This window comes from Hyperolius riggenbachi, chromosome 2 (genome assembly GCF_040937935.1).
Source record: "Hyperolius riggenbachi isolate aHypRig1 chromosome 2, aHypRig1.pri, whole genome shotgun sequence".
Lineage (NCBI taxonomy): Eukaryota > Metazoa > Chordata > Amphibia > Anura > Hyperoliidae > Hyperolius > Hyperolius riggenbachi.
The window spans coordinates 292,617,296-292,761,474 of NC_090647.1; the positions used below are offsets into that span (position 1 = coordinate 292,617,296).

Genomic DNA, 144,179 nt, shown 5'->3' on the forward strand with positions numbered 1-144,179 from the left:
CAATACTGTATCAGTTCAGAATTATTTGCATCTCATTGACCATCCCTAATAAACCGCAAGGGCAACCTGATGAGAACTAGCTGCTTCTGAGAGAGAACTGGGGGGAGATTTTCATTGTTTTATTTTATATTCTACCACCAACATCAATATTATTTAATTATTAGCTATTGCTGGTGTTTATTCTAATTTTGATTCATTATACCTGGCGGTGTCATATATAGCCTACTGTATGTACAGGATAACGCTTGCCAAATTATATCTAAAAACAACCAAATCTGCAAGCTATACTCAAACATCTACATTCCAGTTAATGAAGAACGTAAATTGCAGAGGGAGTAGTCACAACCTCCATGTCCCACATGGTTAGCGTGTCTACTTCTGAACAATTTCTATGGTCCGAGGCAATGGCTTCATGGCTAAACTTCTGTTAATAAGAAATCTGACATTTGATGGGCCTGATAAAGATTACCTAAGCTCCACCTTTGGAAACTGCTAACAGCTATCATAATAATCTAATAAGGAAGTCATAAAGTTGGGTTCACAATTAGGTTCATTTTTATATTGCTTTTATCTACATAACTTTCATCAGGCTGTTATTTTCATTTGTATTAGGCCTGAAACCCACTAGGAGCACTTTTCGGAGCGCTTTGTGATTTGAAAAGCTCTTGAAAATGTAATGCTATGGATGTGATCCCACTAGAGCAATGTGTATTATAAAAATCCCCATAGCATTGTATTAGCAAGAGCTTTTTCAAAACCACTTGTGCTTAGAAAAGGCTGCTAGTTGGTTGGAGCTCTTATTTACATTTTTAAATGACTTGTTTTGGTAAAACACGTATAACACTGCATTAAGAGCTTAATTTTACCATTCGTTCTCAGGCGGTATTAAACAAAGGGCAGAGGCTCATGAGTGGCATCTGCTGACCCCAGTGGAAAATGCTTTTTAAAAATAAAAAATGTGTGTAAGGTCCAATTTCCTACTCTGGGAGTAAGTAAGCTGTAGCCCAAAGAAATCCAAAGCAGTTCATTTTGGTGCCCGACGCCGAGCGCCAGTGCTGGGCGCTGTCATAGCAGCAATGCTATGCTGCACGCCTCGTGTAATGATAATTCAGATTGCTTTTGAAGTCAAGCTGCAGAAAGCATGCAGCCAGTGGAGTCAGAGTGGAGTGGGAATTCAGGATTCATGGTTGTCCTGCAGTTTTGTAAAACGTATGAACTAAACCTCAAACAGCCATTATAGCAGCGTAGTAAGGTGGATCAGTGATTCCGCAAATGAACAGAGGCTTTATTTGTCTATTATGTCTCAGAAATAAACTGGTAATAGTGAACAGCAATAATGAGTCTATTATAAGAATCATACGATAATGTTACATGTTCCAGGGTAAACATTTAAATTTAGCTCTATAAATAATAATTACTTTGGCAACTCATTTGCTTGTTGCCACCTCACTGTTCTCAGCCGCTAGATCAGATAAGCTTGAATCATGGAGGACATCATCAGTAGGAGCAACTTGTGTTGTGGAATAGGTAGGTGATCACGGCTAACATTCAGCTAGCAACACGTGGAACACCAGCTCTGCGTTACTATGACACCTTGGGCACCACGGGCCATTACACTGCTGCTCTATACTCCAAGTGCCCAGGAGCAACATCACAGGCTCCAATGAATAAAGCGGTGTGCCAAGGTCCTCACCCCGGTACCAAGGGTTCACAACAATAAAACCAGCAAAGGACCGGCACCACACAATGTATTGTACAGCTCTTCTTAGTGCTTTAATGCTATAGGCATGATAGCAGCAACAGACGCTGTTTCGGCCTCCTTAGGCCTTTTTCAAGTTGCTTAGTGATCATCAAATAACATAGTGCAATACAAACATATATATACTGTAGCACCCCTCCTCCCAATAGGGTCCAGCAACCAACCAGAAAAGCCAAAAAATGGAGGACCTGATGGGAGACTTAGCACAATCAAACAGACCAATGATATAGATGCATTTCAAATCATGTCTCAAATATCAGAAAAATAGGAAGGTTCCCCACCTTTAACCATCAATGATGCAGGCAGAAACGGGCGCATCTTGTTACAAACCGCCCCCTCCATCCACGGAGGCGAGCAGTATGACGTCACGATCACGTGAGGATTCACATGACTCCCTCAGCTGACCGCTGCCTACCAATAACGCCGCATAGCAACACATAAGGCTATGCATTCTGCCTGCATTATTGATGGTTGAAGGTGGGGAACCTTCCTATTTTTCTGATAGGTGAGACATGATTTGAAATGCATCTATATCATTAGTCTGATTGTGTTAAGTCTCCCATCAGGTCCTCCATTTTTTGGCTTTTCTGGTTGGTCGCTGGACCCTATTGGGAGGAGGGGTGCTACAGTATATATATGTTTGTATTGCACTATGTTATTTGATGATCACTAAGAAACTTAAAAAAGGCCTACGGAGGCCGAAACAGCGTCTGTTGTTGCTATCATGCCTATACCAATAAAGCACTAAGAAGAGCTGTACAATACATCGTGTGGTGCCGGTCCTTGCTGGTTTTACTGCTGCTCTATAGGAATATATAATGTGTTTCCCCAAGGAGTGTTAGGATTTTCACCGGAATACTTATAATTAAAGGCTCTTTTTCTAAGATTACCTTTGGAAACCTCACCTCCTTTCATCTCAATTATGGGCTTTATCTAATTTGTATTCAGCTGAAATATACTTTAAATTGTCTTTTGTTTGGCCTCTAAGGAAGCAGCTAGTAGGCCACCAAAAAGCATCAGCCAACGAAAGATGATGCACTTACTTGGAAAATTTGCCAGAACTATGTCTATGTCTAGGAAGTAATTTATGGTGTTAATGTATGGAAGCTTTGTAGCAAAATAAATATTTGTAATATACTTTTCTTAACTCATTATTGCTGGAAGAGGTGTGGGGCCAATACTTAAGGCGCAAAACAAAAAACAGCTTTCCTATACAGACGGTTCCCTACTTACAAACAAGTTGCATTCTGGGAGTTTGTAGGTTGAATTTGGTTGTAATTTGAGTCCTGTGTTATACATAGGGAAATATGGATAAATGATAAATGATTTACTTTCACTCAACTCTGGATTTTTACAAATAACGTAAACAATGTTTTTTTTGGCTCTTTTCAATGTGCCTTTAATTTGTTAAACTAAAATACTTACAACAGTTTATAGAATACTAAAGTACTAAACAACCATTATTGTATATTTTGCAAATGGAGATAATTTTGTTTGTATGTATGAAACATTGTAGCTTGAGTCATTTGTAAGTAGGGGACTGCCTGTATTCTCTGCAGGCTTCCACTGGTTAGCTCAGCCCCCACTTTTGAAAACACGGAGCACCATTTCTTCTATCCAAATGATCAATATGGTACAGCCCCCAAAAGCAACTTGATTAGTCAGATGCCTCCTATGTCCTGAGAAAACTCCTTCCACCTCATGAAAAATTAACTTCAAAGAACTGCGTATGAGATAAAGGTGCAGAGATTCTGTGCCACATGAAGCAAAAAGACTGAAAGTAAAAAAGCAGGGTTAACAGCAAAGTTTACCTACTCTGACCTTGTACTGTATGCACATTATGGAGCTTCAGACTTTCAGGAGCACCCAGGGGCACAAGTGCTCCCATAGCCTTCCATGAGTCCCCAAAAGCATATTCCACCACTTGGTCTAATACATGCAAGGGGCTGACAGTGCTGGAATGAGGGCACAGGGAAGGCTCAATAGGATCCAGAGCCTTCCCTCTCCATAGGTAAGTATATGACGTTATTTTTCTCACTTCAATTTTACTTTAATGGTATATCCTGTAATGTTTTTCTTACTGCTTATCGAACTTGGTGCCCCACTGGCAAGTCTGCATATCAATGTAAGTGTGTATATAATGATTAGATAACTTTTTTCACATTCAGCACTGCTTGAACATGAATACCCATTATGAAATACCAACTGGCATACAGAATGCTGGCTGTGCGTAAGTGCAACAAATCAAACAGCTCACTTTACTTAGCCAAAGAAAATTACTTAGCCAAAGAAACTTCGGAACCTTTTGTTTCATAGGAGAAAATGACCCTGGTAGATAAGACAACGCAGTATCCATTCACGTGTATTTCGTCTTCAAATAGCCATTCATTGCAACAAGTAAAAGTAGTGGGTCATAGGCAAAAGATATTATTGCCAGTACTAAACATTTATAAATGTATCTGTGAATCAGCTTTAGAGATTCAGTAAATCACAGTAGGACTAACAGCCAAGGAACACCCCATGATATAATGAAAGCTAAAGATGTTAACATGCAAGTAAAAGCCTTTATAATTGGGGCATGCTTAGCCAAATGGCTTCACTGTGGTTCTCAATTGGCATATAATTGGAGACTATGACATAATACATTTGAAAAGTGCAGCTATGTCAGTGGGAATCGTTAATGCATGTATATTAAGATTTGAAATGGAAGCCATTGTTGGCTGATTATTTCACTCACCAGAATATTTTATTTTTTAAAATAAGGTAGAGAACAGCAGTCAATAAGTAAATTATATAGAATCAGCGAAGAATCCAAAAACAGAAGACGAGTCTTCAACAAAGAATAAGAGCAGGCAAATCTCTGCCACAATAAATATCGGGGTCATGGCGCACCTCTGCAAACATTGGTACCCAGAAAAAGGAAAGAGGCTTACCAACCTGTGACAACCCACATTATAAGGTTGTATTAATGCTTTGGTACGACATCAGGAAGCAACAGTCCGTCCAGGATCCACCAATTCAGCAATGATTCATCTCAAAAATGGATATCAGTAAACATCATAAAAAACAAACAGCAACTCTAAGTGTAAACAGTTTAATACAGGGTTTTCACAGTAAAACTGTGATGACGCTAGTTTGCGAAACCATCAGGGAGGAGACAGGCCGCACCTTTATACTGTCCTATACTGCTGACCCATACACGCGTGCAACTTTCTAGGGGTTCCCATTGCATGGGCCCCGTATGTAAGTTTTGCTTTTATGCTATTTTTTATGCTGTTTTTACTATGAAAACTCTATATAAAATGGTTTATACTTAGAGTTGCCATTTGTTTGTTTTTTATGATGTTTACTGATATACATTCGTGAGATGAATCATTACTGAATTGGTTGATCCTGGACGGACTGTTGCTTCCTGATGTCCTACCAAAGCGTTGGTACATCCTTATAATGTGGGTTGTCACCAGCTGGCAAGCCTCTTTCCTTTTTCTGGGTATCCATGATTGCAGAGCTGTGCCGTGACCCCGATATGTATTGTGGTGGAGATTTGCCTGCTCTTATTCTTTGTTGAAGTCTCGTCTTCTGTTTTTGGATTCTGCGCTGATTCTATATAATTTACCTGTTTGTGAACTCTGGACATTGTTCTTCTCAGCGGCAGCCACTTTGTTTCCTTGGAGCTGATACACATATGCAAGGCAGTCAATAAGTAGCCAAAAGTTGATATTTTTGATGTTTACAAGAGGAGCTGGCCATATGTAACCCTCTTGATGTATTGTGTGTCCTTACTGTGCAACAAAATGAACGTAAAGGACAACTTTAATGAGAGGGATATGGAGGCTGCCATATTTATTTTCTTTTAAGTAATACCAGTTGCCGGGCTATCCTGCTGATCCTCTGCCTCTAATATTTTTAGCCATAGACCCTGAACAAGCATGCAGCAGATCAGGTGTTTCTGACATTATTGTCAGATCTGACAAGATTAGCTGCATGCTCGTTTCTGGTGTTATTCCAACACTACTGCAGCTAAATTAGATTAGCATGGCTGCCAGGCAGGCAATTGATATTGTTTAAAAGGAAATAAATATGGCAGCCTCCATATTCTTCTCACTTCAGTTGTATTGTAAGTCTGTTTATATGCAGATCTGCCAGATCCTATGCCATGGCAAAATGCCTACAAAGTGCACAAGGAAACGCTGAAACTGTGTGATCTGAAGGTATTTGTAACTACATGTACTGTAAATGGATTTTACTGTTGTGGTTATTTCATAGTAATCCTTGCGATGCATATTAGCTTGTATTGGCATTGTGAGCACTCTTTACAGCTTATCTGCAGCAATCTTTCTCATTACATTTTATTGATGATATTTAATAAAAAAGATTTATGTTTAAAAAATGTTGTTTCATAGTACATATAGAGCATTGATTGTGGGGTTTATTTTGATATATATATATATATATATATATATATATATATATATATATATATATATATATATATATATAACTTGAGATTATATAATGAAAGTAAGCTGAAAGTGCAGATTATGAGCTTTATCTTGGATGTATCTCCTTAAAGCGGAATATAACCCTGCATTTCAACTTTGCTCCAAAACATCATTTACAGCATATTATATGCAACCAGAGTTTTTTTTTATTACTAGACCAGCATTGGAAGGGTTACACACAGAACTTTAAAGTTCCGTGGATAGAAATGCAGACGCATCCGAAGTTTAGATAGATACATTTAAGTAAACACAATGTAACTAGTGTGGAATGTGACACACACTATCTGACTGACTGTGCAGGAGCTGGAGGACAGCCAGAGAGTGTGTAACATTCACCACTTGTAACATTGTGTTTACTTAAATGTATCTATCTAAACTTCGGATGTGTCTGCATTTCTATCCATGGAACTTTAAAGCTCTGTGTGTAACCCTTCCAATGCTGGTCTAGTAAAAAAAAATGCTGGTTGCATATAATATGCTGTAAATAATGTTTTAGAGCAAAGTTGAAATGCAGGGTTATATTCCGCTTTAAGTGATTGGTTTAGGAATTACAGCACCTTTTATAGCTAAACAATTATAAAAGTAAAATGGACAATTGACCGGCAAGCTGTTCTATGTGCAACTGTAGATGTCCCCTTATTATTTTACTAACAATGCAAGTCTACAGTTTATTTTGAGTTTGTTTTATGTATTTGTAAGATTTTGCTGCACACTCTTAATGTAGGGTACAAAGAGTTGCCAATGCAAATAAAGCATGGTATCATTAGACTGACAAAACAAGAGAACCCCATGAAAGAACAGAAACACTGGGAGTGGCCAAATTAACAATTTGGTACATTTGTGGGTTTTGTGTTTGTTTTTTGTGTTTCTTGCATAACGTCAACAGCATTCTTGAGCAACTCTTGAAGTTCATAATTAACCATGGAGTTTTTGGCTTCACAGTTTATAAAATAACAAGGTAAAAAAGGAGAAGAAATGGAAGAAATGGAGAAGTAGGGGAAATGCTGGGAGAGAGAAAGAGTAAGATAAAAGTATACACTACCTCAGAGCAATCCAATTTAGGTCTACATAAAGCGAGGATGGAAGAAGTAAGAAAGACAGAAGGAGGGTGTGGGAGAACAGTATAAATCAAACAGGGAAGAAAGGGGTAGAAGGAAGCATAAGATGCAGCAAAGTATACATTGCCAAAAAAAACTGCTTAACCCATTCAGGGTCCGTCGTTTTCACGTGAGAAATGTTCACCTCCCATTCATTAGCCTATAACTTTATCACTACTTATCACAATGCACTGATCTATATCTTGTTTTTTCCGCCACCAATTAGGCTTTCTTTGGGGGGTACATTTTGCTAAGAGCCACTTTACTGTAAATGCATTTTAACAGGAAGAATAAGAAAAAACGGAAAAAATTCATTATTTCTCAGTTTTCAGCCATTATAGTTTTAAAATAATACATGCCTCCATAATTAAAACACACGTATTGTATTTGCCCATATGTCCCGGTTATTACACCGTTAAAATTATGTCCCTATCACAATGTATGGCGACAATATTTTATTTGGAAATAAAGGTGCATTTTTTCCGTTTTGCATCTATCACTATTTACAAGTTTAAAATAAAAAAATATAGAAATATTTCATCTTTACATTGATATTTAAAAAGTTTAGACCCTTAGGTAAATATTTACATGTTTTTTTTTTGTAATGTTTTTTTTTTATATAGTAAACATTTTATTTGGGTAGTTTTGGGAGGGTGGGAGGTAAACAATAGATTTATAATGTAAATGTGTGTTAATTTTAATTTTTTTTTTTTTTACAGGTGTAGTATTACTTTTTGGCCACAAGATGAGTTTGTTTACATGACGTCACTCTAAGCGTAACATACGCTTACAGTGACGCATCGGGAAGGGAACGGCCAGAAAAGGCGCAGCTTCCGAGAGAAGCTGTCGCTTTTTCAGCGGGGGAGAGGAATCAATGTTCGGGCACCATAGCCCGATACATTGATTCCCTGGCTACCGAATCCGCGGCCGGGAGTGCACGTGCATGCGCGCGATCGGCCGCGGGAGCGCGCGGTAGCGCGCATGGTTCCTGGACGTAGAAACTACGTCCAGGAACCAAAATACGTTAAAGAGAACCTGAACTGAAAATTAAAAGTCAAAATAAACATAAACATGTCATACTTACCTCCTGTGTAGTCTAATAATCAATCTCTTTCTCCTCTCCTGCGTCCTGTTTGTCCACTGGGATCAATTAAATTCTTTGTCCTCCATTTTGAAAATGGCCATAACCCCATAACAGCTTCCTGGTCAGCACACTGTTAAACTGTAATATCATTCACAGGCACCATAGGGAAACATGGACATTACCTTGCACATTCAGTTATAACTGTCAGCAGCTGATATAAAACTGACAGCAACTGGTATATTTCAGTTCTGACAAAATCTTGTCAGAACTGAAAGGGATCACTGTAAGAAGAAAATGGTGAGCTTCTGAGAGGAACTGACTGTGAGATATGTATGTAATATTCATTTGCTGCTACATCATGCGTTTATTTTAAATCATTTTACTCAGTTCAGGTTCCCTTTAAGGCTGAAGAATAAACAGGATAATTAACACCAGATGACCTAACATAGCTGTAAAAAGGAGACGGAGAGTGTATGAAGAAGAAGAAGAAAATACAAGAGACGAGAATTGAAGAGATTGGTATTTTAAATTAAAATTTGGTTAGGCCTGGACCCATACAAGTTTTTATTCTTTTGATGCAGTTATTTATGTGCAGGGATACACTAAATGGACATAGGGGAACCTGTGAATTGGGCAAATCAGTCCATGGAAATTTCTGGGACTTTAAATATCTGGGGACAGAGGTGTAGTAATAGCCATAGCAGCCATAGCAAGGGATATGGTGCCCTGCATAGAGGCCTAGGTGGTAATTGATGTATTACCACCTAATAGTAATACATCATGGTAGTAAATGATGTACTAACTGTTTGCTATGTAAATTGCATAGGAATAAACATTGCCTAGTCAAATCATATCCCATAGGGTAGGGGCAGAGGGCATCTCTCAAGACTGCTTAGATCTGATGGCCCCATCTAAATTCTGCTATGGGTGCCTATAATCTCTAGCTACGCCTCTGTCTGGGGATTAGGTTTCTTGCAATGAATACAATTATGGTGATAAAGTCCTCTACTTTTGGGCTACAATTGTGATAGCTATTTCCGATTCCAAGTTTTAAGTCTACAGAGTAGTTTGAAGCCACAAAGCTTTTACTGATTCAGTCTAGGTTTAACAATTCCACATATTATTGTATTTCACTTTTCGGTCTTGTTTGTGAAGTCTAGATCGAGCTACCATTTACTGGCATAGGAGTGTAGAAAGTAAAATTTTTAATTTTGAGACCTATATAGAAATTTGAAAGAGATTGATGGGTGCCTCCTATATCTGAAAAAAAGCTTCTCCAGTGGAGCTCAAGAGGTGCTACTTTTTCAATTGCAAAGCTTAAACACTATTATAAAGTGAAGGCCCGGGCCCATATGCAATTAAATTTCTCACCTGAGTTTTCTCCTAGGAGATACTTTTTCAAATTCTTTTTAAAATAACTAACTAGCATTTTGTTATTGAAAAAGTAACTGAAAAGGTACTATCAAAATTATTTTCAGCACTTTCTTGCTTGCTGGTGGCTTGAAAGGCATTTTATTGATAAGGTGTGAATATATCACCTAGCAGAAAACTGAGGAGAAAAAGTTAATTACTGTACATATGGGTCCTTATTTCAACCTAAATAAACATTAATTTCAATTTGAAAGACAAAAGAAATCGAGAGCCCAAATAGTGCAATATGTCGACTAAGATGATGGGTGGGGAGATTAGACCCAACCCCACTTGGGTTAAGAATGCCGCTCTCCGTAGAAGAATAAAAAGGGGTAACATCCCTCCACTAAGGGTGGACTCATGAAATAAAGGTATAGAACAGAGGTGCCAATTTAGGATACAATCTTTAAAAAACGTTTAAAATGGGGAGGTAGTGGTGGACTTACCTCTCACAAGTAGGCTTGACGGTCTTAAAATTACTTTCTTTATTCAAGGTACTCTACAAATTATGCAATGCTTTTCATGGGCAATTTCACACTTCATCGGGCAATAAAAGGAACTAGGAGGAGCAAATTAACATGCAGTGAAAAAATCATTCTAGAAACATAAACTTATATAAAATGACATAGTAAGTATGTTAAATTGATATAGATTGTATGCCATGGTTCCGATAGCATGCAATGTATATTGATTTAATACTTAGCTATTCCGCCATTGGTTTTCTTTGCCCAATATACACTTCTCTGCATAAACTCTCTCGCCTCTATATTCTCCACACCATGGTATTTATTTCTGCATGATAGTTGCTTAACTATACTTCGTTATATAGACTGGGGTTCCATACTTTATTCCCTTTTCGGAATTTGAGTATTATATGTTGTCTTTTGTAACTGTCAGTAGTTCATGGGGGAATTAACTCAGTTGGTTGTTTTTCACAGTTCAAAGTCTTGTGGTGTTTAGCAGCAGTTTTCTATTGGGGTAGCTATCTGGGGCTAGCCGGGGTAGGCGTCTGTCACCGGCGCTGCCCTTTTGTCCTCCCACACACCATAGCAAACTATCTTGCTCACTCTCCACCTCCGGCACACACGGAAACCTCAGACGGCAGCAATTGCCATCTGCATCCACAGGAGGGAAGGATCTCGAGATATTGGGCAGTAGACCAGAGCAGAGGAGCTTGACCATAGTACTCTAAACTAAGCTCGGTCCCTGGCTTTAGCGGGACGAATGCGCAAACAGCTGCATTGTCAGGTGAGCTGTGTCCACCACAGCCAATTCACAACCTCAAAAAATGCTCCCACCTGTTTTTTCTGTTTTCTCTCCAAAACAGCATTAGTGGCTGTGTACAATTATACCTCAGTGCTCTGCACTTACTAATTGACTGACCCCTTAAGCCACCATCCAGGCTGGGTGGCTAGCCCAGGAGGCAAAATTAGCAAGTGTGAGACTCTACCCCGTACACAATACAAATTCATATGGCTTCTAACATTAGATGAGCATCTTGCAATGTACCCTTGTGCTAATATTAACCACTTAAGCATTCAGCACTCCTTATATAAAATTAGGAGAATGAGAGAATGGGTAGAAGGTCCCTATGAACTGATACGATATGGTGGAATAAAGTTTGTATATTACTCTAAATCAAACCCCTCCAATTCTTTCCAGTTTAGTTCTTACACAATACTCCTACTTCATTTCTGGTCCCACATTCATTATTCCAGCCTTCAGGTATTAAGGTACTGCTAATTCCAACCTATCTGCTTCAGTGTATCAGAATCTCAATCCATCTGCTTAAAAGTATCATCATCCCAGTCCTCTGGGTTCAAAGTACTGTCACCCAGTCCACCTGCTTCAGAATACGAACATCCCAGCCTTCTTGCTTTGAGGTATCAAAATTCCATCTAAGCAACCTTGTGTATAACCAGGAAAAGTCTTTAATTTTAAAATGTTACTGCCACATGGGTATCCAGCACTTCAGTGTTCATTGCTGTTATGCCACCACCTCTGATGTAATACTTCCTTCCAGCAGTGCCATTTCTGGAATTGCTGACTGGTTAAATAAGCTGTCACACCTGTTGTGCATCATATATAAGTACTCCCTCGGTAGCCTTACCAGTTCATCAAGGATTTGGTCTAAATCACACTGGTTGTCTGTTTCTTAAACCCCTGTTCTGTTTAGCCCACTCCTGTGATCCCTGATTCATGTTCCTGACCAACCTCATACACCTGCTGCAGTCTGATTCTCTGTTCCTGGATTGCTTATCTCATCCTGACTTTATTTTTACTTGCTTGGATTGCTGACGACCGGTTGCCAACTACTTTCTGCATCCTGACTTGGTTCTTTCTTTCCCCCGGGGTGTCATTTTGATTGCTGGCCATCTGTTGCTCAGTATTTTTGTTATCCTGACTACAATCCTGATAATTCCCTAAAACTCTGCCGGAGTTGCTGACCACCTGTTTCTGATCTGCAACATCCTGACTGTACTCTTGCTGAATGTCTCCAGTGATCTCTGATCTGCAGTCCAGAGGTAAGTCTCTACCATGTGTGAAATTATGTTGGATGGGGAAGCTATACAGCCCTAATGTGTATACACTGCCTTTAGGGAAATCATAGCACCTGGGCTAATCCAGCTTTGCCTATAAACTTAGAATAAGTAAACATTACCAGTGCATAGATGCAAAGTGTTGCACAGAATATCGGATTCGTGGACACATGTTTCCACTTCACTTCAGCATTTTAATTAAAAGCCTGCATGCAGCTAATTAGAATAACCCAATATGCTACAACATAGAGATGTGAACCGGTCCATAGAATTGTATGACCAGTGATTTGACATGCAGAATTTTTCTGCGAAACAACTGATGCAGTGTGAATGCATCCTTATTCTTTACAAAAGCACTCCCTGGAAGAGACCTATACAGAGGTGTTGGCCACAACCTGCTTACTCCTTTACGCACTATTTTGCCAGGTGAACTTAGAAGCTGCAGCTCAGCATGTTACTTTGCAAATAAAGTAATAGTTGAGAATCCAGCATGAGGAGATGGACTAGACCAATACCTGATTGATCTGTCAGATCTCTCACTACCTACTGTAAGTGACAGTGACATAGGAAAGAAGTAATTTACAGATCATTTTACTCTGGGAGAAATTTTCGCTATAGATGTTCACAGTGGTCAGTTGCATAATGTATGTGTCATAATGACTGTGAACTGCAATGGAGACTGGACATAGACTTTAATACAAACCCTGCAGGTAGTGAGTTAGAATAACGCGATCAGATGCAATGCAGTACTGTGAACTGGCTCACAGAATTGTATGGGCAGTGTGTTGACATGCAGAATTATTCTGCAATGCAACTAAGTGGCTCTAGCACACCTTTTGCAATGTACTGGCAAAGTCTTTAGTTGTTTATTTTCACACAGACATAGCTACAATCCTTCAGTAAACAGAACTGAGACACTTTCCATTATGCGTTCTGAAATGTATAACCACCTATTATCTGTATAATACACATAACTGAAGCTATGGCACGCTGTAAACTTGATTGTCCTTTTGGCTTCTTTTGCATTTGGACATGTAGCAATTTCTTTCACTTGTGCATTATTTATTAGGTTTAATTCTTAGATATTTTAAATGAATTTTAATCAAGGGATATTCACTATTTTATATACTATTTTTACTATTTGGATATACTGTATGTTTAGTACACCACCCGCCAGGTTTGGGATCAGATGTATAACCAAGTAAGGTCGTCTCGGTCCCTGCATGGCACCTGCATGACACCATGTAGCGCATGATTCTGCTGCCACTGTAATGTTAATTATGGCTAAAGCGACACAGGGGGAATTTCTCTTAAATCACTATAATTTGGATTCCGGCAATAGCCGTATCCTGAATTACATGTTCAAATGGACAAATCTGTAAGGGAATGTATTTGTTATATTACCCTGCATTGCCTAGCGCAGGGAGAGACAATGCATAACAGGTGTGACAGCTTATTGAACCAGTCGGCTTCTTGCTGCATCCAGAATATCACCGGCCGAGCCATACGTATGTTTGTGTAAGGCCTAGGTTTGCTGCAGTGCTCAATTTTTTTTTGTTTAGTACTATAAGAGAACCCGAGGTGGGTTTTAAGAATCCTATTAGCACACAGAGGCTGGTTCTGCATATAATCACCAGTCTCTGTTACTATACTGTTCCCCCCCAGGCCACCCCTGCGCACTGCTTCCCCCCTCCCCCAAAAGAAACTGCCATGCTAGCGACACGCAGCGTGTCGCTAGCAGGCAGTTTACATGAAGACTGTCACTCTCCGATGCTCCCCCACCTCCTCTTTAGCGCCGCTCCCCGCCTGCGTCCCTTCCCTCCAATCAGCTTATGGAGGCAGTGAGGGAAGGGACGCAGGCGGGGATCGGCGCTATTGAGGACGCTGCGTGTTGCTAGCACAGCGGTTTGATTTATGGGGGACAGCAGAGCGCAGGGGGAGCCTGGGGGGAACAGTATAGTAACAGAGACTGGTGATTATATGCAGAACCAGCCTCTGTGTGCTAATAAGATTCTTAAAGTGGATCCGAGATAAACTTTTACTCATTGCATAATTGTGTTCCTTTCATATAGTTTATAGGGAATTCCACAAGCCAAATACTTTTTTTGTTTTGTTTTAATACTCTAATTCCCTGTAAACTAAACAAGCCTCGCCCACAGCTTTTTAGAGTGCCTTGGCACTGTAGTAAGGGCTTATGGGAGCTCAGTCTGGGCAGGAGAAGGAGGAGGTTACTAGCCAGAGATTTCAGAGGCAGAGGGGAGGAGGGAGGAGGAGAGGGGACTGAATATGTCACATTACACACAGGCAAGCTGATAGCATCTCCAGCCCTCAGCCAGTGACAAACAGAATTTGGCTGCCCTTATTGTATCACAGGAATAAATAATCATAAACTATTGAAGCTGTTTGCAGCTAGATTTGCTGTGTAAACTATATAAACTTTAGATAAGATATATAGACAATTTACTTGTTATACTTAGTTTTTCATCTCGGATGCGCTTTAAAGAGGAACTCCAGTGAAAATAATGTAATTTAAAAAAGTGCTTCATTTTTACAATAATTGGGCCATATGCAATTCACTTTTTCACCTGACTTTTCTCCTAGGAGATAATTTTTCATCTTCAAATGAAAATAACTTTCCAGCACTTTTCAACTAAAAAAGTACCAAAAAGTAAATGAAAAAGTACTATCAAAAGTATTTTGAGCATTTTCTTGCTTTCTGATGGCTTAAAATGCATTTTATTGACAAATTTAAAAATATCACCCAGGAGAAAACTCAGGTGAAAAAATGAATTGCATATGGGCCATTATGTATAAATGATTTAGTCAGTGTTTTCCCATTGTAAAATCTTTTAACCACTTGAGGACCGCAGTGTAAACCCCCCTAGTGACCAGGACATTTTAAGTTAAATAGGCCACTGCAGCTTTAAGGCCAAGCTGCAGGGCCGTACAACACAGCATACAAGTGACCCCCCCCCCCCCTTTTCTCCCCACCAACAGAGTTCTCTGTTGGTGGGGTCTGATCACCCCCCCAGTGTTTGCTTTTTGTTTTATAAATATTTATTTATATTATTTTAAAAAAAAATACTGCTTTTTTTAATTAACTATAACCCTCCCTTCCTCCCCCCGCTAGCCTATCAGCGCGATCGGCTGTGATAGGCTTCGCTTCCCAGGGGGACAGCCGTGTGACACGGCTGTCCTTAGTACAGCGCTGCTGAAGGTCGCAGCGCTGTACAAAGCAATTAGACGGCGGTTTTGTCGACTAAGTCTCCCAAGTGGCAATCGCAGCTCGGAGACTGAAGGCGGGGCGGAGCTCCGCCCTCCGAGCAGGAGATGCGTGCGCAGCGTGCGCACAATCACCTGCTAGCCCCATAGACAGCCGTTCACGCCAATGGGCGTGGAGCGGTCCTGGGGCTGCCGCACTGCTCACGCCAATTGGTGTGGAGCAGTCGGCAGCAGGTTAAATCCCTAATTTATATTCTGACATTTATCACATGGTGACATTTTTACTGCTGGCAAGTGATGTAGCTGCTGCTTGCTGTTTTGGCAATTGGAAACAGCTGTAAACAGCTATTTCCCACAATGCAACAGGGTTCACAGACAGGAAACTGCCAAGACTACGTACTCAGAATTTCTTTGTGGGTGGGGTTTCACCACAATATCAGCCATACAGCGCCCCCTGATGGTCTGTTTGTGAAAAGGAATAGATTTCTCATGTAAAAGGGGGTATCAGCTACTGATTGGGATAAAGTTTAATTCTTGGTCGGAGTTTCTCTTTAAAACCCACTTCGGGTTCTCTTTAATGCTGTCAACTCACCGGGAAAAAATTAAATTAATTTAAAATTAATTAATTAAAAAACACTACACAGATCCCAACTCACAAGAAATCATTAATCTGACTGTATCTTAGATGGCTGATGTCAGTAAATAAACATATAGGGCTTGATTCACAAAGCGGTGCTAACTGTTTAGCACGGGTGTGCTAAACAGTTAGCACGTGAAGTGCCGTTCGTGGACTTTTGCGCGTGCAAAGTGCCTCGATCACGCTAATCGCGGCACTTTGCACGCGAACGGCACTTCACGTGCTAACTGTTTAGCACACCCATGCTAAACAGTTAGCACCGCTTTGTGAATCAAGCCCATTGACAGGAAAGATGGATTAAAGGGGAACACCTGCCAAAACATATAAATGATTACAGTTGATAATCGACATCTGTATAGCATACCCCAAATCCCTATGAAATGGAGAGCTGCTATGATAACATGGACTATATAAAAAAATTGAGCTACCAGGTTAGTAATATACAATATAAACAATATTGGAAAGTCCAATGTAGAACAGACACCTCCAACGTAGTTTCCAAGCTTTATTGGTCGCATAAAGTTAAAAAGCAATAGCACAACTACAGCCTGCTGTTTCAAGCATCTTCAACTCTTTTTCAAGTTGACAAACTGTAATGTATTGAAACTACCTAGGTCTACCTGCCTGATCTACATTGGACTTTGCTACTACAGCTTCAGTGGCATAGAAAGATTAATTCTTGGGCACACCGCTCTTGTTCTTGGGTCTTGTTTCACCCTCCATTTTGTTATAAACAGTATTACAAATACTAAGTAAGCACCATTCACAAAGAACTCTCTAAAAAACAGCTAAAAATGCACACAAAGGAGAGGCGCACTCCAGCACCTGCTACATTCACTGGTACTGCTCTTTATAAAAAAATCGGTACTTATCCGTTAGCCGGGCGCATCCGGCAGGTGGCGCTAATTACTATTCCCCCTCCAGGCCGACATGGATAGTAGGGAAAGATGTAACTCTGGTGGAGTTTTGTCGCCACCTAGAGGATGCGCCCGGCTAACGGATAAGTACCAAAAAATCACTTTCCTCAAAAACTATAATCTTCTCAGAAAATTATTTTTCAGCATGGTCCGTAGCACTGATAGCATGTATAAGCTGTCGATATCATGTATGGGGGCATGCAAATGTGAAAAAATAGTGTATTTTGGCTCCAACTTCACAGAATTTTAACTAAGCTGAAATTTGTAAAAGTCACAGCAAATTTTGCCTGCTCATCTCTACTGGTAATTAGTGGAAAGGTTTCCTCAGAAACTTGATTTTTTTTCATAAGACAAGTAGTTAGGGTATAAACACTTAGGCTGGTTTCACAGTGGGACGTTACAGGCGCACGTTAGAGCAGCCTGTAACGCACCCCACCGCACAGCAATGAAAAATCAATGGGCTGTTCACAGTGCCCACGTTGCGTTACTCAGTAACGCTGCGCCATAACAGAACGTACTGCATGCAGTACTTTATAAGCGGCAGAGCCGCAATAGATTGCTTGCACATGCGCAGTAATGTTGCGGAGGAGCGGAGAGCGGCCAGGCACATGGCTAATTAATATTCACTGCACTCAGTGACGTGCAGTGTTTACTTCCTGGAGCGGCCGCTCTGTGCGGCGATTGGCCGGGCGGGACCACGTGATGCTGCATGCGTCCAAGAGGACGCATCACGGCATCACGGACGCCAGAGTGAGCTGCACAACGCGGCTCACTCTGACATCCACATCAGAGAGCACCAGGCATTGCGTTAGGGGCAGGTTATGCGACCATAACGTCCCCTAAAACGCAACGTCCTGGTGTGAAACCAGCCTTAAGGTCTGATCCAATTAACTTTTTCTCTTAAGTTCTCTCGTCTGATATAATTTTGCATTTCCTGTTTAAAATAACTTTTCAGCACTCTGCAGTTGAAAAAAGTACCAAAAAGTAGGTGAAAAAGTACTGTCAAATTATTTTGAGTATTTTCTTGCTTGCTGGTGGCTTAAAAGGTATTATATTGGAATGCATATAATAAGGGCTCCAGATATAAATTATGTTAAAGTATTAAAGTTATTGTATAGTAAAACGGGAGCTAGGATATAATGTAAATATTGTTTATAATACAGATACTCTACTATTCCCCACTGTAGCCTCCATTTTTAGGTTTAATAAAGTAAAGTAAACATAAAAAGGTCCAATAAAAGCAATAAAATATCAGTGAATATAATGATATTGTACTACTTCATTCATATAGTAAAATATCTTTAATACTTATTGATATTTTACTGTAACCTAACCTCTCCCTACTCTCACAAAGAACCCTCCCCTGGTGTTGCCTAACCCTAAGACCTCAAGGGGGTGGTGCCTAAATCTAAGGCCCCCCTGGTGGTGCCTAGCCCTAAGACTCCCCTGGTGGGGCCTAACCTTAAGACCTCCCTGGTGGTGCCTAAGCCTAAGATCCCAATGGTAATGCCTAACCCTAAGACCCTGCACAGGCGGAGCCTAATCCTAAAATCCCCCACAGGTGGTGCCTAACCCTAAGACCCTGCACAGGTGGGGCCTAACTCTAAGACCCTCCACAGGTGGTGCCTAACCTTAGGACCCCCCACAGGTGGTGCCTATCCCTAAGACCCCCCACAGGTGGTGCCTAACCCTAAGACCCCCCACAGGTGGTGCCTAACCCTAAGACCCCCCACAGGTGGTGCCTAACCCTAAGACCCCCCACAGGTGGTGCCTAACCCTAAGCTCCACAGGTGGTGCCTAACCCTTACAATCAGCCAAGCAGCTTGTGCTATACTGAGGGGGAAAGAGAGCAGGAAGAATCTTGCTGCAGGGAAGCCCAACAGCAATTAGCCCCTCAAAAATAACATTAAGGTGTAAAAAAAAACCACATCCACTGAGCTGGGTCATCTGCAGACTATGGGGTATGTCTGTGTAGTGAAACAAATGTTTTTGACTTACAGTTCTCAAATGCATGTAGAGGTTTTAAAGTCCAATATACTTCCTTTTTTCTAACATCTAGTAAAGGTGGCCACACAAAATCTTACCTCATCTATGTAGCATAGGGACTAGAGATGAGCGTAATGGCGTAATTACGATTTCGCGAAATTTCACGTAATTAGTGTAATTACGTTTATGGCCGTAAGTACATAATCGTAATGAAGAAGGATTTCGCGAAATTTTGTGTAAGCGTAATTTTCGCGTAATTTTCACATTGCAACGGGTATTACGAAATTAATGCGTATGGCCATGCTCCCGAAGCGGAAAAGTTGACGCATGGATCAATGTTAGGTAGCCGCCGACTTTAAGGGTTAATAGCAAATCCCCCTTAAATGCTAAGAGCCTCAAATTTGGAGAATATATTAAGGAGATCAGAAGGAATAAGAGGAATTTTTTTTTTTTCAAAAAGACCTTATAGTTTTTGAGAAAATCGATGTTAAAGTTTCAAAGGAAAAATGTAAACATTTAAAAACCCGCCGAATTTAACGGTTAATAGCAAAGCCTGCTTAAAGTTTAGGAACACCAAATTCCCAGGGTATATTAAGGGGATCAGTGGGAATAAGAGGAAAACAATTTTTTCAAAAAGACCTTATAGTTTTTGAGAAAATCGATTTTTAAGTTTCACGGGCGAAAATGTCTTTTAAATGCGGAAAATGTCCGTTTTTTTTGCACAGGTAACAATAGTGTATTATTTTCATAGATTCCCCCAAGTGGGAAGAGTTTTACTTACTTCGTTCTGAGTGTGGGAAATATAAAAAAAAAACGACGTGAGGTCCCCCCTCCCAGACCTCTTTAACCCCTTGTCCCCCATGCAGGCTGGGATAGCCAGAATGCGGAGCACCGGCCGCGTGGGGCTCCGCACCCTGACTATACCAGCCCGCATGGTCCATGGATTGGGGGGTCTCGGAAGGGGAGGGGCAGCCAAGCTTTCCCCTCCCCCTCAGAGCCCTTGTCCAATCCAAGGACAAGGGGCTCTTCTCCACCTCCGATGGGCGGTGGAGGTGGAGGCCGCGATTTCCTGGGGGGGGGGTTCATGGTGGAATCTGGGAGTCCCCTTTAAAAAGGGGTCCCCCAGATGCCCACCCCCCCTCCCAGGAGAAATGAGTATAGAGGTACTTGTACCCCTTACCCATTTCCTTTAAGAGTTAAAAGTAAATAAACACACAAACACTTAGAAAAAGTATTTTAATTGAACAAAAAAACATAACCACGAAAAAAGTCCTTTAATATTCTTAATTAACCATTAATACTTACCTGTCCCTTTAAATAAATGATCCCTCGAAATAGCCTCGGAAATGTTCTATCAGTTACAATGTAACAAAGTTATTACAATGTAACAACTTTGTTACATTGTAACTACGCCGCACCCGACGTCACTCGCCGCCGCCGCATACGCGTCCGTGCTGCACGGACCCGACAGAGCTCTGAGCTATATAGCTCAGAGCTCTCTAAAGCATCTTTGCATTAAACGGTAGCGTTTAATGCAAAATTACGGCATGAACGAAACGCGAAATTACGCGTTGAAAATGACGCTTACGGTATTTTCAATTACGATTTTAATGGCAATTACGCTACCATAATTACGAAAATTTAGGCTCAACTCTAATAGGGACCAATAGATTTAGAATGCTTTGAAAAGGTTGTTTAGGAAAGCTTTCATACTACATGGAAGTGGTATGGTGTATGGCCAGCCTTACCCTTCCATATAACCAGTCATATTTTATTTAATGTCTTAATTTTAAATTATAAAGATTTTTGCAGGTGTACTGCTATATAGCACAGAATGTGATTGGGGTATTGTCCTCAGCAAGCAAACTCTGTAAGGAAATTCTGAGTAGATGATGCAAATTCACCCAGCTGTACAGCATGTTTACAACTTTCCTTTTTTTCTTCTTCTTCTTCTCTTTGTCCCAGCCCTCTCCTTGTGTAGTCTCTGCCTCTCTCAGCAAGGCACAACCTGTAGAGGTATGCATAGCGACACACCTCAGTAAGATCCGAAGGAGTCAGTGCATTGTGACTGTGCAGCCAAATAAGATCCAGGTCTGCAAGGACCTTTCCCTGTTCACTTCCAAACAGGTAAGAAGCCTCCTTCATTTAATAATTTACATTTTACAGCTGTGTAACCATAACTCTGATAATGATATTGGGAATATAGATTTTACAATGGAAAGGAGTCCTGTTTTGTACCTTGTTTTCAGACTATATATCGTTACTGCTTGTACAGGATATGTGACCCTTACTGGTCTCCGGCTGAAGGCAATGTTCTTGTATTTTGCAGACTGTTTATAGCACACTTACTCAAATCCGGTTACTCTACTGCTTGTATGTAAAACTGGAAAATCTCACCAAGCTTTACTTAAAGGCTTAGACATGCGACACTACTCTTTGTTGTGTCTAAGGAAGACCCCAAGTCATTTACTGTCATTCTGAAGGCAGATCATTAACTAATACCAGCAAGTACTGCTGTGTAAGAAACTGTACACCACAGATATATGATATATATAGCATATCATTTAGTAGGGGAATTCAGAATATGTGATTGTGCAGCACAGATTAGCGTACATTAATACTAATGTGAGTGTGTAGTGTGTGTGTGTGTGCGTGTATGTGTGTATGTATGTATGCGTGTGTGTGCATGTATTGTATGTGTTTTACTATATTGTATTGTATATTGTATTGGCAAGGAGATTAGAGGTACAAAATGTTATTATGGAATGTCATACTAATAGGTGGAACCTCTATGATTCCAACATATCATGACATTGTTATTCACAACACAAAGGCTTCAATGGTCATGTATTTTCCCACAGACATTTTCAATAGACAGACAAGGCATAGGTATACCTCTATGGTCAGATGATTCCTTTATTCATGTCATACTCGGCTATTCCTTTGTGAGAACATTATATAATGCAGTTCTGACTTGACTTATGAATGTGTCTATAAATATCCTGAAACTTGGTCTTTGCATCGCAGGGCTAAAATCTGGTAGGTCTGGAAAATAAATAAATACAACAAAAAAGAGGTGTTGTAGGATTTCTTTATCTGAACATAGAAGAAAACAAGAAAGAATGTAATAATGGGAGCTGGTGAAACAAATGAACACTTGTGCAATAATGTCTTGCTTAGGTTTGGGAATCCTCTATTGAGGTTGTCTAAGACTGAGTTATGGGAAAGAAATATGTAGGCAAGCCTGCTCAACTTGTTACAGAATAGTACTAAATAGTATACATGGAGTTAATGATGGGAAAAGATCATTTAGAGTTAATACAGCATTACGTGATGCCTCATGTTTGAAAACACCTGAGAAAATACCAAATAAAAGATGTAGAAATGGTGGACCACATTCACTTAATATTAGATACTATGGGCTTGATTCACAAAGCGGTGCTAACTGTTAGCACGCCTGTGAAAACCCCCTTAGCGCGTCTAAACAAGCTTTTCGCGCATAAAACTTTACGCACGCAAAACTTTATGCGCGTAAAACTTTACGCGCGTACTGCACAGAGCGCAGGGCGCTCCGCACGAAGTGCCCATTAAAGCCTATGGGACTTAGCGCACGTAAAACTTTATGCACCTAAAACTTTGCGCGCGCAAAGTTAGCGCGCGATCTGATTGAGAAATCCAGTGCTAACCTACTTAGCACCCTGGTTAGCGCGTCTAAAGACTTTAGACGTGCTAAGTAGGTTAGCACCGCTTTGTGAATCAAGCCCTATATTGCATATGCTCTTATATCTAATAGAATGGACAACATTGTTCTTTACGGAACTCATAAAGGCTCCAGAACTGTTAGCCAAGATAAAGCTTCTGAGTAGCAGATGTTGAAGTTTGGTGAGTTTCTCCATATTTATAAAGGAACAAGAAAGGTCCCAAAAACCAAGAGCAATACTCCCTGTGGCATTTTAGTGGACTGTTTTTTTTTTAAAGAAAAAAGTAATCTGTATACTGAAAGCAGGCTGCCTTTTTTATATCATACAGGTGGGCTTTAGTGGTCAACAAATCTCTGACTGGCTAGTACCTTTATGGCAAGCTCACTGATTCGTGCAGACATTCCAACCAGTAAGTGGCTTAGCTGTCATGAATTGGCCAGTCAAAAGCTTGTTTACTTCTGAAAGCCCCCCTCCAGGACAAAAAAGGCAGATGGCCTTCAATATGGCCGCCACCAACATGGCATCCATTTAGGGGGATTGCTGTTCATTTTTTGCAGTGTCCCATAAATAATAAATAGGAAACAACACTAAAAAATCTCTGAACACCTCTAGCAGTGTTTTATAAAAACATATTTATGTTGAAAAGCTTACAGTGCAGCTGTGAGCTACATTATTGGCCCAGAAGGTCTCCCCTCCAGGTGACAAGTACAGGAAGAACATAAAAGATCTTAAGTTTCTATGGAGCTTCAGTACCAGTCTGTAAGGGTGGTATTTTCTTGGCATTTCTGCAGAGCGGAAGCTTGTCATTCCACTCATCTCATAATGCCAGATACCAGAGGACACCTTCAGGAGTCATGCCTCAGCAGATCAGAGCTGTGTTGGTTATCTCAGGGCTATACAATAGCAGACAGATAGTATCATTGTTTCTGGCTCATCAGTGTAGATGTGTACTATGAAGATTGCGGTGTAATTTCAGTTAAATTATCATATTGTATACTCCACACAAAACATACCTGTATGCTATGTTTTTGTCTTTAATTTTAGTACTGTTAGTTTATTTAGTTGTGATGGTCAATTAATAATGATAAAAATATTTTATATTTATATAATAGACCTTATTATAAAAAGGAACAGAAAAGGGTTCTCCAGTTCTTCATTTTTTGTTCTGTATTTTTGTAAACATGTAAACTATGTATCATTCTTCAAGGAAACCGTGAGTAGTCAATATAAGATACACATTTTTTCTCCGCAAAAAGTGTGTGTGTGGGGAGTAGGGGGGCGGGGGGGTGTTAGTGCTTCTTATATTCCGAGTGTGCGGATTCCGAGTGGCTCAGTGATATTGAGGTCAGGAGTATGTAATTACCACTCTTGAACCATTATTTTTCTCTGCTGTAGCCAATGATGGGTGGATTTAGCCTTTTGTGTGCGATGGAAAGTCCAAGTGTGTCTCAAGTGCAGCTTATATTGTCTTCCAGTATTCTCTAATCCCATGTTGCACTCATTTCTGACAAAATTCCCTGTGCCACTGTAGCTCACGCACCCCCAAAGCAATAGAGATCCACCTCCATGCTTCACAGTAGGGATTGTTATTGTCTCCAAACATAGCATCTATGGTTGTGAGCATAAAGTTACATTTTGGTCTCATCACTCAAAATGACTTTTTTTTCAGTAGTTCTGATGCTTTTTTATATGCTGTTTTTCATATTTTAATGCAATGCCCCTGGCTGTCCTGGCTGAAATTTCTGTTGGTCTACCTGACTGTGGCTTGGTGTCAACAGAACTCTTCCATTTCAACTGCTTAATGAGAATTTGAACACTGCTGATTGGCATTCTCAACTCTTCAGATGTTTTTTTTTTTTTTGTTTTTTTTTGTTTTTTGGGGGGGGGGATCCTTTTCCTGTTTTATAAAGTTGAACAACCTTCTCTCAGGACCTTTGGCATTTCATTTGATTTCTCCCTAGCTAAAATGTCCTGGTGACTGTCAAGAGCCCAGAAGCTGGATGACTTTTTAACATATATTACTGTAATTGCAAGCAGTTAATTCTCAAATAATTACCCTTAATATCCAACCTATGTGTTGCAATTTGTGTGTTTATTAGTAGGCCAAACCCTCAAGAGAATGTAAACATTAGATCAAGGCCATTTCAGTGCTTCCAAAAAATGTCATTATGTAGTTGCCTAGTTAGTTTGGAAAATAAATACAGTTGTGTGATAGTAAATGGCTTTGACCCACCACTAACTATGGATAAAAGGGAATGTTTTGGGCATGATCATTCATATTTTCTAATAAAGAAAAAGCCAATATTTCCCAAATTCTTCCAGGGTATGTAAAATAATGTTCACAACTACCCCCTCCATGTCCTAGTCAAAGTTGTAGTTAAAATTTAACTAACTGACTGACTAATATTATGTCTAACTGTTTTTATGTGTATTATGAAGGTTTTCAAGAACTAAAGTTCATTGGAGATAATAGGTTTATTAAAGGGATACTGTAGGGGGGTCGGGGGAAAATGAGTTGAACTTACCCGTGGCTTGTAATGGTCCCCCGCAGACATCCTGTGCCCGCGCAGCCACTCACCGATGCTCCGGCCCCGCCTCCGGTTCACTTCTGTAATTTCTGACTTTAAAGTCAGAAAACCCCTGCGCATGCGTTGCCGTGTCCTCGCTTCCCCTGATGTCACCAGGAGCGTACTGCGCAGGCACAGACCATACTGGGCTTGTGCTATACACTCCTGGTGACATCAGCGGGAACGAGGACACGGCAACGCAGGCGCAGGGGTTTTCTGACTTTAAAGTCGGAAATTCCAGAAGTGAGCCAGAGGCGGGGCCGGAGCATCGGTGAGTGGCTGCGCGGGCACAGGATGTCTGCGGGGGACCATTACAAGCCACGGGTAAGTTCAACTCATTTTCCCCCGACCCCCCTACAGTATTCCTTTAAACATTGTTTGCAATTAGGTGACAAAGGTTTGTAATACTCACCTGTTCCACATCAGACCATAGTAAGGTCTCTTTCACATGGGAGGCTGAAGGCGGTGAATTCACTGCCTGTCAGCTGCTCTCATGCACCAGTTAGCTTTCTGTTCTGGCTCAGGCAGAAATAGCCGAGCCTGATCGGGTCCACTTTACTGTGCAGGTGTCTGGCACCTGCGCAGCAGTGCGAGCCCGATTGGCCTGAGCCCAATCGTAAAGCCGCTATTGCGCCTGTGTTGGATCGCGATAGGTAAATAATGCAGGAGCTCCTGCGCTTGCGCCATAGCCAACATCCTTGTCGGCTGTGATTCCGGGGGAGCCAGCACTGGATTTCTGAGGCTTAGGAGGATGGGGAAGCCTCATTAGGATCCATAGGCTTCCCCTCCTGAGGTAAGTATCTCCGGGGGGGGGGGGGGTAATTTTAGTTACAGGTTCTTTTAATACCGATGGCTGTCAGACAGGAGGTTGAAGTGCTCAACAAGCCGTTCAGCTATCCATCTGAAAGAGGCCTGAGTGTTGCTGAAAATGTAATGACTAAGAAGGAAGTCTAAGCTAGCAATTGGAGATGAGTGTATGCACATGCCCTCAAATCTCTCTGATCTAACACAAGAAACAAAGTTTATACATTGGTTCAAAACTGTAGAAGATGGTTTAAACAAGGACTCTAACTTCTTGTGCTGGTACGATGGGTTTTAAGTGCCACAATTATTTTAATTGTTCTATCTTTTCATTCATATTTGTGCCATATGCTGTGTAAGATGGTGTTCACTGTCACTATTCATTTTATTTGCTTTCATGTGCTGGCTTTAAATGCCACAATTCTCTTATGGCCCATACTCACGGGCTACGTTGCACGGGCGCGCACCCCGAACTGTTGCTTGTCGCTGATGTCGCCAGGAATCGCCTGGCGACAGTTGCCGCCGTAACTCCGCCGCAACTGTCGCTAGTCCGCGTGAGTATGCGGACTAGCGACAGCAACATAATTGCAAATAGACATCGCTTCCGGCGAGGGGGGAGGAACGTTGGCGATAGCTTCCGTCGCACCGCTGGTCCCTCTTCTGCGTGTGTACGCGGAGGGACCTGGCGACGAGCTGTTGCCGGCCTGTCGCGCACACGCTCACGTGTGCTGGCGACAGGCCACTTTTGTAGCCCGTGAGTATGGGCCATTAAGCTTAGAATTAATGGTGCATGTAACCAGCCTAGTTACAATTTGAACTCGGAATTTACGATGTCTCCCCATCACCAGAGTCTACTTTATGCTATGTTGAGGGAACTGTTGATCTTATCAATTTAGCCAGGATGCCTGGGAAAGCCTCCTCAGTAACAGTTGAGGCATCTAATTACATTTATGTTTGCTAAAGAATGTTTCTCCTCTGTATGTCAGTGTATATAAGCTGTGTTTTTCAGTTTTTGTCAGGAACCAGTCCGACGAAGGCTTTTTATAAGCCGAAAGCTCACTGTTTATCCATCTCTAAGTTAGCCAATAAATGGTATCATCCTGATTCAAAACTCCTTGCTTATAAATACTGAACAACCTGGTTTTATTATAAAAAGAAACTCACTGATGATCAACAGACTACAATGTCTCTAGCCTTTTAGCAATCTTGCTAGGGTCTGCTATGCAAACTTTTGTCACACAAAGCAAACCTGTGACTTTGAAAAACACAAAAGTTAGATACTTACAGGTACCTCAGTGGAGTGAAGCCTTTGGATACTCCAAAGGCTTTTCTGATCCAACTTGAGCCCACCGCTCGTTGCCAGGACCCTCTTCTATTGCCTGGCCATGCTCTCGTCCGACAAGTATGGCCGCATCGCACAGGTGCACAGATGGCCCAGGCTTGCGCAGTAGCATGGGGCCACTCATGCATGGAGGAAAAAGCCATGCTTGAGAAGCTCTGTGTTACTGCGCAGGCATGGGCCCTCTTGCTCCTGCACAATGTGGCTGGGCATGTTCAGCGTGTCCCAGCGCTGAAAAAGTAAGCTCCAGGGGGATGGGGGAAGCGTTTGTCCAGAGGCTTCCCTCTACTGAGGTAAGTATCTAACTTTTTCCTCTAATTTACCTTCGGGTACAGTATAACAGCAGAGAATTTATTTTTAAAAAATAAGTTCAACTTTGGGTCAGTATTGTTCTCCAATGTTTGCCAGCCGTGGATAACTTTATTAAACTAGGACACATTTCTAAAGTAGGATGTTTTACACAAATGTAATGGACTAATATGGGCTTACTGTAGATACTGTAGATGCAAATTACTGAATAACCTAGAGAGTCAAAGGCTGGGCATTTTTTTTTGTTGTTTTTTGTTTTTTGCTGTAATGATGTCATTAGCAGCTGATTGAAAGTGCAATTACTTTCAAAAATTACTGTATATGGCAGCTGTAAGTGCAGTAGGAGTTATTAATGCTGCCTTTAACCACTTGAGGACCACAGTGGTAAACTCCCCTAAAGACCAGGCTGCTGTTTTCATAATTGGCCACTGCAGCTTTAAGGCCAAGCTGCAGGGCCGCACAACACAGCACACGAGTGATCTCCCCCCTTTTCTCCTTACCAACAGAGCTCTCTGTTGGTGTGGTCTGATCGCCCCCCTTGTGTTTATTTTTTTTTTTAATAAATATTTATGTTCATTTTTTTAACTTTTTATACTATTTTGTGTGTTGTTTTTTTTTAGAAATCCCCCCCCTCCCCCCAGCCCGCCAATCACGCGATTGGCTGTCATAGGCTTCTGCCTATGAGAGTCGATCACTCTCTTGTCCCCTGATTGCAGCGCTGTACTATGTAAACAGACGGCGATCACGCCGTCTAACAGTCTCCAGAGCGGCAATAACTGCTCCGCCCCCCGAGAAGGAGATGCAAACGCACCCTGCACGCGATCTCCTTCAGTAGCCAGCTCCAGGACCTGACGCCAATCGGCGTTAGGCGGTCCTGGGGCTGCCGCCGCGCCACGCCCATGGGCGTGGAGCGGTCTTCAGGTAGTTAAAGAGTAACTGTAGTGAAGATAAAGTAATATTTTAAAAAATAGGCAATTTTATTAATTACATTATCAATTATTTAGTCAGAGTTTGTAAAATCTTCCCTAACCCTTTCCTCTTCGTGATCTACATTCTGAAATTTGTCACAGCTGGTGACATATTTACTGCTATTAGGTGCAGAAAAAATACTTGGTCTCCCAAAATGCTCTGGGAGGACATGGAATTCTGCGTAGCTAAAAAGCCTAGACTGTGACATCACTGGAAGGCGGGGCTACATACCAATAAACAGCATTATATAAATAAAGGAAGTGTTTCTGATGCTCGAAATTTTGATTTTTTTTTTTGCCATGTAATACCACCTTAGGCAGAAAAGCAACACCAGGGAGCAAAGACTGCATCTCCAAAAGTATAGCCACATGTGCACAGTACTATGTGCTGCTGTACAGATGAGGCCATACTTGTGCGGGGCAGTAGGGGCATGGTAGTTCATGGAGTGGAGCATGGCCATGAACAACAAGTGGGTTCTGGCCAGTGGTGGTGGGGTCCAGTAGGACACAGGGAGCTTCTGGAGCATAAGGAGCCTTTCCTCTGCTTAGGGAATTATTCGTTTTTTCTTCTTTTGTTTCAGCACAGGTTTGCTTTAAATTAAAGCGGATCCAAGATGAAAAACGAACTATAACAAGTAACTTGTCTATATAGCTTATCTAAAGTTTAGATAGTTTACACAGCAAATCGAGCTGCAAACAGATTTAATAGAGAATAATTATTTCTTCCTGTGATACAATGACAGCAGCCATATTGTTTGTAAACATTACACAGAGGCAGGCTTATCTGCACCATCAGCACTCAGCCTGTGAAAAAAACCTAATCCCCCCTCTCCCCTCCGCCTCTGAAATCAATTGCTAGTAACACCTCCTCCTCCTCCTGCCCAGACTGAGCTCCCATGAGCCCTTGCTACTGGCATGGCGCTCTGAAAACCTGTGGGCGTGGCTTGTTTAGTTTATAGGGAATTGGAGTATTAAAACAAAAAACAAAAAGTATTTGGCTTGAGGAATGCCCTATAAACAATAGGGAAGGAACACAATTATGCAATGAGTAAAAGGTCACCTCGGATCCATTTGAAGTAGACTAGTTAACACCTAAATGGTTTCCACCAAGACCAGCATCAAGCGAGCAATAGAAATACAGCTGTTCAGATGCCAATACTAACAGCAGATGAAGCAGGGAGTAACAGGTCAGGATTGTCCACAAATAAGGCAGACGGTAACACAGAACTCCTAACAGTGGTGTACACAGAGTTTCAATTTCTGACACCAACCAGAACTTAAACTGAAGAACAAAGATTTGGTACACCTGGAATAAGTGAGCAACTGACTTAAAGCGAAGCAAATTATTGAAAGTAAGCACATGATGTACCTGCAAATGGATATTACATACAGGGCCGTTTCTACCCCCGTGCGGGGCGTGCCGCCGCCTGGGGCGCTGTTAGGAGGGGGGCGCTATAATGGAGGGGGGAGCCGGAGCCGCAGGGAGGGCAGCCCGACCTCTCCCTCCCTCTCCCGGGTGCCCTCCGTGCTCCCCCCTCAGATGCAGAGCGAGCAGCCGGGAAGCGCTGTTTGCAACTCACCTGCCTGGCTCCAAGCGCTGCTCTCTCGCCGCTGGTCTGTCTCTTCTCTCTGCATACTGCGGATACACGCGGCTTCCTGTTTAGCCGGAAGCCGCGTGTATCAGCATGTATGCAGAGAGAAGAGAGAGACCAGCGGCGAGAGAGCAGCGCTTGGAGCCAGGCAGGTGAGTTGCAAACAGCGCTTCCCGGCTGCTCTGCATCTGAGGGGGGAGCACGGAGGGCGCCCGGGAGAGGGAGGGAGAGGTCGGGCTGCCCTCCCCGCGGCTCCGGCTCCCCCCTCCACTATAGGGGACAGCTAGCTATCTAACCTATCCTGGGGGCACCTACCTAATCTAACCTACGCTGGGGGCAGCTACCTAATCTAACCTACGCTGGGGGGCAGCTACCTATCTAACCTATACTGGGGGGTACCTACCTAATCTAACCTACGCTGGGGGCAGCTACCTAATCTAACCTACGCTGGGGGGCAGCTACCTATCTAACCTATACTGGGGGGTACCTACCTAATCTAACCTACGCTGGGGGGCACCTACCTAATCTAACATACACTGGGGGGCACCTACCTAATCTAACATACACTGGGGGGCACCTACCTAATCTAACCTACACTGGGGGGCACCTACCTAATCTAACCTATACTGGGGGGCACCTACCTAATCTAACCTACACTGGGGGGCTGGGGGGCACCTACCTAATCTAACCTACACTGGGGGGCACCTACCTAATCTAACCTACACTGGGGGGCACCTACCTAATCTAACCTACACTGGGGGGCAGCTACCTATCTAACCTTCACTGGGGGGCAGCTACCTATCTAACCTTCACTGGGGGGCAGCTACCTATCTAACCTACACTGGGGGGCAGCTACCTATCTAACCTACACTGGGGGGCAGCTACCTATCTAACCTACACTGGGGGGCAACTACCTATCTAATCTATACTGGGGGGCACCTACCTAATCTAACCTACGCTGGGGGGGCACCTACCTAATCTAACCTACGCTGGGGGGCAGCTACCTATCTAACCTACACTGGGAGGCAGCTACCTAATCTAACCTACACTGAGGGGCAGCTACCTATCTAACCTATACTGGGGGCACTTATTTAACCTGTATTGGGGGCACCTACCTAGCTAGCCTATACAGGTGGCCACTATACTGGCTACCTATATTGCAGGCACCTACCTAAATAACCTGTACTGGGGCACCTACCTGTCTAACTTATACCGGGGGCGCCTGCCTATCTAACCTATACTGGCTACCTATACTGGAGGCACCTACCTGGCTAACCTATAGCGGGGGCAACTATACTGGCTCACCTATGCCTGGCTACCTATACTGGGGTACCTATTCTTGGCTACCTATACTGGGGGGACCTATACTAAGTGCAATAGACCTGGCTAACCTATACTGCGGGCACCCATACCTTGCTCGCGGGGGGGGGGGGGCGCAATTTTTACACCCTCGCCCTGGGTGCATTTTAGCCTAGAAACTGCACTGATTACATACTTCCCTAACTGTCAGTTCCACTCAGAAGCTCACCATTTTCTTTCAGCAATGATTCCTTCCAGTGCTGATGAGATTTGTCAGATTTGTCTCTGGAACCTGAAAACCTTTTTCAGGGCCTTTTTATGTCCCTTTTTTACTGTATCAGTTGCTGACAGTTTTAACTGAAAGGTCAACCGATGTACAAGATAATGTCCTAGTTTCCCTATGGCTCAAGCAATATTACTAGTTAATGGAGAGCTGACCCAGAAGCTGTTAAGTGGTCATTGTTATATTTAAAATGGAGGCTGGAGAATTCCATCAATCATAGTGGAAAAACAGGACACAGGGGAAGAGATAGATTGATAAGCAGACTACTCGGTAGGTAAGTATGATGTGTGAATTTTTATTAAAGTGGACCCAAATTAAAAATACAAGATTTCAGAAATAAAATCTATTTTCTAAATTATAATATTAAATAGCAGCCTTTTTTCAGCTGCATGATGACAAATATAAAATATTTTACATTTATTGGAGGAACTCCTCCCTTCCTTTCAAATTGCCGGGATTTTCCCGGCAAACTGGTGGAGTAGATGGTGTCCAGCAAAGGAAGAATTGCTAATGGCTGCCACCTGTATAACCCTAGTTGTGAAAAGAGAAGGCTGAAAAGCATGCATTGAAATGCTCATAGGCTTGAAGGAGTGTTTATTTATCTTTGTATGTGTCAGAGTGGTGCAACTAAATATTTTGAATAAAAAAAATGTTTGGTTTGGGTCCGCTTTAAGTTCAGGTTTGCCTTAAATTGCAGCCGACATGCAGTTATCCTGCAGTTGATCTGAATTTGATCAGCATTAAAACTATTTTTTAAACACTTTTACCATAAAAATATATTTTGTGCATGGGTTGGTTTAGTTACTTTAATTTTCATTGAAAAGCAATGATGTTTTACCACGCTCCAGTCCCTAATAAGCTAAAAATGGTACATACTTGACATAGATTAGTCTGCATACACACGCACACATATTTTCTACTATGTAACCACATGTAAATGAAGATAAACTACTCACAGCACTCTAAAAAGATGCACATAGCGTGTATCACAGATTTGTATCAGAAGTCACCAGAACCAGCTTTACCAGATGCTTTAAACATTTGTTCAGTATCTGGATATTTATAGGTTGCAGGATGTGCTTTTTTTGTTTGTTTGCTTGTTTGTTTGGTTGCTTTTTTGTTTTTGTAAAAGGTGGTGGGTGGTGGTGGGGGGGGGGGGGGTTGAATGCATGAAATTGTGCTCTTCGACCTTTTTTTTGTTTGTTTTTTCCTTTGCTCTTGGTACTCTAGTGAGGGCTTGATTTATAGAACAGCTGTCATATTTTTGAGTGATCATGGTTTTGCTAAACAAAAATAAATGTGTGTAAGCACATGTTCGTATGTGACCCATGGTGACTTATGGGGATTTCCTGTATTATTCCCAGCTATTACGAAGCTGCTGGTAAGGGCTACAGGGCTTGCCAACTAATAGCTATTGAGATCTTTGTCAGGAAGAAGGTTTATAATATATGCTGTAAAAAGCCCTTCCCCTGCCAAGTCTTATTAACCCGTTATCCCTCATGCAGGCTGGTATTGGCCAGGAAGGCGGAGCCTGTGAGCTTGGTAATCTGCCCCTGAGCAATACCAGCCCACACAGTTCTTAACACTGGAAGGAACTTTCAGGTGGGAAGAAGGGGTTGGAAATACAACCTCCACCCATACTCCACCCATACCAACACACTCCACCCACTCCCTGGAGAGCAGAGCACCTTTATCCATTGCAAATAGCAGGGTTCCTATTCCAAGAAGGAGTTGAGGTAGTAGTATTTTGGTGCATAAAAAAAATTAATAGTCTCAACTTTAAAATACAACATCATGATATAAGTTTATATTCCAAGTCCATTTTCCTAAAAGTAATTTTCTCTTTTCTTCATCTGTAATGTTCCCTCTAGTAGTGCTTGTTATGGGTCAATTACATTTACTGTATATACTCGAATATAAGTCTAGAAATTTAGATCTGATTCACTTCATAAAAGTATAGGGGTCGACTTATACACGAGTCACCGGCAACACTGAGCACACTGAAAATTGTGTATACTAATAGTGACATTCCCATTTGCAGCAATTTACCCAGTGGTAAGTGATACTTTGAGGAAAGGAAATGCCAAGAAAACACAGGTATGAAAGTCCTGGCCACAACAATTAACAAGAAAAGCGGCAAGGGGGGAAATACTGGGCTGCATAAAAAGGAGTGAATAATTGCAGCACTTGGTGGCCTGGAGGAGGTATTGGCTGCACTTAAGGTTCAGGATGGGTTAATGGCTGCAATACTTTGTGCAGTGCAGTCATTAACCCCTCCTGAGCTTTAAGTGCAGCCACTAACTTTGCTGGGTAGACTTATACTTAAGTCAATAAAAAAACGGGGTTGAATATTAAAATCGACTTATACACGAGGTCGACTTGTATTCGAGTATATACGGTATGCACAATTTCACGTATTTTTTACAATTAGTCATTGTGATTACGTTATGTACAGCATAATACATTTGTGAATCGTATTACGCCTATAATTATGCAATTACACATAATTCGCAATCAGTGCATAACAATATCTGCATCTGTTCGCCAGTGTTCTGCGCATATGTGGCTATTAGTTAAATATTCTATACGAAAAATGTGTTGATATGCGGGAAAAAAATTGCATTCATCTGCCAGTATACTGCAAACGCATGACTAGTTGTTAAATATTCAATACGAAAAATGAGTTCATAAGTGAGAAAAAAAAATCACTTTTATCAGCCAGTATACTGCACAGACACAGCTATTTAAATATTCAATGTGAAAATTCCGTTCGTATGTGTAAAACGGTTGCAAAGGAAATTATGCGTAAATTAAGCTATTATGCATAATTGCGGTTAGTGATTATGTTTGCATGCAAAAAATCTTATGCATAATCCACAAATTTTGCATTACGGTTACAATGCGTAATTACAAATTACGATGTGTAATTACACGTAGGCGTAATTTCTGCCCACCACTAGTTCTCTCTTTACAATTCTTCTATTCTATAATACATCTGTTTTTCATATACTTTTGTCTGCTCTTTCTCTGTGTTTATACCGTATGTGTTCTGTATTTTTGTATTTTTTTTTTTTTTTGCATTTATGTTCTTTAGCTGTAATTCTTCCCATTTTTCATCTGTGATTTATATTTTCTTTTTTCTATATGTCTTCTATCTTGCTAACAGAATGCTCCTCCTGCTGTCTGTTCAAGTCATTTCCCTGTCACTGAGCAGGACCCCTGCCACTGATATATTTGACTGCTGTTGCCCAGTGAAAACTATAATGACAAATTCAAATAAGCCCTGACAGGTTATTCAAATCACCTCCAATAAGGCTTAAAGAGACTCCGTAACAAAAATTGCATCCTGTTTTTTATCATCCTACAAGTTCCAAAAGCTATTCTAATGTGTTCTGGCTTACTGCAGCACGTTCTACTATCACCATCTATGTAATAAATCAACTTATCTCTCTCTTGTCAGACTTGTCAGCCTGTGTCTGGAAGGCTGCCAAGTTCTTCAGTGTTGTGGTTCTGTGATGCATCTCCCCCCTCCAGGCTCCTCTCTGCACACTGCCTGTGTATTATTTAGATTAGGGCAGCTTCTCTCTTCTCTCTTATCTTTTACAAGCTGGATAAATCGTCCTCTGAGCTGGCTGGGCTTTCACATACTGATGAATTACATATGGGCAGAGCTGTCTGCACTCTGCAGTAAGAAACAGCCTGACACTTCAGTGGAAGATAGCTGCAGGGGGAAAGAAACACACAAATGATCTCTTGAGATTCAAAAGGAAGGCTGTATACAGCCTGCTTGTGTATGAATGTATTTTCTATGTGTGGACATACTGTACATCAACCTACTTCCTGTTTTGGTGGCCATTTTGTTTGTTTATAAACAAACTTTTTAAAACTGTTTTGAACCACTTTTAATGCGGCGAGGAGTGGCGAAATTGTGACAGAGGGTAATAGGAGATGTCCCCTAACGCACTGGTATGTTTACTTTTGTGCGATTTTAACAATACAGATTCTCTTTAAGGCTCGTACACACGTCTGATGAAAGGCAACGACGGGTCCGTCGTCACCTCCCGCTAGGCGGGTTTTCAGCAGACAGTACAGCGTGTGTACAGTCTGTCTGTATTCGTATTTCCTGGTGAGCAAGCCTATTGTCTCATTGTTTTATTTTCCAAATCCCACTTTAGAAACACTGCTCATATGCACATGTATGTGCATGCATGGTGCCGTCAAAAAGGGACCATTAATCATGGATTGCAGTACAGAGCCTCTGCTCATCTATTTGATAAATTGATTTATGTTTTCTTAATCTGCTGCATTCTTAAAATGTAACTCACCTGTGCCCAGACTAACATCCAAAAACATATTAATATTGAAAATGTTTGATCAAATCCATGAACTGTTCCTTTGGATACTTAAATAAATTGATGAGATTGTATCTATCCTCCTGCTCCTGAAAATGACTTTTTAAATAATTTTAATGTTTAAACATTTACAAAGCAGATTGACTCTTTTATTGTATCTGCACAATGGCAGTCTTTAAAGTGTCCCAGAGCTAAAATACATGCACTATTGACCCTTTTTCTATCTATCCCCTGCTATCAGAAGTTCATCTCTGTCAGGAAATAATTTTATGGCTGTAGTTCCTTATCAGTGAATCAGGATTGGCATATTAACATTCAAACCTTTACACAATTTGGACCCTGGATATCTAAATGATTTGTTGCAACTGCATTAGACTGCCCACAAGATCAAAAGGATCTAGTAACTTGGACACCCCCAGATTCCTCCTCAAAAACCTTTGGAGCCAGAGCCTTCTGTCATGCTGCCCCCACACTTTGGAACTTCTCACCCAACCAGAACCTCCATCTCTTGGAACATTTAAGTCCAAACTAAAAACCATCTTTTTAGTCTGGCATTTACAAACACTTGACTATTTCCTCTGTATGGCTTTCTGCCTGGACTCTGGACTTCCTCACTAGCATGTCCCAAGTTGCCATGCTGAACAACCTCTCCTCTTGACCAAGGGTCACCAATACTGGAGCCCTACAAGGCTATGTCTTGTCACCAATCCTGTTCTCTTTTTACACAAACAACTGCACCTCCACAGCCAACTCTGTTCAAAACATCAAATTTACAAACAATACCACCATCGCTGGCCTTGTAACCAGAGCCGGATTTGTACTTTTTACCGCCCAAGGCCTGCTGTGACTGGTTGCCCTAAACCCCCGATGATCTGCATCAAAAGCACTGAAGTCCACAGAGTATAATAGTTTTGCCCTTTTTTTATTCAGCACTGCTTTAGTAAGAGGGCTTTTTGGTCTCTTTTAGCCACTTAGTTTCTCCTAATGGTTCTTGGTCAACAAAAGTAATCTGGATACTCTGTACTGTACTGGTCCAAACCTTATCCCATACAGCCATAGCAGCAATCATTGATAAGTGTGCAAGCCCCACTTGTGGGGTCGAATACACACCGAGCATACACATGACCTGTCTACCACTAGAGGAGGATGTTGGTTTCCATTAACAGCTTGCATGCAACCTATTAAGTACTCATCCCTCCCACTGCGAAGAAGTCAATCCTCCATGGGAGGGGCCTAACACTAACTAAATCCTAACCTATGTATATGCATAGCCTGGGTGCGGCTAATCAAATAAAATCGAAAATTGAAAATTGCGCAAAAGGTGGATCAGCGCAACACCAGGCCGCCTCCGAATGGCTTGCACTCTTTTGCAGGTAGGCACTAGTCTGTTTTTAAGTAGCGCTGCTCATTTCCTTGCTATGTACTAATGTAATTCGTTTTTGGTCAGCTGCTCCCACTTAACAGCCATGCTTTTGGTGTATATGCAGAGCTTCTGTTTGGGTTCAAGGTGCGTTTGTAGTTCCTGGGGGGGCTCAGCGCATCTCTGATGGAGGCCATTCGGAGGCGGCCTGGTGTTGCGCTGATCCACCTTTTGCGTAATTTTCAATTTTCGATTTTATTTGATTAGCCGCACCCAGGCTATGCATATACATAGGTTAGGATTTAGTTAGTGTTAGGCCCCTCCCATGGAGGATTGACTTCTTCGCAGTGGGAGGGACGAGTACTTAATAGGTTGCATGCAAGCTGTTAATGGAAACCAACATCCTCCTCTAGTGGTAGACAGGTCATGTGTATGCTCGGTGTGTATTCGACCCCACAAGTGGGGCTTGCACTCTTTTGCAGGTAGGCACTAGTCTGTTTTTAAGTAGCGCTGCTCATTTCCTTGCTATGTACTAATGTAATTCGTTTTTGGTCAGCTGCTCCCACTTAACAGCCATGCTTTTGGTGTATATGCAGAGCTTCTGTTTGGGTTCAAGGTGCGTTTGTAGTTCCTGGGGGGGCTCAGCGCATCTCTGATGGAGGCCTTTCGGAGGCGGCCTGGTGTTGCACTGATCCACCTTTTGCGCAATTTTCAATTTTCGATTTTATTTGATTAGCCGCACCCAGGCTATGCATATACATAGGTTAGGATTTAGTTAGTGTTAGGCCCCTCCCATGGAGGATTGACTTCTTCACAGTGGGAGGGACGAGTACTTAATAGGTGGCATGCAAGCTGTTAATGGAAACCAACATCCTCCTCTAGTGGTAGACAGGTCATGTGTATGCTCGGTGTGTATTCGACCCCACAAGTGGGGCTTGCACTCTTTTGCAGGTAGGCACTAGTCTGTTTTTAAGTAGCGCTGCTCATTTCCTTGCTATGTACTAATGTAATTCGTTTTTGGTCAGCTGCTCCCACTTAACAGCCATGCTTTTGGTGTATATGCAGAGCTTCTGTTTGGGTTCAAGGTGCGTTTGTAGTTCCTGGGGGGGCTCAGCGCATCTCTGATGGAGGCCATTCGGAGGCGGCCTGGTGTTGCGCTGATCCACCTTTTGCGCAATTTTTTAATCATTGATAAGGACCAGAAGGTCCAAAATAGGCTGTATGTATGTTGAATTGATGTGGCTGGCTCTGTAAAATGTATAAGCTATAGGCCATAGGCTATAGCTCACTATACACTAGCAGTTCTGGATGTGTGCCTGACTTTCAGGGACATAAAGAGAATGATGATTTGCATATTTAGGAGTGATGCATCATGGGAAAACACAGCTGCTCACTTAAAGCTAAATTATGGCAAAACTATATTCAGTGATAAATTGAGAGATTGATTATAAAAAATGATGGACAAGGGATAAAACAATATTATCTGTTCTGTGTCCCTACACATATTCCTTTTAAAGTTTTTGTAAAGTTTCCCCAATAAACATCCCCAATCAAACGTGCATTGTATGAGATACATAACATTCCTGAATAAACAACAGTATGATTCTGTGACAATAAACATTCCTTTTAAATGTGTAACACTAGATGATAGGTCAATGTGACTTTGCAGTTTGCAGCATTTGCTTTGGTATGGCTTTGCTCCATTGTTAATATTATCATGATCATGGGGATATTTCCTGCTAACCAGATTTTTTCTGAGGTTAGGAGGTTGTTTGGAGGCCTGACCTGGGGGTTCTGGGAAATGTATTTTAGAATATCATTCTATATTGGGGGTTCTGGGAAATGTATTTTAGAATATCATTCTATATTATAAGGCGTTGTACATCCTTAATGATTTGGGTACACCTTTTAGTGTCGGTGGCTAGACTAAAAATGGTAAATGTGTACTTTTTGTCTCTGGATTCTTAATGCTGACTGTTAGTTTTAATGGCTTTGGTCTTGTAACCTTTTTTTGCTGAAAAGATTCTGCCAGGACTCTGAGGTGTTATCCCGTTGACTGAGTCTGAAAATAGGCAGTATTACTATGTTGATGATTTTTTTACCATAAGGAGAGAAAGGAAGGGCTGCGCTCCTCTTTAGGCACAAGCATAGCCATACTGCGCCTGTGTGAGTAAGGCGGAGCCGCTTGTGCACAAAGCATGGAAACGCTGACGCAGGCGCACTGTGTCCACGCAAGACTCGGATGAGATTGTGTCAGAAGAAGAGCACATCCCCAATGTTCTGGGAGGTCTCAGGCAGAGGTTTCTATAACAGTGTGAGAAGCCCTTGGAGGATCCAGAGGCTGCCCTCTTCTTAGGTAAGCATTTCATGTTTATACCCAAGTTTTACCTCAGGATTGCTTTAATGAACACAAGACAAGACACAGAACATTTATATTGAGTTTTTCTCCTGGCGGACTCAAAGCGCCAGAGCTGCAGCCACTAGGGGGACGCTCTATAGGCAGTAGCAGTGTTAGAGAGTCTTGCCCAAGGTCTCCTCACCAAATAGGTGCAGGCTTACTGAACAGGAAAAGCCAAGATTTGAACCCTGGTCTCCTGTGTTAGAGGAAGAGCTCTTAACAAGCACACTATGCAGCCACAGTGATATCTACGAAGCTCTAAAAGTTTGAAAAGTAGCCCATTGTTAAAGGGGAACTGAAGTAAGAGGTATACGGAGGCTGCCATATTTATTTCCTTTTAATCAATACCAGTTGCCTGGCAGCCCTGCTGATCCTCTGTCTCTAATACTATTAGCCATAGCCCCTGAACAAGCATGCAGCAGATCATGTGTTTCAGAATTTAAAGTCAGGTCTGACAAGACTAGCTGCATGCTGGTTTCTGGTGTTATTCAGATACTACTGCAGAGAAATAGACCAACAGGGCTGCCAGGCAACTGGTATTGATTAAAAGGAAATAAATATGGCGGCCTCCGTATACCTCTTACTTCAGTTCCCCTTTAACCTGACTGATGGAAGGAAGAGTGGGTGCATTTTTCTTTTAGTTTCTTTAGCTTCTGCCCTTATGATATAAAAATATTCAAGATAACCATAATAATAAAGCAGTGTTCAGAAAGCTCTCTCCTAGGTCAGGCATAAATACATTTGCATATTGTGGTGCCATTTATCTCCTATTGCCGTCCTTATGAGCTGCAGCTTCTGACTAGGAAAAAAAAGACCCACAATTCTGTGATACCTGCCACACAACATTCCTGAACTTTTATTAATGCCTGCTTATGTTGTAGCTTCTTTTCCCACCTTTGGTTGCGAATCTATAAACCCTTATTTGTGATTGCTTATATCTCTACTATATCATAGCTCCCAATTGTCCCTCTTTTGGAGCCCTGTCCCTCTTTCCTCCTCATTTGTCCCTCTTTCAGGACTTTGTCCCTCTTTCTATGTAAATAAATATATTTCTCTACTAAAAAATGTGTTTGATTGACTTTAAACTTTATTCCCACCCTTTAAATTGATATATGACTAATTTTAAACTATTTATATGAAGGAAAAATGAACCAGGATAGAAAGGACCAGTGTGGTTTGAATTATAAATCAACATATTTTTCTTATGAAATCGTTATGTTATGCGTGACTAGGGGTGTGACGGGGGCATGATTAGGGGTGTGACAGGGGCGTGGCTTAAGTGTCCCTCTTTTTTATTTCAAAAACTTTGGAGGTATGCTCTATTTTCACACTTTGTGAAAGAATTACATTATTATTTGTAGATGTGTATGTGTAGATTCAGATGATCTGACTAAGGTAATGATTCTTGATGCTGCAAGTGCAATGGGACAACTACAATCATCTTACTTGTCTTTTAAGCAAATACAAATACACAGTATCATAAAGGTCGTCACTTGTTAAAACTTGACCCACTGAAGTTCCCCATGCATATCTTGTAACTGGTGTTCTGTTTTTTCTCCTGAGAGAATCAAAGCTTAAATGTTAAAGAAACTTGCTTGACGAGTCTGATGAGTGAAACTGTACACCCACATTTCTGGCTCTCCTGATCTCGTGCTCAGAAAATGTTTCGCTGTTCCACTCCTTTCCAGTTATTTTGTCCTTGCTTTACTGAGAACAGTGAGTTAAAGGAACAGCAATGCAACAGTTGTCATTCACCAAATTGTGGACTTTGGCCACAGCAACTTGCACATTGAAATGTATGTTTAGCTTTGCAGTGATGAGCTACTCAAAAAATAAAGGAGATTTCACTGCATTATTGGCTAAAACAACAAGGCAGATTTACTAGACAGAAGCTTGTTTCATTTTCTAACCTGCGCATAAAAATGGATTACAATAGCCTAAGCTGGGTGTGTCGTACCTCTGGAGTAATGAGGCTCTGCATGCACTGAACATTAAGCAAAATGTAAAGTTTCTTTAACTACTTAAAGACCGCCCCACGCCAACGGGCGTGGTCGCGGCGGCAGCCCCAGGACCGCCTAATGCCAATTGGTGTCAGGTCCTGGGGCTGCGCGCGCATCTCCTGCTTGAGGGGCAGAGCTCTGCCCCGCCTTCAGTCTCCGAGAGCTTGTGCCGTCTTTACCTATAGTACTGTGATCAGCAGCAGCGCTGTAATGGGGACAGCCGTGTGACACGGCTGTCCCACTGGGGGACTCAGAAGCTATCGGCTGTGATAGGCCTCAGCCTATCACAGCCGATCGCTGTGATAGGCAGACGGGGGGAGGGAGGGTAATTTTCATATTAAAAAAAAAATATGTATAAAAATAAATAAATAAATATTTATTTATTAAACAAACAAACAAACTTGGGGGTGATCAGACCCCACCAACAGAGACCTCTGTTGGTGGGGGGAAAAGGGGGGGGGGATCACTCGGGTGCTGTGTTGTGCGGCCCTGGAGCTTGGCCTTAAAGCTACAGTGGCCATTTTCACAATAAAAGGCCTGGTCTTTAGGGGGGTTAATCACTGTGGTCCTCAAGAGGTTAAAGAGGAACTGTGGCAAAAATCTTAACATTTCAAACACTTAAGAAGTACATTTCCAGAGTAAAATGAGCCATACATTACTTTTTTCCTATGTTGCTGTCACTTACAGTACTAGATAGTAGAAACCTGACCTTACGGGCAGGTTTTGGGTTAGTCCATCTATTCATTTGGGATTCTTAGCATGGCCTTTATTCTTTATAAAGACATTGCCTAAAAAAGATTTATACAAAGATGCTGGCCAGCCTCGCTGTTTGCTGCACTCTTTTTTTTGGCAGTTGGACGGAGCAACTGCCATTCACTAAGTGCTTTTAAAAATAAAGAAAACTCTGAGAACCCCCCATGAGAAGATGGGCTAGTCCAAATTCTGTTGGTAATGTCAGATTTCTAACTACTTACTGTAAGTGACAACAGCATAGGCGAAAAATAATTTATGGCTCATTTTCCTCTGCAATAAAAACATACTTCTTATTTGTGTATGTGTACATGTATTTTACATTTTAAGATTTTCGCAACAGAGGTCCTTTAAAGCAGGAGGATTAGCCATACTATGCCAGGTGAAAAAAACACATATATAAGTAGATAAATACTTGATCTACTTACATAACACATGTATTGTACTGTCCACATTTTGATTTCAGTGAATTGTATATAGTAAATGAAGAAAATTCTGTTCCTGGTGGGAACCATGTCTTTTTCCCACAGTTTGAGGCTAAATACTGATGTCATTTCTTCCCTTAACTTTTTTTTTCTTTTCTCCTCCAATCGTTGAGTCACCTCAGCCTTGCTTGTAAACACAAGTGAGCAGAGGATCATGTTTCAGCTATGCAGCTAGGCAGGGAAATAAAGGGAAGAGGAGGAATATATTATAGGTAAAAAGAACCCCCAGCATGCAACTGAATGGCAATGGCTATTAAAGGGCCAATGCTCCTAAGGTATGTGATAACTCCAAACCATAACAGCAGAAAAGTTTTGAAAGTTTTAAATGTAGGATTAGCATCTTTATCACTTAATACACTCAGACCAGTTGCTGTTGAAATTTGATTTTTATGGTGACAATCCTACTTTCAGGACAATATTATTGAGACTGCCAAGTATACCTTACTAGCTTGAATAGAAAAAAGGGGAAGGGGGAAGACAACCGAGAGCCCACTATAGTGTAGTATGTTAAGGCTTGTTGCAGGAGAAAAAACTTCAACAGCTGAAATAATACTTACAAGTGTGGGTTACCACTTAGGAAAGCACTGTAAATGCAAGTAGGGAAATAAAGGGAAGAGGAGGAATATATTATAGGTAAAAAGAACCCCCAGCATGCAACTGAATGGCAATGGCTATTAAAGGGCCAATGCTCCTAAGGTATGTAATAACTCCAAACCATAACAGCAGAAAAGTTTTGAAAGTTTTGAATGCAGGATTATCATATTTATCACTTAATACACTCAGACCAGTTGCTGTTGAAATTTGATTTTTATGGTGACAATCCCACTTTCAGGACAATATTATTGAGACTGCCAAGTATACCTTACTAGCTTGAATAGAAAAAAGGGGAAGGGGGAAGACAACCGAGAGCCCACTATGGTGTAGTATGTAAAGGCTTGTTGCAGGAGAAAAAACTTCAACAGCTGAAATAATACTTACAAGTGTGGGTTACCACTTAGGAAAGCACTGTAAATGCAGGTAGGGAGATTAGACCTGGCTCGGGTTAAGAAGTCACTCTCTGTAGTAACAAGAAAGGGGTGAAACCCCTCCAAGGGTGAACAACAAATAGACTGATATAGGATAAACAGAGTCACCAGAAAGAATCAAATACACTAAAACAGTTTAAAAGTGAGAGCCAGTGGTGGGGCCTATTTCAGTATATAATACAATTTTATTTAAATTTTACTCCACTTTGTTGTGACGCGTTTCACGTTTTGAGTCCGCTTCCTCAGGCAATAGGGGAATATCTGTAACAAGTCTCTCAGTACATGGGCACCTTGGCCCACGAATGATGGGACATGGATGTTCATTTAAATGATCGTGGCAAATGGTCATCTGAACAATCCCTTGTTCTGTGATCTGTCATGACGGTCGTTCAATAGGAATGATCATTGTAGGTAGTCGGGCATTTTTAACATCCTTTAACAGTTTTTCATTAAACAACATTACGTGATATCATAAAGACGATCGTTCGTCACAAAAATCATGTAGTGGGTATGGACCTTAACACTAGGATTTGCTATAATTACTTCTTGGTTCAGCTTAAACAGGAAACAGAAAAGAGACATGATCATCAAATCTAAATCATACGATCTATAACCTGATCAAACTGATAGCATGAGTTCAGGAAGGCATCGCTACTAGGGGGTTGGCTTTAGATTTGGAATGGGGGGAGCAGACATGAAGTGGCTAAACTTGAAATTGAAGTGCTTTGCATTGGTGCAGCACATCATTTCATAATTGTTATTTTACAAAAAGTATGTAGTGAGGTGTTTTAAAAATAGTTTTATGCATAATTCATTTAAAATAATGTTCTATCAAGTGTGTATATAAAAACTGTAGCTGGACTTGAGATTTAAAAAAATAAAATGCCATTCTGTTTGCTTGCCTTGACTTGATTCATTTCGAACTTTTACCTGAAAAAGTAAAACAAGTTGTCCCAGATACACGTTTTTGCACAAGAATCTGATTAGCAGCGTATCTTGGAGAAATGTGGAGAGTGACTTGCCCATCAAAGTATTTATTCCCTGATTCCAAAGTATATTTGCTCCGGTCACACGGCCAATAATCACTCAGGAAATGCTCCTTTCATAGACTTAAAAGTAAATAATGGTTATCAGAATTATTGATATAGTTAGGTCCAGTCTCTTTTATATGTTTATTTAAACTGGGTGTGATACTCATTTTAAAGATTAGCTATAAATCACTTGACATTTACTGATTGCCTTATGTGCAGTAGAGAAATTCTATTTGTGTGGCAAAAAATGATTTATTCAGTGTGCCGAGAGCCAGAATGCTACTACTAATTAATCCCACGCAGAGGTGGATTAAGATTTAATATTCCTCTAGGCAAGGTAGTAGATTTGGGGCCCCCTCGTGTCCCATTTGGTAAGCTGAAGTGGAGAGAGGTCAAAGAAGCTGGCAGGTGGGCCCCTTGATACCCACTAGGCCCCAGACTCCTGCCTAGGTTGCCTGGTGGATGATCCTGCTCTGCTCACATAAAACTGTGTAATTATATTCAAGCATACAAAACCTACTGCTACTAGTTCTTGCTATTTAAATATCATGTCATTTAAATTCTTTCAGTGATGTCATATCTATGATATTTTGTAGTTCCGTTTGTGGACCGCATGGTGTGACTTACATGATGACATGCATCCACGTGTTTAAGAAAGAGTTTGAGCACGCAGTCAGCTCTGCACGTGCAGGGACATTTAAATGCTGAAAACAATAGGCACACAATGGCAACCCAGCCCAAAAACACCAGGTCACTAGAACACAATGTCAAAGTGATCTCTAAGGCATTTACCAGAGTCAGTGGGTCATAATGACAATGCCCAATGTAATTGTATGTCCAAATGGTACATGATCACAAATTCCCAAATCCTACTGTGTATATTTCCATCACTTGGGCTCCTATTGTAGTTCTATGTTATATTCAATGTAGCCACATCTTCTAGCATATAGGTAGGGTATCATAAACCACCACATTACTTTTTTTCAGAAATCATTGTAGAGTTAATTGTGTCACAAGCACATGATATGTGGAGCGATATGAGCCACTGGGATGCTATATAGGTTTTTGTTGCAGCAGGTTATGTTTTGCATGTGGTAGTTTTTCTGGCTGTTGGCCCAGTAACAGATTTTTACTGTTTCTCAGATACAGTATGAGAGCTGGACGTGGTCATTAACCTCTTGAGAACTGCAGGGCTAAACCCCCCTAGTGAAGAGGCCATTTTGAGTAAAATTGGCCACTGCAGCTTTAAGGCCAAGCTGCAGGGCCGCACAACACTGCACACAAGTGATCCCCCTTTTCTCCTCACCAACAGAGCTCCCTGTTGGTGGGGTCTGATCGCTCCCCCCATGTTTATTTTTTTTTCCATCAATATTTTCGTTTGTGTTTTTTTTTTTTTAAAAAAAGGCTGTTTCTTTAAACCCCATCCCTCCCTCCCTCCCCACAGCCAGCCAATTACGGCGATCGGCTGTCATAGGCTTCTGCCTATGAGAGCCGATCGCTCTCTCTTGTCCCCCAGGGGGACAGCCGTGTCACACGGCTGTCCCCAGTGCAGCGCTGCTGCTGATCGCAGCGCTGCACAGGCTAAATAGACGATGATCACGCCATCTAACAGTCTCCGCCGCTCGGACACTGAAGGCGGGGCGGAACTCCGCCCCCCAAGCAGGAGATGCGCGCGCAGCCTGCGCGCGATCTCCTGCAAAACAGAGCCCCAGGACTTTACGCCAATCGGCGTTAGGCGGTCCTGGGGCTGCCGCTGCGGCCACGCCCATTGGCGTGATGCGGGCGGCAAGAGGTTAAAGAGACTCTGAAGTATCGCTAAAATCCCATTTTTACTTAACTAGCTTCATTAGCCTTAATGCCCTACCTAAAACGCTGCATCCCCGTGTCTGAAATCGCAATAAAACCCCCCGAAATCTCTGGGGGGAGATTTGGGCAGTGTTTCCTGTAGAGGCAAAACTTTGAGCAGTAGATCTGCCTCTACTCCCATCAATCGACGCCTCTCCCCGCCCCTCTGTCTTCTTTCACTGAAAGGGGCGGGGAGAGGCGGCGATTAGTGCTCATTGACAAGCATGGAGGCAGAGCTACAGCCCAAAGCTCTGCCTCCCTGGGTAGCAAAATCCATGACCAAGAAAGTCAGGGATTTTTGCCCTGGGATTTGGGGGATTTTATAGCGATTTTAGCCGTGAGGATGCAGCGTTTTAGGTAGGGCATTAGGGCTAATGAAGTTAGTTAAGTAAAAACGGGATTTTAGCGGGACTTCAGAGTCTCTTTAGATAGGTTCTATGAAGCACTCTTAGGGTGACCTTTTTTGATTGTTTGTTTTTTGGGGGATTATTTGGAAAACTAGGAATCAGATCGAATCTAATTGACTAGTTCAATTCTACTACTTTTTTAATTTATCAGTTTATTGATTATCATCTCCGTAGTGTATTCACGTCATGTATAAGAAAAAACATTACCGACATTATTTTAATTTACATAAGGCTGTACTGTCTTAATATTTTGTAGGCTCCATTTGTGCTGCCAAGACAGCTCAGACCAAGAAAGTCAGGGATTTCTCAAGGCCTCTGAAGAAGAAAGTTGTAGCTGATAGGTGTATGTTTCTTTAAAAATGTTGTGCTTTGAATATTGATTTAAGTCAGCGGAAATTACTCCCGATCTGCTGACAATGAAGCCTATAATTAGAGCACATTATACCCTGATGCTGAAACAGAAGTACTTTCACTGCTATCTTTCTCCTGGCACTGGGGTGTTTTTAGTTTAATAATAGTGGACGATAGTTGTTATTCTTGATGAATATTTGGGCAGTTAATAGTAGGATGAAAAGTAATTCCTGGAATGCAGAGAAAGTGTCGTCAGACAGGTAATTAGGCAAATCACATTGAGATGTTTTCCTTGCCCAAAATGTTAACCCTTAATACTTTTAAATTCCAACCCAGGCACAATTTCTTCCTAGATCTCTATAGGTAGAAGGATTAGTATCACACACACTGGCCACATCCTGCACCACTGCCTGTGCAATTTTCTCAGGAAGATTCCGACTTTGCCTTGCCCCTTGTAGTCTCAATAGTGAGCATGATGCTATCCGGGCATTAGCTTGTGGTCTTTTCATCATAATTTAATGACATGATATCTATTTTCTAGCTGCAGAAATATTAGTCTGTTAGATGAGGTGTTGGGATATGTGTCTGGAGATGGGGTTTAAGCTTTCTTGAGTGAGTTTATAAACCCATTTGTTATATCCCAGATATTTCTAAGACATTTGAAACTTTTTTCAATTTTTTTTAGCTGTCAGCTACATATCTGCTTGCATATGAACCTTTGCTCGGTACACCTTTCATCATACCTCTGCAGTCAATATAAATACCATTACTGAGAAGAAAATGTGTTTGTCTTTAAGGTCAAAGATACTGTAGGATATGTCCTTGTTATTTTCTTTCATTTGTGATTTTCTTTAGCTACTGCAAAGGATCATGAACAAGATAAAGCAGTATAGCAAAATGCAATAAAAGCAAATATCAGCAGTTAAAGTAGACTACATAATAGTGTAAAATATATTTTATTGCTTCTGACTTGACTTCAAGTCTTAGACAATTATTAACCCCTTACCCAACCATGCAGATTAAATAGATAAGAGGTATAAGCAACCAACGTTGTAGCTCCTCTTTTCCCAAGCCAAAAGCAACATGGCTTTCAATATTAGGTGATGTACCTAACCAGGTAGGGCAACTATTCTCACATGTCCCTCATAAAAGAAATTAAGGTAACTGAATGGGGGCATACAGTGCCATCTGGTCTCTCTATGAATAAGGGGACAACCAAATGGTGGTCATAAAGTATAAGACATTTGTCATAGATTAGGTAGAGTTGATATAAAGATTGATTCTTAGGTAAATGTATTTAAAAAAGGATATGTTGATTGATGTACATTTGTTTTCTTTATTATGTATTAAACTACATGCCAGTTTTTATCTCGATTGACAGGATGTATCATAAGGCTGATGGTGCAGTGGTATAAATGGGCACAGAAATTGCAGGGCTCCTATTTCATCCCATTGATATTAACCTCCTTGCCGGTTATCCCGAGCTCAGCTTGGGGTAACCTGCGCAGGAGGATTTCTCAGGCCCCGCTGGGCCGATTTTTACAATTTTTTTTATTGCACGCAGCTAGCACTTTGCTAGCTTCGTGCATATCCCGATCGCCGCTGCTCGCCGCCGATTCGCCACTACCCGCCGCGCCCCGCCGCCCCCCCCTCCAGACCCCTTGCGCAGCTTGGCCAATCAGTGCCAGGCAGCGCTGAGGGGTGGATCGGGATTCCCTCTGACGTCCCGACCTCCATGACGTCGGTGACGTCATCCTGCCCTGTCGCCATGGCGACGGGGGAAGCCGAGCAGGAAATCCCGTTCTGAACGGGATTTCCTGCTTGCAAAGATTGCCGGCGGAGTTCGAAGTATATAGGAGGATGCCGCTTGTCAGCGGCTGTCATGTAGCTAGCGCTAGGCTAGCTACATGAATTAAAAAAAAAAGTGCTGCGTCGCCCCCTTGCCGACACAATTGGAACGGCAAGGGGGTTAAAGAAGAGCAGGAATAAACAACAGCATTTTCTGGGTGACTAGCTTAGATCACAAAGATTGGTATAAACAGTACTTCCAGCTTCAGAAACAAATAAAAAAATTAATAACCACCTTCCAACAGCTCTGTCTTTAGATGTTAGCATTGGCCTCCATAGAAGTGAAGACATGCAAAACGGCTGTCAGGTCTTCCTTCCCCTATGCACACACTGTATGTAGACTGAACACACTGATCATTCACTGTATGGATGTTTAATAAAGGTCAGTCCTTACAGCAGTGACCAGTATTCCTAACCTACTTGTGCAACATTGAACTACACTAAGCTTGTTCATCTTGCCACAACATTTTGTTATCTCCATTCCTGCCATTTTGAAGATCGATGTTTTTCTTTAGGCTCTTGACATAAACTATGACTAGTGCTTGTGTGATGTGTCATCTGTACATTTTAAAGTGTTCAAATGTGTTCCACTTTTTGTCTCTCCAGGTACCTAGTCCACAATGGATTGGAAGACATTTCAAGGCCTACTGAGTGGTGTGAATAAGTATTCAACAGCTTTTGGACGTATTTGGCTGTCAGTAGTCTTTGTGTTTCGTGTTCTTGTGTATGTGGTTGCAGCAGAAAAAGTATGGGGAGATGAGCAGAAAGATTTTGATTGCAACACCCGGCAACCAGGCTGCACCAACGTCTGCTATGACCATTTCTTCCCCATCTCTCACATTCGGCTTTGGGCTCTTCAGCTTATCTTTGTAACATGTCCTTCCCTACTGGTAATAATGCATGTTGCTTATAGGGAAGATCGAGAGAAAAAGAACCGCTTGAAAAATGGAGAGGAGTGTAATAAGCTGTACACCAACACTGGCAAGAAACATGGTGGCCTTTGGTGGACCTATCTTTTGAGTCTGTTCTTCAAAACTGGTATAGAAATCACATTTCTATACATCCTGCACACAATGTGGGATAGCTTTGATATGCCTCGGCTTGTTAAGTGTACTAACATTGACCCATGCCCCAATATTGTGGATTGTTATATCGCAAGGCCAACCGAGAAGAAGGTATTCACATACTTCATGGTAGCTGCATCAGCAATCTGTATTGTCCTCAGCATTTGTGAGATATTTTATCTACTCTTTAAGAGGATTTTCAGGTGTGTTAATAAGTACAAGAAGTCAGGCAACCATTCAGTGACTTACAGCAAAGCTTCAACATGCCAATGTCATATCCATTTAGATAATATGGAGAAGAAACCACTCAATAAGACTGTAGAATCTTTAAGAGCTTCAGCACCTAATCTGTCTATGTAACACCACCCTTCAATGGTCTGTAAACTATCTTCTGTGTCACTGACCATAGGCCTAAAGAGAACATTTTGGATTTCACTAAGCCAAACTATAGGCCCTCTTTCATCTGGATAGCTACTGGCCGGAGATTAGAGAGAAGTGGTGATTAACAATGTATGGGACTGTCTCCTATAGTACTACTATCAGAGTTAATAAGAAACTTTTGACACTAGCCTTTGTTAGTGTTTACATGAAATAGTTATTCAAATTATGAAAACCTCAACAAGAAGGTTCATGACTGGAAGAAAGGAGCCAGATTACAGTATAAAACAACCAACTGCCTACTCTTTGGATCAAAGAGTTTCCGATACATATTGATGCATTTCATAGTTTTTATGAAAGTTGATGCCTTTGAAAAACAAAAATGGATTTCAAAGTAGACTAGATACTGCCACGTTATCCACTCATCAGAACTTGACCGTTGAAATATATTGTGTCCAAGTGGAGCATAAGGAAGGTAGGAGGTACAGAACATCTCGACTTTATGAACATTGATATATGAACAAAAAACTAAAAATGGATGTACAGGAAGAATACAAGTTTATATTTGTATTTTTGTTGGCAATTTAAAGTCAGCATTTTACCTGATGTACATACAAAACCCTAAAGAACTGGATATCTATAAAAAGTACATTTTCTACTTACTTTACTATGTGTTAATACATGTTTTGCTTAATACAGTCTTCATAAAAAGCAACTTAAGAATTACAGAGAGATTGTAACCCAAGCTTTAAGGTGCTTCTTAAACTTTTGACCAATTTCTGTTTTATACAATGCCCTTTTATACTATAGTTTCCAGATTGCGCTACCTTTATTGCATTCACTTATAAAATTGCCACAGCATTTCTAATTGAAATGCTCACGGGGCAGATATAAAAGTGTATTGAGAGGTTATTCTGAGAAAATGAATCACTGTGTTTACAACATATTTCTTAGCTGCTTAAAAGGAGTGTGTAATAACTGTTTTCTTTATTTTTTTATTTGTTTTACTTTTACCAGCACAGGACCAATAGAGAGCTAATACTGTGATAGAGGGTGAACCCTTCAGGGCCCCTCTGGCCCAAGGGCCCTGATGCGGTTGCTACCTCTACACCCCCTATTGCTACGCCACTGAGAGGCGGTCTCCCCCTGCAAAGTGGTGTTTGACAGAAAACTCCCACTGTACTAGATGTAAAGAACCATTAAATAAATATTTAAACACATATTGGAACAACATGTAGTTAAAAAATGGAAGAGTTCACACTTATGGTGTGAGGGAATTACGCATGTAATTTTCCTCACACCACCCAAATTCATCTCCTTAATCAATGTTTGTCAAGAGTATAATGCATGTGGTGTGCAGAAAAATTGTGCAGGTTGTACTTTTTTCCCTCCCGCAAGCAGAAATCGTATTTAAAACAATACTGAAGCCATTCTCAAAAAAGTTTACTACCTACCAACCTATGGAGTATGAATGGTCTGGATCCCTTAGAGCTTTTCTGGTCCTCTCTCCGTGCCCTTAGTCCACCGCTGTCTCTGATACAATTCTACAATTTCAGGAGTCTTCAAAAGAAGTTGGAAGCACTGGTGTCCCCCAGTTCTTCCAAAGAATTGGGGGACATCACTGTGCAAGTGCTAGTGAAGTGTTTCTCAACTTTTTATTGGTATGTACCCCTTTTAAAACCCTGTGCTCCCCAAGTACCTCCTAGTATAGTCAACATTATCAAAAATACCCCATGACAAAGATCTATTTAATCTTAGTACATTAAAACTAGTTCTAAACCATTTTCAAGCATTTACTATTACTTTTAATTAGCTAAAATACGAATTTGGTGTTGCTTATATCGGATTTATCATTTTCTAAAACTCTTACATTGTTATACTTAAATATATGAAGCCCAAGTACCCCTGGAACCATCAGAAGTACCCCCTGGTATACACGTACCACATGTTGAGAACCTAGGTGCTAGTGCACAATACAGAGCCGACTTCTTTAGAAGCACTCAGGGACACCAGTGCTTCCAAAGCCTAGACTTCCAAAGGTGTATTCCCTCAGTTGATCGAATAACTTCAATGGGTGAGGGGGGGGTATGGAGAGAGGACCAAGAAGGGTCTAAGGCAGTGTTCCCCAACCCTGTCCTCAAGGCCCACCAATGGTGCATGTTTTGTGGAAATCCACAGAGGTAGTTAACACTAGTAAAGCACTAATTACCACATCTGTGTACTTTTGTGGTTCCTGCAAAACATGCACCCTTAGTGGGCCTTGAGGACAGGGTTGGGGAACTCTGGTAAGGAATCCAAAGCCTACCACTCTATAGGCAAATCTCTAACATTTTTTTAGGGTGGCTTAAGTATTACTTTAAATGTGAATGAGTCCATTGATTGACATGGGCTGTCACACCTAATAAGATTCTGCATGCGGGGAAATTGGATGCAATCACCTCAAGTGACCTCCCACGCTCCCTGCTAAAATAAAAAGTTCCATCATTTTTGCAGGTATTACACCACTTTAATTGACTTGATTTCTTTACAGTCTGATTTTAAATTTTTGCTAATGATGGGTTAAAGAAAACACTTTAAACGTATTTGATGAAAAAACAAAAGAGAAAGATACCCCCTGCCTACCTGGTCTAAATGTATGTTAACAAATCATACCAATTAAAGGGCCACTTAAGGAAAATAGGAAAACTCCACTTTTACATAAAAATATATTAACTATACAGTGTGTAATAAGTCGCAATGGTTTCTGCTCTGAGCTACTAGGTATTCGTACAGCAGGTTTGGAGTTTATCAACAATATGTACAGAGTAACCATTGCCATGGTTGTAAAATAAATGCAATTTGAGCTTTCAATTCGTTTTTGAAATCTGTAGCAGGCTAGAAACTGATTTGGAAAGGTGATTTTTAATAACATCACAAATAAAACTACAAAAAACTTGTTTATCACTAAGGTATGTTTATAGCAGTTTTATTACTAAAGTGGATTTTTCCTTTAAAAGCGGCATATCAGGTAGGCTGAAGGCACAGCAGATATTTATGCATACAATTTAAATGAGTATTAACATTCAGTTGGCTTGATAAAAGTAAATGCAGGTAAAAACTGCATGCACATTTTTTTTCTTACAAATGTTAGCACAAGATGGCTCAATTATTAGGTTTTTCTGAACAAGAAAACAATGTAGTAAGTCTGGCCTAACGTATTATTATTTCTAATGAGCAAAACATTATTGACCCAAGCCCTCCAAAGGATAATCAACAAGCTGGTTTCTGTTTTTTATTGGCTCCATTTCTTCAGTCAGTTGTTATGAACATTCTAGGACATTTTTTTTTTGCTTATCACTTATTCCATACATTAGTGATTATTTTTTGTAGTAATGTAATGTATTACTGTAGTTTCTTATGCCTTTTGGGGATTCAGAAGGTAACTCTCCTTATAGGAGTTCAAGTTTGGCCATTCAGATGCTCAAAGTCAACTGTGCCTTTTATAATGGATACTATTGAGGAGAGAAAAGTTTCCCCCAGCATGCTAAATTAGCTTCTCCCAGAAAGTGGCATTTGAAGCTAGCAAATCACTGAGCAGTTAATACAGCTGTTGATTAAAAGGATGAAATGCTAGAAACTATGCATTTGCTCATCACTACTGCCTACAGCAAATAGGGAGCCATTTTAATGTAGCTGCTGAAATCTACCTCTTAAGTCCCCTACTAAAGGTCAGATTATTTTACAATTTGACAACAGATTGACAAAGTAGCAAAACTACTTTTTTTTTTTTTTTTTTACAAAATACAAAAAATAAAAAAAAAATAAAAACACAATTACTGCAGATTTGATATTTGTACAGTTGAGATAAGAACACAATTATACATAATAACTGCCACATTATAATGCCAAGATGATGCTGGATGTAACTATTCACTGTAAAATAAGTAAGTTTGCATTGAGAAAAAAGGGTTCTAAGGCCATGCAAATATATTTTTCAATAATGTTAAATTTTGCATATCATAGAAATTCATTCTCCTTACTATGTCTGTATTTATTATTTATATTTGTATATTTTATTAAAAGAACATTTTTAAGTAAGTGACACCTGTCTGTTATTCTAGATGGTTTATTTGCATAGAAATGGAATAAAGTACTGATCTAAACATACTGTAGGTACAAAGAAGGTCCGCACCGATCCGTTCCACTTCTTCTTTATTGATGGACATATCCAAGATTAAATATCATCACATCTCAAGCTATCTCAAGGTATTTTATCTTGGATATGTCCATCAATAAAGAAGAAGTGGAACGGATCGGTGCGGACCTTCTTTGTACCTATATTTTCTGCGGGCCTTGCTGACCTGGTCCTGCACGGTCTGTTGCTTGTGGGGTGTAGCGGTGTCCACTTTTTCTACTGATCTACACAGGCAATACAATGTTGCATATCCATTTTTCTATTGGTACTTCTACACTTATAGCAGAAGCAGTTCAAATCTTGCTGCAGCATACTGTTAAAATATGGCATCCACAACAATAAACAGTAGAATGTCGAAAGGTATGCACATTTAAAGAGTAAAGGCTGCCATACACTAGTCGATTGCCATCAGATCGACCAACAGATAGATCCCTTTCTGATCGAATCTGATGGCTCCCCATATACTGCACACAAATTTTGAATCGATTTCAGCATGAAATCGATTTACAACCTTTAGAACTGCCGCCTGCCTCGCTGCCCCTGCTTCCCCAGCCAGCAGCAATACATGAGCTGTCCACCGGTGCGAGTCTCCAGGTCCGTGCTGTCCCTTCTTCCAGCGTCTTCCTCCATCTTCTCTTCACTTCCTGTCCTGTCCTGTGACAAGCGGAAGTTCAAGCAGTAGCGCGCCCTCTACTGTTTGAACTTCGCATTCTCACAGGATGGAACAGGAAGTGAAGAGAAGACGGAGAAGACGCCAGAAGAAGTGAGAGACTGCAGGGACCTGGGGACTCGTACCGGTGGACAGGTGATGTATTGCTGTGTCGGTCATCGTCGTATCGAACGCCACTAACGACTCGCTCCTGACCCACCAGGGATCAAGCTAAATTTTCTGCCTGGACAAATCGACTGAATCAATTGATTTCGGGTGGAAATCAGTTGATCGGTCAACATTTGTGCTAAAGATTTCACAGCAGATTCGATCACATTGATTGAATCTGCTGTATTTCTACGGAAACCGTTGTGGTGAATTGATACCGCATCTCTACCTATAGAAATGGGATAGCATTGCTCTCTGAGTGGATAGGCTGACATACTTATTTATCAGCACAGTACAGTTCCAAGAAACTGTGCATGACAAAACAAAAAAATATTAGTGTAAAATATTACAGTGAGTGCCTGTAATTTTACTTCAGCTTTTGCAGTAGGCTTCTAGGAAAAAATAATTAAACATGTTGGGGGGGAAAGGGGTGGATGATCATTTTAGATGTTTTTGTAGATATAGCACTGGAACTCCACATGAAATGTTTTTTAACTGATTAGACTACATTGAACAGGACAAAAGAGCTTTGGATTGGAAGTGCGATCAGGGGAGAGGTGACGAGATGCATATGCGGTGAAACTGCCCATAGTAGGATGATTTTGGCAGAAAATGGGATGGTTTTGACGCAGATACATCCAGGATATCTGTTTCTCACCTGTGGAAAAAAAGAACAAACAACTGAAAACATTGAGCGAAATTGGGAGCTTAGTGGCAGGTAGTACCATAGCCCCAGTGGCGTAGCTAAGGAGCTATGGGTCCCGGGTGCAGGTTTTGCATGGGGCCCCCCAAGCACTCTATACATAACAATTGATACAGTGCAACAAAACATGCCAAGGACAACAACAGTGTCAGAGGTGCAAGAATGGGATGGGGAACAGCTTGTTAATGATTACTACTATTTAAAGCATCTATAGAAGTGGATATTACTAACACAGGGCCAATAGAGAGCAAATATTGTGCTTGAGGGAGGGCCCCTTGGGGCCCCTCTTATCCAAGGGCCCCGATAGAGTCGCTACCTCTGCAACCCCTATTGCTACGCCACTGCATAGCCCAGGCCAGAACTGGAAAAGTAAGTTGCCCATGGAGATGGCAAAGTGGCTTGCAAAAATGTGTAACTTCTGGGAAGAGCTGAGCGCAGAATGGGAGGTGATGGAGGCACCAAAAGAGTGTAAGATAAGAATGATATGGATAAGAACGCTTTGGAATGAATTGTTAGCTGGGGAGGGAGGTTAACAAGAAAGACACAATGAGGGAAATGATGAACAGAAATCTAACTGGCAGGTATGAAAGGGAAGATTGCATGATGGCTGGAATGAAAGGATCCTCTCCATCCAGGGAGAAAGGAAGTTGTGTGAGAATGTTAGAGTGAAGATGAATAAAAAGGATGGGAAACAATGAACCAAAAAGACCACTGTAATCATTATTATATATTTTCTAATAAAGCATGTTTATAGCAATTGCAAACGACCAATGATGCAAACTAAGAGCCAGACATAAGGGGTGTCTCAATGAAGCACTCAGGTGAGTCTGCTAGTGGCGACACAAAGCTGAGTTTGAAAGAACTAAAAAAAAAAAAGACTGCATTGAACTGAAATTACAGTATGCACGTTTTTTGACTAATACACTGATAGGCTTCCAAGGCAACTTCACAAAGAACCCTTGATCAAATTTGTCTCACAAGGTTCTGGTTGGCACTTGGCAGATCATTGTTTCAAAACTGGCTATGTGTAGTTCCTATAGCCTGCGTATGGCAGGCCAGGAGTTCATTGGATTTATTTGCCATTGCACAGAGAGGATCATGGACATTGCAGACTATTTCCTGATGAAACAGAACCCAGTGGCTATATCACAGCAGTACATGGCCAGGTTGTATGCTGCAACTGATAGCGATGTAACAGCCTGATGACAATCATGTACTATTTGAATTTTATCAGTTAAAGCACCACCTTGATTAAAAAAACTGTAAAAAAAAAAAAAAAAAAACTCTTAGCATTCCCTTTATTTTTTACAAAGCACTCTGGAAAAGATCTATGTGGGCCCATTTCCAAATTTGCATTGGGAGAATTTTCATTAGTACTGAAAGCAATGGAATTTTAATGGAATAGCTTCCATTGAATGCAGCTTGCGGCAGATTTTTGCATTACACATCCATTACCCTTGTAATAATTGTCAATTATGCTAAACGCATGTGAAAAATTGCACAAAATTTGCATAAAATCATGCAAAAATTTGCATACTGAAAAAATGCAGGCCAATTGTAATATCCTTGTGGAAAATGGGTCCTAAAAGATGTAGGCCGATCCACCTGCCTAAACCATAGAATTCTCCCTTGTGAAAGCTGTCAGATTTTTTACTACCTACAGTGAGTGACAGCAATACAGGGAAAAAAGTAATTTAAAGCGTATTTTACTCTAGGACAAATGTACATCTTATATTGTTGACTACATATACATGTATTTAAAATTCTACAAATGATTGCTTACCCGGATTATTGCAGTGCACCACTAGATTGATCAGATTTACCAAAATTCTTGATACAATAAAGCTATACAACCGTCAGTCCTCTGCCACTCAACTCCATGCCCCTGAACACCCATGGTGACTCTAGTGAGGAAAGATTAGCGCTAGCCTTTCATGTTTTGGTCATTCTACATCTATTGAACATCAATAGAGTGTTCAGAAGCCATAAAACAGTGCAGCATTGCTTGGAAAAGTTTGTAAATAAGCCTAAGGAATTGTAAATTACATATTTGTTTCTTCATGCAGGATTTTTGTATGTGGTCGAGTAGGCAAAAGGATGGTTCCTCAGCGTGTGACATCAATTGTCAAACATGGAGGAAGAAGTGCGATGGTCTGGTGTTGTTTTTCTGGATTTCAGGGACTGTGTACAGTGTGATAGGTCCTCTAAATCATAATGGTTATCACATCATTCAGTTCCCTCTGGTATGCATCAAGTTGGTCAAGGGTTCATTCTAAACAAGATAAGGATCCACAACAACAAGATCAACCAGTCAGGACTACAGAACCTTAGAAGAAAAAAAAAGTACAAGATGGTAAACTTGTAAATATGGAATGGTCAGCACAGTGTTCAAAGTTAAAGAGACACTGAAGTCCATTTTTTTGGCCTTAATTTCTTATCCAGTCTGATTCAGCATTAAATCCTAAGCAGATTTGCCGCATCCCCCCCAAACAAGTGATTTATGGCTTAGAAATAGCCCTGCAAAGTTCCAGGGCTCACATCATTCTCCTTCCTGTAAGAGGCAGAGCTGTGTGCAGTAGCTCTGCCTCCTCTACAGTCAATCTCCGCCGCTCTCAGTCTTCTTTCACTGAGAGGGACGGGGAGAGGCGGAGATCCATGGAGATTGACTGGATAGGAGGCAGAGCTACAGCACAAAGCTCTGCCTCCCCAGGGCAGCACAATCTGCGACTTGCAAAGTCGTGGAACTTTGCAGGTTTATTTCTAAGCCATAAATCGCTTGTTTTGCTGCGGGGATGCAAATCTGCTTAGAATTTAATACAAAAGTTTGCTTTCCTAAAACAGAACGAATTTGCGATAATTCAGGTTGGAGTGAGCTTGAGATGTCTCCCAGAGTTCTGGGTCACCATGAGCTTGCTGGTAGGATTTAATACTGAATCGGACTGGATAAGAAAGGTAAAAAAGAGACCTCAGTGTCTCTTTAGACCCAGCTAGTTTTGGATGAACTGGTCAAAAGTAAAGCAAAGCAACATACAGATTCCATACATTCCATACATTTGATTTGTGGGCACTTCTGCAACTAAGTTGGGTAGACTTTCTGCAGAATATTTGATTTCTATTGTAAAAAATAATGGCACAAGCATTTTCAGCAGGTTCAGCAACTACCAAAGGAAGCAACCAGATAAACTAGTTATACAATAAAACAATAATAGTCAGGTTCATGCAGGTGACATCCCAGGAGCAATTAAAGCCACCGATTAAATGTTTTTCTCCTGAATCAACATCACAGTCCTAGTGTTATGATCACCACAGATACAAAGTAAATGGAATGAAAGGACTTTTGCATCTTCCAAAGTACAAAAACATAGGCAGCAATGTTAATTGTGGCTATAGAGGTACCCAGTGTATAATTTGGGGGCTGGCCCCAGACTTGCGTGATCTGAGCAAAATAGCAGGGTAGCGCTGAAATCGGTGGAGGGATAAGCAGGGGGTTAGGTTAGTTTTAGGAGTAAGTAGAGGGTGGGTTAGTATAAGAAGAGGATTAGGTAAAGTTCAAGTAGAATATCTGTTGTTGATTTGCATAACCCTGCATCTCAGTGATCACCCCTATCCAATAAGCATATATAGGCTCAATATATACAGGTCCAGTAATGATTTCTTCTGGACTGGATATATGTGTGTTAGTAGTGGAGGAGCAGCTATAAATGCCTGTAAGTATTGATACAGCACTTTGGGAGTATATTCACAAACCTCCCATATTCATGTTTTAGGAGCTTTCCTTTGTTAACTTTATAGACTCTATTACTAATTACTATGAACCTGATTCTATTAGTGATAGATGTTCAGGAGGAAATCCTTATTTGACCTCTTTATATTGAGCATATATTTGACTGCTGGAAGGTTCCCCGCTAAATATAGGTTTGCCACACTAACTACCGTAGCTAGCATTATATACTTTTTAATTAACTAATAAAAAATAAGTTGTAAACTAGTTTTACAATAACAGCAGGAACGCAAAGGAACGGTAAAGCAGCGCCGCAGTGCCTTACAATGCCACGTGCCATTAAACCTAACTGCTCTATGAACATAGTAAAGGTAGTGCATTGCAGTATGGCAAGCCACATTACATTGCAGCTGTTATTATACAGCACTGCAACGCACCACTGTAAACCTAGCCTTAGAGGCATATAAGTTAGTCATTAATCAGGGGCCGCATTTACACTTCAGAAGCTTGTAGGCACAGATGATTCTAGCACCCTATACTCCGCCTCTCAACACAGGTCACACCCCCAATCCCGCCCTTATTTTCTTATCTCACATAAAGAGCTAAATGTACATGAACCTAACAGAGGTGTATTTCAGAGAGTGGGCTCACCCAGCAAGATTTTGGATGAGGCCCCCTATACTTTAATAAGAGAAAACATTTGAATAATTATATATATGGTCCTGTTACATTTCAAAATTGCTACACACAATTGGGGATGGGGCTACACATGATTGGAGGCTACACACAACTAAGTCACCACCTTACATTGCCTCACGCCCACCCCCGACCAAGATGAGAAGAGAAGGAAAATTGCAGTTTATGTGGCCAGAGTGCACAGCTGATCTGCGCTGCAGCTGATGCGATACAGGGATAGAGGGAAGAGAATGTAATACCCACACACCACCCACCATGGTACTCTAACTTTCACAGGAGGCACCAATTAAGCCTCGGATCTCCACCCCTAACTACGTGCCTGCGGCTGGTGAACTGCAGCTGGATGGTGAGTGACATCCCCCTCCGTCTCTGCTGAGAGAGGGGACAATCGGGAAGGGAGTGGTGCCTGTAAGCATGTGCCTACAGTGCCTTATTGTAAATACAGCCCTGCATTAACCAATAGTTAATGACTTACCTATATGCCTGTCGGGCGTTTTGTCAATGTTTGTATAACTTGTTTAAAAATAAATATAAAATCAAAAATGTAAATGTAACGCTCCTGGGAAAATAGGAGGAGCTAAAATACAAACATACGCCTAACTGTGTGAGCTTGTTTTCCGAGGTTTTACAGTACTGGTTTAAACATGCAAATAAATGTGGACCAATTTATAAAAATATCAATTTAATATCGAATAAATATTACAATATCAAAACAATATAATATTGCACTTTTGATATAAAACAAAACTCATAAGGTCATTCTTATAATAAGCAATGAGCTGGATAATAATTTCAGTAAAACATCAAAATGTTATTATACTTATTCACCAATACAAAAGGCTTAAACCAATTAGCAGTCAACTCAAATACAGTGCAGAGTTATGACTCATCAAATATGGCCGTCGGCCCTGTTACTCAATTTACCACAGGGTCTCTGGAGACAAAATGGATGAATTGAACGACAACAAAATGGCTGTTATCAAAATCAAAATGGCTGCTATCAAAAACAAAATGGTGGCTATCAAAAACAAAATGGTGGCTATCAAAAACAAAATGGTGGCTATCAAAAATCAAAATTGCGCAGTCCAAAATCAAAAATGCGCTATCCCAAAATAAACTGGCTGATGTCAGCTATACCATTCAATATAACAAATTTAGGATGACTCAGTGGATCTGACGACTGGGCGTTGCCCCACAATCGCTATGCAATCAACTATAAATGACAGGAATTTTCCCTCTGTCTACACTTTAACCTCCGCTGGCCTGTGTTACTACACAGAGCAGGCGGGTAAAATACATATAATTTTGGAATAAAATATCTATTGAGTCGTCCTAAACTTGGTTAGGTGTGGCTTGCACATGCTGCGGCAAAGTATCAAAATATCTAGAGGAGGTAGCTTAAAGTATCTAGCGCTTTTATCCAAAACAAGTTATGGCATTCACAGTCAGCGATTCTCGAACTATTGGTTGTGTTAAACGACAGAAAAATATACCCACTGAATGGGTTTTATCAAATATATGGAATGAGTAATTCCTGTGCACTGGAAGAACGCACTCCCTTTGGCTATAAATGACTATAAACTTAAGAAAGACAATCGTCAATAAATCAAAAGTTCAGATATTCGTGCTGTGATAAGCCATATGACTAAAAAGAAAAATCAGAACTGGGTTCAAGTATAGTCACCAAGATGGCCTCTGGGCGTGTTCCTCTTAGGCGTGGCTGTGTTCAGATGGCATGAATCCTCTATGTCCTGGTCTGCTCAGATCTCTTGATGGTCTGATCCTCTTTTCATTGACCTGATCCTTCTCATCTTATTCCCCTCACTACCTATGGTCCTGCCCAGGAGATTAAATCTTCTAGCCTATCACTGGGCAGTGGGAGTGACCAATGGGAGCTTTCTGTGACTAATCTTTAACCCAAGTGTAATACTGGCTTTCACCCTTTGTAGGTGCTGTTGGCTAACTAATCACAGACTTACTGGGATATTTGGCAAACTAAAAACAAAAATCATGTTTTATTATAACCCAACAGTGAATAAATCAATGTTATAATTCCTCTATGGATAGCTGACCTTGCTGGAATCACTGGTTATTATTCAGGATACAGTGACCTTTTTCTACCATATTTCGGATAGATTGGATTTGATCCAAAATCATAGTGACATATTGAAAACCACCATGGACCTCTCCTTTATAACATATTGTGCTTGTTAGCAGAGTTTTATACCATTAACATTATTGTTTAACATACAACACTGGTAAACATATAGCATCTCTATATTATTATTGAATTGATTGTAACTAATGTATAAGACTTAATCATATAGTATCTGTATTACTCTTTGTATGATACATTTCTACTCATAAGGTATACATATGAGTGAGTCATGTGTTATTCTCTGAGTCGTGTCCTTAGATGGGGAATTGTTTAACTCAGCCTGTGTTTGCTATGTCACCAAGTTTCTTGGCTTGCAACAATGGTTAATTTCTAAAATATACAAGCCTTAGAGATTGTATTCAGAGGTTCATCTATTCAGCAAATAAATTTGCCTCTTGAGAGGTCTCTTCCATTGTTACTCAACTTCTCTTGTTTGGCAATTGTTTGGCCAAGCAAGGTAACTATGTTAACTATTAGTTATACTGTGGTCTCCTTTCTATTCACAAACACTCTTGAATGGCTAACCACTTGCTAACTAACATCTGATCTTCCTTGAGACACACAGACTGGACAATTCAGCATCGCTACATTAAAATAGGCTATACATTTCTATATAATCAATGCACCTATATTAACCTATAATCCCCGTATATTAAAAAGTCTTTGTCTTCTGTACCTTAGGGGAAGGAAATTAATTAGGTTTTATTTGTATTTGATCATGTACAGTTCAGTTTATCGGAAAAACGATATTCCGCCATATGGAAATCTCGACACATCCCCCTTTTCTTTTGGAATGTTCCAGTGTGTGATCATTTCAAAAGAACAACAAGGATTATTAAACGTTTTTCGTTGCTTCATTCCCGTGGGAACGCGTTGTGAATAACCTTTGTTTTGTATTGGTAATCCAAGTATGAAAGGGAAAAATGGACTTTAAAACATCGTCTTCATCACATTGAAGTTCATGTTTCACGCTTCAAGAAAAATAAACCTGGCAAATGATACTCCGGATGTAAACAAACAGGTTTCCTCTTGCTGCAAAGGTAACAAACAGCAACTGTAACAGCGATGAACTGCTTTGGCCTTTGGTTCAAACAAAAGGATTTTCCGGATCTGCTTCAAGATTTGAACAACTCACTCCTGTGAGTATCTGGTGTGCAACAGATATCCAACTTGCATCTCCATCAAATGGACCTTGGATACATCAGCTCGTCATTCAACGACACATTGCGGGTTTAGGCTCATCTGGACCCTCTAGGATAGGAACATCTATCTGGTCATGATGAACTCCGCTGTATCCGGTAACATCATGGATGCTGGATCTGGCATCACTCGTGGCTCGGCACTCTTCCCCAAGATTAGGACTGCGTAAAGGATGGCAATCGTCAGGTGGGGCATCTTTGCGCCGGTATGAAATCTTCGTGTCTAGTGGAGATTAAATGCATCATTAGGTATACCTGTCAGGAGAAAAATAATTTGTTAACACACATTTCCAGATTGCTCAATTCTTCGCAACTGTGAGCTAGGGTGACATATACGCAGTTGATTAATATGCACCCATTTTTCAACAAAGTCATCCCCCTTAGGGATTTTAACCTTATAAACCACAGGAGACAATTTATCAGTGATTGGATATGGACCTTTCCATGAAGGGAGGAATTTCTTTTCCTTTACCTGGTCTCTGGCAAAATTATACAGATAAACTTTGTCGTCCACCTGATACTCCTTTTGGGTAGTTTTGAGGTCATAGTACGTTTTCGTACTGACTGCGGCTTTTTCGATGTTTCTTTGAGCAAATGCGAAGGCATGCTGGAGGTGCTTTCGTAAGTTCTCCACGTATTGATGTGCAGTAGTTGCATTCATCAAGTTGTGATCTGTGGTTTTGTAAAGCAAATGCTGGGGTAACACCATCTTTCTACCTGTGAGCATCTCAAATGGTGAAAGTTTGGTTGCTGCGCTTGGAGTAGCTCTAATAGCCATGAGAACTAGTGGCAGCTTGACATCCCAGTCTTTTCCTGATTCGCTAACAAATTTTTTCAGGATATTTACAATGGATTGATTGTAACGCTCCACTCCACCACTAGAGGCTGGTCGGTAAGCTATGTGTAGCTTCCGTTTTACCCCTAGGATTTCCCACATTTTGGTCATTACTTCACTGGTGAAGTGACTTCCGCGATCGGATTCGATGCGCTGTGGAAGACCAAATCGGGAAAATATGTGGTTAATGAGCAGTGATGCGCACACACTGGAACTGCATGTTTTACTTGGTAGACATTCTACCCATTTAGTGAACAGGCATGTTACGGTTAACATATACCGGTTTCCTTTTGAGGACGTTGTTACTGGACCAATAAAATCGATCTGGATGTCTGACCATGGCATAGCTATGCCTCTTTTCATCAGCGGTGCCCTGTGAGTGGGACCTTGTGGCTGGAATTGAGGGCATACCAAACATCCTTGGCAATATGTCCTGACATCCTGTAACATGTGTGGCCAGTAGGCGTAGTCTCTTAATAACTCATACGTTATTTTCTCTCCTCGATGACCAGCTGTCGGGGCATCATGAGCATGTTGCAACATTAGACCCCGATATGCTGCGGGTACTACCCATTGCGTAATACCATTTTTCGAGGTACGTATTAGCAATCCATCCTGTAATGCAAATTGTGACACACCTTTCATCAAAATACGTAATTCTTCGTTGTCACTGCAGTCTTCCACGGTGATGGGATAATCCTGTGGACTTTCAATATGTTTATAAAACAAACCAATTATGGGATCCCCCTTTTGGCTTGCAATGAGATCCTCACTAGGAGAATCTTGACTCCACATTGCCACACTGGGTTGAGACTCCTTTTGGGCCTGCCCCCTAGTGGTGACATTTACTTCGATAGTTCCCATGAGGTCATTGATATCGAAGATTTCACCATCAATGGCTGCTTTCTTAGCGAGGGAATCTGCTAGATCGTTCCCATCTTTATCAGCGCCAGGGTGTTTCGAATGACCCCTTACCTTTTTCCAATAAATGGTAAGGTCGTGGGTATTAACCAGTTCATCAATTTTACAAAACAATTTACCATGTTTGACTGGCTTTTTGTTACTCCTTGTCATGCTAGTTCTTTTCCAACTGGGAAAATATTCCACAAAACTGTTCCGAACATACTCAGAATCTGTTATCAAAACAAACTCCTTAAGGTCATGTTCGATAGCCATTTGTATAGCTTTATACACGGCAGCGAGTTCTGCGACCTGGCTACTTTTGGGACCAATTTTGTATCCCGCAGATATCTCTGGAAATATGTTATTCCATACGATACCGATACCTGCAACCAGCATCTTTTCATCACCTTCTGTGTGAAAAGAACAGCCGTCAACATATGCACATGGTAGTGATTTGCAGTACTCCTCTTCATAGGATTTATATGGAGATAGAGATTGCTCTTCCAGAAAATCGTTTTCTGGTGGCTCATCTTTATGTTCCACATGAGTGCAATCATGGAGTTCAGCTAATCCTTGAGCAACTGGATTTTTAGTATCCTGTTTATATTTGATTTCCAGTGGCCATCCCATTAGGGACATTGTCCATGCCGTTATCCTACTGTTTGACAGGTTACCTTCTTTTATTTGGTTACTTTGCAAATATTGTAGTGATTGGTGTGCAGTTTCCACAATGATCTTTTCACCTTGAATAAAACTTCTGAAATATTGCAAAGCCCACACAGTTGCTAATAATGCCTTCTCGCAATTATTAAATTTGACTTCAACTGGTGATAATGATTTGCTGGCATAAGCAATTATTTTATTCAGTCTTTCTTGCTTTTGGAAAAGAACTGCACTTACACTCTTGTCGGTAAAACCTGTTTCAACATAGAAGGGTTTACCACCTTCTGGATAAGCAAGGCATGGGGCCTGTATGAGTTTTGTTTTAAGCTCAGATACAGCTTGTTCATGGCACTCATTCCATTCCCATTGTACTCCTTTCTTTAGCAGCTGCAATAGCGGCTTTGTAATCTCAGCATAGTTATCTATGAACTTGCGAGAATAATTCATCATCCCCAGGAATGATCTCAGTTCCTTGAGATTTGTGGGAGACTTCGTATTTTTGATTGCTTCCACTTTCTTTTTCTGTGGATTAATTCCTTCTGCAGTAATTTCATGTCCCAGGAAATTTACCTTGGATCGGCACCATTGAGCTTTCTGTAGGGAAAGTTTAACACCTGCTTCTCTTAGTTGATTCAATACATATCTCAACTCTGAAATATGTTCCTCAAAGATTGTACTTTTGATAAGGATATCATCGACGTAAGTTAGGGTACCTCGTTCTGCTGCATCAGGCATTGCTTTGTGCATAAACACAGCAAATTCGTGGCCTGCGTTGATGTATCCGAAAGGCATCCGGGACCACGCGAATTGTCTGTTGCCGAATGTGAACGCCAGTTTGTATTGATCCCTTTCATCCACTTTAATTGTCCAATATCCTTGTGCGCAGTCGAGGGCTGTGAATATTTTAGACCCTTGGATTTGCGCCAAGCATTGGTCAATGTATGGTACGGGCCAACCAGACATGTAGACACGTTTGTTTAATTGTCTCAAGTCTGAGCATAGACGGAACTGACCATTCGGTTTGAGAACTCCGAGTACTGGATGATTGAAGGAACTGTGTACTGGTCGGATAATACCTTTCTTTTCCAGGTTCTTAACAATTTCCGATAATGACTCGTAGGCTGCTAGCGGAAGTCGATATTGTTTGATAAACACAGGGGGTGCATCTGGATCAGTCAGGATTCTCGTAACATGTAGGTTCGTTTCCCCACAGTCATAAGAGTCCTTGGCAAACATGTCCTGGAAATCCCAGAATAGTTGCCTTAGCTGCTGTCGTTCTGATTCATTAGAACATCCATCAGCTATAGAGAGCTGTTCTTCCACCCGTTCCTGAAATTCTGGGAAAATCTCAGGTTGACCTACCTCATAAGCTTCTTCAAGCCTATTAGTTAAGTCATTTGGGGTGTAACATGCTTGATCCTTACCCTGCTGGAGTGTTTGATACTCACTTTCATTGATCTCATGGTTAAAAATCAATGATGTTCCCTCGACATGACATGTACCTTCCTCAGGACTGAAAGGATAAACAGAGTGTATGCTGAACAATCCTTCAGGTGTTGAGAAATATTGTTGGTCCACTATTTGTTCTTCTGTCAAATATTCATCAGGTATTATTCCAATGACTTCATTTTGGAATCCAAAAGTGTAATATTCTGAGTCAATGGCTAAGCCAATCATTGTATCCTCCTGTAACGTGATACTATGAGGGCTCATGTTTTGCATGACCATATATAATGGTTCCTGATGAATATTTATTAGGGGAATTGGTTTTACCTTCAACCCCAATTGTTGCATCCGATTGGATAAACAAATCAATGCATCTGCATTTCTCATCTTTTGACCCTTCTTTACTCGAATGGGTAAGAGAAATGATTTGCAACCTTCAGGGATTTTTACTTTCTCAGCGACAGTGATATCCACTGCATATGGTATTCGCTGTCCCCATCTCAAGGCTTGTTCTCTATCCTGGAATTCCTCTGGGTTTCCGGATAATTTGGACCACAGAACATTATTAACCAGATCAACCTGTATGGCAAATCGGTGAATAATGTCGTTTCCTAAGTACATTTGGTACTGTGGTTCCTTTAACACACTGAAGACATGTTTTGTAGATTTGTTTCCTAGAGACACAGATAAAATGCATTTTGCAATCACATTATGACTCTGGTTATCGTTATCCAGATCGTGTATCCATTCCTGTGTGGAAATACATTTGATCACCTGAGGGTCTGTTACCTGCTTCAGCAGTCCTAGGCTTATGTAGCTGGCCTCGGATTTGAGATCCAACTTGGCATATTTTACCCGAGCAATATTATTTACCTGCACGGGAACCAGCACATTATCATTGATTTTCTCGATTTCAACCAATGCCTGTGTATGCTTGGTTATGCCTGCCACTTCCTGGTTTCCCCCTTTAAAGGAAATAGTTAACACATCCTCTTCAAGGACTATCTTTTCAATCTTATCCTTTCGGATATTTATGATGTGAAAAGCAGTGTTAGCATTTTCCTCGGGTTTACCGTTTTTCAGGATCGTGACTTCTGGTATCTGACTGTTCCGGAAATGGATTTCAACAGAGTTAGGCCTTTCCTCAATCATATGGCAGCTGCGTTGCAATTGTGCATGGCTGGAGCGCTCAAAATCAATTGGAGTATTGACTTGAGCCCATATTGCTTCATTTATGAAGTCAATTATGGAATTTAGTCGTTTGAGCAGATCAATTCCAATGATCAATCTATCATATGGAAGATCAACAATCAAAGTTGGATGTTTAATGATCTTTTTACCGATCTTATATGTCAGCCAGGATGTGCCTTTTACTTGTAAACTATTACCACCAACGCTTATCAGCGCACCGTCAAAGGCTTTTAATCTTGGCTTCCTTTGTGATGAATCCAAGATCTGCTGGTAATAGTTAAAAGACAGAATAGTAACCTGGGAACCGGTATCCAGTAACCCTGGGATCGGTCCGATACATCCATCTTTTAGATGGGTATCGATAAAATACCGGCCATCTACCTGTTCAAGATTGCAAAGAAAATTGGAATGTTTTTCCATTTGTTGCTTCAGAGAATGATCTCTCTGCAGCGTCAGGGTATTAGGAACTTGTTCCTCCTGATTCTGCCTGCAAGGCATTTGGGTTCCCATGGATTCTACCAATGGGACAATCTGAACAGAGGGTACTTCACGCTCTGGCTCAAATGACCTAATATCACCCATTTGTGGTGAAATATCAAGAACATTAGACTTCCCTTCCTCGACCTGGGGTAGGTCGGTACATTGCACATCATTTTCATTAACCGTATTGAGTACTGCCATATCCATCTCCGTGCAGTGATTTATCTCGGTTTCCTTTAGTTGGCAGAGCTGGGCCCTGCCTTCCCAGCTAAAAAATCCTCATGCTGTCTTCCTGCAGATCCCTGAGCCAACTTACCCATCATGTCACTCAATTTGTTCACTTGATCAACAAGCTGATCAAACCTATTAGGTCGGCGAGGGTTCTGGTTCCTGGGATCATATCTGTTCCCTGCGGGTGATCCACTCCTAGGTGAGTTAGGTGGTGATCTACCCCTAGGTGAATTAGGTGGGTGCTGTCTCCTTTCCCACTGCTGCCTGGGTCGGTTATCCCATTGTCTATATCTTTGGGGTCGTCTGTACCCCTGGGGTTCTCTATATCCCTGGTAACCTCTATACCTTTGACTACCCTGGTTTCCTTGGTAACCCTGGTATCCTTGATACCTGCGATTGAACCGAGGACGGTAGACCTGGTTCTCAGAACCTGAGCTATCCCTATCTGACCCTTTAGGATTTTGTGGTCTGTTTTGATTAGGGTTTTGTTGCTGTCTTTGGCCCTGCTGGATAGGTACTTTTGCAGGAGGTATTTTCTTCTGTTGGGATTCAAGGTTTAGGTCCGCTTTCACTTTGGTTTCTTCTACTCTGTGCTCTGGGTACTTTCTGTTGTTTCTCCCACTTACATTGGAACTCCCACTGATGTTGAACAGCAGTGTCGCTGAGGTAACCATTTTCTCTAGGGAGTTTCCGAAGTCTAACTCATTGGCCATGCTTAACTTTATTTGGGTAGGCAATGCATCGTAATATGCCTGTTTAAAATCAAGAGACTCCCAGTTAGGATTCCGATATGCTAAACTGTAAGAGTTTTTTAGCACGGAAAGGAATTCTCGGGGGCTCTGATCGGGTCGACAAGTAAGTCGATACACATCTCGTTTTGCTTCTGAGATAGTGCGATACGGCCCAAACTCCAGCTTCACTTCGTGTGAAACTGCTTGCCATCTAATGATACCTCGCTCCTTAAATGAGGTGAAATGGTGGCGGTATCTGTCATCAAAAACCCATGGGAGAAATCTGATTTTGTCTGCTTCAGACAGATTTAAAGAGTCCATAGTGGATTCATACAACTCCATGTGGGATGCTATTTGCGCTGAACCCTTTTTAGTGAACTTTGGCACAGCGGTGTTTAAGAATTTTATGATGCTGGCCGAGCTCTGTTTTTCTTGGGGGTACTGATTATTTCCCCTATTTGACTCCCCCCTATACGTACCTTTCCCCCTTCTTGGGATAGGGCTGGATTCTCGCTTTCTCTCATCAGCCTCCAATTCATCTGAATCAATATCAGCAAGGGAGTCGTGACCTTTATGGGAATCATCATACCTAGGGGCCCTCATTTGCATATCTCTCTCTGGAGAGGAATCCAAATGTTGATCTTTAGGGACCCTTGTACTGTCATCGATTATGGTATTCATAGTCTTACATACCGTCTCCATACGATCCAACATGCCTTGCCATTTTAGGTCATATGGAGTGAGTATTGGCGGGCAAGGGCTGGATGATCTATCGAGTCTACCTGCCTGTTGGATTTTGAAGTACTGCTGTTGTAGTTCTTCAAAATCCTGTTTAAGTCTGCGATGCGCTTCACGATTCCGTTCGGCGTCTCTTTCCAGACTTTTGATCGCTACCTCCCTGTCTGAAATATCAATCATTAATTGGTCTCTATCAGCCCTTATAATTTGAAGATCTGATTCCACATCCCGTAACTGGGAGTTCAATGATTGGACGTCTCCCTCTGTTCCTTGCAATTGGGATCTCAACTGTACAATCTCTTTTTTTCTAGACTGTGCAAGGATATCTACCTCTAATAACCCATATAGAACAGAGGGTAGGGCGCCTAACAACCTCTTCTTCAGTTCGGAATCCGAGGTTATTGTGGTCATACATGAAAGATAATGATCCACCAGACCCTTAGATTGAAATATATGATCAGCTTCCTGTTTTATACTTTTCCTCATTCTGCTTATCCATTCATCTACTTCCTCATTATATTTCAGTTGTATAAATATAAATTCCACAATTTTTCGGAACGTCTGTTCCAAATGCAGTTCTGAATCACTACCTGTAGCACTCATGATTCAATAGCCAATGCAATAAAACCAGCTCAATAAAACGTTTTTACACTGTTTAAACCAGTAATGGAAAGTAAACGGATCTCGCTGGGGCCTCCAATCTTATGTCGGGCGTTTTGTCAATGTTTGTATAACTTGTTTAAAAATAAATATAAAATCAAAAATGTAAATGTAACGCTCCTGGGAAAATAGGAGGAGCTAAAATACAAACATACGCCTAACTGTGTGAGCTTGTTTTCCGAGGTTTTACAGTACTGGTTTAAACATGCAAATAAATGTGGACCAATTTATAAAAATATCAATTTAATATCGAATAAATATTACAATATCAAAACAATATAATATTGCACTTTTGATATAAAACAAAACTCATAAGGTCATTCTTATAATAAGCAATGAGCTGGATAATAATTTCAGTAAAACATCAAAATGTTATTATACTTATTCACCAATACAAAAGGCTTAAACCAATTAGCAGTCAACTCAAATACAGTGCAGAGTTATGACTCATCAAATATGGCCGTCGGCCCTGTTACTCAATTTACCACAGGGTCTCTGGAGACAAAATGGATGAATTGAACGACAACAAAATGGCTGTTATCAAAATCAAAATGGCTGCTATCAAAAACAAAATGGTGGCTATCAAAAACAAAATGGTGGCTATCAAAAACAAAATGGTGGCTATCAAAAATCAAAATTGCGCAGTCCAAAATCAAAAATGCGCTATCCCAAAATAAACTGGCTGATGTCAGCTATACCATTCAATATAACAAATTTAGGATGACTCAGTGGATCTGACGACTGGGCGTTGCCCCACAATCGCTATGCAATCAACTATAAATGACAGGAATTTTCCCTCTGTCTACACTTTAACCTCCGCTGGCCTGTGTTACTACACAGAGCAGGCGGGTAAAATACATATAATTTTGGAATAAAATATCTATTGAGTCGTCCTAAACTTGGTTAGGTGTGGCTTGCACATGCTGCGGCAAAGTATCAAAATATCTAGAGGAGGTAGCTTAAAGTATCTAGCGCTTTTATCCAAAACAAGTTATGGCATTCACAGTCAGCGATTCTCGAACTATTGGTTGTGTTAAACGACAGAAAAATATACCCACTGAATGGGTTTTATCAAATATATGGAATGAGTAATTCCTGTGCACTGGAAGAACGCACTCCCTTTGGCTATAAATGACTATAAACTTAAGAAAGACAATCGTCAATAAATCAAAAGTTCAGATATTCGTGCTGTGATAAGCCATATGACTAAAAAGAAAAATCAGAACTGGGTTCAAGTATAGTCACCAAGATGGCCTCTGGGCGTGTTCCTCTTAGGCGTGGCTGTGTTCAGATGGCATGAATCCTCTATGTCCTGGTCTGCTCAGATCTCTTGATGGTCTGATCCTCTTTTCATTGACCTGATCCTTCTCATCTTATTCCCCTCACTACCTATGGTCCTGCCCAGGAGATTAAATCTTCTAGCCTATCACTGGGCAGTGGGAGTGACCAATGGGAGCTTTCTGTGACTAATCTTTAACCCAAGTGTAATACTGGCTTTCACCCTTTGTAGGTGCTGTTGGCTAACTAATCACAGACTTACTGGGATATTTGGCAAACTAAAAACAAAAATCATGTTTTATTATAACCCAACAGTGAATAAATCAATGTTATAATTCCTCTATGGATAGCTGACCTTGCTGGAATCACTGGTTATTATTCAGGATACAGTGACCTTTTTCTACCATATTTCGGATAGATTGGATTTGATCCAAAATCATAGTGACATATTGAAAACCACCATGGACCTCTCCTTTATAACATATTGTGCTTGTTAGCAGAGTTTTATACCATTAACATTATTGTTTAACATACAACACTGGTAAACATATAGCATCTCTATATTATTATTGAATTGATTGTAACTAATGTATAAGACTTAATCATATAGTATCTGTATTACTCTTTGTATGATACATTTCTACTCATAAGGTATACATATGAGTGAGTCATGTGTTATTCTCTGAGTCGTGTCCTTAGATGGGGAATTGTTTAACTCAGCCTGTGTTTGCTATGTCACCAAGTTTCTTGGCTTGCAACAATGGTTAATTTCTAAAATATACAAGCCTTAGAGATTGTATTCAGAGGTTCATCTATTCAGCAAATAAATTTGCCTCTTGAGAGGTCTCTTCCATTGTTACTCAACTTCTCTTGTTTGGCAATTGTTTGGCCAAGCAAGGTAACTATGTTAACTATTAGTTATACTGTGGTCTCCTTTCTATTCACAAACACTCTTGAATGGCTAACCACTTGCTAACTAACATCTGATCTTCCTTGAGACACACAGACTGGACAATTCAGCATCGCTACATTAAAATAGGCTATACATTTCTATATAATCAATGCACCTATATTAACCTATAATCCCCGTATATTAAAAAGTCTTTGTCTTCTGTACCTTAGGGGAAGGAAATTAATTAGGTTTTATTTGTATTTGATCATGTACAGTTCAGTTTATCGGAAAAACGATATTCCGCCATATGGAAATCTCGACATGCCTCTAATGCTGGGAATACATGGGCCGATTCTGGTGCTCGATTCTGTGCCCGATCGTTTTGCCCGCTTGATTCTCTTATCTTTCGCTCGTTTTTCTTATCTTTTTCTCAATTCACTTCAATGACAAATTGAGTGGCAAAATGATCGAACGGTGATCGGACATGTCAGAAATTATCTATATCTAACCATCTTATCAGCTCAGAATCGACTCATGTACTCCTAGCTAGAGATGGCTCGAACCTCTGATTTTAGGTTCGCGAACCTCAAACATGAACTTCCGCAAAAGTTCAACTTCAATGGGGAGGCGAACTTTGAAAATGTAACATCCACGGAAGCAGCGGCTGCCTCGCTTCCCTGCTCTGGGACTTTGTCCGTTCCTCTGGCATCTAGTACGCCGAGGACGGGGTTGTCCATTACTCATAGGGTTGCTGTATCGCGCGGGCGCGCGCGGAGACAGGACCTTTATGTGGGGAGGAGGCGCGTCAGCTGACCGGCTGGTCGGCTGACGTCAGAGGAGACTCACGGCGCTCAGGATTGGCTGATTGGTGGTGGGCGCGGCCATGGGGTCTCCTCTGCTTCAAAAGCCTTCAGTCTTCACTCGCAACCTGTCTGCTGTTGCGAATACTTATGTGTTAGCGCTCAGACCTTAGATAGTATCCGGTGTGCTTTGATCTGGGAGGAAACCAGGGATTTCACACAAGACTAGGATTATTGTATTATTGTATATTTGATATTCTGTGTATGACTCTGGCTATCCTCTGACCCTGCTTTTGCTTATCGATTCTGTACTTCTGCCCATCTGACTCTGTTGCTGAACTCTGCCTGATATCTCACTACTCTCTTGCCTGTTGATTTTGTACTGTACCTGCCCGCCTGTTACTGATCCTAGCCTGTCTGACCATTCTACTCACCAGTGAACCCTGTCACTGGTGCAGTGCTCTTTGCTAGTACTCATCAGCTCCTCTGGTGAGATCTAGTCCACTAATCTATCACTGTGTACTATAGTACCCACCAGCTCCTCTGGTGAGGTTTAGCAAAACTATTCACTTACTGTACCAATAGTGCCCACCAGCTCCTCTGGTGAGGTCTAGTTAAACTATTCAGTTACTGTTGCACCAAGCACTACACACCTTGCTATTCTGCTAGCTATACTTGCATTATTGGTGATTAAGATCACACATAATCAGATGTCTGCGTTGCTACACCAATCGTTACAGAAAACTACAAACATTTATGCTGGCCACAAAAGTGATGGAAAAGATGTTTCAAGGGGTCTAACACCTGGAGGGGGCATGGCGGAGTGGGATACACGCCAAAAGTCTTGGGGAAAAAATCAGGATTTGACGCACAGCAGCGTTTTAAGGGCAGAAATGACATTGCATGCTAAATTGGAGGCCTAAAGTGCTTTAATACATCTTGCATGTGTATTCATCAATCAGGTAGTGTAATTAGTGTACTGCTTCACACTGACACACCAAACTCACTGTGTAACACACCGCAAACAGCTGTTTGTGTAGTGACAGCCATGCTGGACTGGTGCGCACCATGGCGAGAGTGCAGGCGATATCGGTTTTCAAGCCCATATGGTCGCCGGGCTGAGGTAGCTCAATGACAGAACAACAGTGGCTGTTTGAATTTGGTCTGTCTACAATGAAGCAACAACCTTATTATCTTGCCAGTGGTCCCCAGGTTGACCCAATGGGCTGTGTAAGTAATGTACCTGCCCTGACCGTGCTTTGCAGACCAGGCATCCGTGGTCAGATGGACCCTTGACCTAACGCTGTGTGCCAGAGATGACACCACTTGCCTTTCAACTTCATGGTACAGTTTGGGTATTGCCTTTTTTGAGAAATAATTGCGGCCTGGTATCTTCCACTGCGGTGTCCCAATCGCCACAAATTTTCGGGAGGCCTCAGAGTCCACCAGCTGGTATGGTAACAGCTGGCGAGCTAACAGTTCCGCCAAGCCAGCTGTCAGATGCCGGGCAAGGGGGTGACTGGCAGACATTGGTTTCTTCTGCTCAAAGATTTCCCTCACTGACACCTGGCTGCTGCTGTGGGCAGAGGAGCAGGAAGCGCTCAAGGTGAGAGGCGGAGTGGAGGAGGGTGGCTGTGAAGGTGCAAGAGAGAAAGCGGCTGAAGATAATGCACCTGAAGGAGGAAGAGGAGAAGGAGGGTGGCTTTGCTTTTGTGTGCTGCTTTTCCTCAGGTGGTCTTCCCATTGCAGTTTGTGCTTTTTCTCCATGTGCCTTCGTAAGGCAGTTGTCCCTACATGTTGGCCTTTCCACGGCTTAATTTTTGGTGGCAGAGAGTACAGATGGCATTGCTCTCATCTGAGGAAGACACACTAAAAAATTTGCACACCGCTGAGCCCTGGGGTGATGGCACTATGCTGGCATCAGCAGCTGATGTTGAAGGGCATGTTGGCTGGCTGTCCATAGGTGGCGATACATGGCGCCGGACGGACACTGCCACAAGCTGTTTCTGACAACGAGCTCCCCCTGCTTCTTTCAGCAACTGGTCTCCTCCTACTCCTCTCTGACTCCCCCTCTGAACTGTCCCCCTGTTTATCTCCCATGTGACATCCATATCATCATAATCATCATCATCATAATCATCCTCCCCAGCTTCGCTTGTATCAGACACCTCCAAAACTGCACCAACAGCAGGTACTTCATCATCCTCCTCCTCACACCTTATGTGCATTGTGCCACCTAACTCAGACATATGAGGTGGTGTAACTTGCTTATCGCCTTCATCTTGTTGTAACAATAATGGCTGTGAATCAGTTAATTCCCCACCAAATAACTCCTGCGAAGTGTCAAATGTAGCGGATGTGGTGCGCTTGTAGTGGCGCTGGTGGCTGTGAAAGATGAGGAGTTCTGTGTTAACCACCCTGGCGTTCTATTGATTGCAGCAGGGTGGCTGCGCAGCACTATATTTTAATTTATTTTTTTAAATCATGTAGCTAGCCTAGCACTAGCTACATGATAGCCAATGAGCAGCGGCATCCCCCCACCCCTTCCGATTGCCTCCGGCGATCAGAGCAAACAGAAAATCCCGTTCAGAATGGGATTTCCTGTTTGGCTTCCCCCGTCGCCATGGCGACAATCGTGATGACATCATCGACGTCGTGACATCAGAGGGAGTCCCGATCCACCCCTCAGCGCTGCCTGGCACTGATTGGCCAGGCTGCGCATGGGGTCTCGGGGGGGGGGGCTGTTATGCGGCGGGTAGCGCATCGTCCCAAACACGCAGCTAGCAAAGTGCTAGCTGCATGTTTTAAAAAAAATTATGAAAATCGGCCCACCAGGGCCAGAGCAATCCAGCGCGGCGGTCATGGACGAGCTGAGCTCGTCATTATCGCCAAGCTGGTTAAATAGTCAACTACGTCCTGACAATCTTGTGATTTGATGGCACGTGTCTTCTTCTGAGTACTGTACTTTGGTCCAGGGCCGCATGAAATCACGTCAGTATGACCTCGAACAGACCTGCTGAGTGGCCCGCCTCTGGGTCTGCCTCTGCCTCTGCTTGTTTTGTCCATGTCGGGGGGGATGAAGTGAAAGGTATGCACTGACTTGACTAATACAATGTGCAGTCACACAGGTGCAGTGAAAGGTATGCAGTGACTGGTATTACAAAACAATGTGCAGCTGTCACACAGGTGCAGTTAACAGGTAGGCATGGACTGGTATATAAAACAGCGTGCAGTCACACAGGTGCAGTGAACAGGTATCTCACATTAAAAGTTACACTTACAATTGTGATGATTTTGCTGCGCTTTGCTTCCAATCCTCCAGTGGGTAACCTCAGCCTAATCCTGCCTGGCCAGGGCGGGAGGTGTAGATGGTATTACAAGAGGATGTCCTTCTGGGGAGAGAGCTGTGCGCCGCTGTTACTGTCTGACATCACTACCGGTTTCGGCGTTAGTCCTGAGGAAGGCATGGACTAACGCCGAAGGGTAGTGACGTCAGACAGTAACAGCGGCGCACAGCTCTCTCCCCAGAAGGACGTCCTCTTGTAATACCATCTACACCTCCCGCCCTGGCCAGGCAGGATTAGGCTGAGGTTACCCACTGGAGGATTGGAAGCAAAGCGCAGCAAAATCATCACAATTGTAAGTGTAACTTTTAATGTGCGTGACAATTACACATCTAGGTTAATGCACCATTTGAGCGCTCTCTCTCTCCCCCCACCTTCTTGTTTTTACCAGCAACTGGCTCCATCCAGTTTAGGAGAGCAGCACCTGGGGCATATTTAAAGGGCCATCACTATTTTGTTGAGCGCAAGTGTGTTTTCTACTCTGGCAGTGAACAGGTATGCATGGACTGGTATATAAAACATCGTGCGGTCACACAGGTGCAGTGAACAGGTATGCAGTGACTGGTATTACAAATGGGCAGCTGTCACACACACAGGTGCAGTGAACAGGTATGCAGTGACTGGTATCAATACAATGTGCAGCTGTCACACACACAGGTACCGTGAACAGGTATGCAGTGACTGGTATATAATATAACACTGCATGCTGTCACACAGGTGCACTGAACAGGTATGCAGTGACTGGTATCAATACAATGTGTAGCTGTCACACACACAGGTACCGTGAACAGGTATGCAGTGACTGGTATATAATATAATATAACACTGCGTGCTGTCACGTAGGTGCACTGAACAGGTATGCAGTGACTGGTATCAATACAATAGGCAGCTATCACACACACAGGTACCGTGAACAGGTATGACTGGTATTACAAATGTGTAGCTGTCACACACGTGCAGTGAAAAGGTAGGCACTGAATGTGCTGGGCCTGGCAGTGGCACAGTAAAAATTAGGCCTGGTTCACATCTGCATTTGCCAATGGAACCAGCTGTACGTGGTTCGTTCCTCTGAACAGGCAAAAAAATGCTGCAGGCCCTAATTTTCCAGACCGTTTTGCTCAACGGAATGGAAACGGAAGGTTTTGCAGCTACATAGTAACAAATAGAAAACTGACAGTTTACAGCACACTGGCTGTAAAAACTGACAGTTTTTCCTGATCCTGATGGCCGGATCAGTATGACTGGCTACGCAACAAAATGCTAATGTGAACCGGGCATTAGCAAGGGCCAGCTGTGACTGACTGACAGGGCTGAATATGCAAGTGTCAGTGAGCCACACACAAAAAAAAACAGATCACAATAACAACATTAGCTCTCAAAAGAGCTGTTGTGGGGTGCTTTTTAGCAATAAGCATCAGCAAGGAGCAAGCTAACAAGCCTAACAAGAGCCTAACTAAGCTTTCCCTAATCTGTGTAGCAACCTCTCTCCCTTCTCTAATTACTGCAGCCACACCGAGTGAGATCATGGCTGACACATCTGCCTTATATAAGGGGGGGGGGGCTCCAGGAGGGAGTGCAGCCTGATTGGCTACCATGTGTCTGCTGACTGTGATGTAGAGGGTCAAAGTTTAGCCTAATGATGTAGTATAGGGGACGGGTCTAACTCGCATATAGTTCACGATTCACAGCGACCGCGAACCACCGATGTTCGCGCGAATCGGTTTGCATGCGAACCGTTCAGGCCATCTCTATTCCCAGCATTAGTGTTTGCCGTAATCAAAATCTAGCTTTGTACATACTATGCAAGATACCTGCAGCGTGTAATGGAAGGCATGAATAACTCTTGTAAAATAGACAATTATATAACCAGACAGCAAAATACACTTACTGACAACTGACATACTGCATCATATTAATAAATACAAGTATAGTCTAGTTGTGTAGATACTGAGGATTTCAGGAAAAGTATAGACTTGTATTTTGCTGACGTCTGTTCTGATGTGCTTAGCACTTCACTTATGATGAACCCCGAGGGCATGTAGAGAATCTTGTGTGCTTAAGGAGGGAGGGTTACCCTAGAACAATTTCCATTGTGACTAAGGAGTGAGTAACTGGAAGGAGCCGGAACAGGTGCAGGAAATGATACAAATATACCCATTTAAGCCGCTGTCACATTGATAAAATGAATAGGATTTTTATGTAAAACATTTTCTTTTTATTTCAAGCAGAAACAACAATTTATTTTCACAAAACTATTACTTAAAATGATTTAGTAATTTAAAAAAAAAGAAAAACGAAACAGTTCCTGAAACAGTTAAAAGTCGCTTTGCTTGACACACTGACTAAAACAAAGCCGTTGCCCCATTATTAATGTTGCTAATCTACACCTCTGATCAATTCATGGGCAGTTCAGCTGAACAGGTCAAAATGTTATGGATTTGTACATTTGTATATCTAAACACTGTAAAGGACATTGGGGAAATAAAAATTGTTGTTTTTTGTTTTGTTTTTACATGAACCCTGTAACAAAAGCCCCCAATTGCAAAAAAAAAAAAACATGACATAGGTAGGCCACCCCATGGCTGGAGTATAAAGATGAATTAGCAAATTCAGAATGCTGCCTGTCAGTACAGAAACAGATTCTGCCTACAGCAGAGGCACCCTGGTCCCCGCCCTGTGCTCCATGCTGCATTCCATACTTCCTCCTTTCAGCTGTGAAGAAGGAAGTATCAGCGTGATGAAGCACAACATTAAGTGTTTTGGCCACAGGCGGCCGGTAACCAGTGTGAGTTCACCCCCTCTAGCGCAGCTCACATCTGTTTCTGTTCCTACACATTCGGTATTGCATTCTGAATTCGTAAGCTCATCCCTACTGGAGAACAGGTTACTATTCTAATAAAACTGAAAAATGTGTAGAGCTTGGGAGCACCGACAATCCTGAAAGGTCAAGCAGAACGCCCTGAAGTGGTCTTTAAAGTGCGCCTAAAGCGCAACAATAACATCGCCGTTGTCAGCACATGCAGCAGAAGTAATAATAATAAGGTAACCCAATCTTAGAGGAAAGGCAGAATTGTATCGATGTATATCATTTTAGTTGTGTTTTGTTTTGTTCTTTTGAGAGGAGGGTGGAAGGAGGAGATCTTATTATGAAGCACAAAGAAGGGATATCCAACACCACATGATCCCACTGCACGTAATCCAATTCACCTTTTAGAACACATGGAACTGGGATATCACAACATTATGGGTTTCTCAGTCATCTTGCCGTTCCCACTAGACAAGAGCAATGCGATTCTTACTGGATCACAAAAGACTCTGCATGCCTAATATTTGATGCAATGGCAGTTTTGTCCCATTCTGTACAATTGAAAGGGACTTAGCAAGCATATCAGAAATTGCATGCATTCCTGATAATTCTGCTACAAAAATCCTGATTGTCAGCCCCAATTATTCCTACCATCTAAATTCCTCGTGTTCTTACCTGGTAGCAACTAGAGATGGTCAATAAGATGCTAGTGATGCTAGTAATTCCAGCTTGCATGCAACTTATTGCAAACTGAATGGAAAGTGGGTGTCAAAATCACCTGCATTGGTGATCTTGCAGTTCCCTTCTCAGTCTGTAAATACCATTGGATAAGGTAATTTGGGTGCCCAGCCCATCGGCTACACCAGGTGCAATCACAGACTCCAATTTAAGCTTGCAGGCAGTTATGGTGTGCCAGGTGCTTTAGCTTGGAGCTGGTGGTTGGGTAACAGCATTAGTCATAGGTGGAAGAGGCTAACGTAGGTGGGTAGTTAGTGTTAGGCATAGGTGGAAGGTGTGTTAGGCATAGGTGTGTGTGTGTGGGGGGGGGTTAGCATGAGGGAGTTAGTGTTAGGGATCATGGAAGCAGATAGTAGATCAATGGTACTACATTACCAGGCAATACCAGATGTGCCAGTGATCAGATGCCTCACATACATGTACTCAAATTCCTTCTCATCCTCTAATTGAACTGTTGTACCTTGTTGCCATGACAAAACTCTTGTTTGTTTCTTCTCTGTAGATAAGCGTTTGCCAGCAGGACAAGGGCCGAAACTTGGAAGCTGGCATGATGTCATATACAAGCTGTCTCAAGGAGCAAGGGTGAAGACTAGACTACACAGAAGTCCTATCCACCCCTTAGAAATTATCTTTGTTCTGCTGCATACTTTACTATCCTTCTGTTTATGATGTTTAAAAATATAAAAAGTAATCAATCTGATATTGCTTGTAGATGAGGAGATTAGGTTTAATATATTTCATATGGAGCTCTTTTTATCCAGGTTGTCTGTATTTTAGTGCACCTCTATAGAGATCAGGCATGCAACAAACATTCATGATTAAGTATATGTTCATCTTCACATATCAGAAATTGGTAGGCTGGTTTGTCTAACCAGATAACAGAATAAAATAGCCTGGTGCACCCACAGCCAAATATCAGAATTATGTAGCCTAGTGCCTCCTAATCCAAGATATCAGAATTATGTAGCCTAGTGATCCCCACCCGGAGATAGCAGAGTTAGGGCTGGTTTACAGGGATGCTTGGCGGCGTTTACCGACAAGCGTTCGGGACTTGACGGCTAAACACTCCCATTCAAGTGAAGTTTAGCATTGCGCGGTTACCGGCAATTACCGTCGATTGCACAAACATGGCGTTCCGATCCCAATTTACTGCATCATTTCAGCAGGCCCTAGAAGCCGCATGCGGCATCCAGGGTCGCATAGCCGCCGCGGCTTCATGTCCCCTTGCGGGGATGAAAAACCGCAGATCGTGACGGGAAGCCGACGATCGCCGTACCGCTGCCCCCGAACAAGACGTCACAGGACGACGCGGCTTCCTGCAGCCCAACACCGCCAAGCGTTTCTGTGAACCAGTCCTTATGTAGCCTGATGATATCACCAAGTATCAGAATTAAGCCCTCCAGATATCAGAATTATATAGCCTGGTGGCCTACATACCTCATGATATCAGTATTGCATAGCCTGGTGCACCTCCCCCAGATATCAAAATGAAGTAGCTTGGTGCCCCCTCCTTCCTGCCGGATATTATAATTATAAAGCCTGGTGGCCCCTATAGCCCATGATATAAGAATTACATAGCCTAAAGCCCCCTCTCCTAAGATATCAGAATTAAGTAACTTGGTGCCCCTTCCCCCTTCACCCAAATATCAAAATTAAGCAGCCTCAATACAGGCATCAATACCTCTGTTGGGGCATTCAAACACACTGGGCATCCAGACACACAGAAATCAGTTTTAGGAATAATAGGTATCATTTTCACTCTTGTTTAACATGCTTTAACATGGGGGACCTGTTGGTCACTAAGGGCAATTTCACTCTATGAATGATGTGGGATGGACAAAGGAAACAGTAAGAGTGATTCAGATGTGGAATGTATTGCCACAGGAAGTAGTTATGGCACATTCTATACCTGCATTTAAAGGAGGCTTAGATTCTTTCCTTGCGTTGAAAGACATCCATGGCTACAACTACTAGATAATGCCCAATGATGTTGATTCAGGGATTTTATCTGATTGCCATCTGGAGTCGGGAAGGAATTTTTTCCCTTTTGGGGCTAATCGAACCATGCCTTGTAAGGGTTTTTCGCCTTCCTCTGGATCAACAGGGATATGTGAAGGAGCAGGCTGGTGTTGTACATTGTTCTCTGGTAGGGATGATCGCTGGTTTCTGCGGAATTCGAAATTCCACGATTCCGGACGTAATTGGGCCAATTCCGATTCCGGCGGTCGGAACGGAATTGCTATAGCTCTAAAACGGAATTCCGCAGAAATTTTTTAAATTCCGTGGAATTGTAACGATTGGTATCAGCACACCGAGAGTATCTGATTATTGATGATCTGCAGTATCACCAACAATACAGATGTATACCTGATTATGGGTGATCTGCAGAATCACCAATAATACAAGTATGACTAACCTCTGGACACCTAATGAGTGTAAGTGCTTGGTGCAACTGTAAGACTATCTCTTTAAGCGGAGGAGATAGAGATAATCTTGCAGCCAGTGATTCCCTGATGGACTGGAAATCAGACTGTACTGCAGCCAAGGATTCCCAGATGGATTGGGAATCAGATTGTACTGCAGCCAGTGGACTCCTATGGGGTAGAGGCCACTGGCTGGACTGCAGGAAGGACTCTCTGAGGAGCAGGAGGTCCTTGCAGCTAACTGACACCTGGTGGATTAGTGTCACGGGTAGTACAGACAGACTGATCACTCGAGGGATGAGTGACAGTCAGAAGGGTCAGACAGGCCAGGTCGGCAACACACGAGCAGATAAGGTACAGAGACAGAAGGCTGATTCGGTAACCGGGTACAGGCAAGGTTGGCAACTGGTAGACAGATAGGCAGAGGTACCGAATCAGAAAGCAAGAGAGAGGACAACAGAGCCAGAGGTCATAACAGATATCAAGCACAATCCTAGTCTGAGGTGTGAGGTCCTAGGTCTCGACACCCGGGAACTAGTCTAAAGAATAACACAGTCTCCTATGCTTGGGTGTGAGGTCCTTGGTCTCATCACCCTGGAACTGGTCTAAAGTATAACACAGTAATGACACAGTAATCCTATGCTTGGGTGTGAGGTTCTTGGTCTCAACACCCCGGAACTGGTCTAAAGTATAACACAGTAATAACACAGTAATCCTATGCTTGGGTGTGAGGTCCTTGGTCTCAACACACTGGAACTGATCTAAAGTATAACACAGTGATGACAAAGTAAACATCAAGAGCGGAATTTGGCTAAATGTGAATTCCCAGTCCCAACTGGTTCTAACACACTGTAGGATCTGACTGAGGTCTGAGTGCTCACACGTAAGTATTTGCAACAGCAGACAACCAGCAACTGACAAGCAAGATCTATATATACTACAGCGCTCCGCAGCGCCGCCCCCAGCCACTCAGCCAATCAGGAGTTCCGCTGGGATCAGCTGATCGTCCTGATCAGCTGATACCCCTCCTGCTGGCATAAAGGTCCTGTCTTCTGGCGCACGCGCATAGCTCTCCATCTGTGTGCACTAGAAGGCCCAGGCAAACCATACACATATTGCTGTGCGGAAACCGCCGGTCTGAACGCGGAGACAGCTGCCCCGCCGCCAGACCGCACAGCGGCATCTCCGCTATTCATTACAGGAATTTTACAGAATTCAAATTTATTTCCCCACCTAACTAATTTCCGCCAGATAACCCTCCTCCCTTCCTCCCTCCTCCCGGAGGGAGAAGGGTCTCATCTTCCAGGGAATTGTAGTATTTCAAAAGCCAGCTTACATACCTTGGCTGGGAATTGAACCCAGGTCTGAGTGTGTGGTAGGTAGCTCACTTCACCACTATACCACCACCAACACTACATGCTGAAGCCAGCCTAATATGTACCATTATGATACATCCAAGAGAAAAATTAGCTTGCTTAAGGATTTTTAGCATGTCAAAAGCCAACTCACAATGGCTGGAAATAGAACCCAGGCCTACCGCTCTGTAGGCTGCTATCCTAACCATTATACCACCAACACAACACACTACAATGCTACATGCTGAAGCCAGCCTAGCAGGTACCATTATGATATTTCCAAGAGAAAAATTAGCTTGCTTAAGGATTTGTAGCATGTCAAAAGCCAACTCACATTGGCCGGGAATTGAACCCAGGTCTAGTGCTCGGTAGGCTGCTATCCTAACCATTATACCACCAACACAACACACTACAATGCTGCATGCTGAAGCCAGCCTAGCATGTACCATTGTGATATACCCAAGAGAAAAATGATCTCTCTCTCTCTCTAGGACTTGATGCCATTAAACTGAATTTTCAGCTTAAAACCATCAACGGATACCATCAGAATTTCACTGGCAATTTTGGGATTCCACCAGATTGAAAAAGCAATTCTGTTCCGACCAAACGGAACGGAATGACCAATTTCCCCCTAAAATTGCGGAAAATACAATTCCGCGGAAATCGGTGACCATCCCTACTAGAGAGAGAGAGAGAGAGAGAGAGAGAGGAATCTACCTGGCTATCTGGGGTTCTCTTCGGACAACTGTTGAACACAAAAGGCAAGGCCATGCCTGGGTGGGCTTGAACCCCCAACCTTGCAGTTAACAGCCAAACGCACTAACCAATTGTGCTACAGAGACTGTGTACCACAAAGACTGTGCATCCAGTTGCTGTTGAATGATTTTATGGGGATGTATGTGTGTCTTTTGGAGGGAGGAAGTAAGTCTGCTCCAAGAAGTTTCAACATGTAGTGTTGGTGGTATAATGGTTAGGATAGCAGCCTACAGAGCGGTAGGCCTTGGTTCTATTCCAGGCCAATGTGAGTTGGCTTTTGACATGCTATAAATCCTTATGCAAGCTAATTTTTCTCTTGGATATATCATAATGGTACATGCTAGGCTGGCTTTAGCATGTAGCATTGTAGTGTGTTGTGTTGGTGGTATAATGGTTAGGATAGCAGCCTACAGAGTGGTAGGCCTGGGTTCTATTCCCAGCCAATGTGAGTTGGCTTTTGACATGCTAAAAATCCTTAAGCAAGCTAATTTTTCTCTTGGATATATCATAATGGTACACGCAAGGCTGGCTTCAGCATGTAGCATTGTAGTGTGTTGTGTTGGTTGTATAATGGTTAGGATAGCAGCCTACAGAGCGGTAGGCCTGGGTTCTATTCCCGGCCAATGTGAGTTGGCTTTTGACATGCTACAAATCCTTAAGCAAGCTAATTTTTCTCTTGGATATATCATAATGGTACATGCTAGGCTGGCTTCAGCATGTAGTGTTGGTGGTGGTATAGTGGTGAAGTGAGCTACCTACCACGCACTCAGACTTGGGTTCAATTCCCAGCCAAGGTATGTAAGCTGGCTTTTGAAATACTACAATTCCCTGGAAGACGAGACCCTCCTCCCTCCGCGAGGAGGAAGGGAGGAGGGAGGAAGAAAAGGACTAAGGAAACAGTTAATAGGGTCTATGGGCTACCATATAGGATAAATAAGGTTGCTTTTGTGACTATTTAAATTTTTCCGGCAGAATCCGGAATTCCACGTAATTTCGTACAAATCCGGTGGAATTTTCATAGCGTCGGAATTTAACCCTGACGGAATCCGCGATTTCCGGCGGAACGGAATTTGCTCTTTCCGATCATCCCTAACTCGATGGACTTATGTCTTTTTTCAACCCAAATAACAACGTAACAGAGGACAAGAAATACAAAAAGGAGAAAACAATAGGAGCCAATAGTGCAATACATATACCAAGTTAAATATGTGTAAAATAATATACTCACCAATTTCAGGTTGCAGGAAATGCAACCACCGGAGGAAAAAGCCATCTCCTTTCAGGTCTCCCCAAAATTCCAAAGAGTGTACTCCTGGTAGATTGGGTAATTCCTTAGGATAGGGGCTACTCAAAACATACAACCTTCAAATAGAGGTGTAAAAGGTATAAACATAAACAGTTGGAGGTACCCAAAAGGTTTAAAACAACTGAGGCACTCAAGTCTACTAGATTTTGGCTAAGGTGCACTTTTTTACATTATTTTTATTGACCAGATGAAGTGGAAGATACCCGAGAAATGTGTTGTCTGAACCTTTTGTTCATTAAAATCTTGAAAATCTCAATCAAATTTTTGATTGCTACATTTGCTACTTCACCTTTTTATATTGTTTTAATAGTTTTATACTTTTTGGGCGCCTCCAATGTTTTATGTTTATCACTCTATAAAGGTGCATTCTGCAATAACACAGTGAGTAACCCTGTGTCTCCATCGGTCGCAGACTGCTAACGGGGAATACAGCTGGAATATGGGAAGGAAGGAGGAGGAATGGGAAGGCTCTATAGGACCCAGAGCCTTCCCTCTCCTTAAAGGAATACTATCGGTTCCCATATTTTTTTCAGTTGACACAGAAATTGTTTGGGAAGTGCTGCTAAGTACTGGTGTATACATTTGAGTAGCAACCTCTTTGTTTACTGTTATCAAAATACTTTCAAACTTTACTGACGCCAAAACTGATGGCAGACTGAGCCATGAGGAGAGGGGAAATTCCCCTCACACTTCATCAGTTAACTCTATGTGTATAACTCTGTGTGTGACAGAGAGAACAGCTGCAGCTCCTGTGTCCTGTGTTTCTGACTGAAGTGTCTGAAGAGAGCAGAGGAAATGTAACTAATTGTCACAGCTTTTCATACTGTTTTTTGCTTTCAGAGTTTGATATGTTTGATATTTGCTTTCTGTAGTCTGATTTGCAACTCTGGCTGTGCATTGAAGCAGACACCCCTTCTGCAATTGATTTGTCCCAATATAGCTAAATCCTACACTCAATAAATTAAAGTTTTGCCTCTGATATTTAACATGAAAAGTAGGAAAATGTTTATACAGCTACTTAGACATTATTTGTACATTGTCATTTTAGAACACTTGGGTATTGATAGTATTCATTTAAGTATCTGTTTCAGACACCCTTTCAAAAGGAGGTAGTGGTGAACTTACCTCCAGGTACATGATACAGACAGTCTATTTAAAAAAAACAACAGCTTTATTCAGACAATAGTAGTCTACTTGCAACGCATTTCGCAGAACAATTCTGCAAATTCTTCCAGAATTTACCTGAGGAAGTGGGCTTGTTCTGCAAAACACATTGCAAGTGGAGTACTATTGTCTGAATTAAGCTGTTTTTGAAATAGACTACCTGTGTCGTGTACCTAGTGGTAAGTCCAACTCTATCTCCCTTTTAAATTATTTTTTTAGTGTATTTTATCCTATTGATGCCTCTGTTTACCTACTCGTCATTGAACCGCCATAGACTTCAGTGGGCAGGCGAATTCTAAAACCTACAAGAACTGTTTCTGGCAACAAAAGTGATGGAAAAGCTGTTTCTAGGGGCCTAGCACCTGGATGGGGGCATGCCAGAGGGGGATCCATGGCAACAGTTCCACAACAAATTACGTAGTTTACGCACAGTAGTGTTTCAACTTTTAAAGGGCAGAAATCACATTACATTCCTAAATTTGTGGAATAAAGTGCTTTAAAACATCGAGCGTGTGTACACGTCGATCAGGTAGGGTAAGGGTAAGGTCCGCTTCACACTGACAGACGAAACGCACTGCAAACAACCATTAGTGATAACCTCAGGTGAACAATCATTGTTTTTACAAGTTGACACCCTCAGGACATAAATGTTAGTCCTCTCGGCGGCAAACTTTATGTAGTGGTCATCGTGCTTGTGCGCACGTTTGCGGGAGTGCAGGCAATGGCGGTTTTCCAGCCCCTATAGTCAGGCTGAGGTAGTTCAGTGACAGTAAAGTGACCAAAAAAACACTTATTCTGCAGTGTGGACCCAGTGTTGGCCTAGTAGGCTTTATTAATCTTTGTACAGCAGGAGACATTTGGCAGCACTTCCAAACAGAGGCTGCACCAGAATTAACTACATGCAATAGATGTGCAGAGCTCCACAAAATGGACAAAATTACACAACTTGCATTCAAAACAGGACTTCCCCACGGCGATGATGGGCCCTCGGAGGGAAGACCTACTGCTAGTCTAACGATAAAATCATAATTTTTTTCTCTAGTGCTGCTTATCATAAAATTGTATATGCATTTCTTCAAACAGACATCATAGTTACATAGTTATTTGGGTTGAAAAAAGACATACGTTCATCGAACAAATGACAGCGCTCATAGGCTGCAACTGAAATGAAGACCAACAGAGGCATGGAGAGCCCCACATAGGCTAATAAATACATACCTTGAATGCAAATCAGATGCAAATTATGTACTAGTCCCTATAATCTGAAATTTGAATGCAAATTGAAGCACATGGATGTAGCTAGCCATAACACTTACATTAGTTTTGTACAGCAGGAGACATTGGTAGCACTTTCAAACAGCGCTTTGATTTGCATTCAAGGCATGTACCGTATTTTTCGGAATATAAGACGCAAAACTGGGGGGGAAAAGTGGGTGCGTCTTATATTCAAAAGGTACGGTTTTGGGTCCCAGAATATACTCACCTGATCCTGCCGCCGCGCTCCTGTCCTCCATCTGCGGTAATCCGAGGCTGCCCGATCATCCAGATTCATGTCTTCTGTATCATGAGGCTTCCCATTCCTTAAGGATGCAGCTCTTTGGCGTCCCATCCGCCGCGTTCCTCATCGCTGCAGTCTCGGTATATAGACTGCAGCCTTCCGGTGTACGCATTCCTCTGCCCGATACTCTTCCTAGTTACTGCGTCATAGGCACTTCCTGGTTACAGTGCCTCTTCTGTGTGACCCGCAGCGCACGTGCGCCTGACGTCACGTGCGCTGTAACCAGAAAGTGCCTATGACGCGGTAACTAGGAAGAGTATCGGCAGAGGAACGAGTACCCCGGAAGGCTGCAGTCTATATACCGAGACTGCAGCGATGAGGAACGCGGCGGATGGGACGCCAAAGAGCTGCATCCTTAATGAGTGGGAAGCCTCATGATACAGACGACATGAATCTGGATGATCGGGCAGCCTCGGATTACCGCAGATGGAGGACAGGAGCGCGGCGGCAGGATCAGGTGAGATACAGCAGAGGTTAGTTAGTGAAGTGTAGCATAGTGTAGTGTCGTTGGTGGGGGGGCAGAAGGGGTTAGTTAGTGAAGTGTAGTTGGTGGGGGCAGCATAGGTTAGTTAGTGAAGTGTAGTGTAGTTGGTGGGGACAGCAGAGGTTAGTTAGTGAAGTGTAGTGAGGTGTAGTTGGTGGGGGGCAGAAGGGGTTAGTTAGTGAAGTGTAGTGTAGCTGGCCAGTGTAGCCTAGATGGAGACATTTTAGAGGGGAGTAGGTTGGTAAGACGCCCCTGCACCAAAGACGCATCTAGGTTTAGTTAATTTTTTTTTTCCTGATTTTTGCCATCTAAAACTAGGTGCGTCTTATATGTCGGAGCGTCTTATATTCCGAAAAATACGGTATTTAGCCCATGTGGGGCACTGTATGCCTGTGTTGGTCTTTATTTCAGTTGTAGCTTATGAGCGCTGCCATTTGTTTGAAGTCTGTTTGAAGAAATGTGTATACCATTTCAAGATTAGCAGCACAAGGAAAAAAATATGTTTTTATCATTAGACTAGTGCTAGATCTTCCCCCCAAGGGCCCGTTATCACCATGGGAAAGTCTAGTAGGGAATAATTTGTGCACATATTATTTATACTGAAGCCAACACCCTCCTTCGCTATACCTGTGTTGAATGCAAATTGGGTAATTTTGTCCATATTGTGGAGCTCTGCACATCTATTGCAGGTAGTTAATTCGGGTGCAGCCTCTGTTTGGAAGTGCTGCCAATGTCTCCTGCTGTACAAAACTCATGGAAGTATACTTATGGCTAGCTGCATCCACGTGCTTCAATTTGCATTCAAATTTCAGATTATAGGGACTAGTACATAACTTGCATCTGATTTGCATTCAAGGCATGTATTTAGCCTCTGTGGGGCTCTGCATGCCTCTGTTGGTCATTATTTCAGTTGCAGCCTATGAGCGCTGTCATTTGTTTGAAGGCTTTATTGATCACTTGAGATGACCAACCATAAAAAAATGGTTTTGCCAAAACTTATCCAGCAGATCGAATTTAGTCTTTCCACAATGAAGCGATGACCTTATTGTCTTGGGTGTACCAACACACTAATATAGGTAATTGCTTAACTGAGATACGCAAACCCCTTCACCACGACAAGGTAACGATCACAAAGGGGAATGTACATGCCATTCTCTATTTGCAGCCACTGTGCAGCACCAGAGGCCAGAAAAAAAATCGGCATGTACATGCCTGAAAAATTAGCTTTTGTTGCAGCCACTGCTGAAAAACTCAGGATTTACCTGTATAAAATGTTAAAAAAAAATTATGGTTTGGACCCTAGTTGGCGGTGGCGGAGAAGGACAGCTGTGTGGGGAGTTATGCAGCATGCAGAGAGGAAGGCCAGCTGTGTGAAGTTATCTAGTCAGTGCACTACTAGGACCAGCAGACCCGTCTCCAACAGCTAACGTCAGTGCACTGGACAGTCAGTAGACACACAGAACTGTATATAACTGTATATAACAATAGCAAGAAAACCAATGTACCAGGCCTTATAAGGGCTCTTGGGTGTTCAGGACGCTGTACTAGCAGTAAGAAACTCCATGGGGGACACAGTACACAGGCCTAACTACCGCTATCCCTATTAGCAGCACAGCAGCCACAGACAGAGTGTAAAATGGCTGCCGTGTTGGCGTTTATATAGGGGGGTGTGGTCCAGGAGAGAGTGATAGCTGATTGGCTGGCATGTGACTGCTGACTCTGGGGTGAGGGGTCAAAGTTTGGCTCCATGATGATGTATGAGGGGCAGGTTGAACACACCATGTGTTCGTCTGCTGAACAGTTCGGGCCATTTCTAAAAATAATACGATACTGTACAGAATACACTTGGCACTTATTATTACCTTATCAAATTAGCCACCATAAGGGATATGTCAATCTTTAGTTTTACAACTATTTACTGAGGATTCCAAGCAATAGGTCACTCATTTATACAGGAATTCCCAGGGCCGGATTTACCATAAGCCACTATAGGCACGTGTCTACTGGCGCCTGATGATGGAAAGGCGGCTCATTTCCCTGTCCATGTGTCTCCTTCTCTACTTCCCTATGCAGAGTCCCGAGCAGAGCGCAGATGTGAGGTGACTCACCTAGATCTCAGCATTCCACTAATGAGATCTCCCCTCAGTCGGGGGCACCTCTAGCTACTTAAAGCCAGTGTTTACCAATTTAAAAATAAAAAAGTCAGATACTCACCTAAGGAGAGGGAAGGCTCGGTCCTAATGAGCCTTCCCTCTCCTTTCCCGGTGCCCTCGGTGCTGCGCTGGCTCCCCCGTACACGTCCGCCGCCGCAGGGACTTCGGAGGTCTTCGGGAGCACTCGGGCTTCCGAAGACGGGCCACTCCATACTACGCACGCCCGAGTGCGTTATAGAGGGCGCTCGCGCATGCGTAGTATGGAGTGGCTCGTCTTCGGGAGCCCGAGTGCTCCCGAAGGCTTCCGAAAGCTCCCTTCGGCATGCGGAAGTGGCAGTATTTGACCAAACTGGTCGAATACTGCCACGGGGGATCCTGCGCGGGACCGGGCACCGGGAGAGGAGAGGGAAGGCTCATTAGGACCGAGCCTTCCCTCTCCTTAGGTGAGTATCTGACTGTAATGAAACGCGGAAAAGCCGCGGCCTCTCAAGATGAGGCGGCTGTTTCCGCGTCCAGCAGGACGCCACAACGTGGAAAAAACGCCGCATGCCGCTCAGGCAGAGCAGTGGAATCCGCATTGGGAACGGCGGAATCCGCATTGGGAACGGCAGAATCCGCATCGGTAACGGCGGAATCCGCATTGGAGGCGGCTCCCGCACTTGGTTCACTAGATACATTGCAAAACAGTACTGGTGTGGCTGGGACTGATAGTCCACCAAGATTCAGACTTACACGCGCGCGAGCACAGAGGCTGAGTTTAAATAACAGCCAGAAGTGAGTCAGCTGACCAGGCTGGTCAGCTGACATTTTCCACAACTCTCATTGGTCCAGCAATTAGGGAGGTCCTGGAAAGGTCCTGGAGTATATATACTGCTGGCTGTTTACTTGCTCTTTGTCTGGCGTTGCAATCACATATGTGGGAGCACCCAGATCCGTAGTCAGATCCGCAAGTGTGCCGGGACCAGCTGTAATCCTACACTTAGCTAGATTCTGTTGATAGCTAAAGTACTAGTTTGATTGTATTTATTTGTTATGACTTTTGCCTGCTTTGACTATCCTCCTGAACTCTGATCTTGTACCTCGATATTTCTGATACCTGTTGCCGAACCCCGGCTCGTCCTTAGACTCTGTTTCTGCCTCCTGATTTTGTACCTCAATATTTCTGATACCCGTTGCTGAACCCTGCCTGTACTTAGACTCTGCCTTTGCCTACTGTATCTGTACTTTATCTGTCCGTGTGTTACGACCTGGCTTGTCCGACCTCGAGAACCGACCTCACTATTGGAAGCGGTTCCCGGTCCTGTTAGTGACACTTCCTCCTGAGTGTCACTCTCGGACTATCCTTCCTACTGTCAGTCTGACTCCTCCCGTCTTGGAGAGCTCAGGTCTGCGGAAGGAATCCGTGCAGTTTTCCTTGCTGCACTGAGGCCTAGGCCTCCAAGTGTTACTGTTACACCAAACACTACACTCTACTCAGGTGAACAGAGGTTAGTTAGTATATCGGATTATCGGTGATACTGCAGATCAAGTATAATCTGGTATACATCTGTATTTCCTGTGATACTGCAGATCACCGGTAATCAGACCCTCTCTGTGCTTCACCGATCGTTACAGAACTCCAGACCAAAAAACAGATGGACGCACGCTCTGACCCTCTGACTGTGCTTGCCACTTCGGTGGATAGCATCCATCAAGCACTGGGCCAGCACAAAGCCTTAATTGATGGCCTATCAGGGCTCTGTGCGAACTCTTCAGACGTCAGTTGATTCGGTGCGATCCCCTCTGACTAATGATATACGTATGCCCGTACCTGATAAATTTTCCGGCCACAAGTCTGACTTCCGGAATTTTAAGAGTAGAGTGTTATCATATTTCGAGTTGAGACCCCGATCCTCGGGGACTGAGACCCAACGGGTTATCTTTATTAAAACTTTGTTAACTGGTGACTCCCAGTCCTGGGCGTACAACCTGCCCCCCACAGATACAGCTCTGACCTCGGTAGAGGAATTCTTTAAGGCCATGGCGGTAATTTACGACGACCCTGACCTTGCTGCGACCTCTGAGCGGAAGCTTAAGCTTTTACGGCAAGGCAGGGGGTTCAGTCGAAGATTACGCGGCCGAATTTCGTAGGTGGTCAGTTACGGCCAGGTTTGACACCTATGCCCTCTTAGATTACTTCCTGTCTGGGTTGTCGGATGAGGTCTCCGACCTAATGTTAAGTCAACCCGAGCCCAGAACAGTCGATGAGGCCATCTCCGCGGCCATTCGAATCGACCGCAGGTTGCGCTATCAAAGACAAACCAGGGGTAGTCACCGTGTCAGAATGGTGTCTTGCGCCACAACCCCAGTGACACCACCTTCTCCCGAGTCAATGCAGATTGGTCGGTCGGAGCTGTCCCTAGAGGATAAACTGTTGCTCCTCCCGTGTACGATTACATGGGAAGGTAAGACCGAGCTCACGGAAGCCTTTGTTGATTCTGGTGCTGCAGCTAATTTTATGGACTTTGAGTTTGCTAAAAGGTTGGGTATTCCACTCACCCCGGTAAAACTACCCGTTCAGGTTACAGCAGTGGATGATTCACCTCTGCAGAGGAATCATCCGTTATCACAGACATCAGAAGTGGGAGTCACTATAGGGGTGCTGCACAGAGAGAGACTGCAGTTCATTGTATTACATATGTCCACCTCCACAATCATCCTAGGCATGCCGTGGTTACAAATCCATTCACCACAGATAGATTGGGCCACGGGGCAGTTAACAGCATGGTCACCTCATTGTTTCCAGCAGTGTTTAGGGAGGCTGACGTTAGGTCAAACCAGTGTACAGGTGGAAGGAGTACCTGAGCAGTACTCGAATTATGCTGACGTGTTCTGTCCGAAGGCTGCTGATAAGTTGCCTCCGCATCGCCCTTTCGACTGCCCCATTGACCTCCGTTCTGGTTGTATGCCCCCTCGAGGCCATTTGTATAATCTGTCTGGACCTGAAAAACTAGCCATGCAGGAGTATATCCGTGAAAACTTGGCCAAGGGCTTCATTCGGCCGTCCCGGTCGCCGGCCGGGGCAGGCTTCTTTTTTGTTAAGAAAAAAGACGGGGGTTTGCGACCATGTATCGATTACCAGGGCCTAAATAAAATCACAGTGAAGAATCGCTACCCGTTGCCGTTAATAGACGATTTATTCACACAGGTCACTGATGCGAGGATTTTTTCGAAACTAGATTTACGGGGGGCATACAATCTGGTGCGCATAAGAAAGGGCGATGAATGGAAAACGGCCTTCAATACACCTAACGGGCACTACGAGTACCTGGTGATGCCTTTCGGGTTATGTAATGCTCCGGCCGTTTTCCAGGAACTCATTAATGAGGTCTTTAGGGAGGTGTTAGGGAAGTTTGTGTTAATCTACCTGGACGACATTCTTATCTTTTCTAACAATCTCTCTGATCACAGAACCCATGTCAGATTTGTACTGGACAAGCTGAGGCAGAATTTGTTGTACGCAAAACTTGAGAAGTGTATTTTGGAGGTTACGTCTGTCGCATTTCTGGGATATATAATCTCCACCTCGGGCCTGTCTATGGATCCTGCCAAGGTCTCCGCGGTACTGGAGTGGCCGCAGCCGGTGGGGTTGAAGTCTTTGCAACGGTTCTTGGGTTTTGCAAACTATTATAGGAGGTTCATAAAGGGGTACTCCACAGTAGTCGCACCCCTCACCGGTCTTACTAAGAAAGGGGCAGACACCACTCACTGGCCTCCTGAGGCTGTACAGGCATTCTCTACTTTAAAGGAACTGTTCTGCTCAGCACCCATACTGAGACACGTGGACACTTCTTTTCCTTTCATTGTTGAGGTAGACGCCTCAGAGGTTGGAGTGGGAGCTGTGCTGTCTCAACGTTCAGGCTTCCAGGGTAGATTACACCCGTGTGCCTATTTTTCTCGGAGGTTTTCTCCTGCGGAGAGAAACTACGATATAGGCAACAGGGAGCTTCTAGCCATTAAGTTAGCCTTCGAGGAATGGCGTCATTGGCTAGAAGGAGCAGAGCACACGATCACGGTTTATACCGACCACAAGAATCTGGAATACATCGAGGGGGCTAAGAGATTGAGCCCTCGGCAGGCCCGATGGTCCCTGTTTTTCTCGAGGTTCACATTCCTGATTACGTATACTCCAGGTAGTAAGAATACCAAGGCGGATGCCCTCTCCAGGTGTTTTGAACCAGAGACAGCACAGTCCCCCGCTCCTGAGTCCATCATCCCGCAGAAACTAGTGTTAGCTGCCACGGAGACCTGGGAGGATTGGACAGAGGTTTTGGGTCCCTTTCAGCAGGATGTTCCTGAGGGAAAACCTGAAGGGGTCATGTTTATCCCACTACCATTTCGCTTACAAATCCTGCAACTCTTTCATGCCCATAAGAATGCTGGTCATCCTGGAGCTGCCAGAACGCAGGATCTGATTGCCAGGTGTGCTTGGTGGCCTTCTTTGGCAACAGATTGCAAGGAGTATGTCAGGGAGTGTGCGGTATGTGCCAAGAGTAAACCCTCCCGGCTGGCATCTGTAGGAAGGTTGCTGCCTTTGCCCACCCCGAGTGAGCCATGGACCCACTTGTCCATGGATTTTGTGGGGGAATTGCCCAGGTCTGAAGGCATGTCGGTCATCTGGGTGGTAGTCGACCGTTTTAGCAAAATGGCCCATTTTGTGCCTCTGAAAGCACTCCCCTCGGCTCAAGAACTGGCCGAATTGTTCATCATTCACGTCTTCCGGTTGCATGGCATTCCGGAAGACATTGTGTCAGATAGGGGAGTCCAATTCGTGTCTGGATTCTGGAGGGCATTTTGCAACCAAATGGGCATGAAATTGCCTTTTTCGTCAGGCTACCACCCACAGACAAACGGGCAGACTGAACGAATTAATCAGTCTTTGGAGCAATTCCTGAGATGTTACGTTGCGGAGGCTCAGAGTGACTGGGTAAAATTTTTACCCTTTGCGGAATTCGCACAAAATAATTTAAAGAATTCTTCGTCTGGTTTCTCTCCATTCCAGATTGTGACAGGGAGGTCACCCAAATTCTCCCCTTTTCCAATTGTCTCTTCTCCTTTTCCAGCACTGGAGGATTGGCAGAGGTCACTGAGGGACAAGTGGGGAATCGTTAAGGGGAACTTGCAGAAGGCATTCCAGAATCAGAAGGGTCAAGCGGACAAGAGACGGTCCGTGGAATGGGAATTTCAGCCAGGGAATTTAGTCTGGGTGTCCACATGTCACTTGACCTTGAAGCAGCCTTCTGCCAAACTGGGCCCCAGGTTTGTGGGTCCATTTTCCGTGACTAGGAGAATTAACAACGTCACTTACATCATTGATCTTCCTGCCAGCATGAGGGGCGTAAGGTCGTTTCACGTGTCTCTGCTCAAACCCGCAGTCCATGTGGGCCCTACTCCGCCTCCTCCGGTCCTGGTAGATAGCCAACCCGAGTTTGAAATAGAGAGAATTTTGGACTCACGCGTTGTCCAGAACTCGGTACAGTACCTGGTACACTGGAAGGGGTATGGCATTGAGGAGAGACAATGGGTCCCGGGGACTCGCATGCATGCGGATGAGTTGAGGGAAGAATTTCATACCTTACACCCCGAGAAGCCTGGTAGGAGTTGTCCGGAGTCCACTCCTCGGGGGGGGGGGGGTACTGTAATGAAACGCGGAAAAGCCGCGGCCTTTCAAGGTGAGGCGGCTGTTTCCGCGTCCAGCAGGACGCCACAACGCGGAAAAAACGTTGCATGCCGCTCAGGCAGAGCGGTGGAATCCACATTGGAGGCGGCTCCCGCACTTGGTTCACTAGATACATTGCAAAACAGTACTGGTGTGGCTGGGACTGATAGTCCACCAAGATTCAGACTTACACGCGCGCGAGCACAGAGGCTGAGTTTAAATAACAGCCAGAAGTGAGTCAGCTGACCAGGCTGGTCAGCTGACATTTTCCACAACTCTCATTGGTCCAGCAATTAGGGAGGTCCTGGAAAGGTCCTGGAGTATATATACTGCTGGCTGTTTACTTGCTCTTTGTCTGGCGTTGCAATCACATATGTGGGAGCACCCAGATCTGTAGTCAGATCCGCAAGTGTGCCGGGACCAGCTGGAGCTGTAATCCTAATCTTAGCTAGATTCTGTTGATAGCTAAAGTACTAGTTTGATTGTATTTATTTGTTATGACTTTTGCCTGCTTTGACTATCCTCCTGAACTCTGATCTTGTACCTCGATATTTCTGATACCTGTTGCCGAACCCCGGCTCGTCCTTAGACTCTGTTTCTGCCTCCTGATTTTGTACCTCGATATTTCTGATACCCGTTGCTGAACCCTGCCTGTACTTAGACTCCGCCTTTGCCTACTGTATCTGTACTTTATCTGTCCGTGTGTTACGACTAGTGTTGGGCGAACAGTGTTCGCCACTGTTCGGGTTCTGCAGAACATCACCCTGTTCGGGTGATGTTCGAGTTCGGCCGAACACCTGATGGTGTTCTGTCAAACCATTCGGCCACATGGCCGAACTAAGAGCGCATGGCCGAACGTTCCCCGAACGTTCGGCTAGCGCTGTGATTGGCCGAACGGGTCACGTGCTTCGGACCCGAACGCGCTCTGATTGGCCGAACTGTCACGTGGTTCGGGTAAATAAATACCCGAACCACGTCATATTTCCGATATTTGTCTGTGGGTTTAGCTTTGGGTAGGCAGGCAGGGTAGTTCGCGCTCCAGCCACGCTAGCCAGGGTCCCCCCAGTCATTGTGTCACTGCTGGGAATAGTAGTACACCGCTCGCTCAGCATTCTGTTTACTGCCACTCTGTGTACCTCGCTCAGCCACACTATATAGCATTCTGTTTACTGTTCTGTGTCTGCTGGGAATAGTAGTACACCGCTCGCTCAGCCACACTATATAGCATTCTGTTTACTGCCACTCTGTGTACCTCGCTCAGCCACACTATATAGCATTCTGTTTACTGTTCTGTGTCTGCTGGGAATAGTAGTACACCGCTCGCTCAGCCACACTATATAGCATTCTGTTTACTGCCACTCTGTGTACCTCGCTCAGCCACACTATATAGCATTCTGTTTACTGTTCTGTGTCTGCTGGGAATAGTAGTACACCGCTCGCTCAGCCACACTATATAGCATTCTGTTTACTGCCACTCTGTGTACCTCGCTCAGCCACACTATATAGCATTCTGTTTACTGTTCTGTGTCTGCTGGGAATAGTAGTACACCGCTCGCTCAGCCACACTATATAGCATTCTGTTTACTGCCACTCTGTGTCTGCTGGGAATAGTAGTACACCGCTCACCCGCCACTGTATAGCATTGTGCTCTGTGTCGCTGCTGGGAATAGTGGTACACCGCTCACCCGCCACTGTATAGCATTGTGCTCTGTGTCGCTGCTGGGAATAGTGGTACACCGCTCACCCGCCACTGTATAGCATTGTGCTCTGTGTCGCTGCTGGGAATAGTGGTACACCGCTCACCCGCCACTGTATAGCATTGTGCTCTGTGTCGCTGCTGGGACTAGTGGTACACCGCTCACCCGCCACTGTATAGCATTGTGCTGTGTGTTGCTGCTGGGAATAGTGGTACACCGCTCAGCCACACTATATAGCATTCTGTTTACTGTTCTGTGTCTGCTGGGAATAGTAGTACACCGCTCGCTCAGCCACACTATATAGCATTCTGTTTACTGCCACTCTGTGTACCTCGCTCAGCCACACTATATAGCATTCTGTTTACTGCCACTCTGTGTCTTCTGGGAATAGTAGTACACCGCTCACCCGCCACTGTATAGCATTGTGCTCTGTGTCGCTGCTGGGAATAGTGGTACACCGCTCACCCGCCACTGTATAGCATTGTGCTCTGTGTCGCTGCTGGGAATAGTGGTACACCGCTCACCCGCCACTGTATAGCATTGTGCTCTGTGTCGCTGCTGGGAATAGTGGTACACTGCTCACCCGCCACTGTACAGCATTGTGCTGTGTGTCGCTGCTGGGAATAGTGGTACACCGCTCAGCCACACTATATAGCATTCTGTTTACTGTTCTGTGTCTGCTGGAAATAGTAGTACACCGCTCGCTCAGCCACACTATATAGCATTCTGTTTACTGCCACTCTGTGTACCTCGCTCAGCCACACTATATAGCATTTGGTTTACTGTTCTGTGTCTGCTGGGAATAGTAGTACACCGCTCGCTCAGCCACACTATATAGCATTCTGTTTACTGCCACTCTGTGTCTGCTGGGAATAGTAGTACACCGCTCACCCGCCACTGTATAGCATTGTGCTCTGTGTCGCGGCTGGGAATAGTGATACACCGCTCACCCGCCACTGTATAGCATTGTGCTCTGTGTCGCTGCTGGGAATAGTGGTACACCGCTCACCCGCCACTGTATAGCACTGTGCTCTGTGTCGCTGCTGGGAATAGTGGTACACCGCTCACCCGCCACTGTATAGCATTGTGCTCTGTGTCGCTGCTGGGAATAGTGGTACACCGCTCACCCGCCACTGTATAGCATTGTTCTCTGTGTCGCTGCTGGGAATAGTGGTACACCGCTCAGCCACACTATATAGCATTCTGTTTACTGTTCTGTGTCTGCTGGGAATAGTAGTACACCGCTCGCTCAGCCAAACTATATAGCATTCTGTTTACTGCCACTCTGTGTACCTCGCTCAGCCACACTATATAGCATTCTGTTTACTGCCACTCTGTGTCTTCTGGGAATAGTAGTACACCACTCACCCGCCACTGTATAGCATTGTGCTCTGTGTCGCTGCTGGGAATAGTGGTACACCGCTCACCCGCCACTGTATAGCATTGTGCTCTGTGTCGCTGCTGGGAATAGTGGTACACCGCTCACCCGCCACTGTATAGCATTGTACTCTGTGTCGCTGCTGGGAATAGTGGTACACCGCTCACCCGCCACTGTATAGCATTGTGCTGTGTGTCGCTGCTGGGAATAGTGGTACACCGCTCAGCCACACTATATAGCATTCTGTTTACTGTTCTGTGTCTGCTGGGAATAGAAGTACACCGCTCGCTCAGCCACACTATATAGCATTCTGTTTACTGCCACTCTGTGTACCTCGCTCAGCCACACTATATAGCATTCTGTTTACTGTTCTGTGTCTGCTGGGAATAGTAGTACACCGCTCGCTCAGCCACACTATATAGCATTCTGTTTACTGCCACTCTGTGTACCTCGCTCAGCCACACTATATAGCATTCTGTTTACTGCCACTCTGTGTCTGCTGGGAATAGTAGTACACCGCTCACCCGCCACTGTATAGCATTGTGCTCTGTGTCGCTGCTGGGAATAGTGGTACACCGCTCACCCGCCACTGTATAGCATTGTGCTCTGTGTCGCTGCTGGGAATAGTGGTACTGTATAGCATTTCTGTACTGCCACTGTACTGCTGCCAGTCAGCGTGTACTGTAAGGATAAGTGAAATGAGGAAGAAATCCGGTGAAAGAGGGAGGGGCAAGGGAAGAGGTGTTTCCCCTGACGGTTCACGTACAGGCCACAGGGGAGCACCCAAGAAAACCCACTCAATACCGCCCATGTTGTCCAGGACAACAACCCTCACAAATCCAAAAGAACAGGACCAGATAATTACTTGGATGACCTCTCAAGCGTCCAGCAGTGGGTTAAGCAGCACCAGCACATCACGCACGAGGTCTGAGTCCTCAGCCAGTTACAAGGAGCCAGTGGGCACAAAGCTGACACAACCGGCAGCGACACCACGCACACAACTGCCAGATAACCAGTCCGATGAATTACCTCAGTACACAATGGGGTATTCGCAGGAGCTATTCCCAGCCCAACAAACTTCCACCTTTCAAAGGTCAATGGAGGAACAGCCAGAAATGTTGTGCCTGGATTCACAACCATTAACTGTGGGAAATGCACCGCGCACTGAAATACAAGGCGAGTCCGAGGAGGACTCGGAAACCCAAATCCCAGAGCAAGTTGGGCAGGAGGGGTTGCAATTGCAGGAGGTCGGCCGACAAGATCTGGAAAACGACGTTGGAGTGAGCTGCGCAGAGGTTGTTCTGGGGAGCTCTACTCCACGCCGGCGTCCCCCCACAATGACATATGACGAGTTTGAGGAGATGGAAGAGGAGGGTATGGACAATGTGGACATAGACCCAGATTTTGTTTGTGAACGAGAACATCGCCGTCGTAGCAGCAGCACAGATGAGTCTGTTGAAGAACCCACTGCTGCACGAGTTCGCCTTGTGCCACAACGTAGGCGGCGCGCAATTTCAGGCACCACAAGCGTGGAAGTTCAAGTGAGAGGCAAAAGAGGAGCAAACAGAAATCGCCAGCAAGGCAGGTGCTCCAAAGTCTGGGCTTTCTTTGAAGACTGCACTGAGGATGTTACCATGGCGATTTGCAAGGTGTGCAAGACCCGCCTGAGCAGGGGGAAAAGTATTAACAACCTCTCCACCACCAGCATGAGCCGCCACATGCTATCCAAACATCCCACTCTGTGGGCAAACGCGGCAGGACAGGGTACCAGCAACACTGCCTCCCTTGGGTTCACCAGACTCACCACCAGACCCGCCTCAGCAGCAGCAGTAGCCCAGCCATTGCGTGGTTCACAACATTTACAAACATCAGACGACGCTGACACTGTCACTTTCCGGAGTAGTACTCTTGAGGTCTCCCAGTCTTCATCAAACACAACAACCAACAGCCCTTCCGTGTGCAGCGCTACGGTTCAGTTGTCTGTGTCGGAGATGTTTGAGCGCAAGAGGAAATTGCCAGCAAATGACCCCCGGGCCGTGGCAGTAACAGCCAGCATAGCCAAGCTTCTGGCCTGCGAAATGCTGCCATATCGAGTGGTGGAGACAAACAGCTTCAAGGGCATGATGTCAGTGGCCATCCCACGTTACGTGGTTCCCAGCCGCTACCACTTTGCCCGCTCTGCAGTGCATGAGTTGCATGAGCACGTGGTCAGCAAAATAACCCGAAGCTTGAAGAATGCCGTTGCCTGCAAGGTTCACCTCACCACTGACACCTGGACGAGTGCGTTCGGCCAGGGTCGATACATCTCCCTTACCGCGCACTGGGTGAACCTTGTGGAGCCTGGCAGCGATTCCTCACCTGCTACGGCGCGGGTGTTGCCCACGCCGCAAACAGCTGCACCGCCGTCCCTCCCACTGGATAACAACAGCAGCACCTACCTCTCTGACTCCTTCTCCTCCAACGCATCTCAAAGCTGTACCTCATCCGGAAACGCTAACCCAGCAGCAGTAGGATCGTGGAAGCAGTGCAGCACAGCTGTTGGCATGCGTCAGCAAGCGTTGCTGAAGCTGATCTTGGGGATAAGCAGCACACAGGGGAGGAAATTTGGAAGGGAATAAAGGAACAGACGGATTTGTGGCTGGCACCGCTGGACCTGAAACCGGGCATGGTTGTGTGTGATAATGGGAGTAATCTCATTCGCGCTTTAAGGTTGGCTAAGCTGACACACATCCCTTGCCTGGCGCACGTGATGAACCTAGTAGTTCAGCGGTTCCTGAGGACATACCCAGGCGTTGCCGATCTTCTGTTGAAGGTGCGTCGAGTGGCCAAACATTGTAGAAATTCCAGTACTGCTTCGGGGGCACTCGCCAAGATGCAGGAGCGCTTCAATCTCCCCCACCATCGCTTGCTGTGTGATGTCCCTACGCGCTGGAATTCTACGCTGCACATGCTAGCCCGCTTTTGTGAGCAGAAGAGTGCAGTGGTCCAGTACATGACGGCGCAGTACCGAGGCGCATCCGGACAGCTGCCAAGCTTCTGTGGATCCGATTGGGCCAACATGTTGGACCTCTGCCAAGTCCTCCAAATTTTTGAGCAATCCACGTTGCTTGTGAGCAGTGACAACTCTTCAGTCAGCATTACCATACCACTGCTGTGTTTACTGAAGAGGTCAATGTTGAAAATCAAGGTAACAGCTGTCATGATGCAACTGGGGGAATCTGAAGGAGAAAACGATCAGCGTGATGGTACCAACATCAGGCCATCCGCCTCAGGAAACGCTGGCCCCAGCAGCTATGACGAAGAAGAGGAGGAGGAACAGCTGGAGTTGGAGCAGGAATTTCATGCCACCACTGACGAGGGCCAGAGCGGTGCACGTTGGACTTCCACAATTCAGCGCGAATGGTCAGCAGAAGCAGACCAGGAGGAAGGTGACGACTATGATGCATCACAACAACTATCACAACGCTCACAAGAGGATGATGAGGAGTCAAGTCCGCTTCCTCAGGCAACAAGATTCACACAGGCAGGAGCAACTAAAATACAGAAAACAAAAAATACAAGGAAGATCTAGTCCATCTCTATGAAGAGATGGACTAGTCCAAAACCTGTCACTTCTGTCAGATTTCTACTACCTACTGTACGTGACAGCAACATAGGAGAAAAGTAAATTATGGCTCATTTTACTCTGGAAAAATATTACTTTTTATTTGTTTGTGTTTGCACATATTCTAAATTTTACAATTTTTCGCCATTGTGCTACTTTAATACTGAGGGTACATCTGGCTACCTAATGCTAAGGGACACCTGTAGATACCTATGGCAGGCAAGGAAAGTAAGGTAAAAGGGACAGCTGGGACAGACAGCAAACTTGTGATGCAGTTCAGTCCGGGTTTGTAGGTTCATGGAGGGTGAAGTCTAGGGTGCCAGGACATCTGTGCCTATAGGCTCCTGTGATGTAAATCCAGGCTTGGGAATGCAAAATGAAGATTTCAACTAAGAAAGTAGAAGGGCACAGAATGTTTCTTAAAGGGAAGCTTAATTGAAAGGGATATTGATGTTTCCTTTTAAACAATACCAGTTGCTTGGCCGCCCTGCTGATCTCTTTGAGCAATAGTGGCTGAATCACACACCTAAAACAAGCATGCAGCTAATCCAGTCTGACTTCAGTCAAAGCACCTGATTTGCATGCTTGTCGCAGGGCTGTGGCTAAAAGTATTACCGGTATGCTGAGTACACACGTCCGATAAAGATCGTTCCAAAACGATCGATAACGATAATTGGAACAATAATCGTGCATGAAAAAAACATGAACGATCATTCTAGTGAACGATAACGATCTTTATTGGGCAAGTCAACCGATCCAACTTGGCGGATTTTTTCACACGATAATCGTTCGATCGTTATAATGTGTACAGAAATTGTGCGATAAATAAGATCTGTGATGTAGCATGCATGCTCAAAAATCCGGATGTTTCGCTGCTTTGTTTTGAATAACAGCCTATAACGATCACAGTTAATGTATTGAGTCGATCGTGTATTTTCCCACAAAAAACGTTTTATATATGGAACGTTCGTTCTGTAGCCTATGTGTGTTTACAGGCACGTTTGTTCTTAATTTTGACATTTTTTTTTTCTCCCCTCTCCCTCCTTTAATTAACATATACTGTAAATGTAAAATGTTATTAGAAAAATGTTTATTGTTAAAAGTATAAAGTAGTGAACATAAATATTTTACAACTAAAATAACGAACGGCTATTAAATATTATCTTTACGTGTGTGCGGAGTCGGCCGATTTGTTTCTGACATCACTTCCTTTTGCGTACGCATATACTATCGTTCGTCGTTCACTTTTTTTTTAGAAATTGTTCTCATCTGTACACAGTCGTTCGTTACGGCCAATAAATCCCATCTAATTTAAATATCGTTCACACTTCATGAATCGTTCGTTCTAAACGATCTTTATCGTACGTGTATACGAACCTTTAGAGACACAGGATCAGAAGGAGAGTCAGGCAACTGGTATTATTTTAAAAGGAAAAATCCATATCCTTCTCAGTTTAGGTTCCCTTTAAGCTGTTTCCGCGTGCAACAAGTTGATAACAAGACACAAACCCAATGGATGCAGTTACAGAGTGCAAATCATGACAGCAAAAGGGCTCTTGAGATATAAAGGTTGCTAGTAAATACAGCACTGTATTCTGTGGACCTAACAGGAATAAGCCGACACACCCCTTGGGAAGATCATCCATCCAAAAAAAAAATCACGGCTGTATAGTGTATAGTATAGGCTGCCAACTCATCCCTTTAGGACTTATCCAATTCATTAATCACGTCAGGTTGAGAAATCCCCGATGTGAGAGGGATGTAGCGGCTGATATGTTTATTACAATGCACATTGCCTGGCTGTCCTGTTGATCATCTGCCTCAAAATTTTAAAGGAGTACTGTAAGCCCTCCCCACCCCCTCAAAAAAAAGAGTTTAAAGGGGAACTGAAGAGAGAGGTATATGGAGGCTGCCATGTGTATTTCCGTTTAAGCAGTACCAGTTGCCTGGCAGCCCTGCTGATCCTCTGCCTCTAATACTATTAGCTATAGCCCCTGAACAAGCATGCAGCAGATCAGGTGTTTCAGACTTTAAAGTCAGATCTGGCAAGACTAGCAGCATGCTTGTTTCTGGTGGTATTCAGATACTGCTGCAGAGAAATAGACCAGCAGGGCTGCCAGGCAACTGGTATTGATTAAAAGGAAATAAATATTGCAGCCTCCGTATACCTCTTACTTCAGTTCCCCTTCAACTCACCTGGGGCTTCAACCGGTCCCCCACAGATGTCCTGTGCCCACGCCAGGACAAAACCATCCTCCGGTCCCCCACCGCGGCTCACTTCCAGGTTTTTGCGACTTTAATGTCACAAGCCACTGCTCCTGCATGGAGCAGGGAGCGTCCTGCTTCGCCTATGTGTGCTGCGCCTATGCAGGACACTCCTGGTGGCGTGAGTGGGAGCGAGGACGCCCGCGGCCAGGGCCATGCAGGTGCAGTGGCTTGCGACATTTAAAGCGGATACGAGATGAAAAACTAACAAGTAACTTGTCTAAAGTTTAGATAGTTTACACAGCAAATTTAGCTGCAAACAGCTACAACATTTTATGATTATTTATTCCTTTGATACAATGAGGGCAGCCATTTTGTTTTTGTCACATTACACACAGGCAAGCTGATAGCATCTCCAGCCCTCAGCCTGTGACAAATTCAGTCCCCTCTCCTCCTCCCTCCTCCCCTCTGCCTCTGAAATCTCTGGCTAGTAACCTCCTCCTGCCCAGACTGAGCTCCCATAAGCCCTTGCTACTAAGGCTGAGAGTGCCAAGGCACTCTGAAAAAGCTGTGGGTGAGGCTTGTTTAGTTTATAGGGAATTAGGGTATTAAAACAAGTAAAAGTATTTGGCTTGAGGAATGCCCTATAAAAACTGTATGAAAGGAACACAATTATGCAATGAGTAAAAGTTTATCTCAGAACCATTTTAAGTCGCAAAAACCTGGAAATGAGCCACGGCGGGGGACCTGAGGATTGTTTTGTCCCAGGGCAAAGGCACAAGACATCTGCAGGGGATCGGTAGAAGCCCCAGGTAAGAGAACTTGAGCAAGCATACAGATCAGATGTCTATGATAAATCTATGTCTATGATAAATCTTACAAGACTAGCTCCATGCTTGTTTCAGGTGTGTGATTTAGACCCTACTGACCAAAGAGATCAGCAGGACAGCCAGACAACTGGACAGCCAGTAGCACTTTTTGTACTACTGACGAGCTACTGTTTGTCCCCTATCTTATTGCCTGATGAAGGAGGCTGTGCCTGCGAAATGCGTTGCATCTTTTGGGGTACCAATAATAAATGTATTTGTTTAATTCAGACAGTATTTTGAGTCTGCTTTACGGAGGTAAGTCCACCACTGCCTCCATGGCCGGTTTTCTGCAAAGGCCTCAAAGGCCATGGCCTAGGGCGGAAAAAAATCAGAAGGCTAAAAGGGCGGCAGGACCTGAGAGAGATAAGAGGCTGCATGTCAAAATAAATCATTTTTCCTGCTCCGAAGCGGCCCCGGCTTTGCTGCACACACAGTCAGAATTCCAGAGCTCTGTGTATTTTCCTTACTTCTTGGTGTGCGATGAGACAGTGCTATCTCCTGAACATACAAGCTTCAGCTTAATGCCAGGGGTGTAGAGAAACATGGATCACCAGTCTGTGACTCTGGTTGTAGACACAATTTCTAATCCAGTAAGGTAAACATTTTAACAGAATTATGTCCACTTTACAACTCAAGCTGGGCTAAACAATGTATTGCTGGTCAGAATCTGTTAATGACTTGAGCCATTCCTTCTCCTCTCTCCCCCTGGATTGTAAATCTTAAACAGAAAGATAAGGTTTTTTTTTCCTTAGAGAGATTTATGGCAGCCCCTTCTAAGCTAAATCTTAACCCCTTGCTGGCTCATTTGAAAGGCAGCAGTACTGTCTGCAGAGATAGACAATTTCTCTATAATTATAATTGCAAATGTACTGTTGTATACTTTTGTATTGTTACATTCTGTTTTGTATACCAAAAGTAACAACAACAATAACACATACTAAAAAAAAAAATGTATATTTGTACCGTGTTGGCAAACAGTAAAAAAAAAACATGTGAAAGAATCAGTACAATAAATACTATAAAATAAATGCAACAGATCTGTGATTACAGAAAAGCAGAGAGGGAGATGAACTGCTCTGCTACTTCATGCCTGGTACACACCATGCAATTTCCCATCAGATAGACGGGTCAAATCGATTATTTCTGACAGGTCCAATCTGATTTCTGATCATTTTTCTAATCGACTTTGTATAAGTGATTGGAAAATCGATTCAACCCATCTATCTGGTGCGTACCAGGCATTAGGGGCTCACTGCTCTGAAAAACAATCATTCATCATTTTTCAGAGAGAAAACATTCATAGGTATACACGAGTCACTAAAACAGGCATTTCCTCCTGCAAACAAGTGATCGTTAGTCAGGGTGTTGGACAGAATGATATTGAGTGAAGGTGCTGTGGAAAGAATTTGTTAAGATTTATAATTAATCATATGTATATTCTTTATATTCCCACGTGAGTTATCACAATATTACTGAATGAATACATGTTCCTGAGCTATTTACTGTGCACAGCTTATTATGTCCTTGCAGTGGAATTCCAGTCTCTGGAGACAAAGGAGAGCCAGTTTAACCACTTGAGGACCACAGTCTTTTCGCCCCTTAAGGACCAGAGCCTTTTTCTCCATTCAGACCACTGCAGCTTTCACGGGTTATTGCTCGGTCATACAACCTACCACCTAAAGGAATTTTACCTCCTTTTCTTGTCACTAATACAGCTTTCTTTTGCTGCTATTTGATTGCTGCTGCGAGTTTTAGTTTTTATTATATTCATCAAAAAATACATGAATTTTGGCAAAAAAATGACTTTTTTAACTTGCTGTGCTGACATTTTTCAAATAAAGTAAAATTTCCTATACATTTGAGCACGAAAGTTATTCTGCTACATGTCTTTGTTTAAAAAAAAAACCATTCAGTGTATATTTATTGGATTGGGTAAAAGTTATAGCGTTTACAAACTATGGTGCCAAAAGTGAATTTTCCCATTTTCAAGCATCTCTGACTTTTCTGCGCACCTGTCAGGTTTCATGAGGGGCTAAAATTCCAGGATAGTACAAATACCCCCCAAATGACCCCATTTTGGAAAGAAGACATCCCAAAGTATTCAGTGAGAGGCATGGTGAGTTCATAGAAGATTTTATTTTTTGTCACAAGTTAGCGGAAAATGACACTTTCTGACAAAAAAAAGAAAAAAAAAAGTTTCCATTTCTTCTAACTTGCGACAAAAAAAAATGAAATCTGCCACGGACTCACTATGCTCCTCTCTGAATACCTTGAAGTGTCTACTTTCCAAAATGGGGTCATTTGTGGGGTGTGTTCACTGTCCTGGCATTTTGGGGGGTGCCTAATTGTAAGCACCCCTGTAAAGCCTAAAGATGCTCATTGGACTTTTGGCCCCTTAGCGCAGTTAGGCTGCAAAAAAGTGCCACACATGTGGTATTGCCGTACTCAGGAGAAGTAGTATAATGTGTTTTGGGGTGTATTTTTACACATACCCATGCTGGGTGGGAGAAATATCTCCGTAAATGACAATTGTTTTATTTTTTTTACACACAATTGTGTATTTATAGAGATATTTCTCCCATTCAGCATGGGTATGTGGAAAAATACACCCCAAAAAACATTATACTACTTCTCCTGAGTACGGCGATACCACATGTGTGGCACTTTTTTGCACCCTAACTGCGCTAAGGGGCCCAAAGTTCAATAGGTACCTTTAGGATTTCACAGGTCATTTTGAGAAATTTCGTTTCAAGACTACTCCTCACGGTTTAGGGCCCCTAAAATGCCAGGACAGTATAGGAACCCCACAAATTACCCCATTTTAGAAAGAAGACACCCCAAGGTATTCCGTTAGGAGGATGGTGAGTTCATAGAAGATTTTTTTTTTTGTCACAAGTTAGCGGAAATTGATTTTAATTGTTTTTTTTTCACAAAGTGTCATTTTCCGCTAACTTGTGACAAAAAATAAAATCTTCTATGAACTCACCATACTCCTAACGGAATACCTTGGGGTGTCTTCTTTCTAAAATGGGGTCATTTGTGGGGTTCCTATATTGCCCTGGCATTTTAGGGGCCCTAAACCGTGAGGAGTAGTCTTGAAACCAAATGTCGCAAAATGACCTGTGAAATCCTAAAGGTACTCATTGGACTTTGGGCCTCTTAGCGCACTTAGGGTGCAAAAAAGTGCCACACATGTGGTACCGCCGTACTCAGGAGAAGTAGTATAATGTGTTTTGGGGTGTATTTTTACACATACCCATGCTGGGTGGGAGAAATATCTCTGTAAATGACAATTGTTTGATTTTTTTTACACACAATTGTCCTTTTACAGAGATATTTCTCCCACCCAGCATGGGTATGTGTAAAAATACACCCCAAAACACAATATACTACTTCTTCTGAGTACGTGTGTGACACTTTTTTGCAACCTAGGTGCGCTAAGGGGCCTAACGTCCTATTCACAGGTCATTTTGAGGCATTTGGATTCTAGACTACTGCTCACGGTTTAGGGCCCCTAAAATGCCAGGGCAGTATAGGAACCCCACAAGTGACCCCATTTTAGAAAGAATACACCCCAAGGTATTCTGTTAGGAGTATGGTGAGTTCATAGAAGATTTTTTTTTTCGTCACAAGTTAGCGGAAAATGACACTTTGTGAAAAAAAACCCAATACATATCAATTTCCGCTAACTTGTGACAAAAAATAAAATCTTCTATGAACTCATCATACACCTAACAGAATACCTTGGGGTGTCTTCTTTCTAAAATGGGGTCACTTGTGTGGTTCCTATACTGCCCTGGCATTTTAGGGGCCCTAAACCGTGAGGAGTAGTCTTGAACCCAAATGTCTCAAAATGACCTGTGAAATCCTAAAGGTACTCATTGGACTTTGGGCCCCTTAGCACAGTTAGGCTGCAAAAAAGTGTCACACATGTGGTATCGCCGTACTCAGAAGAAGTAGTATAATGTGTTTTGTGGTGTATTTTTACATATAACCATGCTGGGTGGGAGAAATATCTCTGTAAATGACACATTTTTGATTTTTTTTTACACACAATTGTCCATTTACAGAGAGATTTCTCCCACCCAGCATGGGTATGTGTAAAAATACACCACAAAACACATTAAACTACTTCTCCTGAGTATGGCGATACCACATGTGTGACACTTTTTTGCAGCCTAGGTGCGCTAAGGGGCCCAACGTCCTATTCACAGGTCATTTTGAGGCATTTGTTTTCTAGACTACTCCTCACGGTTTAGGGCCCCTAAAATGCCAGGGCAGTATAGGAACCCCACAAGTGACCCCATTTTAGAAAGAAGACACCCCAAGGTATTCCGTTAGGGGTATGGTGAGTTCATAGAAGATTTTATTTTTTGTCACAAGTTAGTGAAACATGACACTTTGTGAAAAAAACAATAAAAATCTAATTTCCGCTAACTTTTGACAAAAAATAAACTCTTCTATGAACTCATCATACACCTAACAGAATACCTTGGGGTGTCTTCTTTCTAAAATGGGGTCACTTGTGGGGTTCCTATACTGCCCTGGCATTTTACGGGCCCAAAACTGTGAGTAGTCTGGAAACCAAATTTCTCAAAATGACTGATCAGGGGTATAAGCATCTGCAAATTTTGATGACAGGTGGTCTATGAGGGGGAAAATTTTGTGGAACCGGTCATAAGCAGGGTGGCCTCTTAGATGACAGGATGTTTTGGGCCTGATCTGATGGATAGGAGTGCTAGGGGGGTGACAGGAGGTGATTGATGGGTGTCTCAGGGGGCGGTTAGAGGGGAAAATAGATGCAATCAATGCACTGGGGAGGTGATCGGAAGGGGGTCTGAAGGGGACCTGAGGGTTTGGCCGAGTGATCAGGAGCCCACACGGGGCAAATTAGGGCCTGATCTGATGGGTAGGTGTGCTAGGGGGTGACAGGAGGTGATTGATGGGTGTCTCAAGGTGTGATTAGAGGGGGGAAATAGATGCAAGCAATGCACTAGCGAGGTGATCAGGGCTGGGGTCTGAGGACGTTCTGAGGTGTGGGTGGGTGATTGGGTGCCCGCAAGGGGCAGATTAGGGTCTAATCTGATGGGTAACCGTGACAGGTGGTGATAGGGGGTGATTGATGGGTAATTAGTGGGTGTTTAGAGGAGAGAAGAGATGTAAACACTGCACTTGGGAGGTGATCTGATGTCGGATCTGCGGGCGATCTATTGGTGTGGATGGGTGATCAGATTGCCCGCAAGGGGCAAGTTAGGGGCTGATTGATGGGTGGCAGTGACAGGGGGTGATTGATGGGTGGCAGTGACAGGGGGTGATTGATAGGTGATTGACAGGTGATCAGTGGGTTATTACAGGGAATAACAGATGTAAATATTGCACTGGTGAATTGATAAAGGGGGGTCTGAGGGCAATCTGAGCGTGTGGGCGGGTGATTGGGTGCCCGCAAGGGGTAGATTAGGGTCTAATCTGATGGGTAACAGTGACAGGTGGTGATAGGGGGTGATTGATAGGTGATTGATGGGTAATTAGTGGGTGTTTAGAGGAGAGAAGAGATGTAAACACTGCACTTGGGAGGTGATCTGATGTCGGATCTGCGGGCGATCTATTGGTGTGGGTGGGTGATCAGATTGCCCGCAAGGGGCAGGTTAGGGGCTGATTGATGGGTGGCAGTGACAGGGGGTGATTGATGGGTGGCAGTGACAGGGGGTGATTGATAGGTGATTGACAGGTGATCAGTGGGTTATTACAGGGAATAACAGATGTAAATATTGCACTGGCGAATTGATAAAGGGGGGGTCTGAGGGCAATCTGAGTGTGTGGGCAGGTGATTGGGTGCCCACAAGGGGTAGATTAGGGTCTAATCTGATGGGTAACAGTGACAGGTGGTGATAGGGGGTGATTGATAGGTGATTGATGGGTAATTAGTGGGTGTTTAGAGGAGAGAATAGATGTAAACAATGGATTTGGGAGGTGATCTGATGTCGGATCTGCGGGCGATCTATTGGTGTGGGTGGGTGATCAGATTGCCCGCAAGGGGCAGGTTAGGGGCTGATTGATGGGTAGCAGTGACAGGGGGTGATTGACTGGTGATTGACGGGTGATTGACAGATGATTGACAGGTGATTAGGGGGGATAGATGCATACAGTACACGGGGGGGGGGGGTCTGGGGGGGGTCTGGGGAGAATCTGAGGGGTGGGGGGTGATCAGGAGGGGGCAGTGGGCAGGGGGGGGGATAAAAAAAATAGCGTTGACAGATAGTGACAGGGAGTGATTGATGGGTGATTAGGGGGGTGACTGGGTGCAAACAGTGGTCTGGGGGGTGGGCAGGGGGGGGGTCTGAGGGGTGCTGTGGGCGATCAGGGGGCAGGGGGGGGGGAATCAGTGTGCTTGGGTGCAGACTAGGGTGGCTGCAGCCTGCCCTGGTGGTCCCTCGGACACTGGGACCACCAGGGCAGGAGGCAGCCAGTATAATAGGCTTTGTATACATTACAAAGCCTATTATACAATGTAAATGCGGCTATCCGGGTGCTAGTAACCCGCCGGCGCTTCCGAACGGCCGGCGGGTTACTACGAGCGGTGGGTGGAGCCAGTCCCCGGCGGCTGATCGCGTCACGAATGACGCGATCGCCGCATAGCCACTCCCGCAGCCGCCCCCGCCGATGGGCGTATTGCGGTCGTTTGGGCCCAGTCTTTGCCGCCGCCCATCGGCTGGGTGCGGTCGGCAAGTGGTTAAACTGGACTCTGGAGGCAGGGTTACTTTACCCTTGAGATCATTTTGGAGAAATGAATCTCAAGTACTTCTGAGGTCATTCCAAAGAATAGCATGAAAGTGAAAGTTAACTTTCAGGAAGTCTCATGAAGGACACAGGAAGAAAACCCGCCCAGAGAGGAAGTCCAGTCTCCTTTGGACATTGCTCATTGGACTCATGTGATGACAGATTGTTTGGAGGGAGAATATATTAGCATGTTAACTAGGATATATAGATCAACAGATGAAGAAGACCCGCACCTTTTCTAACTAGCCAAGCTGCAGCTAGCTTGTGATCCCTTTAAAAATGCTGGTATATGAAAAGGTCCTCAGCTGAGTAAATAAAGATTTCCCTGTTTTTGGCAACTATTGAAGAGGTCTCATCGTGTAAGTTATTTCTTTTGACATCTGGTCCTTCGACGAACCGGAAAACCTATAGTCTCAAAGAATTGAGGCCTAGGAGCGCGTTTGTGACTGGCGATCAATCTAATAGAAGCCCAGTAAAAATCCCCCGGGGCAAAAGTTGGCTTCTAAAAGGTGGCCAAACGCAACTAGGTCTCATGTCCTTGTGACATACGGTTTATTTCGAACCGTGAGACTTCTTCAGCCAAGGTCGGTGAAATCGCCTGCTTAGGATTCTAAAACAAAGTTCTCGGGTGTCCTGAAAACTTCATAATTGTAAGTACTACTTTTTTATTTCGGTACCGTCTCATACACAGGGCTGCGCAAAATTAGAGTGTAAGTTTTTGATGTGTTGTTATTATGTTTGAAGTAAGGTTTAACTCCATAAGTCCTAAGTCCTAAGTAACGGTTTATTACACTGAGCATTGTCAGGTCTCTGCTGCAGCCCCCGAGGTGCCTTAGCAGGAAAGTTTTCATCTTAGTGCAGGCGGGAATTGTAAGATCTTTGCGCTGTAAATGCAGGAATTGTTACATTTTTGTGCATAGAAGGCAGTATATTTTCCGGGAGGGGACCCACGGGACATTGTGAAGAGGTGTGTAAACAAGGGGGGGGGGGGGAGTAAAATGACAAGAATTGTTCCATTGTTGTGCAAGAATGGGTCAAAGTGTGAGCAAGATTATGGCCACTAGTGATGAATGTGTTATGCGCAGGAAAAAATGGCAACTGGTAAAATATCGCAGCCTGTGGAGGGATAAATATGGGTTTTTAGGACATCTGCATCTTGACAGCTGTAAAAAACTCGTTTCTCAAATTAAATGTGATGCTCAGGGTAATGTGATTTTGGAAAAGCAATGGTTTTCCAGAGGCTCAAAGATGGCTACTAGAGGCATATACGAGGAGGGGCCAAGTCTTAACATATTGGTTAGGAAAGGAGAACAAAGACTTGGAGGAGGTACCATGTACTGTATGTCACGTTTCTCAGAACCCTCCTCAAACCCAAGACCAAACCAAGCCCCTCCCACAAAAGGTGGATGGGGCCTCCCAGACACATGAGGTGAAAGATGATGTAAACGGATTAGATATAGATGAGCTACTGGATAAAGTGATGGAGGTTTTCAGTAAATATAGAGGTATAGCGCCCCCTACTGCCGAAGTAACAGATTCCCCGTATGAACGGTTTAAGATTGCTATACGTGAAGTTTTGACTGAAGGGATATGCAAGTGTGTCACACAGTATGTGGGTGGATCATAGAATTTGTGAACTGAGTGATTTTCTAGAATGCACCCGATACCCTGTATGTGTGATCAAGAAGAAGGGGAAGAAAGGGAAGAAAGCTGCCACATAAGTTTATGATTGCAACAAGGATGAAAGTAATTGTTATGTGAATGGTGGTAACAGCCACACGCGCTCACACAAGCGCAGATCTAAAGAAGACGAAGGCCGCAGAGAACGCGGAGAATGTTTTGAATGTGGTTTGAAAGGTCATCTGGTCCGACAGTACCCCCAGAGGGCTTGAGGTCCAAAGTGGCGAAGTGTGGTTGAGGGTACTAATCAGTGCCCTAGTAGAAGGCAAATGTGTAAGTGAATTTATTGATGGACACGAGAATGTGAAAATAGAATGTTAAGGTGTAGTTTTAAAAGGATTGTGTAGATATGTGAAGCTAGGAATTCAGGAGCTCTGAGATCTAATCACCAGAGCCCCTGGGAGGTATAAGTATCCAACAGAAGAAGGGGAGGGGGTCACAGGAGAGATTTCCCCAACAGTACAAGTTATGAGCTGCTGTTTGTTTGTTTTTGTGTAGTTCTGGAAATACAGAAATGTCTGTAAAAGTTTATAATCTGTTTGTCTGTTGTTTTGTCTGAAGATTGGAGATTCAAAAGCGATTTTTACTGCCTGCAATTGTCTGTCTGTGTAATGTCGGTTACTTGGAATGTGTTTGTAATGTTAAATTCTGTAAAATTCAAGTGGAGTTTCTGCCTGGAATGCGTGTGATGGTGTTCAGTTTCAATAAAGTATGGTTTACGCCCACATTTCCGAGGTGGGGGCAAGAAGCCTCATGGACTACTGATCCCAGCTAAATGGTGGATTTTGTGTGTGTACAAACAGAAAAGAGTGGTTTGAACGAATGCATGTAGCATTGAAATGCATGTTGCATGTTGAAAGAAATATATATTTTGTGAAACCCAGAAAGCGGGATATTAAAAAAAAAAAAAAAACCCCGCAAATACTACTTTTAGTTATAAGAACAAATATGATGATTTTCTTTTTTCTGGGAACAATTGATTGCTGTATTGCTGTGGTATATGGGTTATTTTTCATCGGTTGATTGACTGTTTGATTGTCACATGATTAAACCTTTATAATTTATGGGTATGTTAGAAAAAGTTAAGTAAAATGACTTTGATGGAACATTTTGACCACAATGCTTTGTCTAATGACGAACTGCGGAGAGGGATGCATGACTGTAGTTCTCTGCCAAGAGCCCACCACCAGCCATACCCCACCCCCACCAGTCCCACCCCCACCAGACCCACCCGACCCCCACCGGCCACACCCCACCAGATCCATTCATCCAACACCCCCCCCCCCTTCCGCCCTACCTATGCTGCACAGCCAGTTTGCTTGGGCACCTGCGTATCATTGTCCAAGGCTGCACCACCCTGGCCCCCTGCACCCTTGTTTTCTTTGTTGTCTACTGACCAGAGGATGTTATCCCCGTCCGCATCTGCACGGTGACTTTTCCGCGGGGGAATTAACAAATCTTTGCGGATAAGTTCTATGTGCACAGGAGGTAATAAACCGACAACTAAGCTGGTCTTACAGTAGTGAGCTGAAGAACATCGTAGAATAGATAAGCTTCTTTCTGCGTCTTTGCTCAAGCTGTGTGTTTTATCGCTTTCCCTACGCCAATCTGCTACATGGGATTCCGTCCCCCACTGTCCTTCCTGACAGTCTGTATGCTTTCCCATCATGCATACGTTTGCGGCTTAATGGCGTCAGCAGGGTTAGGTGTCAGCAACTGGGGAGCCCACCTGTCCCACAGAGTTGTTTCTATATTGCATGGATGCTTTCCGGGCTCCCATAACACTGGCCATTCACATGTGTGCAACATCCCAGTCCCCTGATCTCCCGTGGCAATGACTTGGCAGTTCTGACGACTACAACTACAGCTCCCTCTGCTGACTTGCAGTCTATGACTTTACTTACAGGTTGCTCTGTACACTGCTGACCTACTAACCTTCCTTTGACTGACTATGTTCAATTGAATTGTGGTTATGACACATGAGTTCTTACATGTGTCAACAGGAGGGATGGTGGATAAATTAGAATAACACTGCATGGGAACATTTGAGCCATTGTAAGAGGGCGCACATGGGACTTCCGAGTCCAGATTAATTAAAGATCCAAAGCCACAGCTTAGTACGAACACTCACATGAAGCTTCGGTGGTTTTGGAAATAAAAGAAATGTTGTTTGAATTTTGGTCAAGAAGAGTGCTTAGCGGTCATTTTCCTTTTAAAATAGTAGCCAGATCCAATCTGTTCTTGATAGTTAGCACCACAGGGAAAAGAGGGGTGGAAACTTGAGATCCTGAGGCGACGGAAACATTTGCTTGAGCCTCAGTGCGACCACGATCTCAAAGGCTGTGGGAAGATATTAGAAGATTTTTCGTAAGGCACAGGTGTAGTTCTTTATCTTGAACTGTGGTGAAAAGGAGATAAAAAAGGGGGAACAGATACCTAAAAGGCTACATAGGGGAAGTTGGGTTAAAACCATAGTATTTTAAAGGGAAAAGAAGAAGAAGAGCCCTGGAATGACAATGACAATGACTAAACGACCTCCATTGAACAGCAACGACAGGATAGACAAAGAGACTACTGACCCATCCCCATCGAACAGTGTTAACAAGATGAACGTGACTAGTAACAAGGTTCTAGTGACCGGTGGAATTTTTGGACTATTTTGGCAATTTTTACTGCAAACCAAATGAATGTGTCTGACTGTATTGTATGTGCAGCGGCTAGACCGCAGATTGTTCTGGTACCAGTAGTGGCGAGTGGGTCTGAATTAGAATGTATGATACAGAGGGCTCGATTCACAGAGCGGTGCTAACCCAGTTAGAGACTTTAGGCATGATAACCATTGCACCATGCTGGTGAAAAGCCAGTTTAGGCGTGATAAGTTTAGGTGTGATAAGTTTAGGTGTGATAAGTTTAGGCATGCTAAGTTTAGATAAGTGTAGATAGTGTGCAAAGTCCCGCACGCAAAGCAGCGCCATTAAACTCTATGCGATGTGCACCAGACTTTGCTAGCGCAAAACTTTTGATCAGCTGTGCACTGCGGTGCTAACGCAGTTGGTGCTTAAACTTATCATGCCTAAACTTATCACACCTAAACTTATCATGCCTAAACTTATCACACCTAAACTTATCACACCTAAACTTATCATGCCTAAACTGAGTTTAGGCATGATAAAGGGCTTTTCACCAGCGTGCTAACTGTTAGCACCGCTTTGTGAATCAGGCCCTGAGTATGATAAGTGTGAATCAACCACGGAATTGTAGCACAGATAGAGCCCGTATGAAGGTACAGCCACAGCGCGCATTTGCTACAGCCAGAAATCTTATGTGCTATAATAGGTCTGCCCCCAGTAACCATCCAATGACTAAGTATTGCGGAGAAATATTGGAGGTAACAAATGAGAAAGGGTTAAGTTTAGGAACAAAATGGCAGTTAGAAGATACTTGGTGGACTTGTGAACCTAACAAAGCAGAATCATCATTGCCACCAGAATGGAAAGGGTTGTGTGCCCCTGTCTGTAGAACATGTAACTATATTGCCCTATGAGTCTTTTAAAATTTTGGTGGATAAAAAGGTACACCGGAGTAAAAGATAGGCACTAAAAGGGAGTTTGGACCCATATGTATATATTGATGCGATAGGGGTCCCCAGAGGGGTGCCAGATGAGTTCAAGGCTAGGAACCAAATTGCTGCAGGTTTTGAGTCAATTTTCCTATGGCCAACAGTTAACAAAAATGTGGATTGGATTAATTATATTTACTACAATCAGCAAAGATTTGTTAATTATACTAGAGATGCTATCGAAGGTTTGGCAGAACAACTGAAAGCAACATTGTTAACAGCATTGCAGAATAGAATTGCATTAGATATGCTGTTGGCAGAAAAAGAGGGTGTATGTGAATTTTTTGGGGAACAATGTTGTACCTACATTCCAGATAATACGTCCCCTGATGGAAAAGTGACAGTGGCTCTTCAGCAGTTAAAAGACCTATCTGAAGAGCTAAAACGAAACTCAGGTGTTTCAAACCCAATAACAGACTGGTTACAGAACTAGTTTGGAAGCTGGACCTCATTTTTTCAGAGTTTTGGTATCGCATTCCTAACTGTTCTTATGGTCCTGTTCTTGCTAGCCTGCTGCATTTTCCCAATGTTGAGAACATTTTTTGCAAAATTGATGGATAAGCATATGAGTACTACTATGTATGCAGCCTTAGCACAGCATGATGAAGAATCATACGGTGATCAGGGAGGAGATTATGATGACATGCTGGAGAGGGATGGCCAGGTCAACGTGTGAGGCAATTATTCTAGCTCACGGCCAGAGCCTGATTTTCTTTTTTTTTCTTTTTGATCATTTCACTTCTATGCCCTGACTTGCTGTAGTACATACCCATTTGCAGTAAAGGGGGATAGAAGGCTGTGTTTGCTTGAGTTTCCAATCCCTGTATTTGCAGATAACCAAGGCACAAGCATAAGCACAGAAATGTGAATGTAAATATTTTCATATATATAATCAAACCACAGTATTAATCAGGGGAGGACTGGGACCTTTTGGCCTGGGGGGAAAACAGAAACTAGAGGCCCGTTTCACGGCATCCCCAGCCCAAAGCCATATCTTTCTTGTTCCCTCGATGCCATGCAGCTCACAGTCACACACACAATTTAACATTGGCCTGCTATCCCAGGCAGTTTGAAGTGTACCAGAGACGACAAGTTAAGATTTTTTACTTAACCGGGGCTTCCTCCAGCTCCATAAGGTTGTTAGAGTTCCTCGCTGTCCTCCCATGGTGTACTGTTCAGCAATCAGCCCCAGTAACTGGTTCAGTTGCGGCGGTCGGGGTCTTCTGTGCAGTTACAGTGGCTGATTACAGCTGATCGGAGGCACGCGGGAGGACGGCGAGGGACTCAAACGTGTTTATGGGGCAGGAATCCCCGGGTAAGTAAAAAAATCTTTGTGCCGCCTCTGGTTATCTTTAAAGCAGGGCAGTAGTCTTCGTAATTTTGGGTACCTGATAGTGGCATAGCTATGAACCACAGTGCAGGTTTTACGTTAGGCCCCCCACAAGCACTCTATACATAACAAATGATACGTCACACTAAAACCTGCCAAGGACAATCACAGAGGTGCAAGAAGGGGATGGGGAACAGTTTGTTAATGACTATAACTCAAAGCATCTATAGAAGTGATTATTACCAGCACAGGACCAATAGAGAGCTAATACTGCAGTTGAGGGAGGGCTCCTCTGGCCCAGGAGCAGTCGCAACCTCTGCACCCCCCATTGCTACACCACTGGTACCTGGAGTCGGTGGTTTCATAAACTGAGGAGTCTGATGATTTTTGTACCAACCCCACAGCCCTCGTTTAAAGGAAACCTGAGGTGTTTATTAGTGGTGTATTTATACTTAACCTGGTGCTTCCACCATGGGGCATGAGGTGCATGGGCTCCCTCGCCATCTCTCCAGCTGATCCGTTCTCTTGTTATTGTCGCTGGTAGTCTGGCCATTCACTTTTAGGCAAGCTCTTCTGTACATGCACAGCGGCGAGCACACTCCTGTTGCAGCAGAAAGCATTCCGTGCCTGCGCAGGTGTACATCGCTGCACTGAAAAGCACAGCTGGCAGTGACTGCCCAGATTCACGGCAGGGATAACGAGAGAATGGAGAGGCCGTGGAGACCATAAACGAGCCCATGGACTTCATAGGGTTGGAGGAAGCCCTAGGTTACGTATAAAAACACCACTAATTAACTTGTCCCCCACTCACTGCTACTACCTACCTGGCCACCCGGGGCATCAATCGAAAAAAAGAGCAAGGAGAAATTTGGGTGCCCAGTAATGCCAATAGTAAAATATTGGTATTTAATAGCATAATTTTGCCATTAATGTGTCAAATATAGGAGTTAAATACTGATGGTATTTTACTATGGCTAAAGGTGCCCATACAGGCTACAATAAAAAAAACAATTGGGGAAAAATCTGTATATTCGATGTAACGGATAAGTCAAACAAAAGGATCTATTCGAAACTGATGTATTTGAAAAAAAAAATATATATATTGTACCATGTATGGGCACCATAAGCCTATTCTCACGCAGAACCCTCCCCCTGAAGCCTAACCCTAATCACCCCTCCACAAACTACCTACCTGATGCCTAACCCTAAGACAATTACTACCTGATACCTAACCCCAACCCACCGCACAAACTACCTACATGAAGCCTAACCCCCCTTGCACAAACTACCTGCCTGATGTCTAACCCCATCCCTCTCCCCTCACAGACTACCTGCCACCTAACCCTAAACCCCTCCTCACAAACTTCCTTCCTGATGACTAACACACACACACACACACACACACACTTTCTCCACACAAATTACCTGTCTGTGGCTGATGCCTAACCTTAAAGGAGTCATCAGGGAAAAAGTCTAAAATAAGTGGTACTTATCAGGGGCTTCCTCCAGCTCCAAGCTCCCAGAACGTCCCTCGCCGCAACTCTGCCCGCAGCCATTCACCGCAGGTCCATCCCGGTCCCTGGCGATGACGTCAGAGCGACCTCCAGGTCGCTCTGTACTGCGCCTGCGCGAGCGCCGCTGTGAATCACCGCCATGTGGGGCGGAGCGGACTGCTCAGTACTACTGCGCCTGTGCAGTCTGCTCCGGCCCATGTGACGGCGATTGACAGCGCCGCTCGCACAGGCGCAGTACAGAGCGACCTGGAGGTCGCTCTGACGTCATCGCCGGGGACCGGGACGGACCTGCTGTGAGCGGCTGCGAGCAGAGTTGCGGCGAGGGACATGCTGGGAGCTTGGGGCTGGAGGAAGCCCCCGGTAAGTACCACTTATTCTAGACTTTTTCCCCGATGACTCCTTTAAACAACGCACACACACAGCTGATGCCTAACCTTCCCCCCCCCCCTCCTTCTCACCCATACAAAAACGACTGGTTGACACCTAACTGCCTGCCTTGGTGCCTCCCCCTCCCCTGTGGCCAATCACACCACCAGAAAAAAACATTCCCTTGGGCTGGCCCGGGTCAGAACTGCATTATGTGGGGGTGGCAACATCAACAAGTACACAATCAAAATTTATTAAAAAAAAACCTCCTCTGGCGAGTGGCGACCTGGACCCGACCTGATCCCTCTGAGTCCGACTCCAACTCCAATCAGTCCAGCAGAAGGCTCCCTCTGACAGCCAGGCTTCTCCTCAGCAGATAAGTGAGCTGAGCTGGAATGGCTGAGGCTCCAGGCGGGGCCCGGGGGGCGTAGTGAAGTGAGGTGAAGTCCCGACTCCTAACTCCCGGCCAAATAGCGTGAACACGCTCACGCAGCACGCTGCCTGCACGCAGCCACGCACCAGGGCACACACGCCACGGCCAGGCCGCCTCAGCCCAGCCCCGATTGGATACTTGAATTACAAGGGGAGGAATTAGGATGGAGGCAGACTGGATCGCGTGCAAGCCGTGCAACTTTATTCATCAGCCTCTGCTCCGCGGAGCCTCCGCCCACACAGTAAGTCTGGCTGACTATTACAGGGGGTGGGCTGGCTTAGTGAGTGCCTGTGGTAATTGGTAAACATCGCGCGAGGCTGCGTGCGTACAGCTCGCTACTGTAACTAGTACTCACTGCGGGTTGCACAACTGTCCTGTGTCCGTACGCCGGCCCTAAGGACTTGGTATTTGAACGGCCCGGGGGGCAATTGCCTCCCGTCCCCCCGGGTCAGTCCGCGCCTGGTATTAATTATAAACAGGAGGGAAATGTGGAAAGAATTTGTTAAAGAGGAACTGTAAACAGAAAAAAAAATCCTCTCAGCGATGTCCAGTAAAAATGCCTGGGACGAACCATTTTTACTCCTGGCAGAGTAACAGTTTTTTTTCTTTATTCCAGCAGTTGTAACTGTTATACAGTGAAGGCTGTAACCACCCTTTTTTTTTCTTTTAACTGACTGATGTCATCAGAAGGCTCCCAATGCATGTGTGTAGAGAAGTGCAGTTAGACAACTAGGAGTCTAGTGGTTTGTCTGTACATACAAACAAAATTGAATGGCTGTTGTGAAACAGTTTTAGTAAAGTAATTGCAGCAGGGTAAATGAATAGAAAAAAGGTGGTTTATGGTGATAAACGAGGAATAGAGAAGATCAGATCTATTTCTGTACTGTAAGAATTAAGTTGCAGCCTAGAGCAGTGATGGCTAACCTTGGCAGTCCAGCTGTGACAAAACTACAAAACCCATCATGCCTCTGACTCCCCTATGTATGCTTAGAGCTGTCAGAGTATTGCAATGCCTCCAGCTGGAGTGCCAAGGTTAGCCATCACTGGCCCTAGAGGGTGGGGCATAGAAAGTTTGTTTCATTGCTCCTCACTCAATCTGCAAAAAGCAAATACCTCCCCCATCTTATGCCTGGTACACATCATTCTATTTCCTGTTTGATAGTCGGGTAGAATTGATTATTTCTGACAGATCCGATCTGATTTCCGATTGTTTTTGTAGTCGATTTTCCGATCACTTCTATACAAAATCAATTGTGGATGTGGTTACCTTTGGCAGCTGCTGGATGTGAAGACTTTTTTCTTCATTTTGACTTGGATACATTTTAAATCAGGTAGTGCAGGCTTTGGTTCTTTGACTTTTAACAGGGCCAATGTTTTTACTGTAAGCTGTGTTCTGTCAGTAAGGGCCTGAGTCCACTGATACAGTTATGTCAGCTTTTCAGTTACACACCAATGTTACAGATGCTGAAAAGCAGACAGAAGCAGACACAACTGAATTAGAGGTCTCAGGCCCTTAGGCTCCTTGTACACTATGGGGTTGATTCACTATAACAAATGGCGTGCCTTATCAGTTAACATGCCTTATCAGAGTTGGTGTGCCTTATCAGAGTAGCATAGCGAGCGGTACAAACGTAAGCCTGCTAATTGGCAATGATGAGAACTCCACTCATCCTGCCCTGAGCCCCTGCGTGTCCAATCACTTTAAAGGACATTACCCCCGCCCTTTGATTGGCACAGCAGCCTGTCAAGTTCCTTGTGAAGGGCAGCCTATTGGGCCAATCAAAGTGCGGGGATAATATCTTGAAGGCTGGGTGCACACTTAACAAACGCAAGCGTTGTTGAAAATGCTGTGTTTTTGCCGCAAATGGAAGTCTATTGGCCGCAGGAAAAAACGCATATCAAAAACGCACATGCGGTTTTGCTACATGCATTTTCAAAAACGCTGGTTTTGTTGCATAGTCTTCAAAAACGCACATAATGAAAGTCAATGGAAACGCAATGGTATTCGTTTTCCATGCGTTTTTCTATGCCTTTTTAATAAAAAAAAAATAGTTTTCTGATGTATTTCTGCTTCCTGTTGTCTTCCTAGTGATTTGCATAAAACGCAAAAAAAAATGCACAAAATGCATAAGCGTTTTGTGTATGCAAACGCATTAAAACGCACGCAAAACGCTTGGAAAACGTATTGGCAGTATAAAAAAAACGCTACCGCAAACACACCAAAAACGCACACTGCGTAAAAGAACCATGACATAAAATGCAGCCTTTCATGTTATGTGTACACCTACCCGAAAGGTGATTGGACCCGCAGGGGCTCAGGGCAGGACGAGTGGAGCTCTCGTCATTGCCAATTAGCAGGCATAAGTTTGTAGTGCTCACTATGCTACTCTGATAAGGCACACCAACTCTGATAAGGCACATTAACTCCGATAAGGCACGTTCACTCTTATAAGGCACGCTTTGTTATAGTGAATCAACCGCTATCTGCGATGTGATCCGTCACCGCACACAATATCGTGGCATCCCAATGCGATGCAATGATGTTTCTATGGGGCTAGTAAACTGTGCACATTGCATTGCAATGGATTATTTGGATAATGCACTGCTTTACAGTTGCAGTGAAGCATACTGTATGCATTGCAACGCATCGTATATCTAAGGTGTGATGTGACTTTTTGGCAGCATTGCGTTACGATTCTATACATATAACGCAACGTACATAGGGCTCGATTCACAAAGCGGTGATAACCCAGTTAAAGACTTTAGGCGTGATAACCATTTTATCATGCCTAAACTCAGTTTAGGCATGATAAGTTTAGGCATGATAAGTTTAGGCATGATAAGTTTAGGCATGATAAGTTTAGGCATGATAAGTTTAGGTATGATAAGTTTAGGCATTATAAGTTTAGATAAGTTTAGATCGTGCGCAAAGTCCCGCACGCAAAGCAGCGCCATTAAACTCTATGCAAAGTGCACCAGACTTTGCTAGCGCAAAACTTTTGATCAGCTGTGCACTGCAGTGCTAACCCAGTTGGTGCTTAAACTTATCACGCCTAAAAACTTATCACACCTAAACTTATCACGCCTAGACTTATCACGCCTAAACTTATCACGCCTAAACTTATCACGCCTAAACTTATCACGCCTAAACTTATCACACCTTGGACTCGATTCACAAAGCGGTGCTAACCCAGTTAGAGACTTTAGGCATGATAACCATTGCACCACTCTGGTGAAAAGCCAGTTTAGGTGTGATAAGTTTAGGCATGATAAGTTTAGGTGTGATAAGTTTAGGCATGCTAAGTTTAGATAAGTTTAGATCGCTTGCAAAGTCCCGCACGCAAAGCAGCACCATTAAACTCTATGCGAAGTGCACCAGACTTTGCTAGCGTAAAACTTTTGATCAGCTGTGCACTGCGGTGCCAACGCAGTTGGCGCTTAAACTTATCATGCCTAAACTTATCACACCTAAACTTATCATGCCTAAACTTATCACACCTAAACTTATCACACCTAAACTTATCATGCCTAAACTGAGTTTAGGCATGATAAAGGGCTTTTCACCAGGGTGCTAACTGTTAGCACCGCTTTGTGAATCAGGCCCCTAAACTTATCGGGCCTGATTCACAAAGCGGTGCTAACAGTTAGCACGCTGGTGAAAAGCCCTTTATCACGCCTAAACTCAGTTTAGGCATGATAAGTTTAGGTGTGATAAGTTTAGGTGTGATAAGTTTAGGCATGATAAGTTTAGGTGTGATAAGTTTAGGCATGATAAGTTTAAGCACCAACTGCGTTAGCACCGCAGTGTACAGCTGATCAAAAGTTTTGCGCTAGCAAAGTCTGGTGCATTTCGCATAGAGTTTAATGGCGCTGCTTTGCGTGCGGGACTTTGCACGCTATCTACACTTATCTAAACTTAGCATGCCTAAACTTATCACACCTAAACTTATCACACCTAAACTTATCACGCCTAAACTGGCTTTTCACCAGCGTGGTGCAATGGTTATCACGCCTAAAGTCTCTAACTGGGTTAGCACCGCTTTGTGAATCGAGCCCATCATGCCTAAACAGAGTTTAGGCGTGATAAAGGGCTTTTCACTAGCGGTGCTAACTGTTAGCACCGCTTTGTGAATCAGGCCCATGGGGCTCGATTCACAAAGCGGTGCTAACCCAGTTAGAGACTTTAGGCATGATAACCATTGCACCACTCTGGTGAAAAGCCAGTTTAGGTGTGATAAGTTTAGGCATGATAAGTTTAGGTGTGATAAGTTTAGGCATGCTAAGTTTAGATAAGTTTAGATCGCTTGCAAAGTCCCGCACGCAAAGCAGCGCCATTAAACTTTATACGAAGTGCACCAGTCTTTGCTAGCGTAAAACTTTTGATCAGCTGTGCACTGCGGTGCTAACGCAGTTGGCGCTTAAACTTATCACACCTAAACTTATCACACCTAAACTTATCATGCCTAAAGTTATCACACCTAAACTTATCATGCCTAAACTTATCATGCCTAAACTGAGTTTAGGCATGATAAAGGGCTTTTCACCAGCGTGCTAACTGTTAGCACCGCTTTGTGAATCGAGCCCATAGTGTGCAAGGAGCCTTAGCCTGTGGAAAGGGTGATGGGAAATTTTGGCACCTGCTAGCAGCAGAAGTTTTGGCACCACTGTAGGTGCCCATTGAAATTCGCAGTTAGGCGAAATTTGGGCACCTGCAGCACCGGTATTACAATAGGCACCTATGGTGGCATAGTGGTAAGCACTCTTGCCTTGCAGAGCTGGGTCCCCGGTTCAGATACCAGTGGGGCACTAACTGCATGGAGTTTGTATGTTCTCTACGTGTCTGTGTGGGGTTTCCTCTGGGCACTTTGGTTTCCTACCACCTCAGACAAACTGGCTTCCCCCTAAATTGGCCCTAGACTACGATACATACATAGACATATGTCTATGACAGGGATTAGATTGTGAGTGTCCCTGAGGGACAGTTAAGTGACATCTGTCATTTGTCCTGGAATCTCTCCTGGTATTTTGACCAGTTGCACACTTCTGCGCATGCGCGGCCTCGTCCACGGGCCCATGCTCCCATGCCCTGGAGCATACTGCGCATATCCCTCCTGTGCACATGAGCGTGCAGGAGAGCGTGGCTGATGGACAGCGAGGGAGCCCACATACTGTACCTCATAGGGCTGGAGGAAGCCCCAGGTAAGTATAAATATGCCCATTACTGTTATCTCAGGTTCCCTTTAAAGTGAACCTGAGATAAAAGACTTCTCAAGCTTTCTACTTATCCCCTTTAGAGCCACTCCGTCCCTCGCTACTTCCCTGGGTGGCTCCTGTCCCCCACAGTATGGCCCAGTAGCCTGGCCCATTGAGCGTATTGTGCAAGAGCAGAACACTCCCAGCCATGGGAGCATGCCTGGCCGAGACATGCATGTGCGACAAAGCAAAACTCAGCCATACTACCAAGCCATGCTGCGGGGACAGAAGCCACATGCAGAGACTGCGAGGGACTGAGCGGCCTCTAGGAAGCCCCAGGTAACTATAGTACCTGAAATGTCTTATCTCACATACACTTTAAAGGACTTCCGATGTGACAAATATTACTCACCTGGGGTTTCTTCCAGCCCCTAGCAGCAGTCTCAGTCCCTCGCTGCAGCCCCAGTCCTCCATATTGTCCCGCTGGTAAAGATCACGACCCTACCAGCGGGTTGTGTCTTCTGCGCCTGTGTGGGCATTCATGCCCACCCTTCCATGTCATCTGGAGCGTACTGCGCCCGCGCAGTAGTTGTGCACAGACGCAGTACGTGACAGATGATGTGGACACGCAGCCCACACAGGTGCAGAAGAGACGTCCTGCCGGCGGGGTCACGATTTTTAATGGTGGCCAGCGGGGCAACGCAGTGGACCGAAGCTGCGGCGAGGGACTGAGACTGCTTCATAGCTCCCAACTGTCCCTTTTTCGGAGGGACAGTCCCTTTTTGGGAGCCCTGTCCCTCTGTCCTCCTCATTTGTCCCTCTTTCAGGACTTTGTCCCTCTTTCTATGTAAATATATATATTTTTATACTAAAAATGTGTTTGACTATAATCTTTATTCCCAACCTTTACATTGATATATTACTAATTTTAAAATGTTACTATGACTGAAAATGAACCAGGATAGAAAGGACCAATGTGGTTTGAATTATAAAACAACATATTTTTCTTATGAAATCTTTATGCGTGACTAGAGGCGTGGTGAGGGCGTTGGCAGGGGTGTGGCAGGGGCATGACTTAAGGGCACTGGGAAGTCCAAATCCGGCCCTGACTGCCTCCCAGCAAATTTTGAAACTTTTATTACCTTTAATCCTGCTGGCGCCTCCCTTCTCTTACGATAAGACAACTGATATTGTTTAAAGGACAACTGAAGTGTGAGGGATATGGAGGCTGCCATATTTATTTCCTTTTGAGCAATACCAGTTGCCTGGCTGTCCTGCTGATCCTCTGCCTACTATAATACATAGACCCTGAACAAGTATGCAGCAGATTAGGCGTTTCTGACATTATTGTCAGATCTGACAAGATTAGCTGCATGCTTGTTTCTGGTGTGATTCAGACACTACTGCAGCCAAATAGATCAGCAGGGCTGCCAGGCAACTGGTATTGTTTTAAAAGGCAATAAATAGGGCAGCCATAATCGTCTCACTTTACTTGTTCTTGTTTAACCATTTCCGGACCAGCAGTCTCTGCCCCCTTAAAGGGACTCCGAGCAGTGCAGAAACTATGGAAAGATGCATATCATTTTAAAGCGCTCTTTCTCCTCTTTCCAATGATATATAAACCACCACCCTACGTCTTTTAGTTTTCGCTATTTTCGCGATTGAAATTGCCGCGGCCGCAATTTCGATCGCGAAAATAGAGAAAACTAAAAGGTGGAGGGCAACGATTTAGGTGTCGTCAGAAAGAGGAGAAAGAGAGCTTTAAAATGATATCCATCAAGCCATAGTTATATTGTATTACACAGGACGACACTTTCCCCAGTGTCAGCAGCTCCATTTTGCTGAATGCAGCTGCTGACTTTGACAAAAAGTCGCCCTGTGTAATACAATATAACTATGGCTTGATGGATATCATTTTAAAGCTCTCTTTCTCCTCTTTCTGACGACACCTAAATCGTTGCCCTACGCCTTTTAGTTTTCTCTATTTTTGCGATCGAAATCGCGGCCGCAGCAATTTTAATCGCGAAAATAGCGAAAACTAAAAGGCGTAGGGTGGCGGTTTATATATCATTGGAAAGAGGAGAAAGAGAGCTTTAAAATAATGTGCATCTTTCCATAGTTTCTGCACTGCTCGGAGTCCCTTTAAGGTCCAGAGACTGCTGGTACAACGAAGCATTGGAAAACGACGCTTACCGACGAATCTTCGCGCGGTCCGCAGAAGGCACCTCTTTCTGCCGTCACTATGATGGCAGAGCGCTGTGTGCCGGTCAGGAGCCGCTTTCATTGGCTCCTGACCCTGTCAATCAATGTAAGCCAAAGGTATTGGCTTACAGTAATGACAGGGCCAGGAGCCAATGAAAACGGCTCCTGCCCGGCTCACAGTGCTCTGCCGTCATATAGACAGCAGAGCGGGTGATCAGTGGCGGGGGAAGCGGCGCGATCGGCGGGAGCGGCAAAACTGCGCGGCGTCAGGTTTTGAAAGTTACGTCCTGTTAGATCCGCGCTGCCACATGCAGGACATAACTTTCAACTGCGTTGGTCCTGTAGTGGTTAAAGCAAAACGTGTGTGGTGTGTGTAGTTTGGTACGGATATTCTGGGCCTGTCACCTTGCTGAGCTGATTTCAGCAATGCTTATCAAATTGTTATGGTTATAAAAAATACAAAAGACCAATTTAAACAAAAGCATGCTGTATAGTAAGAGTAGAAAATAATAATAATTTGTTTTACTTTGAGGGAAGGGTCACGCTTGACGCAGCAGCGCTTTCCCATCGCTTGAATCTGCATTCTTGGCCAGCGCCATCTCAGAGCAGCTGACTGTCGGGAAAGAGGAATCACATACACTGTACAATAAAAAGCACTATGGAAAACCGCACAATGCTCCCAGTGCACTGCAGTTGTGCATTAGGAAGCGTTATGTGCAGTTTTGCACTGTGGAAAACGACCACCATTTGAAGGCCGTGAGAGACACTGTGGCCAATGAAAATTGGATGTGTGTACGCACCCATAGACCTGAGACACACTGAATGCTTTTCAATCAAGATTTCTCAGTCGTGAACACTGCGATTTTACTGCACTTTTAATGCAAGTCAATGGGAACTTTTTTTTTTTTTTTTTTAATTGCTCAGACAGAGCAGTCAGTCAGAAGAAAATTTATCACAAAATTGCAATCACAGGACATGCTGAATTTTGGGAGCGTTTGCACTTCAATATAAAGCTGGCAAATCGCTCATAAATCACTACACATATCGATTTGTGTGTGATTTTAAATTACTGCAAACTGTAAAAAAATTATAGGTACTTATCCGTTAGCCGGGCGCATCCACTAGGTGGCGCTAATTACTATTCCCCCTCCAGGCCGACATGGATAGTAGGGAAAGCTGTAACTCTGGTGGAGTTTTGTCGCCACCTAGAGGATGCGCCCGGCTAACGGATAAGTACCAAATTATAATAATTTGAAAGGACCAATCAAAATTAAAATAGCTAATCGCAAATCGCTATCACAATTGCTGGCAAAAAGCTTACACTTTTTAAAATCGCTACCAAAATGCCAGAAAACCCTCATGAAATCGCTTACAAAACGCTAATCAAAAATGCTATAGCACTTTGCGCTTTGTAGTGGGTTCCACCGTTCCAGGCCTCAGAGCGCTTTTAAAATGCAAGTGATTAAAAAAAATGTTTATAGTGAACACTATGGCCTAGTGCACACCAGAGCGGTTCGGCTGCGTTTTGCGTTCCGCTTGCGGCTGCGGATACGCTTGGGTAATGTATTTCAATGGGCTGGTGCACACCAGAGCGGGAGGCGTTTTGCAGAAACGCATACTCCCGGGCTGCTGCAGATTTTGGATTGCGGAGGCGTTTCTGCCTCAATGTTAAGTATAGGAAAAACGCAAACCGCTCTGAAAAACGGCACTTCAGAGTGGTTTGCCAGGTGGTTTTTGTTACAGTAGCTGTTCAGTAACAGCTTTACTGTAACAATATATGAAATCTACTACACCAAAAACGCTTCACAAAACCGCAAAATGCTAGCTGAAACGCTGCAGAAAAATAAGAAAAAGCGGTACTTATCCGTTAGCCGGGCGCATCCGGCAGGTGGCGCTAATTACTATTCCCCCTCCAGGCTGACATGGATAGTAGGGAAAGATGTAACTCTGGTGGAGTTTTGTCGCCACCTGCCGGATGCGCCCGGCTAACGGATAAGTACCGAAAAAGCATTTCAAAATCTGCTAGCATTTTGCGGATCTGCTAGCGGTTTTTGGTATGCACTAGGCCTCAGAGCATTTTTTTAATCACTTGCATTTTAAAAAGTGTGACCCATGCCTGAACCATTCTACTGACAAGTTATTTTCTGCACACCTTCCCCCGAACACATCAATCAAGGCAGAATGGCTAAAGGCCTCTGCAGGTGTCAGTAATTCTACTCACTGCTCTTATGTGAAGTTGATATGTTGCCTGAAGTTCAAATGCCTTAGCAAAAAGAGCTCCAGGTAAGACCATCTTTATTGTTACAACAGACAAGGAAATTGTTTCTGAAAGTGTCATTTCTTACTGACTATATTCAAAGGGATTAAAGAATGCAATTTGTATTTAACTTGCAATTAGGCCAATCCAAATCTGCACCAGTTGCATCAGGTTGCTCCACATGCAATAGAAGTAAGCCCACAGCATTTTTGCGATTTCTTTGGAGCGATTGCATTGCAGTCATTCCAATCAGGGCAAAATCGCAATCACTCCATAATCAAGATAAAAATGCATTTTTTTTTCCCGTCGGTTCAGAAATCCCTAGTGTTAATCAACACTGCCGCAAGTAAAGCTGTATGAATTGAACAAAAAAGTAGTTTTTTTACTTACCTGGGGCTTTTTCTACCCTCTATAGATCCCTCTGTGTCAACCGGGTCCGCTTCATTGGGCTCTATTCTCAATGAGTTACCGCATGAGTTAAATTAGGTAGTGATAAACCTATCTCCATTTTAAAATTCACTATTTTTTTCCCTCTAAATTACCTCATGCGGTAAAAGTGTGGTAATTACCTCAAAATGGGCTCTATTCTCAAAGACTTCCCGCATGCGGTAAAGTGCATGCGGGAAGTTACCGACCAAAACACTGCCACATTGAAATTCTCAAAATGTTCCGCATGTTTTTTCCACATGCGGTAAAAGTGCACGATTCATGCGGAAAACTTTCCGCAAAAGTCGGTATTTTCCGCAATAAAAGATCAATTCTCAAAAATGTTCAGGCGCATCATTTCGTCGTTAATTACCGTTTTTTTTTTGGGTTTTTATCACCTACAAGTAGTAGGTGATATATTCCGCATCCCATTGACTTTAATGAAGTCTGGAGGCTTAAGGGCTGTGCTTGCTGGACTTTAACTTTTTTTTTTTTTTTTTAAACACTTTTTCATGCAGCCTTTTTACCGCATGATTCCCGCATGAATAATGGCTGTTTCCGCATCTTTTTTTCCGCATGTGGCAAACATGCGGAAAATGTTAGAGAATGCTGAAAAAATGCGGAGTTTACCGCTGGCGGAAATATAGCGGTAACATTTTGTGGAAAAGTTTGGTCTTTGAGAATAGAGCCCAATGTATCTCCAATTTGAGATTCTCAATTGAAAAGTTGGTGTTAATTAAGGATTTTTTTTTTTATCACCTACAAATGGTAGGTGATAATTATCACTTCTCTGCTTTTGGCCTTCAGGATGGAGCCTTTTCAGCTTTGTTTGCTCGAGTTATGTCAATGTTACATAGAAGGCAGAAAAGACGAGTGTGTCTAATCTCAAGGCGCACTTTCAGACCTTGTACAGTCTTTTAGATGATTTAATAGATGCCAAGGAGGAAATTTCTCTCTGCTCTAAAAGATAAGCAACAGCATAATTACCATTAAAGAAAAACATTTCTTTGTTACAGCTGATACAAATTCAGCAAAAAAATCTCCAGTGTATGTACTTCCTGCTTTCATGGAAGCAGACATAGGGTTAAAATCCTGTGTTTACACATTAGCTGCTCTGCTGAGGCAGCCAGCTGGCACAGCTGAGAGCTAAAATTACAGTTGTGATTATTCACAGATGAGGGGGAATTAGACAGGCTTAATTATATACATACAGGGTGCATTTCTATATGTTTTCCTTCTGTCCTGTGCAAGAGTTGAGTTCCCACTGTAAATGTGACCGGCTTTTCTGGGTCGTCTCTATGTAATGGGTGGCAAGTATATGGGCTGCCCTACAGTGGTCAAAAAAGCTTTATTTCCGTACATATTACTGACAGTTTTATCACCTGTTTTACCGCACTTTTATCAAACATTTATCACACTTGGTACATTTTTAGTGAATGCTCACTATTTTCACTATTTTTAGTGAATTAACACTGGAGGTAATTTTTCACCCAAAAAAGAGTTACCGCACATGGTTTTGTGAATAGAGCCCATTGTGCCGCTGCCCCTTCCAAAAGGTCTGTAACTAGAATGCCAGTTTTCCAAAGAAAAAACATTTTTGTTCCAAGGAAAAAGGGCATTCGTACATATGGGCTGCGGCAGAGAGGGTTTACTCGCCCTTGTTGCTGCCTCTGGCCTGCAGCGCTTCATGTCGTGTTCCATCTCTTGGGGGGGGGGGGGGGTTAGGATTAGGAACACACTAGGCCAGTGTGGAAAACCATGAGTTTCCTGCATTGGCCTCTATTCATAAAGCATTCCCGCATGCGGTAATGCTCAAAACCGCTGACTTTACTGACCATTTAGCAAAGTGTCAATTCATAAAAGCTGTTTCTGCATGAAAAGCTGACATTCCTGAGCAGTGTGGGAATTTACTGCCTTATGTGGTGATTATCACAACACATGTCACTAATGTCAATTCATAAAGATTAGAGCAGGTGGTATTGGGAGTTTTAGGCTAAAGCGCATGTGTTATACCTCTGATTGCTCTACAATTGCCAGGAGTGTTCTGTGTATGCACGGTTCTCAAAAAAATTGTACCACGCTTGTGCAGAACGTGATCGAGGAAGTGTGTGGTTGGGACATTGGATGCGCAGTAGCCTAAAAGTCTAGCTCTTGAAAAGTTTTACATACTTCATGATAGTTATGAAATTTCAATAAGGCAGTCCCTCTTGCTCTACACTGGGGTGAACAGGAACTTTGCACAGAGTATCGGAGTTCTTTCACACATGTCTGATGGTGTGTATTTATGTGGCAATTTATTTTTTATTTTTTTTGGGGGGGGGGGGGTAGGGCAAGAACAGCACTGTCATCTGCTTGTTACATTAAGTAGCATTATAGTGCGACTGAAGAGTGCTCGGAAATTGGGTGGCTAAACGTGACTGAATGAGGCCTAAAGCCTGGTATACATCTTAAATTGTGATTGGCCAAATTTACCACCTCCATGTAGTATGAAGCTCAACACATTTTGAATACTGTGGGCAGAATGGGCTCTATTCATAAAACATTTGCGGAAAAAAAAAATCTTGGAGGGAAAACACCGCATCGGTATTTTAGACTTTTGTGTGCTAATTCATAAAAAAGTTTACACTTGCAATAAAAGGTCGGGGAATTCCCGCACTAAACTAGCGGTGCTGCCTGATACCTTTTCTATTGCAGAGACAGAGTTACTATAAAGGAGGCAGCCCCAACTTCCCTTTTAGATGTGCATTTTTTTTAACCCATTCAGGTTCCGTCGTTTTCACGTGAGAAATGTTCACCTCCCATTCATTAGCCTATAACTTTATCACTACTTATCACAATGCACTGATCTATATCTTGTTTTTTCCGCCACCAATTAGGCTTTCTTTGGGGGGTACATTTTGCTAAGAGCCACTTTACTGTAAATGCATTTTAACAGGAAGAATAAGAAAAAAACGGAAAAAATGCATTATTTCTCAGTTTTCAGCCATTATAGTTTTAAAATACATGCCTCCATAATTAAAACTCACGTATTGTATTTGCCTATATGTCCCGGTTATAACACTGTTAAAATTATGTCCCTATCACAATGTATGGCGACAATATTTTATTTAGAAATAAAGGTGCATTTTTTCCGTTTTGCATCTATCACTATTTACAAGTTTAAAATAAAAAAAATATAGAAATATTTCATCTTTACATCGATATTTAAAAAGTTTAGACCCTTAGGTAAATATTTACATTTTTTTTTTTTATTGTAATGGTTTTTTTTTTTATTGTAAACATTTTATTTGGGTAGTTTTGGGAGGTAAACAATAGATTTATAATGTAAATGTGTGTTAATTTAAAAAAAAATTTTTTTACAGGTGTAGTATTACTTTTTGGCCACAAGATGGCGGCCATGAGTTTTTTTACATGACGTCACTCTAAGCGTAACATACGCTTACAGTGACGCATCGGGAAGGGAACGGCCAGAAAAGGCGCAGCTTCTGAGAGAAGCTGTCGCTTTTTCAGCGGGGGAGAGGAATCAATGATCGGGCACCGTAGCCCGATACATTGATTCCCTGGCTACCGAATCCGCGGCCGGGAGTGCGCGTGCACGCGCGCGATCGGCCGCGGGAGTGCGCGGTAGCGCGCATGGTTCCTGGACGTAGAAACTACGTCCAGGAACCAAAATAGGTTAAACTGCCTCTCCTTGCCCTGAATCTTCTCTGAATCTGTCTATTCGTCTTTCTAAACAATTTATTTAATTGCCGCAGCTTAGAAGAACTTCAAGAAATATTACACATGCAGGATTTCTGATGTGAAATTTATCTGAAAACAGGTACCCAAGGGGTTAAAAAAAACACAGCCTGGGTATTCTGGGATGCCTTTATTTGTTCTGCTCTCACTGCTCCTGCCTGGGAGGCCTGTCATCCCTGGCTTATCTCCTTTTCTAAACAGTCGGTATTCTCACTTCCCATTCCGCTTGCTCTAATCTTTATGAATTGACGTGTTGTGATAATCTCCGCACAAGGCGGTAATTTCCTGCACTGCTCAGGAATTGTAGCTTTTCATGCGGAAACAGCTTTTATGAATGGACACTTTGCTAAATGGTCGGTAAAGTCAGCTGTTTTGAGCATTACCACATGCGGGAATGATTTATGAATAGAGGCCATTGTGTAGATAAACTCTCATACTACATGGAGGATAAATTGGTTGGTCAAGTGTGTATCAGGCTTTAGGCAGGGAGCACACTTGCCTGTCCCTTTTCTGTGTGTGTTTAGTTTACATGCACAAAAAGTATTTAAAGTGAACCTGAGATAAGGGTATAAAAACCCTTTTTATACATACCTGGGGCTTCCTCCAGCCCCCTTTTTGCTGATTAATCCCTTGCCATCCTCCTCAGCTGCGTGCAGACTCTGCAATTCCTAACTTCAGGAGTTGGGGCTTACTGTGCATGCGCAGCCCGGCCATAGAAGCGTGATGGGGAGCACGTGTGGCTGGACTGCGCATGTGCCGAATTACCTGCCCAGATTGCAGAGGCTGCAAATTTAGGGGAGTTTAACACTGCGGTCCTCAAGTGGTTAAAACGGAACTGAGGAAATAAAAATAAAAAAAATAGTTTCACTTGCCTGGGGCTCCTGCCAGCCCCCCTGCAGCCATCCTGTGCCTGTGAAGTTACCAAAAGGTCATCCGTTCCCCTGCCATGGCTCACTTTCACTTCAGGCAGTCACAGTCCACTGGACCTGCACAGCCCTGGCCACGCACGTCCTCATTCACTGTCCAGTCACTGGAGTTACACAGGTGCAGTAGAGATTTTCTCAAACTGCGCCTGAGCGTCCTGGCCACGGGAGCACATACGAGGATGCGCGCAGTCAGGGCCGTGCAGGCACAGTAGACGCCCACTTACAGGTCAACGTGAACAAAAGTGAGCCGCGGCGGGGTGAATGGAGGATCGTTTCTGGACGGTGCAGGACCAGGACGGCTGCAGAGGGGTGGCAGAAGCTCCAGGTAAGTGAAACTTTTTTTTTTATTTTTTTTTTTATTATTCTCTTCAGGTCCGCTTTAATAATTTACTACATTCTACTTGTCCCAAGAGTTCCTTTTTACACATTACACATGTTAGAAAAAAAACATGGCCAAGATGCTTGTTCTTTGAGCCCTTGGTTGAGAATCTAGCATGTGCACAGTTGTCCCACATGGTTGTTTAGCAATCCTACATCCTGAATGTCTAGCACAATACATTAGTTTATCAGTGTTTTAGTCTTTCACCCACCTAAAGAATGCCACTCAGAGCCGGGACAAGGTCCTCCAGCACCCAAGGCTGAGACACCAAAGTGCGCCCCTCCATCCCTTCCACCCAGCCATCACACACTGATTGCTATTAGACTAAGAGGCACCCAGGGCCCCCAACACCTTAATCTCTAGTTATCTGGCTTGCAGTCACTGCCATGTATCCCCTTTTCTTATTTCTCTTTGCTTCAATCACAATAGGGGAATGATAGCTGAGTGAGTTGTGCGCCCCCCTCCTACACTGTGCCCTGAGGCTGGAGCCTCTCTTGCCTTTGCCTCGGTCCGGCCCTGATTCCACTCGCTCATGCATTGCTCTAAAATCTCTTCTCTTTCGGTGTACAGCGCTCATGCACAGCATGGTTACCCTAAAGACTGGGCGTTTCAAGCAGCCTTTAGGTCTCTTTCATACCGACAGCTAAACTGCACACTGGGTGAACAGTCCAACCTTCAGGCCTCATTCAGACGGGAGGTTGAACTATGCACTTGCTAAGCAGTCAAGTGTAGAGTTGGGCCGAACGGTTCGCCTGCGAACGGTTCCATGCGAACTTCAGTGGTTCGCGTTCGGGTCCCGCAGGCGAACTTTTGCGGAAGTTCGGTTCGCCCCATAATGCTCTACATGACAGGCAGCAGGCCCAGTGTAGCCAATTAGGCTACACTAGCCCCTGGAGCCACTCCCCCCCCCCCCCCCCCCCCCTAATAAAAGGCAGGCAGCGGCGGCCATTACGCTCACTCGTGTGCCTGCGTTAGTGAGAGTAGGGCGAGCTGCTGCAGACTGTCTCTCATAGGGAAAGATTAGTTAGGCTTAGCTTGTTCCTGGCTGCATACCTGTTCTGTTCAGTGAGCCCACTGGATGCCTGCATACCTGTTCAGTGAACCCACCACTGCATACCTGTTCAGTGAACCCGCCACTGTATACCTGTTGTGTTCAGTGAACCCGCCACTGTATACCTGTTGTGTTCAGTGAACCCGCCACTGTATACCTGTTGTGTTCAGTGAACCCGCCACTGTATACCTGTTCAGTGAACCTGCCACTGCATACCTGTTCAGTGAACCTGCCACTGCATACCTGTTCTGTGAACCCACCACTGTATACCTGTTCTGTTCAGTGAACCTGCCACTGCATACCTGTTCTGTTCAGTGAACCCGCCACTGTATACCTGCTCAGTGAACCTGCCACTGTATACCTGTACTGTTCAGTGAACCCGCCACTGTATACCTGTTGTGTTCAGTGAACCTGCCACTGTATACCTGTTCAGTGAGCCCGCCACTGCATACCTGTTCTGTTCAGTGAACCCACCGCATCAGTGCGCATACCTGTGCAGTTAAGTGAACCCACCTACCTACGTGAGTGCACGCAGTGTGATATACCACTCCGTGCATACCCAATATGGACAAAACAGGTAGAGGAAGAGGTAGTGCCAGAGCCAGAGGAAGGCCACCCGGCAGGTCTGTGCGAGGTCGTGTAAATGTAATTTCGTGTGGACCTGGCCCACAGTACAGTGCTCGGAAGAAGGCACGTTCCATCACCTCCCAAGATTGTCAGGACGTGGTTGAGTATTTAGCGACACAGAACACCTCATCTTGCTCAGCCACCAGCGCTACTACTAGCACCACTTCCGCTGCATTTGACACTTCGCAAGAATTATTTATTGGTGAAATCACTGATGCACAGCCATTGTTGTTACAGCCAGATGAATTTTCACCAGCTCATATGTCTGAGTTACGCGGCAACACTATGGATGTAACGTGTGAGGAGGATGAAGGACCTACTGATGGTGCATGTTTGGATTTTTCTGAGGCAAGCGAAGCTGGGCAGGATGATTACGATGATGACGATGATACGGATCCTCTGTATGTTCCCAATAGAGGAGATTCAGAGGGGGAGTCAGAGTAGTAGGAGGAGAGAAGTTGCTGAAAGAAGCTGGGGCAGCTCTTCGTCAGAAACAGCTGGTGGCAGTGTCCGGCACCATGTATCGCCACCTATGTACAGCCAGCCAACTTGCCCTTCAGCATCCGCTGCTGAGGTCCCCATAGTGCCCACATCCCAGGGTGGCTCAGCGGTGTGGAAATTTTTCAATGTGTGTGCCTCAGATCGGAGCAAAGCCATCTGTTCGCTCTGCCAACAAAAATTGAGCCGTGGAAAGGCCAACACTCACGTAGGGACAAGTGCCTTACGAAGGCACCTGGAGAAAAGGCACAAACAGCAATGGGATGGCCACCTGAGCAAAAGCAGCAGCAGCACACAAAAGAAAAGTCACCCTCCTTCTCCTCTTCCTCCTTCAGGTGCATCATCTGCTTCTGCCGCTTTCTCCCTTGCACCTTCACAGGCACCCTCCTCTACTCCGCCTCTGCCCTTGAGCGGTTCCTGCTCCTCTGCCCACAGCAGCAGTCAGGTGTCCGTGAAGGAAATGTTTGAGCGGAAGAAGCCAATTTCGTCCAGTCACCCCCTTGCCCGGCGTCTGACAGCTGGCGTGGTGGAACTGTTAGCTCGCCAGCTGTTACCATACCGGCTGGTGGACTCTGAGGCCTTCCGTAAATTTGTGGCCATCGGGACACCGCAGTGGAAGATGCCAGGCCGCACTTATTTTTCTAGAAAGGCCATACCCCAACTGCACCGTGAAGTTGAGAGGCAAGTGGTGTCATCTCTTGCGAAGAGCGTTGGGTCAAGGGTACACCTGACCACGGATGCCTGGTCTGCCAAGCACGGGCAGGGCCGCTACATTACGTACACAGCCCATTGGGTCAACCTGGTGAACGATGGCAAGCAGGGCGCAGCAGACCAAATTGTGACACCTCCACGGCTTGCAGGCAGGCCTCCTGCCACCTCCTCTCCTCCTGCTACATGCTCTTCGCTGTCCTCCTCCTCCTTGGCTGAGTGGCAGTTCTCCTCTCCAGCTACACAGCCCCAGCTCCGCAGGGCCTATGCTGCATGCCAGGTACGACGGTGTCACGCCATCTTAGACATGTCTTGCTTCAAAGCGGAGAGTCACACTGGAGCAGCTCTCCTGGCTGCTCTTAAGAAACAGGTGGATGAGTGGCTGACCCCGCACCACCTGGAGATAGGCAACGTGGTGTGCGACAACGGCAGCAATCTCCTTGGCGCTTTGCATATGGGGAAGCTGACACACATACCCTGCATGGCACATGTCATGAATCTAGTTGTTCAAAGATTTGTGTCAAAGTACCCTGGCTTAGCGGATGTCCTGAAGCAGGCCAGGAAGTTCTGTGGGCATTTGAGGCGGTCTTACACAGCCATGGCACGCTTTGCGGAAATTCAGTGGAAAAACCACTTGCCGGTGAGACGCCTGATTTGCGATAGCCCGACTCGCTGGAATTTGACCCTGCTCATGTTCTCCCGCCTGCTAGAACAGGAGAAAGACGTCACCCAGTACCTCTACAACTACAGTAGAACGAAACAGTCTGGGAAGATGGGGATGTTCTGGCCCGACAACTGGACACTGATGAGAAATGCATGCAGGCTCATGCGGCCGTTTGAGGAGGTGACCAACCTGGTGAGCCGCAGTGAAGGCACCATCAGCGACTTGATTCCATACGCTTACTTCTTGGAGCGTGCTGTGCGTAGAGTGGCGGATGAAGCTATGAATGAGCGTGACCAGGAACAGTTACGGCAGGAACAGGCATGGGACCAATTTTCATCAGACCCAGCTGTTTCCTCAACACCTGCGGCAGCACAGAGGGGGGAGGAGGAGGAAAAAAAGTCGTGTGCAGAAGACGAGTCAGACTCAGAGGATGATGAGCAAGGTGTTTCTTTGGGGGTGGAGGAGGAGGGGACGGCGGCAGGAGAACAACCGCAGAAGGCGTCGCAGGGGGCTTGTGCTGCTCAACCTTCCCGTGGTATTGTTCGCGGCTGGGGGGAGGAGGTTGACTTACGTGACGTCACTGAGGAAGAGCAAGAGGAGATGGATGGTACATCTGGATCCGACTTTGGG

The 144,179-nt window shown here is 43.6% G+C and overlaps 1 protein-coding gene across 1 annotated transcript; it reads left to right on the top strand.

The window, feature by feature from the left end:
• Positions 1–12,028: 12,028 nt before the first annotated feature.
• Positions 12,029–55,388, top strand: LOC137546450 (gap junction beta-3 protein-like). The gene is made up of 3 exons (XM_068268941.1): positions 12,029–12,377; positions 21,120–21,281; positions 50,472–55,388. The coding sequence occupies exon 3, from the start codon at positions 50,486–50,488 to the stop codon at positions 51,287–51,289; it is 804 nt and encodes a 267-aa protein (XP_068125042.1). The 5' UTR covers positions 12,029–12,377; positions 21,120–21,281; positions 50,472–50,485; the 3' UTR covers positions 51,290–55,388.
• Positions 55,389–144,179: the final 88,791 nt, after the last annotated feature.

Excerpts from the sequence above, each read along its gene's own strand:
- LOC137546450 (XM_068268941.1), top strand. The coding sequence starts at position 50,486 with ATGGATTGGAAGACATTTCAAGGCCTACTGAGTGGTGTGAATAAGTAT.